Source organism: Nicotiana tomentosiformis, chromosome 2 (genome assembly GCF_000390325.3).
Source record: "Nicotiana tomentosiformis chromosome 2, ASM39032v3, whole genome shotgun sequence".
Taxonomy (NCBI): domain Eukaryota; kingdom Viridiplantae; phylum Streptophyta; class Magnoliopsida; order Solanales; family Solanaceae; genus Nicotiana; species Nicotiana tomentosiformis.
Window position 1 is genome coordinate 11,385,960 of NC_090813.1, and position 144,179 is coordinate 11,530,138.

Below are 144,179 nucleotides of genomic sequence, written 5' to 3' on the forward strand. Positions count from 1 at the left end.
TCTATGGAGGTGCACCCCTCCTAAATCTGGGCAATCTCTCATAATATGATGAGTGTCACCACACTCAAAACAAGCCCTCGGAGGACGTGACTGTTGGGACTGGCTCGGACCTGATCGGCTAGACTGCCCGATGAAAACACCCCGTACAGGAGGTATAGTAGACACTGGCAGTACATAATATGGAATCCGAGGTCTCAGAGTTACGGGAATACCACTAGAAGCTAGAAGTGTTGAATGAATAGGACGGCTCACATAACCTCTACCATGACGGGCTGCAACTGGGCACGAGAATTATTATATATGCTAGAATCTCGGGGTCTCTTAGCTTCCCTCTCTTCCCTTTCCCGGATCTGCATACCTTCCAATCTCCTAGCAATTGACACCACATGTTGGTATGTGATGTCCATCTCTAGCTCTCGGGCAATACTGTATCTGATATTAGGGTGGATACCCTCAATAAATCTGCAAACCCGATCTCGAACAGTAGCAACTAAATCTGGTGCATGCCTCGCCAAATCACTGAATCAGACCGCATACTCTGACACGGTCATAGAACCATGGCGCAGCTACTCAAACTCTGTGTGCCATGCATCTCTATGACTCTGAGGAACATACTCCCTTAAGAACATATTTGAAAATTAATTCCAAGTGAGTAAAGATGCCTCAACGGGACTATCCAACTTGTATGCCCGCCACCATGGGTAGGCTGCTCCTCTAAACTGGAATGCCATGAAAGAAACCACACTGGAATCCACAATACCATTGTACGAAGGATACGATGACATTCCTCCAGAAAACCCTGAGCATCCTCTGAAGCTAAACCGCTGAAAGTGGGAGGGTGGTACTTCTTGTACCTCTCGAGCCTGAGCTGCTCCCCCTCTGAAACTGTTGTCCTAATCTCAGGCCGAACTTGGACAACTGGCTGCACTAGTATAACCTCTAGGGCATGGTCAACTTGGGCCCGTGGTTCTGGAGTACAGGCGGCGGGAGTCTATGCTCCTCCCACGGCCTGAGATGTGGTAGGAGCAAGGGGAATTAACCCTGCTTGAGCTAGAGTGCCAAACATGCTCAAAAACTGGGCAAGAGTCTCCTGAAGTGCAGGAGTAGTAACAGGCGTCTCAGGTGCCTGCTCTCCAACTGGTGCTACTGGTGGCTCTGGTGCAGCAGCTCGTGCAGGTGTTCTGGCTGCACCACGTGGTCTTCCTCGGCCTCTGCCCCGACCCCGGCCTCTTGCGGCTCCAACAGGGGGCACAAGTGTCTGATCATCGGATCCAGTTATGCGTGTCCTCTCCATCAATGAGAGAATAGAAAGACAATGGTTTAAAATTTTGAAGTCAACAAATACACACGATAAGGAATCAAATAAGTGAATATTTCCTAACAGTTCCATAGCCTCTCGAAGATAAGTACAGACGTCTCCGTACCGATCCGCAAGACTCTACTAAACCTGCTTATGACTCATAATACCTATGAACCTAGAGCTCTTATACCAACTTGTCACGACCCCAAATTTCCTCTGTAGGATGTCGTGATGGCACCTAATCTCTAAGACTAGGTAAGCCTATCAATGCGAAATAAAATAGAAATCTGAAATAAATAAATCTAAAAATTTGCAAAATTTCAACTCCCAAAACCTGGTAGAAATAAGTCACAAGCTTCTAAGAATTTATTCTATATGTCTTTATACATCAGAGTCTAAAGCAAATAAGGAAAACAACATAGTAAGATAGAAGGGGACTCCGGAGTCTGCGGACGCTGGCAAATATACCTCGAAGTCTCCCCGTACAACTAGTTTACTCATACCTAGTCTGATAAGATATACCTGGATCTGCACAAAAAGATGTGCAGAAGTATAGTATGAATACACCACAGCGGTACCCAGTAAGTGTCAAGCCTAACCTCGGTAGAGTACTGACGAGGTCAGGTTAGGCCCTACTGGAAAATAAATAATAACATGGTAAAATATTTAACAATATAATAAGATAAAATGAAAATAAAAATTAATCAAGTAGCATGTCACCATTTAATTACACCAAATAATGGCAAATAATATCTCGTGGAAATAAAATAAAATTTTCTTTCAACTTTAAGAAAATCACAACAATAATCAAAGGCAATTGCGGCCATAAATCAATATCAACAAGGGCACTCCCGAGGTACCGCCTCGTAGTCCCAAATCATAAATAAATTCACAATATCTCATTTCCTTATCTCACCGCGGGAGCCTTCACTATTTATTTTAAAGAAAATATTTTTAACTGAAATAGCATCTCGCGTTTTAGCCATCTTTATCACCCCGCATGACTTCTAGTAGTCCCCCCTACTAGCCACGCGTATCGAGCCACCATTATCTCACCGCATGCGTTTTTACACCCAGACCTTATACCACCCCATGCGTATCAATATAACAATATATCAAAATTTGTACCTCAAGTGCCCAAATATTTCAACTTGCCAAAATAAATCAATAACAATATTTTTTCACAATAAAGAGCTCACGACTCATGCCAAAATAAAACAGCAACAATATTTTTCCATAATAAAGAGCTCACGGCTCCATCACAATGAGTACGAAAATCTCATAAAATATTCAGCAAAAATAATATTTCACAAATTTAACACCTTGTCTAAATATCAAAAATTTAAATGTAAAATACTTCATTTTTTTAATAATATTTAAATTAAGAAATTAATCCTCCAAGTAACGCGCATAACAAAAGAAGACAGAGTTTCAACTAAACAGGTAAACACTTAGCAGGAACAAGTCAGGCAAATTTAAAATACGAAAATATATTAATGATGATGAATATAACAGAATAAAACAATTTAATTTATATGCAACAGTGCTCTACACAATTGAAAGACATAATCTTCCATATTTAGCCCGTGTACACACTCGTCATCTCGTGTACACGACTTTCAATACATTGCAATTATCACAATAATATCAATCCTAGGGAAAATTTCTCCCACACAAGGTTAGACAAGTCACTTACCTCGACTTGCTCCAATTTAATCAAGTAGTATGCCTTTTCCTCGATTTTACGACTCTGATCGACTCGTATCAAGTCATAATTAATTTGATACAGTCAACAAAAATTATAGAATCAATTTCATAAGAAAATACTACATTTTTTAATAAAATCCGAAATTAACTCAAAAATTGCTCGTGGGACCCACGTCTCGGAATCCGACGAAAGTTATGAAATATGAACGCCCGTTCAACCACGAGTTTAACCATACCAAAATGACTAAATTTCAATAAAAATTCGACCCTTAAATCCTCAAATCTATCCAAGAGGGTTTTCAAAATTTTCCAACTTAAATCACCAATTAACTGATAAAAACAGTGATGGATTTGGGTAATCTAACCAAAATTGAGTTAAGAACACTTACCCCGATGCTTTCTCTAAAAATCTCCCAAAACTCGCCTCAATCCGAGCTCCAAATCGTTAAAAATGGCCCATTTCTAAAACTCAAACTCTCTGCCCAGACTTTTACTCTTCGCGATCGCGAACATCCACACGCGATCACGAAGCACAAATTTTCACCCCCAAAAATTAACTCTACGCGATCGCGTATATCCCCACGCGATCGCAAAGTACAGAGTTCTCAGCTCTACGCGATCGCAGTTCTCTTCATGCGATCGCATAGATCAAACGCGTGACCTCCACTCCTGCTTCGTTACTCTACGCGAACACGACCGTCTTCACGCATTCGCGAGTCACAAGGTCTCAAAGCTACGCGATCGCATCCCGCTTTACGCGATCGTGAAGCACAAAACTTAGCAGCCCTCGATTAACCTTAGACGATCACAAACAATGCCACGCGGTCGCAAAGAACAAAAATTAACACTGCCTCAACTAAGCCAATGTGATCGCGTCCCAATCTTCGCGATCGCGAAGAAGGTTTAAAATACCAGAAATCAGCAGCTACCAGCAGTGCCAAAATGAAGGAAAATACTTTAAATACTATCCGAACACGCCCGAGCCTCTCGGGACCTCAACCAAATATACCAACAAGTCCTAAAACATATACGGACTTAGTCAAGTATTCAAATCACATCCAACGACACAAAAAACACGAATCACACATAGATTCAAGCCTAATGAATTTTGAAACTTTCAATTTTTACAAACGACACCGGAACCTATCAAATCAAGTCCGATTGACCTCAAATTTTGCACGCAAGTCATAAATGACATAACAGAGCTATGAAAATTTTCGGAACTGGATTTCGACCCCGATATCAAAAAGTCAACTCCCCGGTCAAACTTCCAAACTTAAATTCCTATTTTAGATATTTCAAGTCTAATTTAACTACGGACTTCCAAATAAAATTTCGAACACGCTCCTAAGTCCAAAATTACCATACGGAGCTGTTGGAATCATCAAAATTCTACTCCGGGGTTGTTTTCTCAAAATATTGTCCAAAGTCAAACTTAGCATTTTAAGGCCAACTTAAAGAACCAAGTGTTCCGATTTCAACCCGAACACTTTCAAAATCCCGAACCAACCATCCCCCGCAAGTCATAAATTTATAAAAATACATACGGGGAGTTTTATTTAGGGGAACGGAGTTTTAAAAGTTAAAATGACCGGTTGAGTCATTACAGCGAAGCACAAATTTCCACTGCTCAGATTTAACCCTACGCGATCGCGAAGCTCACTCTCACAGGCCTACGCGATCGCGGACTCGTTAACGCGATCGCGAAGCACAAAACGCATGACCTCTACTTTTGCTCCACTTATTCTACGCGAACGCGACCTTCTTCACGCGTTCGCGAATAACAAACTTGCATAGCTACGCGATAGCAGCCCTCTTCACGCGATCGCGAAGAACAAAGTCATCACTGCCTCAAACAATCCTATGCGATCGCGGACATTCTCATGCGATCGCGTAGAAGAAAACCAATGACAGAAAACCAACATTCTTCAGCTGGAATGCCAAGTCCAAAATTGATCTGTTAACCATCCGAAACTCACCCGAGGCCCCTGGGACCTCAACCAAACATACCGTCAAGTCCCATAACATCATACGAACTTAGTCGAACCCTCAAATTACCTCAAACAACGCTAAAACCACGAATCATACCCCAATTCAAGCCTAATGAACTTTGAAATTTTAAATTTCTACAAACAACGCCGAAACCTATCAAATCACGTCCGATTGACCTCAAATTTTGCACACAAGTCATAAATGACATATTTGAGCTATTCCCATTTTCAGAATCAGATTCCGACCCCGATATCAAAAAGTCAACTCCCCGGTCAAACTTCCAAACTTAAATTTCTATTTTAGCCATTTCAAGTCTAATTTAGCTATGGGCTTTCAAATAATTTTCTGAACATGCTCCTAAGTCCAAAATTACCATACGGAGCTATTGGAATCATCAAAACTCTATTCCGGGGTCGTTTACATATAAGTCGACATCTAATCACTATTTTAACCTAAGCTTTAAATCTTTGGATTTCATTCTTCCAAACTAACTCATAAATACCTGAAAATCAAAATCGACAATTCACATAAGTCATAATACATCGTATGAAGGTATTCGAGACTTCAAATAGTAGAAAGGAGCATAAATGACCAAAACGACCGGTCGGGTCGTTACACTTAACTTATTTTATGTGACGGATAAAATATCCACATGCAGGGTTTACACATAAAAACTTATAAGCTTTCATAAAGGTATATCATAAATCTCTAAACAGATATATGGATTCCATCAACTAACTATTACTTTGCCAATGTATATCACCATTATCCAATTTACCAGGCATATCGACCCACGAAAGGATCTCGCCTTTTAATAAATCAAAACAATAATAATATACACAGCTAATAATAATTATGTCAAGATTAAGAGTATAAGTACATTTAATAGCTAAAGAATTTATTTTATTAAGTCAGTATAAAATACTTATTTCTACTTGGTCCGTTCAATACATACAAAATGTACTAGCACAAGAAGTTGGAATTAAACCATTCCCATAATCAAGATAAATTATACTTAATCTTGTGTTACAATCATTCGTGATGGTTTGTCCAATTCCATCATTAGATTGTGAACATGATCTTTACTTATAAGAACCGATGATTTAATATTTCGTGTATAAGCTAAACTCTATACACTAAATCATCTACTATATAAGTAAATGACACAAACTAATATATGATCTATTTAAAACTTTATTAAAATTGAATAAATAATTATTCTATAATAAATACTATATCCAAATTAAAATCTATGGTTAATATTAAATATACCAACAATAAATAGATATAGATATAGATAGATAGATATTGATAATAATTGAACTTTAATAACAACACTTAAAATTAACTCTCCACATTTCCACTCGTGAATGACGGCTGATAATTTTGACATAACTCTCCACTAGTTCTTTTTAACCATATATAAAATTAATTCTAAAATGACCAAAATTTAAGGGCGCGCTATTTCCCGCGAGAAAAGTTTCGCATATTATTTCAACTGCTAGGGTTTCGAGGCAAAGATTTATCATTTTCCCCTGATTCAAACATTTCTAGACTCTTCATATCACCATTCACAAGGGGAAACTCATCAGCTTCGAAATCTAACAGGTAATTCGCTCTCGTTTCTAATTTGTATATCTATTCCCTTTGTGATTTCATCATACGAATTTTGCTATACGAACTGTAATAAGTAGCTAATATCGTCGTCTGAGCTTCAGTTTTCAGCCCTACGATTGAATGTTAACTGTATATGTGAGTTGAATTTCGGAGTAGTGTTGTTCAGTGAATGTACGTAGGTGCGATCTATTTTTTTTTCCTTTCTCTTTTGCTGCTTTTGGGGAATTAGGATTTGGGATGATTAACTATGAAATGTGTTTTATAGCTTGGTTGGCTTTTTAGTTAGTGGTAAAAGAGAAAGTGATGAAAATTGTTAAAAGAAGCAAAGAAAAATTTGTTTACTTTAGCTCTTTACTGCTTACCGAAAGATAAGAAGAATTGAGGACGTTTTGTTAAAGGTTGTTAAAATTTGTAATCTAACAGGGACATCTTGTCTTGTTTGTGACTTCTAATGATATTTACCATAAAGCCTAAGAAGGACCCGTCGTGAGGGGTTGGGGGAGTGGGGTGTTGGGTGTTGCTTGCTTGATAGGTGGGTGGTCAGGTCTATTACCGCCTATGAGTTATCTTGTGGAGTTGGGAGCTTTGACAGGAGCTCTAGAAGATGGTAGTGATAGCACAGAGGCTGTGCTCCTGGAGAAAAAAGTGATTAACATTATCAATGAAGGAAATATAAAGGTCACGAACTTGTCTCAGGAAAGGAGGAAAGAACTAAATCACAAAATTAAACTTTGTAAAATTTTCTTTTGCATTAGCATCATGGGAATTAAGTAGATAAATTTAATTTTCCTGGCTTTGAGTGCAGTAGTAAACACAGGACGAAGTGCTGAAAGGACAGCTCATGTGCTATGTATTGTTAAAGTGCTTACCTTAACATAAAAGAAAAAACAAGCTGCACAGTAAAATAAGATAAAACTTATTTTGTCTTGCATAATTAATAGTCTAAGTACTTGAATCGGAGTAATGTTGAAGGATGAGAATCAAATTCAGATGTGTTGATAAATTTTTGTCAAGATTAGGTTTGTTTCTTTAAATGGTTTTCAAAATCTTGTGTTTTTATCTTTTTATAAGCATAATGAATACATGAAGTTCATGACCTAAAGCTGTCTTGAAAAGAGATCTTCAGTAAGGGAGAAGGTGAATAAGGTTAAAGGTCTGGTTCTCCTCCTCCTTCTATTGGTTTAGTTAGTTTATTTGATTTTCCCTTCCTTCTTTTTGTTTCGATCTCCCTCATGTTTTACCCATCTTGAATATGGCTTTCCTTTTCTTTTGCCTCTTCATCTTATATCCCCATCTTCCCTCTTAATTCTGGGCTTTTTTCACTTCTGTCTATATCTTTGTCTTGATTCATCTTTCCTTAACTGTTTCTTCTTTATTGAATTTTGTATTACTTTTTGGGTTGAATCTTCTTGTAGGACACTTTGGGTTTGCAAAACTTCAACTATTTTTCTCTTATCTGAATTGGTGCTTTTATATTTGCTATGCTTTCATGACCCCCGCCTCACTCCAACAAAAAAAGAACTTGGGTCATTGCATTGTTGCGTAGCAATAGTTCTACTAATAGAAGTATTGATAGCTTAGACTGAATAGTGCAGTCAAATGCAATTGTTGTTTCTAAGCTGAATGAACGAATGAACATGCTACTGTGTGTAATTATGGATAGAAATGGTTGAAAACATAGTTTTAATCTGCCAAAACTCAACCTTGTTTGTTCAACTCATTTCCCAATTTTCCTTTTGCCTTTTAGAGGTATGGATACATCAAATCCTGCCGTCTTTGTCAATGCTGAGCTCCTCCGCTCGTATGTGGGAAGGAAGGTTCGAGCTGTGATTCAGGTTATGCGCTCTGATGGTGGTACAGTGATTGGGAGATCTACAGATGAGCAGCAGATAGCTGTGAAAGGCAATCCCCCTGGTCCTCTTACGACATTTGTTGAGGTCATAGGTATCGCTGACAGTAACCAATCTATCCGTGCTGAAATATGGTCCAATTTTGGGGACACTCTAGGTATCACTTCAAATCATTCACATTAATAATTTTGATAATGTTTTATCTCGCAATGTCTTTAGGTGGTGGAATCTTTATGATTGCTTTCTTTGTTTGCTTTGTGTTGGTTCTGCACTTGCTTTAAAGTCATTAACTACAAATGTTCTCTAGCTTTTTACCTGCAAAAATATGCTGAAAGAAAAGCCGCTTAAAGTTACTTTCTTCTAGATTTTCTTTCCTCGCTAAGATTACATCCAAAAAGCTCCTTTGAATTATTAGGAGTATTTTAAATCATATCTTGGTTGGAATTATTGTCAGCTCTCTATTGGATTGTGCAACAGGGATCTATAAACAGATTACTAATATATCTGGTTGTTGAATATACACTTGTCCGTGAACTTGGTCATCTTTAAATCCTTACGAGTTTGCAAAGGGATCTTTGCGTAGGTATCTAAGCTCCCCATCCCCTCCTTGGAGAACAACTAGATAAAGCTTTTAGGAATAACTTTGTTCTTTTCGTCGAAAATGGAAATCAAGTCACCGATGATTTAATTTGATTAAATTGGAAGTGCAAATGAGTATTGATACTAGTCTTACCCATCTTCATGGATTCATATTACTACATCTTATTTGCTTGCTATTACTCAGAAATTTCAAAGGAATAAATTCTGACATGCCTCTTTTCCGTATTTGTAGATACACATAGCTATAACCATGTTTGCTTGCTGGCAAATGGTGATTATAAACACTTGTTCATATGAGGAGTCGAAATTGACATGATCTAGTGGATCCTAAGAAGTGATCCAACTCTACTTTTATACATGATGTCTGTGAATACTTGTTTCGAAGTATGTTGTTTAGTTTGGGATGCTTTGTTATGTTCTGGTATATGTTTTTCAGAGTGAACCTGCTGGAATCCAGAACTTCTGTTACTTGCATTACATTTTGGCTGTTGCTAGGCAATGTTAGCTTTTTGCTGCTTTGCAACTTCATGTATTGATAGTTGAGTGTGGACAACCTTGTATTCCTCTAAGAATGCTTTTTAGGTTTTTTTTTTTTGGGTGGGTGGGGGCTCAGTAAATGGCAAGTATTTTCCAAAATTATATTCTTATCTAGGAGTTGACTCTTACGCACTCTGTTTGCAACTTGAAGATTATAATGGAAAAGAAATAGTTCAAAGGAAGTTGGATTCTTTATGATGTCGGATATTGGATTCTGGTAAAAATCACTTCCTATTTCTTGGACTGTAATTTGGACAGAAAAAATGGAAAAGAAATCCTGGGGAGATATCAACGGGGGATTTGTAGCCGTATTCTATATTTGTGCCACCTTTTAATATGTATCTTATTTTTAAAAATTATTGATTTGGTAGCCAGCTGACAAAAAATCCGTAATAATATGATAATTGCACCCCTGACAAAAGATATAAAACTTGCATCACGCATTAATTGCGTGATCTGCAATCTCATTCGTGAAAAAAGATTTTCTCCTCTCCTCTTGGCAGCTTTATCAAAAAACCAAAAATTTGTCTAAATTCATCTTTAGAATCACACTTGCATAAAGTTGTTTCACGTTGAAACTAAAACTTCATGCTAATATAGCATGAAGTTGTTTCACGTTGAAGCTAAAACTTCATGCTAATGCATGCTGAAATTATTTATCCTGTAGTCTACAGTTTTGTCATGAGTTTTATCCGAAACTTCAGCCTAAACATGCTTACATTATTTAGTTCGTTTGCTAAAACTTCAGTCTAAACATGCTTAAGTTATTTAGTTCATTTGCTAAAATTTCAGACTAAATATGCTTAAGTTTTTTAGTTCATTTGCTAAAACTTCAAACTAAACATCCTTAAGTTTTTTTAGTACATTTGCTAAAACTTCAGACTAAACACGCGTAAGTTTTTTTAGTTCATTTGCTAAAACTTCAGACTAAATACGCGTAAGTTATTTAGTTCATTTGTTAAAACTTCAGACTAAACATGTTTATGTTATTTAGTTTATTTGCTAAAATTTCAGACTAAACATGCTTAAGTTTTTTAATTTATTTGCTAAAATTTCAGACTAAACGTGCTTAAGTTTTTGTCTTGCAGTATGTAATTTTCTAATGAGTTTTTTCTAATGCATGCTTAAGTTATTTAGTTTATTTTCTAAAATTTCAGACTAAACATGCTTAAGTTTTTTAGTTCATTTGCTAAAATTTAAGACTAAACATGCTTAAGTTTTTTAGTTCATTTGCTAAAATTTTAGACTAAACATGCATAAGTTTTTGTCTTGCAGTATATAATTTTTAAATGATTTTTTGCCAATGTATGCTGAAGTTATTTAGTTCATTTGCTAAAATTTCAGACTAAACATGCTTAAGTTTTTTAGTTCATTTGCTAAAACTTCAGACTAGGAGTGGCAAACGGGCGGGTCGGGTTGGATATGGTTCGGGTCGAAAACGGGTAATGAAAAAATGGATAAATTATCCGACGCGATCCATATTTAATACGGATAAAAAATGGGTTAACCGACGGATAATATGGGTAACCATATTATCCATGACTTCATGAATATGATCACTTTTGGGAGAATTCCTAGTCTCCCAAACTTGAGGAACCCTCAATTTGAGGTTTTACAAATGTAAAAGTTAAACTCATTAGTTATTCATTTGTTACCCATTGATTATCCATTTTCTAAATGGATAATATGGTTCTTATCCACATTTGACCAATTTTTAAAAAGTTCATTATCCAACCCATTTTTTAGTGGATAAAATAGGTAGTTGACTGTTTTCTTTTAACTATTTTGCCACTCCTACTTCAGACTAAACATGCTTAAGTTATTTAGTTCATTTGCTAAAACTTTAGACTAAACATGCTTAAGTTATTTAGTTCATTTGCTAAAACTCCATACTAAACATGCTTAAGTTATTTAGTTCATTTGCTAAAACTTTAGACTAAACATGCTTAAGTTATTTAGTTCATTTGCTAAAGTTTCAGACTAAACATGCTTAAGTTTTTTAGTTCATTTGCTAAAAATTCTGACTAAACATGCTTAAGTTATTTAGTTCGTTTGCTAAAACTCCATACTAAACATGTTTAAGTTATTTAGTTCATTTGCTAAAATTTCAGACTAAACATACTTAAGTTTTTTAGTTCATTTGCTAAAACTTCACACTAAATATGCTTAACTTTTTGTCTTGCAGTATGTAATTTTCTAATGAATTTTTGCTAATGCATGCTGAAGTTATTTAGTTCATTTGCTAAAACTTCATACCGAAGCATGCTAAAGTTTTGTCATGCAGTCTATAGTTTTGTCATGAGTTTTATCCGAAACTTCAGTCTAAACAAGCTGAAGTTTTTTAGTTCATTTGCTAAAATTTCAGACTAAACATGCTTAAGTTTTTGTCTTGCATTATGTAATTTTCTAATTAGTTTTTTCTAATGCATGCTGAAATTATTTAGTTCATTTGCTAAAATTTCATACCAAAATATGTTGAAGTTTTGTCCTGCAGTCTACAGTTTTGTCAATAGTTTTTTATTAAAGAAGGGCAAAATCGTTTTTTTAAAATGCTTTTAACAAAAAAATGGGTACGGATGCAAACGAAAAAACAAAACGGGTATAAATTAAAAAGAGACGACCAAATAGGACGCCTCATGCAATTTTTACGATATCAACGAATAAGGTCCCTTTGGAGATAGGAATTTTATGTCAAATAATCAAAAACCACAGTTTTATGTTACAAGCCCAAATCCCTCGTACTTGTTTGATTATACCATAGTTTAATGAATTCCTAATCTGAATTCATAGGCTGGCTCGAAGAGGTGAAATTATTTCCTCAACTTAAGGTCTGGCCTAGTTTAGAGGAAAATATCCGTCACTAACATTTGGTTTTTTCATCTGAAAGACGGCGGAAGTGTTATGTTTTTTGTAGGAGTTATAAAAAATGTCAAACTGCTAAATTCAGTTTTAAATTGAACCAATTCAATTCAAATTGCTGAGCGGATGTTCTAATTTGCGTGGTTTAACGTCAATGAAATAGTTGAGATGGTGTTTAAATAAATAAAAGAGTTCACAATTGGAATTGCAGTCACAATTAAAAAAACAAACAAAACTATATTCATTTTCTTAAAAGTTACAAAATTGTACAGTAATATTGTATCCTTTTTTATTGTTTCTACGTATTAGTTAGTATTAATTATTTATATTCTTACCGTAATACTTTTATCTTTGAAATTTACAATCTTCGAATGGAAAAAAAGAAAAATCTTCGAATCGAGTGATTTTAATATTTACAGCGATTGACGAAGAGCACTCACGGCCATGGAAGCTCCACGAGGTCACGTACTTCTCTCTTTTTTTGCCATAGTTACACGTACATAACCTCTGAAACCTCCATTTCCACTTCCTCCAAATTGACAGAAAAATTAGCTGAAAACAACAAACAATGGATCACTACAAAATATTAGGGTTAACACGAAGCGCAAGCAAGGAAGATATTAAACAAGCGTTTCGAAAATTGGCAATGGAATTTCATCCCGACAAGCACGTACATTCACCGCAACAGTTAAAGGAAAACGCTACTCTCAAATTCAAGCAAGTTTCCGAAGCGTACGAGACTCTGATCGACGATCGCAAACGCGCTGATTACAATATTCGTCAAAATAGTTACCGGAATTCTGCGAATAATTATTATAGCGGTGGTAATAGTGACAATTATTACCGTAATAGTTATCAGAACAGTTATAGGAATAACTACGGTTATGGATATGGGTATAGTCGGCCTGCAGATGGGGGTTCTGCTAACGTTTTTACCAAATTGGAAACGGTTATGCGGTTCATGACCACGCGGGCGTTTCTCCTCAATGCTGCCTTAGCTGGGTAATTCTCCGTTCCCCTTTGCCCCTTTCCTTTTAATTTTTTTGTGGGGCTTTTGTATTTTGTTCCCCTACTTCCATTTTATATGATACTATTTGATTGATAAAAAAAAAGTTGTATTAGTGGTACAAGAACATGAATAAATGTCCTTCAAATCTCAGATAGTTTGAGTTGGCTATATGAATTTTCAATATCCATCATGCTCCATTTGGACCAGAGGCTGATCAAGGATTTTAGCTCTATGTGGTTCAACATTTACGGTTTTTAGCATTGAACTCGATACATTTTTAAAGTTATGGGTTCATATTTTACTATTTATTGCAATTTTAGTGAATTTTTACATGATTTATATTGCGGATAAAAAGACTTGTTTCATGCCAATGCTGAATGATTTGTCTTTAAGCTCTAGAGGAAGTTGTTGTAATGATTTGTCCTATTGACTGTCCAGGCGTTAGATCCTAAACTTTGTTATTCATGTGAACAACTCGACTCTCTAAGACATCACCTTGCTCTTTTGTTTTACCTCAATGTTTTTGATGTGGATAAGTTATTTACCTCAATGTTGACCCAGTTAAGATCTTCTCAGGATATCACTGATATATATTTCTCTACAGTGTATTGTTAGGTGCAACATATGTAGTTGATGCAGGTGGGGAGGCACTATGGAAGATGCAAAATTCTGGAGTATGACTTCTCTTCCTTTTATCCATCACCATTCATACACTTTTCATTAATTGAAACAGCATAGAGATTCAAACTGTGTCATAACGAACCAAAAAAGTGTAGTCCAAACAAGGTTTACTGTTGCGTACACTTTAATATATTTGGTCCTCCTTTTTCTTGCATCAATGGTAGGATTAGATATGGATCTTTAGTTTAACAATGTGACTTGGTTTAGGATACTGTTTGCTCTAGATCTCTTATCTTCTTTTGGATATATGTGACCTTCATTTTTGGTCCATAAGCAATCCGTGAAGCTGGGATTTAAGTTAACGTGAATGATTAATGTATGCCAGTCAGTGGGATATGAAATACCTATTTCCTATTCCTTACATATAAGAAAATGATATAATCCGTTTTCTGTTAAATATGATTTCTGAAAAGTTTGCCAAGCTGGTAAAAGCTCTGGTTGGTCATAGTTTTGGATTATGTGAATAGTTGGACATTTCAGTTGGCAGTGGACTCCTAACTTTTACAGCTTATCTTCTTGCTTTTGTAGTTTTATTGTTTCTGTGTAGATTTATATGACTTGAGTTTCGTCATTCAGTCCTAGAAGTATTTGTTATAGTAAGCAGTAACATGTCGAATAATTTTCCATAACAATCTTCTTTGTGATCTTTGAGTGTAGAAATCGTTTGAAGAAGCAATGGAATCTGTAGAAAAAGCAAAAGCATTTGATGACAAAAGATGAAGAGTTGTGTTGTATAGTTGTTTGATTTTTGAAATGCTCATGGAAACCCCGCAATCATACCTTCTGAAGTGGAAATAAACTATTGCAATTTGCAAATGGCTGAGCTGTGATCTTCAATTGCTGTCAAAATTGCTATAACTTTTGGCAGAAATAGAGGGAGAGAGAGTTTGGTAAGGGAGTTGAGCAGCGATGTACCCTTGTATAGAAAAAACAAATCATAGTGGGTTGCATTGCTCTTCTTGTGTTCGTGTAATATTATACTACTAACCAAATAGAAGTGTGTACAGAATTCTTTTGATCGGTAAAATGTGTGGATAGATGTCAAATAGTTACAAGTCGACTTGCCTAAAGCATAATGTTTAAGATGTTAAGTTTAGAGTACAATAAAGAGACTTCAACGCCACCAAAACCATATAGTATACAATATTAATCATAGAAAGTTGGGTACTCAGTTCAAAATCCATTTAGTGGTATTAAAAACTCGATCAGTCTGATTACTTCCTTTTGATAAGAGAGTGGACAGAACTATTTGCGATTCTGCTGCCGTTAGCTTGGCAATCAAAACGTGCAGATAACAATTTCCTTTACTTATAAAAGTGATGTTCGAACAAACTTGGACTCTTTAATTATTCAACCAGATATTTATTATCTCTCATCGTTAGAGCAGACAACCATTTCTGGAGCTCTGTCTACAATGGCATATAATAGTTTGTAAAATAGCACCAAAGCCTATGTTTTCCCCCGGAGCAATTGTTTACGGATTCAGTTTCCTTTGAATTTCATAAGGACTCCAAGCAGAAGCGGAGCTAACCTTCGACCGAACCCAATCACTTTTGCTTAAACACTGCATTTGTACTAGAAAATTCATTAAATATGCAAAAATATTTAATCACGAACCCAGTAACTAAGACGAGCTATAGGTTCCGTGGCAAATTAAGAACCCATAAACATCAAATTCTGGCTCCGCCTCACTCCAAGGTTGATGCCACCCAATAGAGTACTACAATTGGATTTCAAATAAAGTTTATCTACATCCAAGGGCACTTCAAATTTGACCTACGAAAGCAAAGTAGCAGCTAATTTGGATGAAATGGAAAAAATACTTTCCGTGTCGTTTATAAAACAATACTCCACTACAACTAATCCTTTAGAAGAAAATAATCTTAGTCATTGTCATTCCAATAACTGGCAACAGTAGCCCCAGCAAGCTAAATCAAACTAACAATTTCACAAATATGTTATTAGCATTTGGGTGATCAAAAGTCTGAGACAATAAACTCAATAACCTAAACTCTAAGTCTAGCTGAACTCGCCAGCCATGTTATAGAAATCATGCTAAGAGTGAAACTTGGACAGTGCAGTTTTGCTGGAGACACAAGTGGTGAAACCGACTAAGGAAATGGAGCAAGCCAATGCTCACTATTATATCAGATAAAGGCCAATAGCATTATATCAAAATGGCGCCAGTGCAACAATTAAGGATAGAAATTAGAAATCTGAACTAATGCAAATCAGTACTTGAGCAATATGAGGTAGACCTGATAGCGCGAGCATTTAGTAGGCAGGGGAAGCCTGTGGGTTACACATGAACACTAGCAGTAAGGTAGGCTGGCATCTGGGTAGAATATTAGCCTGAATAGAGAAGCCAAACATTGCAAGTTATAAGAAGCATACCGAGTGATCAAACCATTTGGGAAGACCAAATTACTAGTTGCCAATAAAAGCCACGCCATTTGTATCTCTTTTCTTTTATTAAGGTGGAATAAAGTCAGTGAAGGCACAGAACTGGGGCATCTAACATAAAACACAAGGTTGGACGTAACTGTTCTAAAATTTCCTAAGCCACTTGACTTCAATCTAAAAAAACCAATACTAAGAAAAATCTCCGCTGGCTAAATAACGAAAGAAGAAGGAAGAGAAATGGAAAGCATGCATTAGTGCAGAGGATTGTTCACAGAACTGGGTTTTCAGTGGAAGGTACCTAAGCTTCAATGACTATTTTCAATGTGCACAGGGGTTTAACTCCATCCACTGAGTCTAGGTTCCTAGGAAACAGATAAAGTTGAAAGAAATGCAAGTGAAGGGAATAATCTTTAGCACCTTAACCAGAATACCTCAAAGAGGCAGCACATTTGTAACCTTGCTCTACTATTTGTTTCATTTGCCCTTGATCTCTCTTCCTTGGCTACCAAAAAAGCATCTGTAAAGAATGCCTCTAGTAACTGCTTAGCGCAAGGATATGATCCCATCCAAATGAGATATTGTCAAGGTCCAAAAACAACAAATTCTTTAACTCGCTGCTTGCCATAAACAGATGCACCAACTTCAGTTTGAGAGAATAAAGATCAGTTTCAAGTCAGCTGGTGCTGCTTAGGAGACATGGAGCACGAGATGCTGGACTCAGACGGTCCTCCTGCATCTTTATTTACACTGACATAGTCTGACGGTCAGAGTGTGAGAGAAAGAAAGCAGTGTTACCTCTTACCAGCACCAAACTAAACTTGGAGAAGAATTCTCTAATCCACTGCAAAAACTAATCAGAATTCTAAGAGACTGCATATATACTTACAACTACAAATCCATTAAAAATTATGTTGAATCATTATTATTCTGAATCGTCGAATCCAGATATAGTACAACTGGTCTTTAGTTTTATGTGGCAGTCGATTCCCTTTCTATTCGGATGTATGCTTAAAATCCAAGAGGAATAACATTAAGTAGAATCTTACGCATTCAAGAGGTTTGGGTCAAACCCAAAATATCAGTAAGTAGCTTGTTACCAGTAGAACTGCAAATAAGCAATAGAACTACTTACAGCAATAGTCGATACATAGCTAGTTACATAAGTTTGTCGAATCATAAAGTATGCTACACGTCAAGTGTATGGAATACGGAATACCCCTTTTGGCTCATGGCCAAATGAGATGAATATAATATTCTTAACATCATAGGTGAAACGTGAAACAGAATCGGTTAGAATCAATAGAGGGACAACCTCAATATCCTTGCAATTTACAGATAGATCAGAACAAAATATAGCTGGAGTTGTCCCTTCCTATTCAGAATCTTGAAACAAGGGCATGGGTACCCTAAGCAATTAGCTTTCTTGTAAATCAAAATGTATGTCTCATAACATATCCTGTATTTTTCTAATCTCCTCCGTAAATCAGGGGTCAAAACATCAAAAGATTCGTCGAAGTCCCAACAACAAATGGTTCCATCAACAACCTCGTCAAGAAGTAAAAGATAACCCCCAAGGCAATGGATATAGGGAGCGCTGGCAACGCGTGCCTACACACAGCTAACAGTATAAGTGTGCAACCTAACCCACTTATAATAGCAAGATAACAAGCATAAACAGTCATCAAATCATACATTGCAGCTCTACCCACCAACACACTATAGAAAACAAAGTCTCCTAAACCAAGCTTTATCCCCCTCCCTCTCTCCTCCTCTTCCTCCATTTCCCTCTCTCTCTCCCTCCCCATAACCCGACCCCGATTACTCTCATTACTACTTTCCCTTATCTCTTGATTCGCCACGTGCCCATCGCTTATCAATGGTGACGTCTCCCCCTCAATTTCAACCTCTCTAACACCACCAATCTCCCCATTTTCGCTCCCATTCTGAGCCACATTTTCGCCACTAGACATAACCCCAAGCTCAATTGAATCCCCATCTGAAAACCCAGCTAACAAAAGCCCTAAGTTAGGCCCTCTATTCCCTGATCTTGAACCCACATTGGGCCGGGCTTCATACACCAAAGCCGGCAACTCTTCATCCCTACTAGAAGCTAACTCCACCAATATCTTCAACGGCCCCCCGGGGGCTAAAACCGCAGCCAAATCATATAAAGCAAGTGCAACAAGCACAACCCAAGTAGTCCATTCAGGTAATTTAGTAAACCAAGCTGCAACAATAATCCCTAAAGCCACCATATACATTTGATTAAGCAAAATCGGAACCCCTTGTGAAAAGACCGAAATAACCCCAACAATGGTGAAATTAAAAAGCAGTAGTACAAAAGTAAACGAATCAATCGGGATATTGAAATGTTGAATTAGTGAAAGACAAATTGACCCACCCATTGAACCCAAAACGAAGAACGCCGAAAAACGGATGTAATATTTGAGGAAATTAGTGAAACGGTAGTAATAGAGGATTACGAGGAGAAATGTAACGAGAGTTATAAGGAGTACGAAGACGAGTGCATTAAGGAGAGCGCCTTCGAGTTTAGTAGAAGTGGTGTCGGTGGGTGATTCGAGGTATACTAGGTTAGCAGCTGTACGGAGGACTTGTTGATCGGAAGAGGAAATTGAGGAAAGAGAGTAGACGATGAGAACTACGAGGAACATGCAAATGGAGACCGGTGACATTACTCCGATGATTTCAGTTCCGATCGTTTCTAATATGCTGCCGCCGTCCATTTTTTGGGGTCGCCGGCCGGTGAAGGGTGAAAGGTAGAAAAATGTGTGGTGAAGTAGTTGCGGAGGAAAATGGTAAAGGGTAGAAAGGGAATGACGTTTTTGAGAAATTTTTTGTGCACTTCTTTTTCTAAATTTGAAAATTTGGTCTCTTTGGATTGGAAAAGCTTTTAAGGAAAAAAGGGAGAATTTTCTTTTCATTTTCTTTATTTAAGCATGTACCTAGTTAAATTTAATTTAATTAAACATGAAATTTGAAAATATCTTAAATTTTGGCCCTTTTTTGCTATTGCACAATCTTTCAACGTGTTTGGTTCTCTCATGAAAAATAGAATTGAGAGCAATTTGTATTGCAACCTTAGTGTCACAATAAAGGTCTCTAATTATTTTCATTTAATATTGATATAGGTTTTAGACACACTTAGGGAAACGTTTTGAAAAGCCACCCGGTAATTAAAATTGGTGTAATTACTATGGTAGTAATTACACAATATAGTAATTGCGACGATCTGTTTGTTTGTCATAACGTAATTACAAATATATTGTTTGGTTGTACAAGTGTAATTACACAATTAGATTAAATTTTAAATAAACTAATTATCATAATTTAAAGATTAATATAATAAATATATGCATATAAATTATTTTTTATAAGTATAAATGATATTAGATTTGGTATTTAAGATGCATATATTTTTCTTGAATGTGCATTAATTATTAATAATATATTTATAACTAATATTGTAAAAATAATTGATATATATTTTCTAAATTAATAATTATTATTTTAATTAATTATAAAAGCTAAAAACATAGGTTTTGTAAGAACATTATGGAATGCATGTGTTGATCAAATAAATTAATTTATAAATATAATATCATAATATTATTCAAATATTTGACAAAACTATTCTATTAATTCTAACTAAAAAATGAACAACGTGCAATGTGAAATAATAAGCAAATACTATTAAAATAAATAAATTAAAACCATAAGTATTACACAATTGCAAAATCCAAAAAAAAAATAGTTTAACATATATCAAATTCCAACATAAAAAAAATTTCCCAATACAACTTAAGATTAGGAAACATACTGAGTTTCAATACAACTTAAGATTAGAAAACATAAAATATATGAGAAATTACATGGATTCACAAGAAGTAAAAGGTAGATAAATAATATACAAAGAAAAATATATTTTAAAATTAAAAAAAATAATAAAAATAAAAAAAAATAATGGAAATAAAAAGTTATAACGAAAAATGAATTAAAATAAACATAAAAAGGAAAGAAATTAAAATTTAACCTTGTAATTACATAGCTAATTACCATCAATTCTGACCCTCCCTCCCCCCTGAGAATTGGAGAGTGTAATTACACCTCTCCAATTACACTCAATTCCATGTTAACCAAGTAATTACTTGGCCAAACAAATATGTCAAACTGTATAATTACACCCAATTACACCCAAATCTAATTCCGAAGTGACTTTCCAAACAGGCTCTTAGTGAAATGTTTGGTGTATAAAAGATTTTTAATAAATAAAGTGTGTAATAGAATTATCACAAGTTAAGAATGGATTATATTAAGCTGGTATGATATAATATATTATTAGTGTATTAAAATAGATAAAACAACACTCCACCATATTTTATACCATAAATCCTCCAACCAAACGAGTTCTTATATTTTTGCTATACATTGACAAAATATCATCAATGCAAGTCCCAAAAATGATTGTTTCTAAAGTGAACTTTAAACATATTGTTTACCCTCAAAATCGGATAACAATTAAATTTGTAAGTGATTTTAAGGATACACAGATTAATTTGATACAAAACGATAAATTGGATTAAAACAAACAAATAGAAATACAGTAAATTCAAACCACGCGGGAAAGATGTCTTCAGCCTTAGTGAACTATTTGCCCTCGATCCGGGCTCACAATAGTCAATATTGATGAATGAAAGAAAAGTCTAGAATAACAGTGAAATTAATAGTATATTATTTTGGAATGTGTGTTATAACGTGCTTAATGAATTATCAGACCTCCATTTATATAGTAGGGAAATCCTACTCTAAGTATAACTCTATAAAAGGTAAAAAAAATCTTTAGTTTAATTGATTGCCGGTTCTACATCGATATGTGCCGAGATCCACGCCGTGATATTCAGCTGGTCACGGATATCACGGCCTCTTGTTGGCCGTGCTTGATTGCCCAGCGACGCTCTCCAAAGTCCTCCAGGTTATAGGTCGATCTCGAATCATGACCCCGATATTATCGAGGGTCGATGGTTGGGCCCCCGTACTTTGACTCGATGATATCCTTTCTTCGATTCCGATCTTTGGCAATCATATCTCGAGCTCGTTTAACCTTGTTAGAGGCCAAGAGTGTATCATGAGTCCGATTTTTATTCGTACACAGATACTCCCATCGTTTCTCGGAAAGTAAGCTGATGAGAAACGACATGAGCGTCCTGATTCCTTCGTAGATACACCGCGACTTAAACGATAAAAAATTCGAAATGTCTCGTCAGTCATGTCATATATCATAATGGCATTAAATTCATGTCAACCGTCGGTCGGTTGTCCCTGCAGGCGAAGCATCACAACACCACTATAAATAACCTATCTTTTGTTCATTTTTTACTTTACATTAAACCGTTTACCCTCGTACCCTCAGGATTTCACTACTCTCTTTCAAATTCTAGCATTTTTACCTCCGGTATTCGATATTCCTTTGAAATCCTTACTCAACATCCACTCAATCCAGCACTTCTCAGTCTCCAGTTTTCAACCCTTTTCCATCTTCTTTAAGCTTTCTCTTAGAACAATGGCAAAAACCTCAAAATCTGTCCCCCAAAAGGTTACTTCTATCTCCCAAACGATTGTCGGAACCAATGAGACTACTTCTGAAGTGGTCGGCCTCGGGAGATCAGCTGTTAATTGGCCATCGACGAACCGGCTCCCGAACCTCCCTTGAAGATGTTCATTCCCGGAGTCTTTTCGATTACTGATGACTTAAAGGTAGAGAAACCCTCCTCGGTGCAGGGTCGGTGCGTGGAGGCATTGAGGTATATTTGCTCGATCACCGAAGACGATCTCAACTTAGTCCGAAAGGATTGTAACTAGGCTAAAAAGTACGTAGTGGTCCCCGACCCTGAGGAGGCCATTACTACTCAAGTTGAGGGATACCTAATTGTCTACACTTATCCCTTTACGATGGGCCCGGTGGATCCGGTCATCATAAACTTCTGCAAGAGGTATGAGGTATGTCTCGGCCAAATTCACCCTTCACTATGGAGGATCGTGATCCTCCTCTGATTTTTTATAAATAAAATTGATTCGTGCACTTTCACCATCGATCATATGCTCTATTTATACGGTCCCCGAATTTTCCGAGGGGGACTGATAAAGCTTGTTCGTCGGGCCAGCAAAGTCCCATTTTCAAGCATCGACGAAGATCGGGATCACTCGTGCGTCCTAGAGACCAGCCCGAGGAGGACGACATCTTCATAGCCCATGTGCCATATGTCCCCGAGAAACGGGTGGCAGTCGAGGGGGAAATGATTGAAGTTGATCCCCCTCAAGTTTGCGAGGCTTATGCCGAGGTAAGGGCCGGGGATTTGCGAGATGCCGGTCCTTCCCCGCCCGACGTTATAGATACTTCGGGATCGCCTTCGTTCATGGAATCAATGTTTGATGAAGCCCAAACGACGAAGGAGCGATCCTATGAGAAGGCCCATGGAGCGGATGATCCCCTCCAAGGCTTTTTGACGGTATAGACTAATCCGTCCCGGGGGATTTTACCAGGTTGGGTGATTTAGAGGTACCAAGGAAAAGTCAACCTTTGGAGGCTAGTAGGTCGAGCTCGAGCCCGAAATTAACCAACCGGCTCCCTGCTCCAAGCATAGATCCTGGTCGAAAGCGGACCATCGTTATCACCATTCTGGAGGATGCTCGGATCCTTTCCATCCCCGTAGGGATAGCCAGTTACCTCCGGTGTTTGGTGACCGAAGACGACCAAGCCAAAATAAACAAGGTAGAGGCGATATGCCTTTTCAATAAAGCACAACATGCATTGAATCAGGTAATTCTTGATAATTTTTGATAATTCTTGATGATTCTAATATCTTTTATGATATTTGAACTAATTTTTGATAATTCTAATATCTTTTTTTCGTATACGCAGGCCTCAGTGCTTCACCACGAAACCTTCCTCCGGTATCGGGATGAGTTGAGCCAGCTCGAGGCCGAAGTGAAAGAGCTTGTTGAGAAAAGAGGTATGTATATTGTATAGGCTTCTCATCGAGCAACGTGAAGGAGAAGTCAAGAGCTTCTAAGCCGAGTTGGACGTGGATCAGAAGGAAGCCGACCTGTTGGAACAGGTAAAAATTTTTGAAGTTAGTGATGATGAGCTAGACACAGTGTCTAACGGTTAGAATCCTCCGGCAGAAGATTGATTTGGTTGACTAGCTCCGGGCTGAGATGGATGAAGTCAAGGCCATGGCCGAGGAGTGAAAAGGAAAAATGGACCGATTGGATTCGGAAAAGAAGATTGCACGAGAGCAGTTGGCCTCGGCGGAGCCCAACTTCGATCGGCGAAGGAGAAGATTAAGATCCGGTCCCGAGAAATCGAAAACCTTCAGTCTTAACTTGGCTCAGTCATTGCCACCCGGTATACCCTTGTCAAGGAGCTCGAAGCAACCACGTCATAGGCGAAAATGACTAGGGCTGGCGCTAAAGAGATGGTGGCCCAGTACAAAGTAGATGCTGAGGCAGCTCAGGAACACCTAAATGTCATAGTCGAATATATGAAGTGGCAGTCCCGGAGGGAGGCTCTCGAGAAGGTTCATGCCCGGGGGGTTCGATTTATCGGCTGAGCTTGAAAAGCTTAAGAGGCTCGAGGCTGAGGCCAAGAAGCTGGTGTACCCCGAGGATGAGGAAGATTTCAAGGGTTCGGGCAGATCCGAGGATGGGGAAGGCCCCGATGGCCCCGGTGATGAGGCGGGCTCCGGCGAAGATCAGGCTTCTTAGGTGCCTTGTAGATTTAATTTTTGGACTTTTGTATTTCATTGAGGTTGTTTGGCCTTTGTAAATATTTATGTATATATATATAAGGCTTTTTTCCTTCGGTAAATTTCAGGCTTGTTTCTTTTTGCTTTTTCTTTTATGATTGCAAAGATTTCGGATGCCTTAGCACGTAATAATTAGGTCATATTCGGAGGTTCGAACAATGTTCATTCTCAATTTTATTTTGCTTAAAAACTCGTGGGGGCTTGGTATGACCGAAAGCTTTCCCCGAAGTGTTTACTTATAATTTTTTATAATTTTGCCGAGGGTAGCCTTCTAATCGGTTTAGAAATTTTGAAGGCCTTATATTTTGGATACGGATCTCGGTCGTCTTCGAGTCGTTCTAGGATGACCGTAGCCTTTTAAGTTCGGGTGTTGCCCAATGGGCTTATTACCCCAGTCTTCGTAGCCCGAGCTGTCCAGGCTTACCCATGACGATAGTCCCCGAGCGGGGGTGGCCTTTGTAAATATTCAGTAGTTCTTAAGAGAAAAAAATATGTATCTACAAGGTAGAAACTTTCTTTATTTCTGTGCAACATGTAAGATTACGAATGTGTACAAGTTTCATGTGTGTGGCTTAAGTGGTCTGTGTGGGCACAGTTCATTTGACCGTTTGGCCCTTACAACAAATCCCATCCACCAAGCCTAGACTTGTTTGAGTATAAAGTTTCCTTCCTTGCTAAAATCATTACCCGATGGTGATGGCCCATAATATTTGAGGCCGATCTTCGAGAGGGCTCGGATATTGTTGATGTAAACCTTGACTCTGATTCATAGTCGGTCTTAAATAATAAGTTAGCATGATCCATTATTACCTCGTTAAAACCCTTGCCACAAAAACCATTTAGGACAAAATCAGTTTAAGGGAAAAAGAATGCAACGCTTGCTTTCTAGCCTAATAGTTGCATCATTCCTTGGTCGTCACCTGCAAGTGTTAATCCAATCCATAATATATTTAAAGAAAGGTAATGAATGGGTTCGTACCTTAGCAGTAGTATCGTTTTAAGTGGGCTATGTTCCAGTTGTTCGGTAGCCGCTCACTGTTTGCCATTTCGAGTTTGTACGATCCTTTGTCGGTGATCTCAATAATTCGATATGGGCCTTCCGAAGTTTGTCCCAATTTCCCTTCGTCCGGGTTTCGAGTATTTAGTGTCACCTTTCTTAACACTACGTCCCCAACGTTGAAGTATCGAAGGTTGGCTCTATGATTGTAATATCTTTCGATCCGTTGCTTTTGGGCGGCCAACCGGATGAGGGCGGCCTCGCGCCTTTCGTCTAACAGTTCCAGGTTCGTACTCATGGCCTCGTCGTTTGACTATTCGATCGCATATCAGACCCAGAGACTCGGTTCTCCTACTTCGACTGGTATAAGAGCTACGACATTGTAGACCAACGAGAATAGAGTGGCTTTGGTACTGGATTTTGAGGTCTTACGATATGCCCATAAGACTTCGGGCCAGATTTTTTTCCATTTTCCTTTGGCATTAGTCAACCTCTTTTTGAGGTTTTGGAGTATGATTTTGTTCGTGGAATCTGCTTGCCCGTTTCCACTAGGGTAATAGGGTGTTGATAGCATCCTTTTGATTTTGTGGTCCTCGAAAAACTTGCTCACTTTACTGTCAATGAACTGCTTCCCATTGTCGCACACGATCTCGAACGACATTTCGAATTGGCATATTATGTGGTCCTATATGAAATTAATAACCTCCTTCTCCCTGACTTTCTCAAATGCTTGGGCTTCCACCCACTTAGAAAAATAATCAGTCATAAATAAGATAAACTGAGCATTATCGGCCGCCCAATGCAGGGGACCAACGATGTCTATCCACCGTTTCATGAATGGTCAGGGCGACAAAACCGAATGCAGCGGCTCCCCGGGCTGGTGGATCATCGGAACATGCCTCTGACACTCGTCGAATTAACGTACGAACTCCTTTGCTTCTTTTTCCATATCGATCCAGCAGTAGCCGACTCTGATTATCTTCTGAACCAATGACTTGGTTCCCGAATGGTTCCTACATATGCCCTCGTGGACTTCCCTCAAAGCGTACTCGGCGTTTCCCAGCCCCTAATATATGGCAAGTGGGCCATCAAATGCTCTTCTGAATAAGGTACCGTATTCGAACAAGATGAACTGGGCCGCTTTCGTAAGCAAAGCTCTCGATTAATTAGGATCTGAGGGTAGTTTTACCCTATTCAGGTAATCTATATGTACTTGCTTCTCTAGTACCAGGTTAAGCTTGTAGAGTTTATCTCGGCGTGGCATTCCTCCACTACCGATTTCATAAGCTGTGCAACCATTCTCGAGTTGAATTCATCATCATTGACCGACAATCCCAAGTTAGCAAGAGCATCGGCCTCGCTGTTTTGATCCCGAGGTACATGTTGTAAAGTCCATTTCCTGAACCGATGTAGCGTTACATGTAGCTTATCCAGGTATCTTCGCACTTCGTTCCTCTTTGGCTTCGAACGTTCCATTGACTTGATTCACCACAAGGAGAGAATCGTATTTAGCTTCGACCACCTCGGTCCCCAGGCTTTTAGCCAATTCAAGACCTGCAATCATGGCCTCATATTCGGCCTCATTTTTAGTCAATTTTACTATTTTAATAGATTGTCTAACTACATTACCCGTCGGTGGTTTCAACACGATGCCAAGTCTGGACCCCTTTGCGTTCGAGGAATCATCCGTAAAAAGGGTACAAATTTCGGAAGAGTTCCCCGAGTTCAATATCAACTCCTTTTTGACCTTAGGAACTAGGGCCGACATGAAGTCGACCACAAAGTCCACTAAAATTTGCGATTTGATGGCGGTTCGGTGTCGATATTCGATATCGTACTCGCTGATCTCCACAGCCTATTTGGCCAATCGTCCCGAGAGCTCAGGCTTATGCATTATGTTTCTTAGGTGGTAAGTAGTCACAACACATATGGTATGGCATTGGAAATACAGCTTTAGCTTCCTAGAGGCACTTAGCAAATTGAGCGCCAATTTTTCTAGGTGAGAATACCTAGTTTCGGCCTCGCCAGGAGTTCTGCTAACATAATAGATAGGAAATTGCGTACCTTCCTCTTCTCGGACTAGGACTCCACTTACATCTACCTCGAATACCTCTAGGTACAGATACAAATGTTCGTCTGCCTTCGGAGTATGAAGCAAAGACGGGATCAAGAGGTACTGCTTAAGGTCCTTCAAGGCCTGTTGGCACTCATGGGTCCACAAGAAGTTATTCTTCTTCTTTAAAAGTAAAAAGAACCAATGGCTCTTATCAAAGGACCTCGAGATAAATCGACCGAAAGCGACTATGCGACCGGTTAACCTTTGTACGACCTTGACACTATCCACAATAGTGATGTCCTCGATGGCCTTGATCTTATCGGGATTAATCCCAATTCCCCGGTTGGACACCATGAACCCAAGGAATTTTTCGGACCCGACACCGAATGCGCATTTCTCCGAGTTCAACTTCATGTTGTACTTTTTCAATATGTTGAAGGTTTCATACTAATGTTTCAAATGATCCTCTGCTCGCAGGGACTTAACTAACATATCGTCAATGTAAATCTCCGTCGATTTTCCTATTTGTTCTTCGAACATCCGATTTACTAAGCGTTGGTAAGTGGCACTAGTATTTTTTTAGTCCGAATGGCATTACATTATAGCAGTAGGTACCGTATTTAGTGACGAAGGACGTTTTTTCCTGGTCGTCTGGGTCCATTCGAATTTGGTTGTACCTAGAGTAGACATCGAGAAAACTGAGGATCTCGTGGCCAGACATTGCATCGATCATGCGATCAATGTTTGGCAGGGGGAAGAGTCCTTGGGCATGCCTTGTTCAAGTCTTTATAGTCTACACACATTCTTAATTTATCTCCCTTTTTAGGGACTACAACTACGTTTGCTAACCAATCCGGGTACTTAATGTCACACTCCAAAACAGAGAAGCGCGACCAGCGCTCAACCGAGTGAACCCGACCGAGCAAGCCTATTAGATTTTCTTCTACCCAAACTCATCCATGAATGAAGATAATACATAATTTCATTAATTAGATAAAAATGTGATCATGTCTACAATACCAATTCATTACCAATAGTTTTCATCATTTTTTCTTAAAGTCTCAAGTGGGATAAGTAATACAACCACAACATAACATAGTTTGTCTTTCTCAGCACCAATACACAACTCACACTATGTCTACGGAGCCACTATAGATAAATAAGAGTACAATGATAATGCCGGCAATAAGGCCCCGGCTATACCTCAAACATAATGCACAAAGTACAAAAGATTCATGACCCCGGGATGAAGTGGGGCTCACCAAGTAAGTTGGGAAGAAGGTGTACTACTATCACTGATCAGTATCTCCTGCTGTGGAACCACCTGCATCCATTTAAAGATGCAGCGCCCCCTGCAAAAGGGACATTAGTACTATCGAATAGCACTAGTATGTATAACTAAACACCCTCTCAATAGAATGACAAATAATACAAACAAGATTATCATAATGTTAATGGAAGCCTTAATCAACATCAAACCTCAATTTAGTATCAAGACAGTGTTTCAATTAATTTCCATATCTCACATTGGGAGATTTTTAGTATCGATATACCATTGTCCATAATACCATTATTCACAATATCAGTACCACCGTACTCTTAGCACCGAGTCTGATCACGACCCGATCGGCTAGGCTATCTCATTAGAGACATCAACCATAATTACTCTCAATATCAATACCACCGTCTTTAACACGAGTCCAATCACGACTTGATCGACTAGGCTATCCATTAGGGACATCGACTACAGTCACAATTTCAATTACAATTTCCAGCATAATCATCACCATGTGTGCAACATGGTGTCCGATCACGACCTGACCGGTTAGGTTATCTTATTCAAGACATCAACCTTTTTATATCAATCATCGCATTTCATATTACTTTCATATCTTTTCATTTCATTGGTACTAATGGCCATAATTATAAGATCATTCTTGGTACGTTGATCATATTTAGTATTTCATCCTCACCTTTTCACTTTCTAACATCAACATCATTAACAACAACAACAACAACAATTTAAATCAATGCATGTAGTACACATGTGAGCAATTAAGAGTTTAAGGCATATAGAGATTCTTCACAAAATTTGGCATAATAGCCTTCGTTTGAAATTAACTTGAAGTCGAACATTTCTAATGCACAACCCATATTTTTAACACATCCTCAATTGATAACATAACATAAATAAAGCATTTGGAATACTTTTTGAACATATATCTTTCAACCCAATCTTACTCAGAATAGCCAATTTTATAATGAACCACTCGGGACTTACATAATTCACATGAATATCGTGGGATCCAATTCCAAGAGAAGAGTTTAGCCAACAAACCTTAATTGAGCTTCCTTAAACTCTAAAATGTTCCGGAATTCTTAGCAACTTCAATTTACTGTAGAAATATAACAAATTGAATCAAAATTAGGAAGATGATTATGGTTCTAGCTCATTTGAGCATTTTATCAAATACTAGGTGTGCATTAAGGTTTCAAGGTCCTTTTATGGGGGATTCCATCATCCCACAACCCAATCTTTACCATTTTTAGCTCAACAATCTTCCTACACCCTTTGATAACACATGCATGTAAAATAAACAACTCTCATGCCCAAAAATTATCTTGCTAATTACCCATTTCTAAATAAAATTCAAAATTATGGGTTAAGGTGTAGAATCTTACCTCTAAGATGAAGACCTAGTGAGTTTCCCTTCTTGGTCTTCCAAAACTTGAGCAAGAATTGAAGAACAATTATGGAAGAACACCTTCTCACTCTAGGGCATTCTCTTACACTCTAAAATGTCAGATTATAGCTAAAAAATGACCCAAAGAGTGTATTTAATGAAGTAGGATCGAGTTTTAAAAACCCAAAAATGGAGCTCCGGAACAAGATATGCGATCGCATAATCGATATGCGAACCGCATATCGGTCGCATAATCGGTGTCCAAAATTGACAAACATTTGTCTGTGTCTGCAGTCACTGTGTGGCCCACAAACCTGTTACGCGGTCGTATAATGAACCGCAGAACAATTATGCGGTTGCATAGTCGACCGTAGAATTGCATCCAAACTGGCCCTCTCCTGCCTCACTTATACGACTATTATGCGGCCCGCAGAGTGATTCTGCGGTCACATAATGGACCGCAGAAACACATTTTTCTTCCAAACATTTTTCTTTACTCTCCGGTGCATTGTTCAACCCAAAAAGTTCGAGCTGCGGCGAGCTTGCAAAAATCCTCAAACACGTAAGCTTAGTTCGACACTATGAAACATTATTTTCTTTTGCAAAAAATTTATGGGGCCTTACATTCTCCTTTACTTAGGATCATTCGTCCTCGAATGAGGATCAAAATCTGTTATTAGCACCTTATGCAACTCATTTTTTTTTCCATACCACACCCCAGCAGCCCCAAATTTGACTAACTCCCTAAATTTTCAAAAATTTCGCTAGAGTTTCCCTTGCAACTAGGCCTATCCACCTATCAGAGAGCCCCAAAAATACATCCTAACAACATCTACATAATCCAATGACGTAACATAATTACAAAACAACACCAACTGTGGTCTCACAAGCAATTATATTACCAGAACGGAACACCCTTAACCTCAAATGTACAAATCATACATAATTCATAGAAAGTAAGTCTTATATTTTTTCTAGATCACAACTCTATAAATACATAGTCATTCAAACAAATAATGATACTTTTTCTTCATTTCTCCCTCGGCCTCCAAAGTAGCCTCTTCAACCTGTTGGTTTCGCCATAGCACTTTCACGGATGCAATTTCTTTATTTCTCGACTTTCGGACCCGCCGATCAATAATAGAAACTGGAATCTCTTCATAAGTCAATTCTTCATTAACCTCAATAGTCTCAACCAGAACAATGAGTGTCGGGTCTCCAACTACTTTCTTCAACATAGACACATAAAACACCGGGTGTACTAATGACATCTCAAACACGTAAGCCTAGTCCGGCACCATGAAATATTATTTTCTTTTGCAAAACTTTTATGGGGCCTTACACTTAACTTCCCGGATAGACCCTATTTTAAGGAGTTTAGATACCTCGTCCTTTATGAATGCATGCTTGACTTCGGACTGAGGTCTCCTTTGACCGGATGGAACTTCAGATCCAGGCTTGGCTTGTGAGTGGTTATCTCCGGCAGATTCCCCGTCATATCGAGATGAGACTAAGCGAAATAATTTATGTTAGTTATAAGAAATTGAATGAGTTTTTTCCTGAGCTCGGGACTTAACCACGTGCCTAGCTGTACCTTACGATCAGCCATGTGTTCGATAAATATGACTTGCTCTAGTTCTTCGATTATTGATTTGGTGGCATCTGAATCATCGGGGACAATGAAAGACTTGTGAACTCCGTAATCATCGTCTTCATCCACCCCCTACTTCTCTTGTTCCATCGAGGCCAATATCGGTAATTGCTATTTCGTCTTGACCCTTCTATGTCAAAAGTGCGGATACCAGGATCACCTCGTCGACCACGAACATCTCCGTTTGCGGTCGGTTGCTCTCCATAAAATGTTTTAATTCCTCCAGGCGTTGGGAATTTCAGCACCTGGTGTAGTGTCGAGGGTATTTCCCTCATGTTGTGAATCCATGGTCTCCCGAACAAAGCATTGTACCTCATGTCTCATTCGATCACGCAGAACTTCATTTCCTGATTGGTCCCGACGGTGTTCACCAGTAATGTTATCTCCCCTTTAGTGGTCTCACATGCCATGTTGAATCCGTTTAGAACCCTGACTGCATGCACAGTTTGGTCTTGTAAACCCAGTTGTTCCACGACACTCGATCTAATGATATTGGTCGAGCTACCTGTATCAATCAACACACACTTAACTCGATATTTATTTATGAGTACAGATATTACCAGTCATCATTGTGAGGATGCACGATGCCTCCAGTGTCCTCGTCGTTGAAAGACAGGGTCCTTGTTGGTACGTAATCTCGAGTTCGTTTTTCTCTCGTGATGGATACTTTGGTGCGCTTTAACATCGACCCCTAGGGAACGTCGACCCCACCGATGATCATGTTAATGACATGCTGAGTTTTCTCTTGCTCGATCTGATTATTAGAATCTCTATTCCTGAAATGATTTTTTGCTCGATCGCTCATGAACTCCCGGAGATGTCTGTTGTTGAATAACCGGCTACTTCCTCCCTTAATTGTCAACAATCCTCTGTTTTGTGGTCGTGTGTGCCATGATACTTGCATATTGAGCTGGGATCCCTTTGGGCTGGATCAGAATGTAGAGGTCGAGGCCACTTGGTATCTCTGATACGTATGATGGCGGATACGATAGCAACAACATCGACGTTGAAGTTGTACTCCGATAACCTAGGCGCTTCCTTAGGCCCGACGGTCCTGTCAAAACCGTTTTTGCTCATGAGTCCCCGGTTATTTTGACTCCGATCGCTTCTCCTTTCATTTCTCACATGGTTTCATCCAGATCTGTTACCCCTACGATCGCCGTTGTACGGCTGATATCGATCCCCATTTGACCTTGGTTCACGATCAATGCCTCTTTTAGGCATGTCACCAGCTCGGATAGGATAAACATACTCAGAAGGGGCCCAAAGCTGATCATATTCAACTCTAATTGTTTACTAATATCGGTTATGCATATCGACCCAAGTTACGGCCGGATATTCTACCATATTTTGCTTTAACTATTGTGAAGCCAACGAGCTTCGAGTATTAAGTCCTTGGGTGAAGGCCGGAACGACCTAATCATTTGCCACCGGCAGCAGGTCCATCCGTTCCATTTGAAATCTTGACACGAACTCCCTAAGCATCTCGTTATCTCTTTTCTTTACCTTGAAAATGTTCGATTTCCTGGTCTCGACCTTGATGGCTCGAGCGTGTGCTTTTACAAAAGCATCTGAAAATCATGGCAAATGAGTCAATAGAATTGGGGGGGGGGGAGGGATAAGTTATGATACCATATCATAGCTCATTTTGACAAGGTCTCCCCGGACTTTTTCAGCAAGACAGATTTGATCTCATCATCTTCTAGGCTGTTCCCCTTGATGGCACATGTATATGAGGTCACATGTTCATTTGGGTCAGTTGTCCCGTTGTACTTAGGAATTTCAGGCATGCAGAACATTTTTAGGGATCGACTTCGGGGCTGCGCTCGGAGGGAAGGGTTTCTGAACAAACTTTTTGAAGTCTAGGCCTTTCAATATCGGTGGCATTCAAGGGATTTGGTCGACCCTGGAGTTGTAAGTCTTCACCTTTTCGTCGTTGACTTCAGTTTTCTTTTCTCTTGTTTCTACCCATTTTTTCAATTCCTCAAATCATCTTTATTATCTTGGGGTTGGTCCCAGGTTCAGCTTCATTCGGCCTATCTGCGACTGGTTCATTTCTGCGAGTGTTTTTCCGGGATGATTCGGGCTCAACTCTACTGGGAGCGCGACTTCGGTTCTGCAGTTGGGCTATCGCTGCATGCTGAGCCTGCAACATTTCGAAGATCACCCGTAAGCTGATCCCATCTCCTTCACCATCGCGAGCATTTTGGGCTACCGACCGGACTCCCATGCGTACACTGTTATCGAGATCGGTGGGCAAATTCATGTTGACGGCCACATGTGAGCTGGCATCGATCGGGTCCACGACCGAAATTTCGTTGGGATCGGCGGGGGTCACCTCGTTATCGGGCTATATTGTTGTTCTCGCCATGGTGACTAGACTTAACATCCGTGTTTAGAGGGGCAGATTGAGAGTTCGACATTTTAAATGCATACCTAAAATCAAAGATACTTCAAAGAACAAGTGTGAAGTAGGGTGTGTTATGGAAATTTATATGAAATTGCCACCATTATCCTTAACCCCACGGTGAACGCCAAACTGTTTACCCTCAAAATTGGATAATAATTAAATTTATAAGTGATTTTAAAGATACGCGGATTAACTTGATACAAAATGATAGATTGGATTAAAATGAACAAATAGAAATACAGTAAATTCAAACCACGCAGGGAAGATGTCTTTAGTGTTAGTGAACTATTTTTCCTCGATCCGAGCTCACAATGGTCAATATCGATGAAGGAAAGAAAAGCCTAGATTAACAGTGAAAATAATAGTATATTGCTTTGGAATGCGTATTACAACGTGCTTAATGAATTATTAGACCCCATTTATATAGTAAGGGAATCCTACTCTAAGTATAGCTCTATAAAAGGTAAAAAAGTCTTCTGTTTAATTGATTGCTGATTCTACACCGATACGTGTCGAGATCCACGCAGTGATATCCGGCTGGTCGCGGATATTACGGCCTCATGTTGGCCGTGCATGATTGCCCGGCGACGCTCTCCGAAGTCCTTCAGGTTTTAGGTCGATCTCGAATCGTGACCCTGATATTATCGAGGGTCGATGGTCACCCCCCGTATTCTGACTCGAGAATATCCTTGCTTCGATTCCGATCTTTCGCAATCATATCTCGAGCTCGTTTTACTTGTAGGGGGTCGAGAGTGTATCACGAGCCCGATTCTTACTCGTACACACATACCTATTATAAAATATGAAACAAAACGAATTAAGTTTGAGCACTATCAAGAGTTGTAACGAAATAACAAGTATAACTTCTAATAAGAAGATAATTTCTTAGTCATGAAAATGAAATTACCTTTGATACACGTACTAATTATTTTCTTTGTTACATATTCTCGAATAACATGAATGACAAGAAAAAATAAATACTCCAATAATGATTAAATTATTATAATATAACGATTATATTTTATAAGGTTGCTATACATTATAATATTTGTGGGGATCTTCGCAAAGAAAGAAAAGAATCCTAAAACCCTGCGGCCTATCGGTTTATCTTCTCCCTCCATTTCCACTGTACCATACAATACAATGGCCACCACTTCCCTTAGAACGCCCACCACTACCGTAAGGCCGCCGTCCACCCCCGTCAGCGCCTCCGCGGTGAAACCCAATTGTATCACTTTCTTATCCTACTTACACCGCAGACGGGGGCAGACTGCACTACTTCCCCGACGGTGTCGTATTCACCACTCCGCTAACACAATTGTTCAGCTGCCGCACCGGTCGGTTGAGAAATTTATAGTCTTTGCTTCAAATGGGGATGCTGCTGAGGCCGCTCAAACCGAGACTCAGGAACCTGAGCAGGAGGTACAAGAATCCGAGCAGGAGGTACAACCCTTTATCCTGCATTTTTTATTCAGATGCACAAGCTCAATTAACTATGCTTACCGCTGAATTAATTGGGTCGGCTATTTGAATCATTTGTAGTGCCCATATCTAGGTTTTAATCCCACATTCGACGAGGGAATAGTCTCTTGTCTCCTTGTATAGTATTGGGGATACTCACCTCATGAGCTAGATTTTGGCTTGAGTTATGCTAAGTCCATTTTCTTTAACACTAGGCGGAGAATTCCCAGTGAATTTAGTATTTCCAAGCTTCATCATAATTAGATTACTTTTACTTTATCCTCTTCCTTTTTTCAAAGGTCAGTTTGTGACTGACCCAGCGGCAGACTCGCGATTTTAAGGTTATGGGTGCTCACTTCCTTTAACATAGTATAAGTGCACAACTATTTGAACACCGAAGTGAAATTAAAAAGTTAATGAGAAAACAACAATCATTTTTTTTGTGGGGGGGGGGGGGGGGAGCGCGTGATGCGTTTTGGGGGGAAGTGTACAATAAGGGTTTGGAATCCTTTAGAAGCATTCATATTTTCCCTTTCTTTGCCACAATGGCTTAGATAAATGTGAAGAAATCATCTAATGTATTTTGTCTCTACTAGGACTGTCCTTGTGTAATTTGTAAGTTGTGTGAAGATAGTCTCACAACATCTGCCCTTAGCTTTGGTTCAATAGCAAAGGTAAAAAAACGCTGGTGAGTGCGCGTGAGTTCGTATCCTGGCTGGTGAACCAAGTCTAGTATTTAAGTGAATAAGGATGGAAGGGTGTGCCCACTATCCATTAAAAACAACGAATTTCTAGATAATCTGGAAAAGTATAACATTTGACATAGAGTAAAATCTTCATGTTGTTGGCTAGAAAACAATCAGTGAAGTTGGGTTTGATCTCTGGCCTAGGTGCGTTAAGAGCACTAATTATTAGGTGATTATGCAAAGCAATTGAGATGTCTTTTTATGACGTTACCTCTATTTGCAACATTCCATGTGAGATGCCATCTTTACTTCTCCACATCCTTCAAATGGTGAACTTGCATATTTATCTTACAGTAGCTGCATAACTCAATAACGGGTCCTTTGATTCACGTCTAAATCTAGTGAATAAAAATAAAGATTTTTATGCATGGAATGCCTACTCTAAGAACATTTTGTCTTTAGATACTTTTTTCTTGGAATTGCTAGTATACCTTTTCCTATGTTACATTTTATTACGCATAAAATAATACATGGATTCTCACATAAGTTATACCAGTATCATTAGTCAAGAGTTTAATGCCAGAAATCAATCGTTGTAGTAGTTATGTTGAGCCTTAAACTGGAAATCAGACATTGTATTAGTTATGCAAAGATTACATTTGTAATGCAAGAGTTTATGTTGCAAACAAACATTATACTAAACAACAACAACAACAACATAAATCGTGTAATCCACAAGTGGGATCTAGGGAGGGTAGTGTAGAGAGGCTATTTTCGATAGACCCTCGGCTCAAGAAAAGCATAATCACAGTAGTTATGAAAAAGAAATAAGGAAGTGGAGAAGCCATAAAAAATAGAGCAGTAACAACATCAAGATAATAAGATAACCGAAGCAAAAGAAACATGTAGTAATAGATATCTAAGAATAAGAAAATACGAGAATAATATTAATACATACTGGTATGGAAAAGAAATACGCTCAACTACTTACTAACCTTCTACCCTAATTCTCGACCTTCACCCCTCCTATCAAGGGTTATGTGCTCGGTAAGCTCAAGATATGCTATGTCCTGTCTGATCACCTCTCCCCAATACTTTTTCTGTCTACCTCTACCTCTCCTTATACCCACCATTGCAGACCTCTCACACCTTCTCACTGGGGCATCTGTGCATCTCTTTTTCGCATACCCAAACCATCTCAGGCCTTCTTTCTCGCTTGTTGTCTGCCACGGAGGCCACTCCTACCTTGTCCCGAATATCTTCATTCCTAATCATATCTCTCCTAGTATGCCCACACATCCATCTTAGCATCCTCATTTCCGCTACTTTCATCTATCTTCTGGACATGAGAGTTCTTGACCGGCCAACACTCCGCCCCAATACAACATAGTTGGTCTAACAACTATTTTGTAGAACTTGCTTTTTAAGTCTTGGTTGCACACTCTTATCACATAAAACACCGGCTGCGAGTCTCAATTTCATCCATCCTGCTCCAATACGATGTGTGAAAGCATCGTCGATCTCCCCATTACCTTGGGTTATCGACCCAAGATACTTGAAATTTTCCTTCTTGGGATGACAAGTATATCATGCCCCACTTTCACGTCAGCCTCATATGTTACATCAAGGAACTTGCACTCTAAGTATTCAGTTTTAATCCTGCTCAACCTGAAACCATTAGACTCCAGGGTTTGTCTCTAAACATCCAGCCTATCGTTAACTCCGCACCGCTACTCGTCAATCAGTACTATATCATCCGCAAATAACATGCACCATGGCACCCCCCTGGATGTGTCGCGTTAATTCATCCATCACCAAGGCAAATAAAAACGGGCTAAGAGTTGATCCCGAGTGGAATCCCATCATGACTGGGAAGTGTCCGAGTCTCCTCCCACCGTCCATACATGGGCCTTGGCTGCATCATACATGTCCTTAATCACCCTAGTGTATGCTACATGTATATCTCCATGAAACCTCTTTTGGGACTTTGTTGTATACTTTTTCTAGGCCACCAAACACCATATGTACGTCCCTTTTTCTCTCCCTATACTGCTCCACCAATCTACTAACTAGATGAATGGCTTCAATAGTCGAACACCCCGGCATGAATCCTAACTAGTTCTCGAAAATAGACACAATCCTCCTCACCCTCTTCTCCACCACCCTCTCCCAAACTTTTATAGTGTAGCTTAGCAGTTTGATACCCCTATAGTTGTTGCGATGTTGAATATCACCCTTGTTCTTGTATAGCGGAATCATTGTACTCTACCTCTATCCATCAGGCATTTTTGTTGTCCTAAAAATAAAAATTAAACAACCAGTTAGCCACACCAAACCTGCCTTGCCCGTACTCTTCCAAATTTCCATCGGGATCTCGTCTGGCCCTATCGCTCTTCTCCTACTCATCTTACGCATAGCCCCCTCAACCTCCTCACTTTTATACACCTATCGTACCCAAAATCAGGACGACTCTCGGATGCTCCAAATCACCCAGCATAATATTCCTGTCCCCTCTTCATTCAAGAGTTTATGGAAGTATGTCTGCCATCTACGTCTAATGTGTGCCTTTTCCACCAATACGTTGCCATCCTCGTCGTTGATGCACTTCACCAGGTCTAGGTCTCTCGCCGTCGTCTCTCTCGCCTTGGCTAGACTGTATAACTTTTTATCCCCGCCTTTGTCTTCAAGTTCTTCCTACTATTGTTCAAACGCTACCGTTTTCGTCGATGTGACCGCTAACTTCACCTCCTTCTTCGCCGTCTTATACCTCTCCCTATTCGTCCTCTTGTCCTCCTCATTTTTGCTTTCCACTAACTTTGCATAAGCAACCTTCTTGGCTTCCACTTTCCGCTTTACCTCCCCATTCCACCACCAATCACCTCGATGTCCACCAAAGTTACCCCTCGAGACCCTCAACACCTCTCCTCTCTAGCTACTTCCCTAATGCAACCAGCCGTCCTATCCCACATATTAGTTACATGTAATTTCATGCCAGGAATGTTATAATTGTTGATGCTGGTTGGTAACCTTCTGCAATCCCCCCTCCTCTATCAGGGTTTACCGGCTATTCGCAGCTCGTATAGGCAGAGTTCATTAAGAGTGTGTATTCGGTATTTAATATTAGTCTATAGTTGTCCCCTTTTCCTTACCGGGTGTTCTTTTCCTTGGACGGAGTGATAAAAGACAGTAGTTTTATTCCAGCATGTACTAGGTTTTGTTAGATGTATATCTTTTTCCGCATGGCAGGCATATCTATGCGGGTTTATACAAATGAAAGAACATAATGTGTTTAATATTTTTATTAGTTTTTTTCTTCATCCTTTTATATCCTTTTGTGGGCATGCAATGTTTTGACTTTTGAGTATGCTGATGAGGGCTATTGTGGTTTACCTTTTAACTTAAAACTTGACGTACTGTAGTTCAAAGTCTTTGAATTTTGAAACTGTACTGAAATTAATGTGTGTTTCCCTACCATTGAACAGGAGAATGTAGATGGTGCTGCTGCTGAAGATGCTTCGGATGAGGGTGACAATGCAGCTGCAGATGAAACTGCATCATTCATTGCAACTTCATTGCAGTTGTACAGAGATGCTTTAGCAAATAATGACGATTCAAAAGTTGCAGAGATAGAAATTTCCCTCAAGTCCATAGAAGAAGAGAAAATTGAACTTCAGAGAAAAGTAGCCTCATTGACCGAAGAACTGTCAAGTGAGAGGGACCGGGTTCTTAGAATCAGCGCTGACTTCGACAATTTCCGTAAGAGAACAGAGAGAGAAAGACTTTCTCTTGTGAAGAATGCACAAGGGGAAGTTGTCGAGAAACTTCTATCTGTTCTGGACAATTTTGAGAGGGCGAAAATGCAAATCAAGGTGGCAACAGAGGGAGAAGAGAAAATTAATAATAGTTATCAGAGCATTTCTAAACAATTTGGGGAAATCCTTGGATCTCTTGGTGTTGAGACTGTGGAGACAGTTGGGAAGCCATTCGACCCATTGGTAAGTTTCTGAAACCCGTGCCTCTAATTACAAGTACAGATGTATTCCCACATACATACACATGCTTGAATATTGTAAAGCTGCTTTCTTTCCTTGCAGTGTGAGCTTGTTTGAATAGATAGGTAGATATAAAATTGTATTGTTCAGAGAAAACAAAGTTACACTTTGAGCTGCCATCTTCTGTTGTTCATGTAGTGATGCTTCTATTTGATCCTTGGCTTTAATGCAGGCCAGTTCCCGAGTTGGCTCAAAATTCAGTCGAATTATTGATGAGCTTTTTCAAAAGCTGTCTAACATCTATTCGGTTTTTAGGAAGACCTCGACCTGATTTTAAGCTCAATCTAAATCAGCATTATTTTGAGCCAACTCGGTGAGTTGACAATGTAGAGACTTGTGGTATTCTATCATGAAGGAATGAAACAAGAATTTGTTCCTTTTGACTTGTAAATCGATATAACATTGAAATCTGTTTGCATCACACGTTATTGTAATATGGGGAAAACCTCTTATATAGTTTTATGCCAAAAGATCATATTTTGTTACCAGTGTCTATTTAAGTATTGATTGGTCTTCCCATGATCAGCTGCACGAAGCTATAATGCGTGAGGATTCAGAGGAATTTGAAGAAGGTGTTGTATTAGAAGAATATCGCAAAGGTTTCAAACTTGGAGACAGACTCTTACGTCCTTCAATGGTGAAGGTGTCGGCTGGCCCAGGGCCGGCAAAGCCAGAGACAGCGGAGCCTAAAGAAGAGCAAAACGAAGTCGAGGAGAAGAGTGAGGAAGGTACTGCTGAAACAGCAGGTGATGAAGGGACAGGTGAAGGAGGTAACTAACTACCAGGTGATGATGTGACAAGTGAGGGATGTAACCTGTGATTTCTCTTTTGTACAAGCAAAGAAAAGGACATATTTCCTGGTTTGATTGAGGTTGAGATAGGTTTTTGCTGGTATACCTTTCAATTTTCATTAACTACTGTTTATCTGAAAGGACATCATTTTAGGTCAGTCGGCTTATGACTGCTGTCTTAAACACTATTTTTTGAGGCTTTGGATAGTTGAGGATTCATATAGTCGATCCCAACTAGCTTGGGATCGAGGCGCAATTGTTGTAATACTCCGGAAACAAGAGCGTAATGTCATATGCCAGATGTGACTTGAATTTTTTCTTGCTCTAGCTAAAGAGCTCCCTCCATGCTCTGCTTCTTATAACGAAGAAATTGTTTTATTGGGAAAATTGCACATTTAACTCCTCTAGTTATAGATTAGTTTTCCTTCACGATCATATAAGCTTTTACTTCATACGCTGCTCCAACTAGCACCTAGATATTATTATCGATCTTTAACACTAAGGAATTGTTTAGTAGAGTGTATAAGAATAATGCTGAATATGGTGTATTAATAATGCTCGTATTAGTTATGCTGACATATTTCTTATACATTGTTTGGTTTGATGTATTAAAGCATTGCACAATTTCTAAAAGAATTGTTTGTTTACACAAATACCCTCATAACCAATCCATCACTTTATCTTTTTAAAAGAAACATATGTTGTTTATATGAAAAAAATTTAAAAAAATTATTTGATTTGTCTACCTATATTGTAGTATAGAATCGAATATTTATTTATAAAAAAAAATATGCTAAGTATTTATTTATTTACTAGGGATAAACCAAGAGATGGGTTGAACATTTAATTCAAGTTAATTTCTTCATGATACATAAAATTAAAAAAACGACTTCTTTTACCATCCGATTTGTAGACATATTTTATGTTTTGATAAAAACTGATGCAACCAGAAAATTGTACTTATTTTTGGCAGTAAGATTACAACACTTGTTTAGTAGAAAGAACAATATCAACTATTTTTTTTCTCACGATATCTCTTATATTAGAAGCAACAGTTGGGCTTCTTGAGCTGTCTTTGTCATCAACATGTTTGTCTGGCTATCAAGTGCTTCTCTGGCCTTTCACCACAACCAATGGAAAAGTGAAGACTCTAAAGGTTTAAAGTTGACAATATTAAGGGAAGGAGCTAAGTTTCATTTAATCACTAACATTTTGAACATATCAATTTGATTATCAACCTGGTCTTTTAACTCATTGGGCATATAATTTCCAGCCTCGAGTGCATACGTGCTAAAGAAAGAGTATGAGTGAAAATAAATTCTAAATTGCAAGCTATAAGTATGAAATTTTAGCGAAAAATAAAAAAGAAGAAGAAACGAGTGATAAAGTAAATAATTTTCTAAATAAACTACGTAAACAAATTAAATTAATACATGAGGAGTAAAGAAATAAGGTTAAATGAAGTCTAGAAAAAAATTCAGATGATTATAGTATTTTCAGGGACCACATTGACATTCAGATGAAACTATAGCTACCAAAAGTGCAATTCCACTTCTTTCCTCTTCTTTACAGCATATACCCAGTGAAACTGGCGGGAATTAGCAACACAACAACTTCCAAAACCCTCTCCACGTACCCCCCTCTTCCCCAAACTACGGCGAACCACCATGAACAGCGGCAACTCAAGGAAGCGATCGGCGGCACAAGCGGTTGCAACGCCGTCGCCTCAGCAGCAGCAGAAACACCACGCCGCCATGGAAGAAGAAGACCTAGACGAGGACGTTTTCCTCGAAGAAACATTGCTTCAGTACGAAGAAGATTCCCAAATCCTCCGTGAACTCGAAGAGCGCCACGCCCTAAATGAGCGGCTTCAGAAATGGAAACGCCCTCCTCTTTCTCAAGCTTGCCTCTCTCAGTCCCAAAGCATATGTACGGAAATTGTATTTGAAATTTTCGACCTCATGCTTTTTCCTGTTTTTTGGTTAATTTCTAGGAAATTTTTGTTTCGGAAGCTTCTTTTTTGTTTTCCCAGAATTTTAACCTATCTGGTGAATTTGGATGAACGTTTAGGGTTTCTGAAATTATTTTATTTGAAAATAGTAAACTAAGCTAGTTTAAGTGTTTATATGAGGAAGCTATTTTAGTTTAGTATAGGAATTTGAAGATCATTTATATTAACTTTGAGTTCAGATTCTTAGGATTTTTTCTTTTTATTTATTTATTTATTTATGACTTGGAACTTTCTTATATTTTATATTTTCCTTGAATTGTACTACTATAACTAAACCATTCTATAGTAAATTAAGGAATAGAGTTCAAAAAGGTTTTATTTCATTTTCTAATTAGCAATTTTGTATTCATTTAATATCTAAAACAAAAAGATGGATTTTGAAGAGAAAATAGAAAGAAAAGAACCTATTTTGGATCGTTCAGAATTGATATTAGTCTGACATCGCTAATAGATATAAAAGTAGAAACGTTTTGTTACTCCCAAAAGTTTGAAGCCTTTTTGTGCTCTTGGTATGAGGGGCAGTTATTTTAGTTCTTAAGTTCATATGGAATCTTATTAAGCAAGTTTATATACTATTAACAAAAATAAAAAATTAAGCAAGTTTATATATTGGCTTGAGGGCAAGATAGGCACGTGGATCTGTATAAAAATTAAGAAAAGATAGAAAGTTAGATAGTTAGATAAAACAAAAAGGTTTTGAAATAGATCAATTAGTTTCAATGAGTTCTCACTTTCACGATTTCACATTTTATTTGGTGGTCTTTCACAGCGTTTCAGCAGCTGGAGATTGACTACATTATTGGAGAGAGCCATAAAGAATTGCTGCCTAATTCTTCTGGTCCAGCTGCCATTTTAAGAATCTTTGGGGTCACCAAGGAAGGTTTGTCAGTGCTTAATTCATTGCTGCAACATGCATTTGCAACTTTTGTTGCTGTATTATAGTAGAAACAGTGCTATATATCTGAGCAAGAAGATTTGATTCTGGCATGTCAAATAAATTGATAATCCCCTCTAGGTATAAATGCATGTCATGAAATGGAAGTAGCTTGGTTGTTTTACAAATTAAAGCGTCCTAAGGGCTGCAACCAAGTACAATTTAGAACATAGATTTTCTCTCAGCAGTATAACAACAACAACAACAACAACCCAGTATAATCCCACTAGTGGGGTCTGGGGAGCGTAGTGTGTACGCAGACCTTACCCCTACCCTGAGTAGAGAGGCTGTTTCCGATAGACCCTCCGCTCCCTCCCTCCAAGAACTCCCCACCTTGCTCTTGGGGTGACTCGAACTCACAACCTCTTGGTTGGAAGTGGAGGGTGCTCACCACTAGAGCAACCCTCTCTCAGCAGTATAAATGTATTGGAAATAAATATGAGTTGAAATTGCATTTTAGTGAATTTTCTCGAGTTGTAGTATTTTATCTTTTTGCTTCTGGATTCCATTAATTTAAAAAATTGTTTGTGCCATTTCATTTTTAGAAGAAAGTTATAGCTTCTATTTTAGTTTTTTTTCTATGCTATCATAGATGTTAGAAATCAACACAAATAGCTTAAGTGGGCTGTTCTTGCGATTTTGTGCCAATCTTTCTTTATTCTTCACCAGTTGACATTAGTGACAAAAAAATGTGGCCTTAGGTTCAAACGTAATTTAAAATAGTATTTTTATACAGTTTCATAAATCCATGTAGATAGGGCAAGGAGTTGAGTTCAGAAGGAACACAACAACTTGGAATCCATCAAATAATGTGTTTATTGAAGTTGATGTAGCTTGTCTTCCACTTACTAAGAAATGTCTGTTTATGTGCTGGTCAGGAAATAGTGTTTGTTGTCATGTACATGGATTTGAACCATACTTCTACATCAGCTGCCCTCCTGGAATGGGCCCTGACGATATCTCCCGTTTTCACCAAATTCTCGAGGTATGTTGATCTACTCATTTTTATAAGCACGCATTGATTGAATTTTTCACCAATTTGGTATATTATTGGCCTACGCTGCATTTGCTATATTATTCTTGTTGGTTGCTGCAGGGTAGAATGAGAGAGGTGAATAGGAACAGCAATGTCCCTAAATTTGTCCGTCGCATCGAAGTAGTTCAGAGAAGAAGCATCATGCATTACCAAAAGCAGGCTTCTCAGCCTTTTCTCAAGATTGTAGTGGCATTGCCAACGATGGTTACCAGTTGCCGTGGTATGTTTTCTGGTTCCTTCTACCCTCTGATTCACTTATTCACTTTTACTTTATCTTTCTGATACAGTTGCTTTGCTGATTTATGCTTTGTTTTGTGCTTGTGACACGCACACACAGAGTAGTAAAAGTTTTATTGATTGCAAAATCACGTGCTAGGAAGTACAATAGGATGTTATCCGTAGTTAAAATAATCTGATCAATTATGTTATCAAACTAGTGAACTGTACCACTGCGTCCTCCTCATATGTGTTATCTTTTAGATTTCAAAAGAAATTAACAGACTAAGATATTCATGTTTCAAACTGCAAACAACTGCAGATCTGCTCTTGAAACATTGCTGGTTCCTTTCCTTCCATACCATATAATACAGCTGAATGGTTCTCCAAATCGTCCGCTGTTTGTTTCTCATTTTACATCCAGTCTAGCACCAAAAGTTCTTAGAAGGTCCTTGGCATTACCCATTTCATCTCAAAGTTGTTTAAAAAGAGCTTCCTCAATTGAGCAGTTATCGGCAATAATATGATGTGGTACATTAACCGTTTCATTCATCCAAATTGCTTTTTTGAGATTGTAGTATAATTAGTATGGTGTTTTCTTTGCCAGTTTTGTCTTCTCTTGCCATGATAACTTTGTTTATTGCTTCACATTGAGCCGTAGTTGAGAATAATGTAGTTGCATCTTACGCTGCCTGTGAGATTGCTGCTTAATCTTCTCCGTTAGCTGAAATTGCAGAGATAAATTTGTTCCGGTAGTATTTGGATTTACTTTCTTCAACATAATTGGATGCACCAAAGTTGAAATAAAATAGGACTTTTTTATGATTGTTTATGTTCTAATTGATTTTATAGAATTGATTCTATTATGCCAATCCTTTTTTTCTTCTTTTTCCATTTGATTTAGATGTAAAATGTGGCAGGTATCCTTGATAGAGGTATTCAAATTGATGGGCTTGGTATGAAGAGCTTTATGACCTATGAAAGTAATGTTCTTTTTGCTCTTCGCTTCATGATTGACTGCAACATTGTCGGTGGCAACTGGATTGAAGTTCCAGTTGGAAAATATAAGAAAGCTGCAAGGAATCTCTCCTATAGTCAATTAGAGTTTGATTGTCTGTATCCTAATGTATGGCAGAATATACGATCTAAAGGGCGTATTCTATTCTCTTAATAAGGATCATTACCCTGAACTTCCTTAACATTTACTTTTAGCTATTCTGACTTGATTAGCCATCCTCCAGAAGGAAAATTTTCAAAGATGGCTCCGTTTCGCATATTGAGTTTCGATATTGAATGTGCTGGTCGTAAGGGCCACTTTCCTGAGCCTACTCAAGATCCTGTTATTCAGGTCGAGTCCCCATTTATTCTGTATATCTGGAAAATATATCCATACTGTATACTTTCATGTTGCTGACAAGATTTTAACTTAATTCTAGGTGGCCAATCTAGTTACCTTGCAGGGACAGGATCAGCCATTAATTCGTAACGTGATGACCCTTAAGTCATGCTCACCTATAGTTGGGGTTGATGTTATGTCGTTTGACACAGAAAAAGAAGTATTGCTGGCATGGAGGGTAATCTTTCTGCATAACATTTTATATTAATTGGATACATTTTTCCACCTTTCTTCTCTTCCTTTCGGTGTTTGTGTGTGTGTGTGGGTTTTGTGGGGGGGGTAGGCGAGACTGTATACAGCAGTTGATTCTTTCTATTTGACTCCATATGATGGCAGTATTGTTCCTTATAACCTGTTTCTTTTAGTGTGAAACACTCCGTTTCATCCAATTTTTGTTTCACATTGTCCATATTGTTTTCTGCTCCAGATGGTAATGCATATGCAGAAGAGTGAAGAAGGTTTAACACATGAAATTTGGTCAAATTAGAAGTTAAAAATAAAAATATGTACATGATTTTCATGGCTATTTACGCTTACCTTGGCATATGAATCTTGGTTGATTGGTGCTGAGGAGGTGGTGGGACTTTCTAAAGTTAACATGAGCATAAGGTGTTTGGATATGCCATTTTAGTCTCTCATACATTAGTTTGCATGACTGCATAACACTGTTCTAGAATACTTAAGTTACCATAAAAAAGAGATTCCTAACTATTAGTTTTACAAGTAACCAATATACTTTTTGTTTTAACATTCCCTTGACTTGCAGGACTTTATACGGGAAGTTGACCCGGACATCATAATTGGATATAACATCTGCAACTTTGATTTGCCATATCTCATCCGGGTAATGAGCTTCTTATGTTTTTCCATATTATGGCTCCAAAACAATGATATAAGAGCTAAGGTGAATTAAGATGTGCTGGGCAATCTTAACGGTTGCCTACTTAATGTACTTGTAAAAAGGATGGATTTCTTAATTATTGATTGGAGTAAGCAATGAGGAGAACAGAAAGTCCATAGACAGAGGTAACAGAACCCCTATATGATAACTTGCGGTTACTGTGAAGCTGATGGTAGAACTGAAGTGGAAAAGCTTGTTTCTTTCCAGCCAAAAGATAATGGGGAAGGCTAGGTCAAGTTTGTTTTGCCATGTGTATTATTGAACTAGTTAAGACATTTTATCTTCATTTCAGAGAGCTGAAGTCTTAGGGATGGCAGAATTTCCTCTGCTTGGACGCATCAGAAACAGCAGGGTTCGTGTAAAAGATTCAACCTTTTCTTCAAGGTCATCTTATATCTTTTCTTTTGTTATCTTCTGTGTGTTCTAAAATGTTTATAGGTTTCTACTTTATCTGTGGGTAAAAATATTATCACTACAATCCTGTATTCTTTTTTCACTTGGTGTCCGTTGACTATATTTGTATCTAAACTTTGGTCAGTTCAGTTTGCATTTATATGTTCTTCCATTACTGTCTGTGGTTTCTGAAATATGGCATTGTAAACTAATCTGATACGTGTTTTAATCAGCTGCAGCTTCTTAGAACCTTTTTAATCTCTCTCCTTGTAATATGTTAGAAATATGAAGCGATTAGGATCTCTTGTTGGCCTCCTTGAGCATTGTATTATCTGCAAAGGTGGACTTCTAGCACTTCTTAATTCAAATATTTCCCAAAATTCACCCTATTGAAACTCAAAAATCAGTGCTAGTTGTTTTGTGATCATAAAAGCAAATTTCCCCAAGGCTTCACTGAAACTCAAAGATTAGTCAAGGCTAACAAATATATGCAATTGACTTTTGCTTTATAATTTGTGTAGCTGATTTTATAAAAAAGCTTATGGAGCTGTGAACTGATATATGGGTTTATGTTGCAGACAGCACGGGACAAGGGAAAGTAAAGAAATAACAATAGAAGGGAGAGTTCAATTTGATTTATTTCAGGTTTTGTTCATTACAGCTGTATCCATAACCTGTTCTAATTGATATAGGGAAGATCTTCGCCAAGGAAATAAAGTGAATGTCAGTGAACCTGTTATTCTTTTGTTTTGCAGGCTGTGCAAAGGGATCATAAACTAAGTTCTTACTCACTAAATTCTGTCTCAGCGCATTTTCTTAATGAGCAGGTTAGACTTTGCTCATCTCTCTATATTTTCTTGTCACATACTCCTATATCTACCCACAACCATGCACCTTCTGTGAATAAATTTGTACAGGAAACTTTTTCTTTCTTGTCATAATCAGATATGATACCCCTTTGGAAGGGCTATCAAATATACACTCTTGTTTATGTTCAAACACTTTAACTTTTTAACGTCTTTTTTTTTTGAAATAAGTAACAGTATATTCATCAGCATTTAGGGAATGCTGGACACCATATTTACAAAATATCTAACCACAAACACTTGTTCATCTTACAAGGATTACTTGCTAAGACTAATTACAGAGATTCAACAAAATAGTAAAGATTCAGCATCCTCTATTAGGTTTTCTTTACACCAGAAATATAAGGATACTACACAGTTCATCTTAATTCTCTCTGTATAGCTTCTGCTATCTTCAAAGCACCTTGCATTTCTCTATATCCACACATTCCACCAAATACAAGCTGGGATAGATTTCCACCACTTCTTTTGCCTTGCACTGCCTCCTGCTTTGTTCCAGCACTTCAGCATCGCAGTAGTTGACTGTGGCATGACCCATTTCAGTCCAAACATGCTCGAGATATCTGCGACAGTTGTCAAGTCACTTTGCAGTGTAAGAACAAATGACTGTTATTTTCAGGAGTTTCTCCGTTTCCAGGACTCTAAACTTGAGAACTCCGGTTAAGAGTGGAGGGTTTCTGTCCATCTCACCTCTCTCCTCTGCTTATGCTGACCAAGTTTGAGTGTTTCCATATGGGCCATAGCTCATGTATATATAAGTACAACATAAGTAGGCCTTGTGGTATTGGTATGTAATTTCATTGTGAATAGAGTTGGTGCGGTTGAATGCATGTGTACTCGTTAGCTTTTTGTTTGTTCCCCTTATTATTTTGGCATGTTAATTGTGAAATTAATGGCTGCACCTATGTTTGATCCACTAGAGTTAGAAAAGAAAATTTTTGTGATATGCATGAGTGACCCTGAACTTAGTAAAAGAAGAGCGGAGGAAATGCTCAATTTTGTGCCTGAAATATGGGTAAAAAGTATTTGAATTTATTTTATGCAAGTTGCATTTGTTAAATTCTCATCCTTTTCCAAGTCACAACAGCACATGCTTATCGGGGAAAAAGGGTAATCAGTATGGGTTTGCTACCAGCCATCACATGACAATCTCAAGCACCATTCGACAAACATCTTTATATCGATTTAAGTATTTCATATTTGCATTTGTGTCTATCTGGTGCTACTTAAATTTGTGATGTAAGCATTTGCCAGTTGGAGAGTAAGAAGATTGGATGTGTGCAAGGAGGAGTTGGGAAACTTTCCCCTTTTTGTGTTTTGCGATAATATGGAGAGAAACAAATAAAAGAGTTCTTTTATTATAAATAGAAAGAACTCCTCTTTACTCCATTTGTATGTTTGGTGTAAGAGGGATGTTGCATATTTTGTAGATGATCAAATTGGAGTTTTTTGGAAGTTTAGTATTTTACACTTGCATATTTCTTTTACTCAATTTATCATAAAATTTTAACAAGTAACTGACGAATTTGATATACTTCTAGACTGTATAACATCTCTATGACTGAACACTTTCTAGAAGTGGAGTCAATGGCTTGTAAATTCTGGTCCCTTGAAGCTCCATAGCAAGCAAGTACCACCAAGACGACCTATTAAATCAAATTATTCGAATGATCATTCCAAATTGTCATGAAGTGGCCCCTAGGGCTTGGGCTTTGGTCTCTACTGGTAAGACCATAACTTGTGATGTGTGAGTTAGGAGACAAGTTTGGTATTTAAGTGGAGAAGGGAAGATGAGCGGTCCCATTACCACCGAGTTTCAAACCATGCACCACTGGTCCTCTGGGATTTCTCGGTTATAAAAAAAAAACTGCACGTAGCACCTAAGAAATCTGCATGCCCATTCATTGCCCATCATTTGGCCTCTCATTCTAGCTCCGGTGCATTTTGTTTTCAATATTCTCTTTAGCAATAATGCACTTTTTATTATGTTGCAATTTTTTCTTGCAAAGTTTACTTTCAGATTTTTTTCTGGTGGGGCAGGCATCTTATTCTTATTGTTTGAACACGTAATAGTAACATCATGTCATTGGATTGTGTGAAAACTGAAATTTCTGACAGAGGGTCCTGTATTCCTTTTAAAAAAAAATCTGGTTATGCTCTTTTATGTTCAGAATCTGTTCTTTTATCTCGTTAAAAATAAAGAAATAATCTGTTCTTGTTCTCCCTATCCTTTTTGTTCCTATTGAATATACATGTCTTGTTAAGAGCAAGTAATTTTTTCTAATACTACTGCTAGTTCTGCAGAAGGAGGATGTCCATCATTCAATTATATCAGATCTTCAAAATGGGAACTCAGAAACTAGGAGGCGGCTTGCTGTATATTGTCTAAAGGTGTGCAAATTCCATTCTAATAGAAATACATTCTTGAATTGGAACTATAGTGTGCTAAGTTTAGCTTATTTCATAGAACATCTGGTTCCTTAAGATTCTATATGGATTTAGACATGCAGACAGTTTTTTTTAGATAGGTGATAAAATTTTGGTCCACTATTATTTAATTTAAAATTTTCTTAATGCTTATAGAAACACCCCTTTGCTGTAGAATGCTTCACTCTAAAGATATTTGCAAATAAAGAAACCAAATATAGCTTCATCAAGAAGAAACTTTATGATCATTCACAATTTGTGCTGTATCTGTCAGTCTATAATTTCTCTAAGTGAGTTATAAAAGAGAATTTAATTGAAATAAGTGAGTTATAAAAGATAATATAATTATTATAAGTGGTTATGTGCAAGGGATTGTTGGAAATATATCCCTAGTTGATAAGTTACAGGCTTACAAGATTGCTCATAAAGGCCTTTGTCTACTCCACTTATTGTTGTCTCCATGAGGGGACTCATATATCATCAGCCAACTGAGGATGTCAAAGTCGGGAGCATAAACTTATAGTATACCTTTTAACTTGTAATACTGGAGAAATGTCCCTTCTTAATTCTTATGAAGTGATAGAAAAAGAGTGAAATTGGGGCAGCATGACTGTGTATGGAAGAATGGTTTGTCCACTTCCTCATAAGAGAAGGCAAATACCGTAGAGAATAACCGGACCTAGGATAAATTACTACTAGACCCAATCTTCTCCACTAACCATATATTAGCGTGAACATCTTACGTTCCTACTTGCTCTACTTCTAAGCTCCTTCTACAAGTCCAACTCTTTGTATCTCCAAATTCAGACCCCAATGAGTATCTTCATGCCACAAAATTAGGTAATCTATTTTTAACTTGGTTCCATGTTTGATACAATCAACATTAACCTAGGGCATTTTTGGAGTCTGATGGATTCTTTTTCACAGTGACAAGTGGCATCTACATGAGTCATAAGTTTTAATTGTGTAGATTTTTGAGAAGAAGAAAAGACTTCTTGTATTTATGTGTATTTCTTACACCCCTAAGCAAAGATATTTATACACTAGATCCTATGACTAATTTAGGAAGGGAAATAAATTACAATCAATTTACAATCAATAAGAACAAAATCAAATCTCAATCAGAATCAAATTTTTTCTAATAAATAAGCCGATCAACACTCCCCCTCAAGTTGGTGCAAAGATGTCACACATGCCCAACTTGCAAACCAGTGTATGAAAAGTCCGTTTGTTGAGACCCTTGATAAACACATCAACTAGCTGCTTTTCTGATGACACATGAAACAAGCTCAAGACACCACTCGTAACTTTTTCTTTGATGCAGTGTTGATCAATTTCAACATGCTTTGTTCGGTCATGCTGGACTGAATTATGAGCTATGCTGATAGCAGCCTTGTTGTCACAATATAAGAAAACTTTCCGTTTTCCGGACAGTCTTAATTCGTCTAGTAATTTTAGTAACCAAAGAAGTTCACAGACACCCTGGGCATAACTCTATATTCTGCTTCCACACTTGATCTAGCAAACTACACTTTGCTTCTTGCTTTTCCAAGTAATCAAATTCTCTCCTACGAGTGTCCAATAACCGGATGTAGATCTTCTTTCATCTAAAGATCCAACCCAATCCGCATCTGTATAGGCTTCTATCTGAAGGTGACCATCTTTGGAGAAAAGCAAACCTTTGCCTAGAGTAGGCTTCAGATACTGCAAAATGTGAAAAATAACTTGCATATGAGGATCTCGGGGTTCATGCATGAACTGACTCACCAAGCTGACTGAATAGGCTATGTCAGGTCTAGTATGAGAGATATAAATGAGTCTTCCAATTAACCTCTGATATCTCTCCTTATCAACTGGCTCTCCAACTCCTGCTTGTAACTTGTGATTACTTTCAGTAGGCGATTCTGCTGGTTTGCAACCTGTCATACCGGTTTCTTTCAAGAGATCTAGAATATACTCCCTTTGAGAAATAAAGATTCCTCTTTTTGATCTAGCAACCTCAATTCCCAAGAAGTATTGCAATTTTCCTAGATCCTTGATCTCAAATTCATGTGCCAACAACTACTTCAATCGGGCCATCTTCTCTTTGTCATTCCCTATCATTACTGTGCTATTAACATAAACTATGAGAAGAGTGAGTTTACCCGTTTGATGTCTTATGAAAAGGGTGTGATCAACATTGCTTTGTTGGCAATCGAAGGAGATCATTGCTTTGCAGAACTGTCAAACCAAGCTCTGGGGGGATTGCTTAAGTCCGTACAAGACTTTCTTCAATCTGCACACCTTTTCTTGACTTTGTGCAGTAAGGGTGGCAAGTGGGCTGGTCCAGGCCCGGGACCGCGGGCCAAACGGGCCAGGACCGTTTGGCTTGGTTTTAGTGGGCCTGGGCCGGTCTCGTGGGGCGGTCCTATGATTTGGGCCCGTCAGGCCCGTGACTGTTTAGCCCGCCAGAGCTCGGGACTGGCCCGGCCCCTTAACAGGCCAAACGGTCCCAACGGCTATTTTAAAAATAATTTTAAAAAAAAAAAAAAAAATATAGCCGTTCGGCTGTCAAAAATAGCTGTTGGCTATTTATAAAATAGCCATTTAACCTCCCCAACTTTGTTTTAATCCCAAATTTTTTATAATTACACTTTTTCCCTATTTTCAACTATAAATACCCCATCATTCTTTCATTTTTTCTTATAAAATCATCAATCTATTACAATCTCTCTAATTTTCTTCTATAATTGCTACTATTGCTTACTTTATTGTTACTAAGTGTATAATATATAAGCTATATTCGATATATATATATATATATATATATATATATATATATATATATATATAGCTTATATATTATACATTTAGTATATATACTATACTATACTATACGTACAACTTATATCGATATATATATATATTATACATTTAATATATATACTATACTATACTATACTATACGTACATCTTATATCGATATATATATATATATATATATAAAAGTAATAAGCTATATTCGATACTTATATATATATATATATATATACATTTAATATATATACTATACTATACTATACTATATATACATCTTATATATAGTATATAAGATGTATATATAGCTTATCGAATATAGCTTTTATATATATATATATATATATATACTTTTTAGTAGTAACATGAAAGGATCAAAGTATGATATACTATATATACATCTTAAGATGTATAATATATATATATATATATATAAGCTATATTCGATATTAAATATTGAATATTAAAATTTAGGATGTTAAATAAAATTTAGGTCACAATTCTATAATAAAATTTACAAAGCATTGCCTTAGATGTTTTTTTTAACATCCTTTTGTCTCTAATATCTATTTAATTTTTTTTTTATAAAAATATGGTGGGCCCACTTAGCCCGTTTAGCCCGCGGGCCGGGACCGTTTAGCCCGGGACCGGCCGGTCCCTACAAAAAGCCCGTTTGGCCCGTTTAATTTGGGACCGGCCCGGGCCCGCGACAGTTTGGACCGGCCCATCAAACTGGAGGAGTTTCCAAGGTGTTTCCAAGGTGTATCAAATCTAGGAGGAGTTTCCATATACACCTCTTCTTCTAAGTCTTTGTGAAGAAATGCTTTCTTCACATCAAACTGTTGCAAGTCCCAATCAAGATTAGCTGCACAAGACAATAATTCTAATAGTGTTTAGCAACATGAGCGAATGTCTCTTGATAATCCACTCCATAAGTTTGAGTGAATCCCTTAGTCACCAATCTTGCTTTGAATCTTTGAATCAAGCCATCATCTTTATGCTTCACGGTGAAGACCCATTTGCGCCAACCAACTTCCTGTCGGGTAGTGAATGACAAGTTCCCAAGCCTTTTTTTTTGACAAGGCCTTCATTTCTTCAATCGTAGCTTGCTTCCATTTAGGATCTGCAAAAGCTTCCCTCCGATTCTGGGGAATAGACGCATAAGAAATAGATAAGGCAAATGCTCTATAGGAGGGAGAAAAAGAATTATAGGAGACTAAATTAGATAAAGGATGTTTAGTAGTACAAGATCTGACTTCTTTTCTGTGAGCAATAGGCATATCTAACTCACCAATAGAAGAAGGTTCAACTTTGGTAGATTGCACGATGACTTCTTATGCTTTATTTCTCCTTGAGTAAGTTTTGAAATCAGGCCTATCCAAACGTCCAATAGTCTCCCCATGAATTCTTTCTCCAAATTCATTTTACTCTGTGACAATGTTATCAAGATGTCCAGTAATGGAACTAGGTAGGGCTGTTCAAAACCGAACCGAAACTGTTAACCGAACCGAAGGCTTATTGGCTTATTGGTATCGGATTATCAGAGTAATGGATGGTGAACAAATTGAGATTTTATAATTAGTGGCTTAACGGTTTGGGGGAGGATTACTCAATTTTCTTATCGGGTAAACCGTTAACCCGTTAAGAATTTTTATATTTATACTTTTACCCTTATGTATATAAAGTACTGTTAAAACCTAAATGGCTAAATCCCTAATTTCTAATTCTCAATAAAACTGTTGTATGTCTGTAGCTAATGACATTGGATAATTTGTTTTAGGGCTGAGCGCTTTGTACAAATGTCTTCTAATGCGACGAAAATAGCTTGCCTGATGTAGCCGACTTGTGGGATTGTTATCGATTGAAACTTTTGTTCAATGATGGTCATGGTTCGGCTTGCTAACTTTGGAAGGGAAGAGACAAAGGCTTGCTTTAAGTTGATGTCTCCACCGATTTCAAAGTATATTTTTGCCATTTTTTGAAAATGCATGTCAATGTCATTTCTGTCGAATGGCACACACTTCATCTCGAAGAGTTGTCTTCGCATTTTCTCTTGTCTTTGGCCAGTATCTCCGCAAAAAACTTCATGTAAGATTCTGATGTTGAAGGCAAAATCCTATGAAGTAAGAAAAGTATTTTTGTCTTGAATCCCAATTGAGTTCCACCAGTCTCTAAGGATTCCTGAGAACCGCGAAGTTAGTTCTGACAGGATGATATACTTTTCTCGTTCAACCAAATTTTTGGTCACCATCCAAGTATAGAAGTCTTGGATCCTTTGAGGCCATTTTGAAATCTTGACGTCATCTAAGGTGAAAGTGTGGAAGCCAGTTCCAACTGGTTTTGACGCCATGGGTTCATGTCTTCTTTCTGGGATTGGTTCATCCGTCATGCCTTCTTGATCCTCCTCTACTTCAGATATTTCTGGGTCTCGTGGTTGGCTCACAAATATTGGGGGATCGACTTCTTCGGAAGAGTTTGTTGTGGATTCATTGGTTGATTGAGAGCTATCTTCCATTGTATCATCGTCTCATGAATTTAGAGATTCCGAGCATGTGGTGTCTCCTTCTGACATGTTTCTTGGCTGGGAGACATAGAGGTCTGGAGTCTTCTTATCAGAAATCATCAGATTTTCGGGGTTGGACCCTTTTGAAATTTCGCCTTGATCTCGCCTTTTCTTGGTTTGTTTGTGGGCTGCAAGAGCATCTTTCCTTTCCCAAACCTTTTTTGCAATATCGAATTCAGGTTCTTCTTTTAAGGGTTGGGTGAATGAGATAAGATTCTGTGAGGTAGTAGGAAAAGTAGAAAAGGTGTAGTCCAATTTTGGTGGGGAATATGCATGTGCTGACATGGGGTAGAAGGTAGATTTTGAAGGGAAAAATGGGGTGTTTTGTGACTCAAAGCGGTCATTTCTCAAAAGTTTAATTTGTTTCTTGATTGAAATCGTCTCCTTTTGTTGTTGTTGGAAGAACTGGAAAAGTGAAGTTCCTGGCGGACAATTCACATATTGTAAATTTGACAATCTTAGCTCCAAGGCTTTGATTAGTCCTACATGGTGTGACGATGTCTGCTCCACCTTTTTCTCAATTGTTTCCACTTTGCTCATCATCTTGTTTTGTGTGTGGGCCACATTTTTGATGGTATTGTCAATATTGTTGAGCACTTAGTTTTGGCAGATGGAATTTTTTGATTGCCAGTTCATTGTTGCTTCGATGTCACTTGTTGGGGTTTTTTTTCCAGAAGGTAGTACTATGTTTTTCTTGGGGATTTTTGGAGCATGGCTGATACCCTCCTTTTCAAAAGGTTGAAGTGAAGGAAAATCTTGGGTATGACTGGAACTTGAAGGGCTCAACATGAATATTTGTGGTTGTGTGGACTTTTGGGTTGATGGAGTTTTAGGTTCAGGTGGCTTTTCGGGTTCTGGGTTACTAGCTGATGGTGGTTTGGGTTTTGGTGTGGTTTCACTATCTTCCCAGCTTGGAGTGAATTTTTCTGGTAATTTTGGCCATTCTTGGGGTTTGTAACTTACAAGGAATTCATATTTACCTGGACGACTTAATGAGCCAATTGAACTATTGAAGGGTCTTTATTTTCATATTTGGCTCGAAATTGCTTTTCAAGTAGTTTTCCCCTTTTTCTTGGATTTTGGTTTGGTCTCGTTGAGACCAAATCTTTCCCGATGATGCAGGTGGTCATCATATTCTCCAATTGGATCTTCCAAACAGTCTTGGCAGTCGCAACCGAGATCCCAATGGCAGTGTCCCGTCAAGGGGCATTTGAACCACCAAACTCTTCTGCCGTCTTTGTCGAAATGTTTACACTAGTCATGTTCTTCCATGATAGTTTGTATATTCCAGAAGGGTTCCCTTTCAGGGTCAGGGTCTTTGGGTTGGATTATTTGGCAAGAAAAGCTGGTTTTATTGGGTTTTTTGAGATGGGAATGGTCAAAGATTATGGAAACGGTTTTGTCATTTCTTTTGGTAAAAGTTGGCTCACCAGATTGCAGAGATTCTTCTGGTTCTCTTAGCTTTTCATAATTTGTGATCCAGGAATCCGGAAGAATTTTAACTAGTTCATCTCTGGAAATTTGTCTGGGTATTTGGGTGCACATGGTGTTTCCTTTGGTAGCATCAATATTCAAGAGTAAAACATTTTCTCCTCCGGGAAGGCAGAGATCCATGGCATGATTTTGGACCCGCCACGCCATTTGGTGATGAAGAGTGGCTTGGATAGAATCTTTGGCTTGTGGGGCACCTTGGATTTGGACTTGGATTTTGAGTGCTTCGGTTAAGTATGGGTTATAAAGGGACATGTTGAAATTTGGAAAGATAGTTATGAAGACAATTCCTGCATTCAAGGTAACTTCTGCAGTACCCAAATTTGCATGTTGGTACTCTAAGTATCTTGTATCTAGAAGAGAAAGTCGAGCAACAACAGGTTGACCTTTTCTTTCATGATAAGTCAGAGCAATTCGGATAGCACCAAAATGGATATGGGTAAAATCATGATCTCTCCATTGTGTGGGAAAATCATCTGGAATTTGGAGGGTAATAAATTGTTCCTCTCGAGTGGCAAGAATATGATGTTGGTCAAGTTTTGAGACAGCAACATATTCTTTAACTCATTTTGGTTTCTGTTGGACTAAGAAACGGATTTGGGTCCATGGTGCAAATGATTTTTTGGCAAAGGCTGAGTAAGGGTTTATAAGGGGTAGTTCAGTGGAAGATACTTTTTGTTCGTCGGGTAGGATATCTACTTCATAGAGGTAATCATATTTTTTGGACAAAGTTTTATATATAGTAGGAGACATTCATTTTTGTAAGGGAAGAGGATGATGGAAATGACTCAGACATATTTAGTAAACTGTTCCTCCCTCCGAAACGATGGGCTTGCTCTGATACCACATTATAAAGAACAGAGCAAGAGACTCCAAGAAAGCAAACCCAACAGTTCTTGGGTGTAGTAAATTAAGTTAAGAGATTTCATCCCAAATATCTCTACGTACATTTCTCTGCTCACAGAGATGCTCAAGAAAAATGCTCCATCATGGGGAAAGAAACAAGATGAAGTTGTCAGAGAAATAAAGGAGATATCTAAAAATGTCAAGTCCCTTTACATCCCTTCAGAAGGTAAGAAAATACTGCAAACTGATGCCAGCAACGAATATTGGAGTGCTATTCTATTTGAAGAAAAAGATTGCCAGAGGAAAATATGCGGATATGCCAGCGGAAAGTTTAAAGATGCCGAGCAACATTCTCAATACTTATTATGAGCTCCAAGTTTTCCGGCAGCATGGAGGATCCATTCTCAAGCCTTATGGAGTCAATCCAGAATACCCATTCTGCCATATATTCATAGCACAAGCCAAGAATTTTCCACAAGAACTATTATGGTTTTTCTGGTACCTATGCCATTAATACTACATTTTCATGGAATTCAAGTGCAACGTCTTCAAAGATTTTGACAACATTGAACCAGCTCTTAAAGTATTTTTACTATGGTTCAAGCCTAGAAGATATTGGATAAAATGTTTCAACGATTCCTATGAAGCAAAGGTATTCATGTTTCATAGGCCAGTGAAGATTATTAATGGAAAAGTCCAGGCACAAGCAGAAAGTCCAGGCATAAGCAGAGGCGTCATTCTGGTGGAAATTTCCCGTATCTATTTTATCAATGAAAGAAGAATATAGTGAAACACAAAGAATTATCTTCCAGCAAAACAGGTGCATCCCGAAAGAGATATGGCCAAAAGATTGGGCAAGCTGGAATTATACCAGCACTTATCCTCACTGGGAAAAAGTTCGAGAAGCAGCAAAGGCATATCAAACTCCGTATGAAGTTATCCGGGAAAAGATCACTGAAGACATCTCCAGAATAAGGTTGCGGATCACATCCCTCAATCCAAAGGAGAAGGAACATAGCGAAGAAGAACCGTCAAGTTCCAGGCGTTACTACACAAGATCTTTGAAAAGATGCCTAGAAGACAAACCGAGAAAATCAGTGGAAGCTAATTATCCAAATCCCTGCTAATCCCACCATAATCCCACATTATCTACCAAAATACCCTAAAAAACCATTTACCCATGCCATGACAAAATTCCATATCCTTCCAAACCATCCGGGTCCCACTTTCACTTGCTTCCACATGCCTCCACATGCTTCGTCACATGTAGCACCCTATTTTCACACACTTTCACATGCTCCCACAAATTTTCACATGCTAAACCATGTATATTTCTCCTCTTTCACATGTTTTCAGAAGCTTTTTAGTTGCTTTGCCTAAGGTCCTTCACATGTACAAAGGGACCCACTCGTAGATAGGTTTGCCATGTAAGATAGGTTTATTTTATAATATAAGTTTGTCTTGTAATAACCTCCTATTCCTATATAAAGGAGGCCATGTAGTAGTTGTAAGATCATCTTGTAACCTTTGTAAACCTTTGTGATATATTACATATGAGTTCCTTCTAAATCTCCCTCTTGTTCTTTCTTTCGAATGGATGGAAAGGCCGGTCCATGTATGAAAATAGAGTAAGAATACCCTAAGAAAGTTAGCTTATTGTAGTACGAAAGTTTTCTGAGTTATAACAGCTAAAGTTGGTTATAGTACAAAAAGTTTTCTGAGTTATGTAGTTTGGCAAGCCGTCCCTTATGGGTTGTGAAGCCAGCCCCTTTGTAGGAAAACTTTTGCGACTATAAGCAAATTAACTGTTAGTGTAGCTTGGCAATAGCCAACCCTTATTGTAGGGAAACTTTCGTATTTATGATACAATTTGCTTTCTTGGCTACTACAGCTAACAGAGACAGTTTGAACTATGCATTTGGCCGTTTGGTATTGATTGTTCAAAAATTTTCTATTTGGTTTAGCCGATAAACCGCCCGATAACCACCAAATAATTGTCAATCCGATTCCAATCCGCCCGTTGTTTTATTGGATGGCTAGCGGATTATTACATTTATAATCCGATAACCGATAAGCCGAACCGTTAAGCGTGATTATCCGCCCGATCCGCCCGATAAACACCCCTAGAACTAGGTATAATAAACTTTCCTCCTTATTTTTCTCCCCCTGTAGAGGTGATGTGGTAATACTTAAATAGGGCTCAGATTCTTGAAAGGTAGCATCCATGCTAACAAGGATCTCCTAGAGGAGGATGATAACATTTGTAATCTTTCTGTGTCGGAGAATATTCATTGAAAACACACTTTATAGTTGTAGGATCAAGTTTCCCAAAATTTCTAGTGTAGACAAAGCAAACACACCCAAACACCTTTGGAGGAACAATATATTCATTCTTACCCTTTAAAGCATCCAGAGCATTTTGAAAATTGAGGGTTTTAAGTGGCATTATGTTGATAAGATAAGTAGCCACTAGAATAACATCACCCTAGTAAGGTTTTGGTAGATGCATGGTGAACATAACAGATCTTGCTACCTCTAATAAATGCCTATTTTTTCTTTCAGCGACCGCATTTTGTGCACTAGTGTAAGGACAACTAGTCTGATGGACTATCCCATTGGACTCCAAATAAGCACCAAATCTTTTATCCATGTATTCACTCCCATTGTTAGTTCTCAAGATTTTTATTTGGCATCATACTGAGTACAAATCATCTTATGAAATGACTGAAAACAAGAGAATACTTCACTTTTGGCAATATACCCAAGTCATTCTAGTGCAACAATCAATGAAAGTAACAAACTATCGACTTCCAGACAAAGAAACAGTTTGGGTAGGAACCCATATATCAGAATGAATAGTCATAAATGAAAATTTGCTTCTATTATCACTCACAGGATAAGAGTTTCTAGTATGCGTGGCATATTCCCACACATGATAGAACACAAATTCAAATTGAGTCCTTGAAAACAAATCGGGATATAACTTCTTCAAAACAAAGAATGATGGTTGTCCTAACCGTCTATGCCGCTGTATTATTTCTTGGTTGACATTCTTTCTTTTCCTAAAAAATGGCTTGACCAGAGTTTTGAATTCCATCTAATATATACAAGTCATCACGCAATCTACCACTACCTATCCTTTTCCTTGTTTGAAGATCCTGAAAAATACAATGATCTGGAAAGAACTCGATTTTACAATTTAGAGCTTTGGTGATGGCACTAACTGATAAAAGATTGACAAGGAACTCAGGGACATGGTGTATAGATGATAGTTTAATATTAAGAGTACAAACGACAGAACCTATTCCAAAGATAAGTGTTAAAGAACGATTGACTATTTTAACATTATCTCCTTTGAGACACAAAGAATAGTATTGAATGCCTTTAGAAGAGCCTGTCATGTGTCTCTTTGCACCAGAATCAACAATCCAAGAATTAAGATGAGCAACAAAGGCAGTACCTAATTGCACATAATTGGATGTGGCAACAATATCAGAGTCAAATTTGGCTAGGAGGCGACAGAGAAGCTGAATTTCATCCGAAGACAAGATTTTTTCAAAAACCGTCTCCTTGAATGTTGTTAGTTTACAGATATGTACATAATGTAGTCTTGTCCCACATTGGAATATGATTGATATGTCCTTGTAGAGTATAACTATAAATAAGTACCTCTTGTATTGTATTAAGTATCTAATATCAATAATATATTTTCTCCCGTGCTTTCTCACATGGTATCAGAGCAATCGTGAGAGATTTATCGCTGTGCATAAATTCCAGCGATTTCGGGAAGAGAAATCAGTCAATCGGAAGTCTTTTTTCCAGCAAACACAGGTCTGCCGTTTTTAAAAAAGAAAAAGCCATTTTTCGTCATTGTTGTGCAAAAACCAACATCACCACGAAGTAGATCGGCCTCCGGCGACCAACCCATAAAAATATCTCCGTCAGAAGACCCTCCACGCGCTCCCACGCGCCGCATGAAGAAATTTTTCCGGTGAAGCTCCGACGTCACGCGCCGGCTCGTGGGGCCCTTTCCAGTCACTTTTTGGAAAAAATTCTTTGGGACAGATTGTTCGCAAGGGAATTCCGAGCCTACCCATCCAGGTTACAACAAATTATGACCGCTTTTATATTTTTCTGGCGTGAACAGTATTTTTTCCGGAAGCTACAGTAAGATTCCGACGACTACAGTATTTCCTTACTCTGTTTCAGTTGATTACAGTTGATTCTTTCTCTTATTTTGTAATAATTTGCAACGATGTCTTTGGGATTTGATGTTTTTGGGTCTAGAAACATTAGTTTTGTAAGCTCTAATGTTATGATTACCTCATAACCTTTAACGGGAAGTTCAAACTACTTAGCTTGGGCTTCATCTGTCGAGTTGTGGTGTAAAAGGTCAAGGCGTTCAAGATCATCTAATCAAATAGTCTAGCGAAGGAGATGAAAAGGAGATAGCACTTTGGGCAAAGATCGATGCTCAGTTATGTAGCATCTTGTGGCGATCTATTGATTCCAAGTTGGTGCTCTTGTTTCGTTCATTTCATACATGTTATTTGGTTTGGGCATAAGCTCGTACCTTATTCACTAATGACATGTCTCGCTTCTATGATGTGATATCATTGATGACAAAGTTAAAGAAGCAAGTATTATATATGTCTACTTACTTTGGTCAAGTACATGCAGTCATGGAGGAATTTGAGAAGTTGATGCCAGTTTCTGCTAGTGTTGAAAAACAACAAGAGCAGCTACAGAAGATGTTTCTAGTTCTTACCCTCACTGGACTTCCTAATGATCTTGATTCAGTACGCGATCAGATTTTGGCTAGTCCGACTGTTCCTACAGTTGATGAATTATTCTCTCGATTACTCCGCCTTGCTGCAGCACCAAGTCACCCAGTGATCTCATCACAGATACTTGATTCCTCTGTTCTCGCATCTCAGACAGTGGATGTTCGGGCGTCTCAAACTATGGAGAATAGACAAGGAGGAGGTCGTTTTGGAAGATCTAGAACCAAGTATTCTTATTGTCACAAACTTGGACACACTCGTGAAATGTGCTATTCCTTACATGGTCGTCCACCCAAAAATGCTTATATTGCTCAGACCGAGACTACAAGTAACCAGGGATTTTCTTTATCTAAAGAAGAATATAATGAGCTCCTTTAGTATCGAGCAAGTAAGCAGACATCTCCACAAGTAGCCTCGGTTGCTCAGACTGATACTTCTGTTGCTGGTAATTCTTTTGCTTGTGTTTCCCGGTCTAGTACTCTTGGACCATGAGTCATGGACTCAGGCGCTTCTGATCACTTCTCTGGTAATATATCTCTTTTGTCGAATATTGTATATTCACATTCCCACTGTTACTTTAGCCAATGGATGTCAAACTAAGGCAAATGAAGTTGGACAAGCTAATCCCTTGTCTTCTATCCCCCCTAGATTCCGTTCTTTATGTCCCTGGATGTCCTTTTAGTCTTGCATCTGTTAGTCGTTTGACTCTTGCCCTCCATTGTGGTATATATTAGTTTTTTTGATGATTATTCAAGATATACTTGACTTTTCTTAATGAAAGATCGTTTTGAGTTATTTTCTATATTCCAGAGTTTCTGTGCGGAAATCAAAAACAAATTTGGTGTTTCTATTCGCATTTTTCGCAGTGATAATGCCTTATAATATTTATCTTCTCAGTTTCAGCAGTTTATGTCTTCTCAAGTAATTATTGATTAGACATCTTGTCCTTGTACTACCCCTCAGCAAAATGGGGTTGCAGGGAGAGAATAGGCACCTTATTGAGATTGCTTGCACACATCTAATTGAATCTCGTGTTCCGTTGCGTTTTTGGGGCGATGCAGTTCTCACAGCTTGTTATTTGATTAATCAGATGCCTTCATCTCCCATCAAGGATCAGATTCCGCATTCAATATTGTTTCCCCAATCACCTTTATACTCTCTTTCACCTCGTGTTTTTGGGAGCACGTGTTTTGTTCATAACTTAGCCCCCGAGAAAGATAAGTTAGCTCCTCGTGCTCTCAAGTGTGTCTTCCTTGGTTATTCTCGTGTTCAGAAGGGATATCGTTGTTATTCCCCTGATCTTCGTAGGTACCTTATGTCAGTTGACGTCACATTTTTTGAGTCTAAACCTTTCTTTACCTCTGCTGATCACCATGATATATTTGAGGTCTTACCTATACCGACCTTTAAGGAGTTTAGTATAGTTCCTCCTCCACCTTCGACCACAACAGTTTCACCCATACCAACCGTTGAGGAGTCTAGTGTTGTTCCTCCTAGATCCCCAACCACAGAACACCACTCTTGACTTATTATCGTCGTCCACGCCCTACATCAGGCCCAATTGGTTCTCGTTCTGCACCTGACCCTGCTCCTACTGCGGACTTGTCTCTTCCTAGTACACCGATTGCACTTCGGAAAGGTACACAGAACACACTTAATCCTAATCCCCATTATGTCGATTTAAGTTATCATCGTCTGTCATCTCCCTATTATGCTTTTATATCTTCTTTGTCCTCGGTTTCCATCCCTAAGTCTACAGGTGAAGCGTTGTCTCATCCAGGATGGTGACAGTGACAGGCTATGCGTGACGAGATGTCTGCTTTACATACAAGTGGTACTTGGGAGCATGTTCCTCTTCCTTCAGGTAAATCTACTATTGGTTGTCGTTGGGTTTATGCAGTCAAAGTTGGTTCCGATGGCCTGGTTAATCGACTTAAGGCTCGTCTTGTTGCCAAAGGATATACTCAGATTTAGGCTCGATTACAGTGATATCTTCTCTCCCGTGGCTAAAGTAGCATCAGTTCGCCTGTTTTTATCCATGACTGCGGTTCGTCATTGGCCTCTCTATCAGCTTGACATTAAGAATGCCTTTCTTCACGGTGACCATAAGGATGAAGTTTATATGGAGCAACCACCTGGTTTTATTGCTCAGGGGGAGTCTCGTGACCTTGTATGTCGCTTGCGTCAGTCACTTTATGGTCTAAAGCAGTCTCCTTGAGCCTGGTTTGGTAAGTTCAGCACGGTTATCCAGGAGTTTGGCATGACTCGTAGTGAAGCTGATCACTCTGTGTTTTATCGGCACTCTGCTTCAAGTCTCTGTATTTATTTGGTAGTCTATGTTGATGATATTGTTATTATTGGCAATGATCAGGATGGTATTACCAATCTGAAGCAACATCTCTTCCAGCACTTCCAAACTAAAGATCTAGGTAGATTGAAGTACTTTCTAGATATTGAGGTTGCTCAGTCAAGCTCAGGTGTTGTTATTTCTCAAAGAAAATATGCTTTAGACATTCTTGAGGAGACATGGATGATAGGTTGCAGACCTGTTGACACTCCCATGGATTCGAATTCTAAACTTTTGCCAGGACAGGGGGAGTCGCTTAGCGATCCTGCAAGCTATAGGCGGTTGGTTGGTAAATTAAATTATCTCACAGTGAGTAGATCCGACATTTCTTATCTTGAGAGTGTTGTAAGTCAGTTTATGAATTCTCCCTGTGATAGTCATTGGGATGCAGTTGTCCGCATTATTCGGTATATCAAATTGGCTCCAGGCAAAGATTACTGTTTGAGGATCGAGGTCATGAGCAGATCGTTGGATACTCAGATGCTGATTGGGCAGGATCACGTTCTGATAGACGTTCTACGTCTGGATATTGTGTTATAGTAGGAGGAAATTTGGTCTCTTGGAAGAGCAAGAAACAGAATGTAGTTGCTCGGTCTAGTGCAGAAGCATAATATTGAGCAATGGCTATGGCAACATGTGAACTAGTCTGGACCAAACAATTGCTCAAGGAGTTGAAATTTGATGAAATCAGTCGGATGGAACTTGTGTGCGATAATCAAGTTGCCCTTCATATTGCATCAAATCCGGTGTTCCATGAGAGAACTAAACACATTGAGATTGATTGTCACTTCGTCAGAGAAAAGATACTTTCAAAAGAGATTGCTACAAAGTTTGTGAGGTCGAATGATCAGCTTGCAGATATTTTCACCAAGTCTCTCACTGGTCCTCGTATTGGTTATATATGTAACAAGCTCGATACATATGATTTGTATGCACCGGCTTGAGGGGGAGTGTTAGTTTACTGTCCCACATTGGAATAGGAGTAATATGTCCTTGTAGAGTATAGCTATAAATACAGACCTCTTGTATTGTATTGAGTATCTAATATCGATAATATATTCTCCCGTGCTTTCTCACAAATGTCTCCATATTTTCTGCCCAATAAGAAGAAAATATGAAGAAAATTGCTCAAAAATAATATGCCTCCCCGGAAACCAAATTTGTCTCGATGGAACCTTAACTTCGGTGAACGGAAAAATCAAAACCGGTAGGGATAGGCTCGGAATCTTTTAGCGACCCCAACAGAAAAGAAAATTCCAAAAAAATTGACCATAAGGAGTTTGTGTTGTTGACAATCACCAAGAGAGACACCTCAACCTCTTTCATAAAAACGGAACCCTAACTGTGAAGGAGATAACTCACCTCAAAAAGGCATCAATGACTCTTTTACCATGTAGATTTTTGAGAAGAAGAAAAGACTTTTTGTATTTCTTACATCCCTAAGCAAAAGTATTTATACACTAGGTCCTATGACTATTTTAGGAAGGGAAATAAATTACAATCAATCAATGTAAACTCAAATCTTAATCATAATCAAACCTTTCCTAATAATTAAGTCAATCAACAAATTGGCACTCTGAGTTACAATGTCCATGTTTAGAACGCCCAATGAAGTGATTTGAAATGCCAAATCACACGAATTGGGGTCTTTAGCCCTCTGGGATTGCAGTTCCATGACAATGTTGTTGGCCCTGCATTATCTGGGAAGAGCTCTTTGACTAGCTCAGGAGCCTTGGTGCAAAAACAATTGTTGCACTCTCCTTATAGCTACCGCACAAATTAATGCGATGTCAGTCCACAAGCATTAGTACAGTCAGACGCTGGGCCTACCAGTAACTAGGGAAGAGCTTGCAAATATCTCGCATAGCATAAGAAGGTTGGGATATGGGGACTTGGTCCAAACCCGTTTTCTCCATCTAGTGATCCATTAAGCTTTTGATCAGCCCACAATGATTTCTCTTTTTTCTTTTCTGGTACATGATGATTTAATCTATAGGTATGTCTATTGTTTTACAACTGAATCTTGTGTGGAAATCTTTGGCCAATATTTCATGGAAGATACAATATTATCAATATGGTCCATTAACTATGTCATGCCTATATCGTCCTGGGTTATCTTCAAATTGTGACAAAAGGTGGTCTTCAAAGCTAAGTTGCTCGGACTCTTCACTTTCAGTGCCGCACCCGTGTCGACACGACGTGGGTGTGGGTATGGGTGTGGGATCCGTGTCAGATCTGGTCAACCGATTTTGGGTACTTTGACCAAAATCAACGGAAAAATTTGGGACAGATACAATGATTTTTGAAAACAAATCAAAAGCTAGGGTGATATGGAAGAAAATGGAATACCTTGTATATATAAATTTCTATGTCAGTCCTTTTCCTTTTATCTCCTTCTAAAATTCTACTCTTGTTCAATATTTTCTCCTTCTCGGAATACCTTGTAAGTTTTTCACATAATGTCTCATAATTTAAACATATTTTTATAACTCTATTTTTAAATAATTGAATTATTTTTAGCCGAATCCCCGCACCCGTATCCGTACCTGGATCCGCACCCCCGAATCTTTAAATTTAGATCATGAAGGATCTGACCTCTAGATCTGCACCCGTATCGGACACCCGCACCCGAGTCCGAGCAACTTAGCTTCAAAGTAGCAAGGTCCTCAACCATTATAATTTTGCAGTCATGGCCACTATTTACTTTCCATGATTTAAATGCCATTTGAGCTTATAGGAAACAAACATATACTTGATGGGGAACTAGTCATTCTGCTTCTTGTCTCTCTTATAACTAGTATCACTGTAATATGTTCCCATACTATTATTATACATATTTTTAAGAATGGCGTCTAATTACCTTATGTGGCAACTTAGTACAGATTCCATTTGGTTAGCAATGCTCCATTGATAAGAAAATTTAAGGTTGTCAATGCAGACTGTTCAGCGAAGTGTTTGTCAACTTCCTTTGCACAGATTAGAAGGATCCAGTTTGTGGTCTAGCATGTAAGAAACAAATCTAATGGGAGTCCAAAGAATTTGCTCTGACATGAAATTGTTATGAGCTCAAGTTAGTTATTAAAAAGAAAGCTTCCTCTCTGATTCTTTAAGGAACTTTGAGCAGCGTAGCTCCTTATCTTTAAATTTTGATATAGGTTAATGAGTAGTAATGGCTATAGAATCTAGTGATTGGAAGTTTGGATGAGTTTGATGGAAATGTAATTTGCTGATATGAAATTGTGAATATTCAGTTTCACTATACAAAAAAACTGAATGCATTAGTTCCATTACAGGATGCTTATCTCCCGCAACGGCTTTTGGATAAATTAATGTTCATTTATAACTATGTGGAGATGGCTCGAGTTACTGGTGTACCTATATCTTTTCTTCTCGCAAGAGGGCAAAGCATTAAGGTTAGTCCTAAACTTGCTTCATTTTTCTCCAGTGGAAATTTAACTAACAGCCTCTATCTTCAGGTACTCTCTCAACTTTTAAGGAAGGCGAGGCAAAGGAATCTTGTTATACCAAATGTAAAACAGGCTGGATCTGAGCAAGGAACATATGAGGGTGCGACGGTAAGAAAAAAAGTTTTTATCCATCAAATAGCTGAATATTGTTGCTGGAAAAGAAAAGTTAACACGTGCAAAGATCCTGTTGTGTTAAGCTTGATGTATGATCTATTACCCTTGTTAATCATGGATGTTTGGAGGACTATCAAATATTACCATCACACCTTTTATTTCCTTGATGTTGATTTCTCAGGTTGAAGATACTAATTATATATCTTGTGTAATTTTCATGTCAAAATATATGGACACAGGTTTTGGAGGCTCGAGCTGGTTTTTATGAGAAGCCAATTGCAACTTTGGATTTTGCATCTCTATATCCGTCGATCATGATGGCATATAATTTATGTTACTGCACGCTAGTAAGTGTTCTTCGTTTGACAATGATATTTCTTTTCTACCTGAATTTTCAATTTATGTTGGTGACACCTGAGAACTAAGTGCTGAGTGTTAATATCTCCACATTGATGCTACCAGTTCTAAGTTTCGGTTTTCTTCTCTCATCCTAGGTAACTCCTGAAGAGTTCCACAAACTAAACCTCTGTGAAGTGGATGTCAACAAGACCCCTTCTGGTGAAATGTTTGTCAAGTCAGATTTACAGAAGGTAAATATAACTGTTGGTGTAATTCCTTTATTTAGGTTCTTGTTTTAATTATGATAATTTGAATTGTTTTCCATCAGGGGATACTTCCAGAAATTCTTGAAGAACTATTGGCCGCTCGCAAAAGAGCAAAAGCAGATTTAAAGGTGTAAACTAAAGTTTTATGATTTATGTTGTTTTCTTGGATCCTGGTTAGCTTATTTGCATTACATTCTGGTGTTCAATCTTTGTAATTTTCTTCTATCTAATGTTCGATAGAATCCTTCAATTTGGATTTTTATTGGGAGCAACTATTTGGTGGATTATATGGAGAGAAACTGAAGACTTTTTGAAGAAAAAAAGAAGAATATTACTAGTCATAAATTTAATTGCATTTCTTTGCTTTCTTTTTGGAGTAATATGGAAAATGTAAATGATACTAATGATGTAGAAGCCATGGTTGACTTCATTAGTTCTCTACACAATCTGTGAGGACTTAGTTTGGTGTAAAGATTTTCATACTAGCATATTCTTGGTGCTAACATATATAAAATATTTACGTATACTTATAAAAAAATATTTATTGGGAGTATTTCTGATCCAGTTTTAGAAATCTAGCTTTGGGGATATTCAACGACATCAATATATTATGCGAAGACTAGATTGAGGGAATGTGCGGACAACTATATTACACGTAAATACTCTTATAGGAACACTTTGTAGTGTACATAGTTACATTAATCTGGTATGGAACACTTATACCTATTCTACTATTTTACAATTAAATCTTCCTATTTCCATATCTAACAGATGGTGAGTAGTTTAATACAAGTTAGCCTCTGAAATTGAGTTGTGACAATATATTTTGGTTTCAGGAAGCAAAAGATCCTTTAGTCAAAGCTGTCTTAGATGGACGTCAGCTAGCTTTGAAGGTAATTCGTGTAGAGTTAGTGAATGTCTAATTTTGTAAGTGTGATCTGCTTTCACTTTTTCTTGCCAGATATATGACTTTGGTTCTTTGTGTTCAAGGTACTACAACTGCCTTAGAACTAAAAAGAATTTAGTCTGGTCAATTGAGCTACTGATGTCTTGTGGTTTTGCAGATTAGTGCAAATTCAGTATATGGGTTTACTGGAGCTACTGTTGGTCAATTACCATGTTTAGAAATATCTTCAAGTGTTACTAGCTATGGTAATGCAATTATTAGTAGCAATTTTATTACATGACACTGAACAGTTGAAACATTGTTTTATAGAAAGCTAAGTCAACTACTTGTTTTCTGACATGTGCTTCATCTTCCTAGGTCGACAGATGATTGAGAAGACAAAAAAGCTTGTGGAGGACAAGTTCACAGTACTTAAGGGGTATGAACACAATGCTGAGGTACATTGTCTATAGTTATTCCTTAGATTCCAAATCATACATGCTAGAGATTTCCTATCAACATCCTGTAAGTATTTTTAGAGTGTCCCACATTGGTTGAGATATCAATGTTGTCTCCCTATATATAGTCTTGGTCAATCCTCACATCATGGGCTTGCTTTTGGGGTTGAGTTCGCTCCATCACCCGTAGAGCATACTACTATGGCTTCAAGCATTATCGAGTTTAAAGAAAACCTAAAGTACAAAATCACTGCAGTGAGTAAGGTGGATTACATCAGACAGTTGATAGAGGGTTCTCTGTTGTAAGGTCGGGATCTTATAACTTGTTTGGCCAAGCTGCAAAAATCAGCTTATTTTGAGAAGTGCTTTTTCTCAAAAGCACTTTTGGTGAGAATCAGTTTATGTTTGGCTAATTTATTTGAAAAGCACTTTTGGTGAGAATCAGTGTTTGGCCAAGCTTTTAAAAGCTGCTTCTTAGTGTATTTTTCTCAAAAGTGCTTTTGGAGAGAAGCTACTTTTTTCTGCTTCTCCAAAACTGCTTCTGCTTCTACTCAAAAGCAATTTCTTTGCCTATAAACGCTTGGCCAAACACTTCAACTTTGGAAAAAAGCACTTAAAAAGTGATTTTGGCTTGGAGAAGCTTGGCCAAACAGGCTATTAGCAACTTAACTGGGACCATCTTTGCTGCGACTCACAAGGACTATGCAGTATGAAACCCAGTATTGTGGGTTAAGAAGAGCCAAAAGTCTGACACAAGAGATACGTATCATTAAGGGGAAAAGAGACACTGTTCAGGAATATTTTGTTTAGCATTTGGCTTATTATTGGTCCTTAATGCTTGTATTGGTGTCTGGCAGAAAGGTTGGATAAATCGCAAAGAAACTTTCTGTGCAAGCAAGTTGGGAGGTGAAATGTTTACCATCTGATTAAGGTATGAGAAATCTGAGTGTGTTTAATAAGGCTTTACTAGGGAATGGATTTGGAGAACTAAAATTGCAGATCATGTGTTTTAGAGAAATGTTGATGTTACCAATAAAAAAAAGATCGTTTTGTTTGTTGACAAGGATGAACCTTGGAGGGGGTTGGGGGTTGGTAGGACCAATGAGATACCATTTGCTGTATGGAATGGTTCTTTTCGAAATGGAATAATGAAAGAACAGAAGTATTTTCGAGAGGAATATCATGTTTAAAAAATGCAATGGAACTAGAATCAACTTTTTGAGAACAGAATTGGTGCGGTGATGCCCCATCATGTGAAATTTCCAGTCAGTTAATATCTCTCGCTAGCAGATAGCTATATTAGTAAGGAACATGGAGGAGGAACCATGAGACCTAAAATTTTGGAGAAGCTTGCAAACCGGGAGATATTAGAGCTTAATAGCTAGCTTGGATTACTATATAAGCAAAAAGTGTTGCTTATGGCCAGAAATAACAAGAAATGGGAATAATAGAGGAGTGGCATGTTGTCGCGAGTAAAAAGAGATTTCCTCGAGAGCACCTACTAATGTTGCTTTTCACATGGACAGTAGCATGGAAGCCATGGAGAATCTAACAAGGAAACTACACATCATCTGTTGCTTGTGCAAGTGGGGAAAATGTCAAAGCATTTGATACTTCATTGCCTGATTGCATATAGATTATGGTGTATGATGTGGGACATGTTTGGAGTTGAATGGTGATGTCAAGAAATGTTACATATATGCTGCTAGGGTGGAAATTCAGAAGGAAGAGATAGAGAAGAAGAGCGAGGGAATTAGCTCCATTGGCGCTTGTGTGGACAGCACGGAGAAATGATAGAAGAGTGTTCGAATGGATAGAAAATACCCATTAAGGACTTGTAGAACATTTTCATTTTCTTGCATATTCTTGGAACCCATGATATTCTAGTTATTGCTGACTACTTATGTTCATTATAAAAAGCATGTGTGATAAGACTCTATACATGGCATACATCTTGTATGCCAGGATTTCCCTTTACAGCAACAGATTATTAACTTTATCTAAAAATTGTTTCTCTTACTGTGATTGTTTCATGATATCAGGTTATATATGGAGATACAGATTCGGTGATGGTGCAGTTTGGTGTGCCTACAGTGGAAGAGGCTATGAAATTGGGTAGAGAAGCTGCTGACCACATTAGTGAGACATTTATCAAAGTGTGTCCCAACCTTCTCTTTTATTTTCGTATATTTGGTGTTCTTTTTCTTCTATATGAATTCAGTGGACAATCCTCTTTTAGAAATTTGATGAGAACATGATTGCTTTTTTCTGCTGAATATCTGACATCGATCAATTAAATGATATTTCATTGCAGGTAGGGGTGGCAAAATGGTTAAAAGAAAACAGTTAACCACTCATATTATCCACTAAAAAATGGGTTGGATAATGAACTTTTTAAAAACGGGTCAAATATGGATAAGAATCATATTATCCATTTAGAAAATGGATAACTAATGAGTTTAACTTTTATATTTGTAAAACCTCAAATTGGGGGTTCCTCAAGTTTGGGAGACTAGTGATCATATTCATGAAGCCATGGATAATATGGTTACCCATATTATCCGCCGGATAACCCGTTTTTTTATCCGTATTAAATATGGGTCGGATCGGATAATTTATCCATTTTATCATTACCCGTTTTCGCCCCGTCCCATATCTGACCCAACCCGCCCGTTTGCCACCCCTAATTGCAGGTATGGTTTTGGAAACATGGGGACAGTCCATATTTTACCTGTGGTGCTTCTCTTAATCAGTAGATTTAGTTGTTTTAAACACTTTTTATCAGTAGTATCTAAACACTTTTCGAGATAGGTAACCTCAGTGCAATTTCTTGGTCTTCTTTGTCTATCATTATGTCTTGCATTAAGTCTGAGTCTGCTTTAACAGTAATACATGCCACTAATCTGTTATCTGTGAAGTTTTTATACTCTTTATTCAGTTGGTCAGTTATTGCTATCTGATAATGCCCAGTAGGTGTTTTGTAGTTTGTCATGGTTATATCATATTCTTAATTCGGGTATATCATGAAGAGGAATAACTGAAAAGCATCAGAAACTAGAAAACTTTACGTTCTCCATCAGTATAACTTCTTTCTGATAAGTAGTATAACTATAACTTCTTTTTCAACTTGATGCAATTAAAATTATCGTGGTTTATGGTATTCTAGTGTGGAAGCTTGTTAACTTGTGAGATTCCCTGCCACGTTTGTTGCTAAAATGGAATTCGAAAATGTTAAAATATTGAGATGTGTTCTCATTAGTGGCCTGATATAATTTTAATCTCATCTTCTGTCAAATTTCTTCTTCATTTCACCTTTCTGTCCTGTGGTGGCATATTGATTTTCAGCCATTAAGACTAGAATTTGAGAAGATATATTATCCATATCTGCTGATTAGCAAGAAGAGATATGCCGGCCTTCTATGGACAAATCCAGACAAACATGACAAAATGGACGCTAAAGGTGAGCTGCTTGCTACCTAACCTTTTCATCGTGAGCATATTCTTGGAACTTCTCTCACCCTTCAACACTAACCTTCATTCATAACGTTGTCCTTGAAAAATAGCAAATGCTATATGTGTTACCTTTAATTTAATTATTCTTACTCTATTTCTTCATTCATTAGGTGTGTTAATTTACAGCATGTATATAGTATAGTATTGTCCCACATTGGTAGAGGAGTAGTATGTCCTTGTATAGTATAGCTATAAATAAGGACCTCTTGTGTAGTATTATTCATTCATTCAATATATCAATAATATATTTTCTCCCGTGCCTTCTCACATGGTATCAGAGCAATTGTGAGAGACTTATCGCTGTGCATAAATTCCAGCGATTTCGGGAAAGAGAAATCAGTATTTTTTAAGGTTGTTTTCTATCTGCTTCATTTCTGTCAGTGTTGTGCAAAATCCAACACTACCACAAGAGTCGTCACTGTCCGGCGACCAAACCCCAGTGAACAACTCCGGCAGAAGCAGCCTCACGCGCCTCCACGCGCCACCAGAAGCTCACGCGCGTGAGCTCACGCGCCGGCGCGTACGACCACTTCCGGCCATTTTTTGAAAATCTTCCTTCAGAACAGTTGGGTCGCCTGGTAATTCCGATCCTACCCCTACTGTTTTCATTTCATTCCGACAACTTTGAGTTTTTTCCGGTAGCTACAGTACTATTCCGACAGCTACAGTAGATTCCGGCAGCTACAGTATTTCAGTATTCTGTTTCTGTGTTTCCGTACACTGTTTTATTGGATTACAGTTGATTCTTTCTCCTATTTGGTAATAATTTGCAACAATGTCTTTGGGATTTGAGGCTTTTGGGTCTAGAAACATGAGTTCTGGAAGCTCTAGTGCTATTATTACCTCGGAACCTTTAATGGGAGGTTCAAACTACTTAGCTTGGGCTTCATCTGTCGAGTTATGGTGTAGAGGTCAAGGTGTTCAAGATCATCTAATCAAACAGTCTAGCGATGGAGATGAAAAGGCAATAGCACTTTGGGCAAAAATCGATGCTCAGTTATGTAGCATCTTGTGGCGATCTATTGATTCCAAGTTGATGCCCTTGTTTCGTCCATTCCAGACATGTTATTTGGTTTGGGCAAAGGCACGCACCTTATACACTAATGACATATCTCGCTTCTATGATGTGATATCACGGATGACAAACTTAAAGAAGCAGGAATTGGATATGTCTACTTACTTGGGTCAAGTACAGGCAGTCATGGAGGAATTTGAGAAGTTGATGCCAGTTTCGGCTAGTGTGGAAAAACAACAAGAGCAGCGACAGAAGATGTTTCTCGTTCTTACCCTCGCTGGACTTCCTAATGATCTTGATTCAGTACGCGACCAGATTTTGGCTAGTCCGTCTGTCCCGACAGTTGATGAATTATTCTCTCGATTACTCCGCCTTGCTGCAGCACCAAGTCCACCAGTGAGCTCATCACAGATACTTGATTCCTCTGTTTTTGCATCCCAGACAATGGATGTTCGGGCATCTCAAACTATGGAGCATAGATGAGGAGGAGGTCGTTTTGGAAGATCTAGACCCAAGTGTTCTTATTGTCACAAACTTGGACACACTCGTGAAATGTGTTATTCCTTACATGGTCGTCCACCCAAAAATGCTTACATTGCTCAGACCGAGACTCCAGGTAACCAAGGATTTTCTTTATCTAAAGAAGAATATAATGAGCTCCTTCAGTATCGAGCAAGTAAGCAGACATCTCCACAAGTAGCCTCAGTTGCTCAGACTGATACTTCTGTTTCTGGTAATTCTTTTGCTTGTGTTTCCCAGTCTAGCACTCTTGGCCCATGGGTCATGGACTCCGGCGCTTCTGATCACATCTCTGGTAATATATCACTTTTGTCAAATATTGTATATTCACAGTCTCTTCCCACTGTTACTTTAGCCAATGGATGTCAAACTAAGGCAAAAGGAGTTGGACAAGCTAATCCCTTGTCTTTTATCACCCTAGATTCCGTTCTTTATGTCCCTGGCTGTCCTTTTAGTCTTGCATCTGTTAGTCGTTTGACTCGTGCCCTCCATTGTGGTATATACTTTATTGACGATTCTTTTATTATGCAGGACCGCAGTACGGGACAGACAATTGGTACAGGACGTGAATCAGAAGGCCTTTACTACCTTAACTCACTCAGTCCTTCCACAACATGTCTAGTTACAGATCCTCCAGATCTAATCCACAGACGTTTAGGACATCCGAGTTTATCCAAACTTCAGAAGATGGTGCCTAGTTTATCTAGTTTGTCTACATTAGATTGTGAGTCGTGTCAACTTGGGAAACATACCCGAGCCTCCTTTTCGCGTAGTGTTGAGAGTCATGCAGAGTCTGTCTTCTCCTTAGTTCATTCTGATATATGGGGTCCTAGTAGAGTCAGTTCATCCTTGGGATTTCGTTACTTTGTCAGTTTCATTGATGATTATTCAAGATGTACTTGGCTTTTCTTAATGAAAGATCGTACTGAGTTATTTTCTATATTCCAGAGTTTCTGTGCTGAAATCAAAAACCAATTTGGTGTTTCTATTCGCATTTTTCGCAGTGATAATGCCTTAGAATATTTATCTTCTCAATTTCAGCAATTTATGACTTCTCAGGGAATTATTCATCAGACATCTTGTCCTTATACCCCTCAGCAAAATGGGGTTGCTGAGAGAGAATAGGCACCTTATTGAGACTGCTCGCACACTTCTAATTGAATCTCGTGTTCCGTTGCGTTTTTGGGGCGATGTAGTTCTCACAGCTTGTTATTTGATTAATCGGATGCCTTCATCTCCCATCAAGAATCAGATTCTGCATTCAGTATTGTTTCCCCAGTCACCCTTATACTCTCTTCCACCTCGTGTTTTTGGGAGCACGTGTTTTGTTCATAACTTAGCCCCTGGGAAAGATAAGTTAGCTCCCCGTGCTCTCAAGTGTGTCTTCCTTGGTTATTCTCGTGTTCAGAAGGGATATCGTTGTTATTCTCCAGATCTTCGTAGGTACCTTATGTCAGCTGACGTCACATTTTTTGAGTCTAAACTTTTCTTTACCTCTGCTGACCACCATGATATATCTGAGGTCCTACCTATACCGACCTTTGAGGAGTTTACTATAGCTCCTCCTCCACCTTCGACCACAGAGTTTTCATCCATACCAACAGTTGAGGAGTCTAGTGTTGTTCCCCCTAATTCCCCGGCCACAGGAACACCACTCTTGACTTATCATCGTCGTTTGCGTCCTCCATCAGGCCCAACTGGTTCTCGTCCTGCACCTGACCTTGCTCCTGCTGCGGACCCTGCTCCTAGTACACCGATTGCACTTCGGAAAGGTATAAGGACCACACTTAACCCTAATCCTCATTATGTCGGTTTGAGCTATCATCGTCTGTCATCTCCCCATTATGCTTTTATATCTTCTTTGTCCTCAGTTTCCATCCCTAAGTCTACAGGTGAAGCGTTGTCTCATCCAGGATGGCGCCAGGCTATGAGTGACGAGATGTCTGCTTTACATACAAGTGGTACTTGGGAGCTTGTTCCTCTTCCCTCAGGTAAATCTACTGTTGGTTGTCGTTGGGTTTATGCAGTCAAAGTTGGTTCCGATGGACAGATTGATCGACTTAAGGCCCGTCTTGTTGCCAAAGGATATACTCAGATATTTGGGCTCGATTACAGTGATACCTTCTCTCCCGTGGCTAAAGTGGCTTCAGTCCGCCTTTTTCTATCCATGGCTGCGGTTCGTCATTGGCCCCTCTATCAGCTGGACATTAAAAATGCCTTTCTTCACGGTGATCTTGAGGATGAGGTTTATATGGAGCAACCACCTGGTTTTGTTGCTCAGGGGGAGTCTCGTGGCCTTGTATGTCGCTTGCGTCGGTCACTTTATGGTCTAAAGCAGTCTCCTCGAGCCTGGTTTGGTAAGTTCAGCACGGTTATCCAGGAGTTTGGCATGATTCGTAGTGAAGCTGATCACTCTGTGTTTTATCGGCACTCTGCTTCAAGTCTCTGTATTTATCTGGTAGTCTATGTTGATGATATTGTTATTACTGGCAATGATCAGGATGGTATTACCAACCTGAAACAGCATCTCTTCCAGCACTTCCAAACTAAGGATCTAGGCAGATTGAAGTACTTTCTGGGTATTGAGGTTGCCCAGTCTAGCTCAGGTATTGTTATTTCTCAAAGAAAATATGCTTTAGACATTCTTGAGGAGACGGGGATGATAGGTTGCAGACCTGTTGACACTCTGATGGATCCGAATTCTAAACTTATGCCAGGACAGGGGGAGCCGCTTAGCGATCCTGCAAGCTATAGGCGGCTGGTTGGAAAATTAAATTATCTCAGAGTGACTAGACCCGGCATTTCCTATCCTGTGAGTGTGGTAAGTCAGTTTATGAATTCTCCCTGTGATAGTCATTGGGATGCAGTTGTCCGCATTATTCGATATATAAAATCGGCTCCAGGCAAAGGGTTACTCTTTGAGGATCGAGGTCATGAGCAGATCATTGGATACTCAGATGCTGATTGGGCAGGATCACCTTCTGATAGACGTTCTACGTCTGGATATTGTGTTTTAGTAGGAGGAAATTTGGTGTCCTGGAAGAGCAAGAAACAGAATGTAGTTGCTCGGTCTAGTGCAGAAGCAGAATATCGAGCAATGGCTATGGCAACATGTGAGCTAGTCTGGACCAAACAATTGCTCAAGGAGTTGAAATTTGGTGAAATCAGTCGGATGGAACTTGTGTGCGATAATCAAGCTGCCCTTCATATTGCATCAAATCCGGTGTTCCATGAGAGAACTAAACACATTGAGATTGATTGTCACTTCGTCAGAGAAAAGATACTTTCAGGAGAGATTGCTACAAAGTTTGTGAGGTCAAATGATCAACTTGCAGATATCTTCACCAAGTCTCTCACTGGTCCTCGTATTAGTTATATATGTAACAAGCTCGGTACATATGATTTGTATGCACCGGCTTGAGGGGGAGTGTTAATTTACAGCATGTATATAGTATAGTATTGTCCCACATTGGTAGAGGAGTAGTATGTCCTTGTATAGTATAGCTATAAATAAGGACCTCTTGTGTAGTATTATTCATTCATTCAATATATCAATAATATATTTTCTCCCGTGCCTTCTCACAAGGTGCATATTGTGATGATGAATTGTTACAGTTTTACCAATTTTCAACAGGGATTGAAACTGTTCGGAGGGATAATTGTCTCTTGGTCAAGAACCTTGTAACCGAGTGCCTTCATAAAATACTAATGGACAGAGATGTTCCTGGTGCTGTTCAATATGTCAAGAATACTATCTCAGATCTTCTCATGAACCGCATGGATTTGTCTCTTTTGGTTATTACTAAGGTGAGAATACTCTTAAATCAGGTGCATGTGGGGCTTTTGCTTCTTGCAACTTGTTTGAATATTTCAAAATTGTTAGTTTAGCATTTTCTAACTACTTAAGTTCAACAGGGTCTGACGAAAACTGGAGATGATTATGAAGTAAAGGCAGCACATGTTGAACTTGCAGAGCGAATGCGCAAGGTTGGTAAAACATTATGTATTTGTGTATTTCTTAAAAGCTTAGTGGAAATTATTATCATTCTAATCTTGGTTCAATATCTTCAAGAGCAGTTACTTGTGTCCTTTGTCTGTGAAGATTGATCTCTAGCATCATGCTCAAAAGTATTTGCTGGTTGAAATTTATTCAACTTAAGCTGTTAAGTTCCCCTTCTAATATGTTCTCATTATGTTTGGCATTTGTTCCTTATTTCTCGTGGCAAGGCTGTTCTCATCCAAAACTTCTGCGCTTTTAATACTCATAATTATAGATAAGACTTAGACCAGAAATCACTATATTTAAGCCCCCAGGGCCTAGCTCAAGTGGCAAAGGGTGGTGGATTTGTGTCTTAGGTCACAGGTTCAAGCCCCCACACCATGCAAAGCAAAGCCTGGTATTTAAGTGGAGAAGGGTAGAGGTGCGGGCCCATTATCCACTGAGTTTCGAAGGCTGCGGTTGGTCCAAAGGATCGGCCCCAGACGGATTTCTCGGTCATCAAAAAAAAAAAAAAAAGAAATCACTATATTTAAGTTTTGTTGTCAGTAGCTTACTTTTGTGAAATTCTGCGCTGGTTTTTGTGCCAAGGATTCCAGTACTACTCGAATTTGCTGTTAATAATACAAACTAGCTGCCAACTGGTTTATATTTCTCAGGTTTTAAAAGATAATGCAAAAGTTTCAAACTGTTCACTAGTTATTTAACCAAATTCTCCAGTCCTGTTTATATGACTATTTCAGTCCTTTTTATATGATTAATTATGGTCACTTCAGCATGAAAAGAATCAGTTGTAATGTTCATCTGTAAGAGCTTCAAAAGTTCTCTCAGTTCTTCTGCTTAGTCTACCTTATGATTCAGTTGATTTACTTGCCCCCCTTCTCAGCATCCAACCTCTAATACGATCAAGTAAATTCAGCCTCAGCAATTCATCCTTTTGACTTGTATGTTTAATAAAAAGCTAACTTTTCAACTTTTTGTGCCTTTCTGCAATATTTTGCAACCTAACCTGTTTGAACTGAATGTGATTGTGAAAAGAAGTGAGCACATTTTACCTTTCTGATGAACTCTGCCAATAAAGTTATCCTAATTTAGGAGATAAATCTAAAATGATATTATAATATTATTTTGTAGCATCTGATACAGTTGGTGCAACTAATGTGCTGAACAACCACTATATTGGGTATAACAACTTCGGGATTTTTCTCGTTCCTCTTCTACGCTGCTTAAAAATTTGTTGGAACATTAATAGCTCCAATATTTTCTTTACTTTATGTTCAGTGGCCGACGAAGGATCTTTAGCATGGAGATTCAAGATTTGAAAAAAGATTTTTTTATTCGGCGACATTTATAGAAGGAACAGTAAAAAATTTCGTTCATGGGGTTTACATAAAAAAATTGAAGTAAAATACAAAATGAACTAATGTTTAAAATTAAATTAATAATATGTTAGATCAAAACTAAAACATTACTACGTTGTTTTGAAGTAACTTTTTCTTTTTAATTTAAAAAGCTAATGCGAAATGCAAATATCATAAAATAATTTTAAAAAAAGCCAACTACGGATGTTTAGAATTTTTTAATAATAAAACATATTTAGGAAGATGTTCAGATACAATCCTTAGCTAAACCACAACAAATATACATATCACTAATATACTAATAATAGTACTTAAAAAGAAAAAGAAGAAGAAATAGAAGAAAGAAGTCGAAGAACTGTAAAAGAAACGCGAGGCTTCAGTAAAAATGAATGAAGAGAGGGGGAGAGGGGTTGTAGTTTTTGTTGAAAAATGAAGCAAATATTAAAAAGCAACAAAGGACTCTGTTTCCCTGGGTAAAATTATGACAAAAATGGTAAAACAACTGTCCATAAATGGAAAAAAAAAAAAAAGCGCATAGAGGAAAGCAAGAATCGAACACTTGGCTTGAACCCCCTGCACCGTTATACCAGCTTTGTTTCTTTGTTCAAGAGTGTTCAAAGTAGCATATATGTTGAATATTAGTGATATTTTGTGAAATATCACATAAAATTAATAAAATTTTCTGCGAAGGGGGTTTGGTTGAACACCCTTGCTACCATGTAGATCCGCCTATGGCTATGTTTGAGCATACCCTTGTCCTTGATTCTATAAGAGTGTCTAACGAATTTATAATGTCATGGGCCACTAAACTCATTGTCTAAGGTTTTGGTTTGGATAGCCAGCTATTTCACATGGTATTGGAATCAAACTTTGGTAAGCCTGGTTTCATAACCCTTTCTTGCTAATATTGTATCGCTTCGGACTTCTCTTTCTCTCAATTCAGCCCATGAATCACTAACTTTGTTTCATGCCATTCCGTAGCCTATCGAACCTACTCACTCTCTCTACTCCAGACCCATTTCTTTAGCCTATTGTCTCTTCCTCCGCTTCAGGCCCACTTTTCTACCTGCTCTCCTTCTACTTCAGGTCCATTCCTCAGTCTTCTTAAAGAAAAAGAAGAAAGTTTTCGAAAATCCGTGTGTAAACTATAGAACCGAGTTACACTTGCAGGAGGGAGTTAAGCATACACTTGTCCTTTATTGGTTGTATAAGAGTTTCTAAAGGGATTTATAATGTCATGGGTCAGTCCACTCATTGCCTTAAGGTTTTGGGTTAGATGCTCAGATTCTTTCACAACCTAAGATAGAAATATAGCCCAAGGAGCCAAGTATCTCTTCGACAATTTACTCTATTTGAATTTGAAATTCATGAATTTTACATTATAGCTCTTCTGTATATATAGTTAAAACAGACTCTTTGGCTGAGAAATATATCTTACTAGTATTTTCCGGAAAGGGGCTTAACTCTTGAACCTATTAAATATAAGGGTGGGATTTCTCTTTCCAGAGATTTCAAACTTTTTTCCGAAATCAAACCTTCATTGCTGCACTCAAACCTGTATGCACTTGTAATCTTGTACTGAAGCAAAACTAGGAGTAATCAAGTTATCATTTTTTTGTTTGTTTATTTCTTTTATCTCTCTGTAGGTTAGACCATTACATCCCTGCACTCTAGTTATTTAAAGCTGGAGTGGTGATTTAATTGTCTTAACCTATTCTATGCTCCCCAAAGAACACAATAGCTTTCATGCTATCCTCCTTCTGAATACAATAAAATGGCAGAGGATCTGCCCATTGAACTATTCTGGAACTTGCACATTTCTAGGATTCTTATACCTTTTGTGCAACGTATAAATGAAATTGATGAAAAACTTTGATTTGATGATAGCGAGATGCTGCTACTGCACCTAATATTGGTGATAGAGTACCTTACGTCATCATTAAAGCTGCAAAAGGTTCCAAGGTAATCATCCAACTGATTTAATATGTGATAACAAACTCCACATTTTGTGTGCTTGTGTCAAATCATGGTTATGTTATGACAAGCAGGCATATGAAAAGTCAGAGGACCCTATTTACGTATTAGAGAACAACATACCTATAGATCCTCATTACTATCTTGAAAATCAAATTAGTAAGGTCAGTATGGCTAGATTTTTCTTTTAAGTTAACAAATTCATTCTACCTGCTTTTAACAAATATGTTTTATATCAGCCACTTCTGAGGATTTTTGAGCCAATACTGAAGAATGCAAGTAAAGAGCTTCTTCAAGGAAGTCATACAAGATCGATCTCAATATCGACCCCTTCAAACAGTGGTATTATGAAATTTGCTAAGAAGCAACTCACTTGCATTGGATGCAAAGCACTAATCAGGTGCAGTTTTTCTTTCTTGTCCCTTTAAATTTTACAAGAGAAGTTTCTGTTTTATATCTAAGGGAAATGAGGCCTTCCTCTCAACATTCTCCTTGACTTGTGAGTTACAGACATAGTATTTGTATTTCGAACCTTTGCTAAAAGCATCTGCCTGATAGTGGTCCTTCTCCAATCTGTAGATCTAAAATTTGCTCAATTGCTAATTTAAGTTCCCTATGTAATTATAAGATATCTTGGAAGAGTCAGTATAGCAGCCATTCCTAGCTGAATTTCATGCTTTCTTGGTGACATGATAGGTGGGAGTGTTGAGACTACCTTAGAGTTATGAAATGATCATTTATATTTATAAAATGGAGAGTATTTCTCTGGCGAAAAAGTTTAAGGTGAAATGGGACCAAGTGGATCAAAGCATTATGAACTTCTCTGGAGAGTTGAGCGGATGTATTGCTTGCTTATTTCCTGGAAAAAGCTATAGTAAATATTGCAGAATAGTTTATTAACTTCTCTGCTCCTTCATCCAGTGGTTCTGATCGAACTCTCTGCAATCACTGCAAAGGAAGAGAAGCTGAACTTTATTGCAGATCCGTGGCTAATGGTACATCCCCATTACTAACACTTTTTTTTTGCTCATTTCCCAAGTGGATGTGGTATTTTTTTTCCAGATGTCTATAGGGAAGGACAGAGAGCTATGAACTTCTTTATCATTGCTTGATAACTGTGTACAACTCTATGCAGTGGCTGAACTAGAGAAGCTTTTTGGGAGGCTATGGACACAATGCCAAGAATGCCAAGGCTCTCTCCATCAGGATGTCCTATGCACTAGGTTCGAATATCTTTCTGCTTTTATTGAGATGTGGTTTTTTTTACATTGTTTCAGATTTAATTTCAATCCAGGCCCTAAAGATTTGTTATTTGATTTTGGACAATAATAGACTTGCTATTGCTAGTTATTCCTCTTATTGCTTCCCCCCCCCCCCCCCCCCCAATTCTTCTAACGATCCTGATTTTGACCAGTCGAGACTGCCCAATATTTTATCGGAGGAAGAAGGCCCAGAAAGACATGGCTGAAGCCAAACTTCAATTGGATCGGTGGAACTTTTAAACTTCAATGTGGGAACGCTTCATTGCTGCAAGTTCAACCTGTCATTTAACAAAGTATCGTAATTCTCTCATTTTCTGGTGGAGAGTAGCAGAAAGTTTGGAAATGATTTGAATAGCTGAGACTACTACGTACTTTGGAGATATAGCAAATGCCTTCAAAAGGATGTGTCATGGTCGTTCAGGAGCTGTTTTGCTGAAGCCTGAACGTATTTAGACTTTAGAGTTAATCTGAGGCTTCCTCAAATCTAAGAACTGCTAATATAGACGAAAATTGTCTGCCTGGAGGAATTTAAACTTCAAATCGTTGCAAGGATGGGATTCAGACAAACTTTTGTAGCTTCCAGCAACTGGCTAGTGTAAAGATTTGGTATTGATTTAGAGATGTTCATGAGATTAGATGACTGGAGAAATTTGAGATGTTAGATTATGTTATCTGTACAGGTGTTTTTGTAGGTATGTACAACAGTACAAGTGTTTTGGAGTTGCCATTTACTAGTAACAGTTCACTGCAAGTGCAACACTAAAATTCTTGGCATAGTAAGCATGATGTAATGTAAGCCAAGGTTTTAAAAATAGATGTTGCAATCAACTTTGTTTGACCTCTCGCTGCATACTTTCTTCTTGTGCCAGGTGTTCCTTTTTTTCTTTTTTAACGTCACATTTTGCTTTGAATATCGGATTCCTTCACACTTTATGGATCAGAATGTCGACTTACGAGTCATGTCTAATGATAACGGCTACCTTACCCTTTTAGATCTCAACTAACTATAACACTTGAAGAAACTAAAAATGAGCATATCTTTACACAAATAGCCGGCAATATTTGTTGTTTTATTTTTTCTAGCCATATACATAGATTATACATTAAATATACATAATTATACACATGTAATACATAAATTATGCATATATTATATATCTACCGACTATTTTTAGTTTAAGCAATTGGATGGACGGCTATTTGGGTTAGTTCTTCTTTTATTTATAAGTGGTAAGCACCCTCCACTTCCAACTAAGAGGTTGTGAGTTTGAGTCACCACAAGAGCAAGGTGGGAAGTTCTTTGGGGGAGGGAGCAGAGGGTCTATCGGAAACAACCTCTCTATCTCATGGTAGGGGTAAGGTTTGCGTACACACTGCCTTCTCCAGACCCCACTAGTGAGATTATACTGGGTTGTTGTTGTTGTTGACAGTGAAAAAATTCTTACACGATTATTTAAATTTAATATGTTATACAAATCTTATTGGTCAATTTAATTCGATGATGTAAAATTCTTCTTATGTTGTAACTGCATAGAACAAAAGCTCTGAATTTAGTGTGTATATATATTCAGTTACTATCATTTCATAAAGTTATTTGTTATGGTTCGGATATGTTCAGAGGAGAAGTCCAAATGCTCTGGTACGGAGGTGTGAGCGGCTGGTTGTGGAGGGTACGAGAAGAAGTAGATGGCGGCCTAAGAAATATTGGGGAGAGGTGATCAGGCAGGATATGGCGAGGCTCCAAATTTCCGAGGACCTGACACTTGATAGGAAGATGTGTAGGTCGAGTATTAGGGTTGTATGTTAGGAGGTAGTTGAGTCTTGCCTTACTTCGTACCATTGTGGGACTAGCCAGAGGTAGTTGAGTCTTGCCTTACTTCGTACCATTGTGGGACTAGCCAGGTAGGGGTTTTGTCTAAGATAGCTAGTGGCAATGTTGTGTCTTACTATTTCGCTTTTCAGTGAATGACCTATTTACTAGCTATCGCTTTTGCTTTGCATCTTTCTTCTGGATTTCATGGTGTTCTTTTTTTTCCTATGATTGTTGTGGTGATACTAATATTGTCTCCTTTTGTCCTTTTGTCTTTTTATTTTCTTGAGCCGAGAGTCTATCGGAAACAGTCTCTACTCCTTCGGGGTAGGGGTAAGGTCTGCGTATACACTACCCTCTCCATACCCTATTAGTTAGATTTTATTAGGTTGTTGTTGTAACTGCATCAATGCAAGCCCTTTTACCACTTTTTCTCCCAAATCCCTTTTCTTCTAATGTAATAGCAATCTGTAAGTAAGATTTAACAATTCATACCTAACTCCTTTTTTAACCTTTCACATTCTCTTTTAAGAAAAATATAGAGAGAAACTCGGAAAAAATACCTAAAAATTCTACTATGTTTTATAGTCTAGTAATATGTGGGGAAGTATTTCTTAGTGTGAATTTAGCGTTCACAATCTCTATTCCATCTTTTCCTTCTCTATCCTGTTGTGCAATTGAGGATCAAGCATACAAATGCTCCAATTGAAGAGTTTTACGTTTTGAAGAAAAAAATTGCAAAATACCTCAGAGATATTAATACCAACTTAAGTTATTTTGATCTAACGCTTCTAATAATTGTGTCATTGTCATTGTTAAGTAGCAGTATTTTAAAACTCATCGAACGTGAATTCACAAAACATAAATAGTTTTAAGTTCGGGCAAAGATTAACTATGATAAATCGATTGAATATTGAACGAATGCATACAAATGATTCATTAGCTAAGTCAAACCAATTTAGGATTGAAACTTAGGCTCTCAGACTTTCTAAAAGGTGAAAAATTGTCACTTAAGTTTCAAAAGTCACATAAAACTTACTGTAGAATGTAGATTGATAATTTTACACATACTAAGGCATCAGACGCAATGGCGAAGCCAGAAAATTCAATAAGGGTGCTCAAATTTTAAACATGCTTTGCCAGTGGGTTATGCAAGGGTGTTCAAAATCTATTTTTAATCAATAATAAGTAATATTTTACCTTATACGTAGTATAATTTTTCGACGAAGGGTGGTCAGTTGACCACCCTTGGGCCAACATAGCTTCGCCCCTGATCGGCCGAATCAAATTTTATATAAATTTCAAATATATAAATGGAGGAAAAGCCAAACGCATAGCTGCAAATATAAGAGAAAGGAATAAAAACCAACATACTAGTTAATTACTTAACTGATTAATTCTTAATGGGGAAAAAGAGGGACACTTATAGAACCAAGTATAAAACTAACGTACAAGATTATAACTTTATTTAAAAGAGTTACAGTTTGTTTGGATGGTTGTTACATATCATTTCTTAATGTATCGTATCATGTTGTATTTTATTGTATTGTATTATTTTAATATATTATTTGGATAGATTGTATCGTTTTTCGTCATTTTATATGTCACACACTATCAATTTGAAGAATAGGCATACAATATTACAAAGAAAAAGTAAAGTATGAGGCAGAATAATTATTAAAAGGGTAGGATGAAATGTAAAATAGAATTATGGTAAGCGCAAGATGAGAGGAAAAAAAAAAGTAACGACCATACCAAATCGGTCTTTTTATCATTACGTAACAACTGATTTAACGATACAATATAATAAAATTAAAATATCAATTAAAATAAATATTATATTTAAAGCAACAATATGATACGATACAATATATAACAACCATCCAAACAAACTGTTAATCCTACTGTGACATCCATAATATGATGAATTAGCATGTGAGTATATCTGATTAATTTTAACACAATATGTTAAATTATTACAATTTTTTAAAATAATATTTTTAGTATTTCTATACACGCCGTTGACAAGTAAAATATTATTTTTTGGAAAATAAATTGGCATGCGAATTCATACTACTGTTTTGGGAGACAGACGAATAAATATGATCACAGAAACACGGTGTTAGAATTCTCGTTTATTAACGTTAATAAAATAATGTTCAAAACTTGTTTGAATGCGTCCCACGTCTTGTTTTACAGAAAATTATTATTATTATCCTCCGTCCCAATTTATATAATAGTATTTGAATTTCGAGAGTCAAACGAATTATATTTGATCATAATTTTTTATATGCCTTTTAAGTATGAGATAAAAAGTTTAAGAATCGATTATTTCAAAAGGTTGTGGTAAGAGATTAAATGAGTGTGTTACTGTCTAATATTAAAGTGGAAAAGGGTAGAGGGACGGACCTATTTCATCTTGATGAAATAGGCTTCGTGACTTGGAGAGGGATGAAGAGGTGTAATAATATAAATCAAAATTTTAAATTTTAACCAAATTTTCTATGTTAAAAGAAAACTTAATTTTGACAACTTGCATTTGATGTTTTATTTACGGGTTAATTATATATATATATATATATATATATATATATAGTATCTTATTTTATTGAACTAAAGTCACTAATTATTTTTTGCATACAACTATGACTTTTTTTTATCAAAGTCATATAACGATGTTTTCTTATACAAGAGTTTTACCAATTCATACAAAAATCATAATTCCCAAAAAATACAACTTTTCGATGCAATATTTTTTTAATCTAATAAATATTAATCCAATTAAAAGAGTCTGAATTGTTTTTTAATAATTCCTCTGTATATGATAGTAACTTTGCATTCTGCTGAAAATACCTATTAGCGAGCTTGAAATTAGTTTACGAAAATTAGAGAATTCCCTCCATTATGTACAAGAAATTTCTTCCATTTGGATGTCTTACCAAAGCACTGCATAGCTCTATTGCATGTGGTGGCGGAGCTAAGGGGAGGAAGTTATTAAAAATTATACTTTAAATAGAGAAAAATAATTTAGGTTATAAATTAAAACTTTAACTGTTGAATCTCCCTTACATAAGGGAAAAAGTCATGGGAAGTGGCAAAGGGGGTTCGGAAATTACTTTAAGTTACAAGTTCAATTGAAATGCGCTGGTTGAGCTGATTTTAGGCGGGTTAAAATGGGGTGAGTCAATGACCCGCCCAAGAGTTACGGTCTGAGATGGGTTAAAATTTGAGTCATAGCTCAACCCGCCCAACTCTTACCAAGCTTTAATTAATGTATATTATTTTATTATGACTTGTTTAATTATCAGATAAGACTTTTTTTATGGTAATATATAAAATATAAAACAAAAATATATATTTTAAAGATACTTTAGCAAAGTTACACATAGATTAATTTAGGCTAAAAATCAGCACAACTTTAGATAAGTTGAGAAGGGTTGTATCAAGATAGGTTGAGTTCAATAAATTGACGGGTCAATGACTGACCTAACCTTGGACGGAAATTTATGCATTTAGATGGTCATGGAGTGGAGCATTACCAAGTGGATTCCTCCATTCCAATAAAAAATGATTAATGTTATGTTGAATTATAACAGGAATCATGTCAGCTATTGATGATTCAGTTTAAAGAAGTGTAAAGAATTCGGGCATTTCTAGAGTATGCAACTTAGAAACTTACGTACACACTGATAAATGACCTAAGGGAATGTTGATGGTCTTTGGCAGATTAATTTATCATGTGTACCTTTGTTGATCTATTTATTCATCACTATGGGTTTTGATATTTGTTGTAATTTTTGTATAGAATGTAATTGTTCAAGCTAAACCCACACGTTTTTTTTTTTCAAAAGGTCTCACCCATTAAAAAATTTCTATATCTTATATGTAAGTTTTAATCTTTTCAGCTACTAATATAGTACTTTGTTCGCACATCCAATATAATCTTATCTCTCAGGGAATGTGTAGAAGCTCTTCTAATCTCACTTCAACTGAATAGTAGAGATCCTACGTACAAAGTTGGATATAATAGAGTCCAAGCGACACATGGAAAAGAATACTTTTCTCGCCTTTTGGCTAAGATCAAGTGTAATATTTATTCTTATCCGTTTAGTATATGATATGTGAGTCATCGACTGTAACGTTGGTCGATCGTTTTGAATATTGTAGCCTCGTTCCCCCATTTACTATTAATACTATGCTAAATTGTTGTTATCTGACTTGCTAGGGTAGTCGGTTCGGTTCCGAGGATGTTTTGGAATGAGTTGAGACACTTAGGGTGTTTTTCGTCACCACCCACCCTACTAACCCCCCTCCCCAAAAAAGATTTTTTTGTAATTTCAAATTTCTGTTTTTACGTTTTTCTGCACTACCCACGTACCACCCCACCAAACCCCACCCCCACTGCCCCACCCCTACCCCCGCATATTTTATTTTTTTACTTTTTGTTTTGTAATTTTAAATTTCTATTTTTTTGTTTTTCTGCACCCCCACCCCCACCCCCACCCAGAAAAAAATATTTTTTTATATATTTTCAGTTTTAGTTTTTTCATCTTTCGGTTTACATGTTTGAAATTATACAAGTTCCAAAGTTATTAGTTCAAAGGTTTATGTGTTTGGAAGTTTATGCATACCAAACACCAAAAAATGAATAAGATTACTACTTGTTTTTCAAGAAAATATTTTCTTGAAAAATATTTTTCACGGAAAATATTTTCCGTTATACCAAACACACTCTTAGTCTCAAGATTGGAAGCTTAAGTTGAAAAAGGTTGACAAAATATTGACTTATGTGTAAATGACTCCAGAATGAAGTATTAATGGTTCTGATAGCTCCGTTGGGTGATTTTGGACTCATGAGTGTGCCCGAATAGTGATTTGGAGGTCCTTAGTTGATTTAGGCTTGAAATGGCGAAAATTAAAAAATTACAAGTTTTGAAAATTGAGAAGTTTGACCGAGAGTGGACTTTGTGGTTACTGGTCTCGAATTTTGGTTCCGAGAGTTGGAATAGGTCTGTTGTATCATTTATGACTTGTGTGAAAAAAAAGGTCAATCAGACTTGATTTGATAGGTTTCGGCATAGATTGTAGAAGTTGAAATTTCCTAGTTTTCATTAGGCTTGAATTGGGGTGCGATTTATATTTTTGATGTTGTTTGATGTGATTTAAGGCCTCGACTAAGTTCGTATCGTGTTTTAGAACTTGTTGGTGTGTTTGGTTGAGGTCCCGGGGGCTCGGGTTGGTTTCGGATGGTTAACAGATCAAAAATTATCTTAAGTGTTATGTTAGTGTTTCAAATCCGGTGTCATCGCACCTGTGATGAGATTGGCCGCAGAAGCGGCTAAGCTTGCGCAACTGCGAAAAGGAGGAAGGTCTCTGGGGGTCGCAAGCGCGAAAGAGGTTCCGCAGATACGGATGCGCATCCGAGCGAGGTCGACCGCATAATCGAATTTAGTTAGGCAGCATGGGAGTCGCAGAAGCGAATGAAGGTTCGCAGATGCGGTCCCGCGGGTGCGAGGCTCAAACCGCAGGTGCCAGGGTCGTGTAACGACCCGACTTGTCATTTTAAGAATTTACGCCCCGTTTAGTGACTTAAGGTTTCGAGCAGCCTCGCAATATGTATTATGACCCACGTGTGGGGTCAAGTTTGATTTACGGATGATTTGGAGTGATTGGGACACTTAGTCCCTAAGACTGAAGTTTAAGTCTTAGGATTTTGACTGTAGTCGGAACTGTATGAAGACGACTCTGGAATGGAGTTCTGACGGTTCCGTTAGCCCTGTTGGGTGATTTTGGACTTAGGAGCATGTCCGGACTGTGAATCTGAGGTCTGTAGCCAATTTAGGCTTGAAATGGCGAAAGTCAATTTTTTGGAGAATTAGACTGGAAGTGGACTTTTTGATATCGGGGTCGGAATACGATTCCGAGAGTTGAAACAGCTCCGTCATGTTATTTGGGACTTGCGTGCAAAATTTGATGTCATTCCTCGTTAGTTTGATAGGTTTCGGCACGAGTTTTAGAAGTTGGAAGTTTTTGAAGATCATAAGTTCGATTTGTAGTGAGATTTGTATTTTCATCATAATTTGATTTGATTTGAAACCTCGAGCGAGTTCGTGATATGTTATGGGACTGGTTGGTATGATTGGACGGGGTCCCGAGGGGCTCGGGTGTGTTTCAGGGTGATTTCAGACCAAATTGGAGTTGTTTGGACTGTTGTTGCTGAAGTCTGGTTTCTTTTTCCGCGAACGCGAAGGGAGTCCCGCGTTCGCGAAGAGGAAATTGAGGGGATGATGATTTGTTCTTCGCGAACACGAAGTGGTAAACGCGAAGAACAAAGGAAGATAGGGGTCTGGGGTCGTTTGGCCTTCACGAACGCGAACGCGAAGGTGCTAGGCAGCTGGCTATCGTGAACGCGACGAGTAAGTCACGAACGCGAAGAGGAAATAATGATGCAGGAACAGTGGCCATCGCGAACGCGAAGCAATGGTCGCGAACGTGAAGAAGGTGTATCTGGGCAGAATTAAAAGTCCCAAAAACGGGGGTTTGAGTTCATAACTCAAAATCTAATTTGGAGCTCGGTAGAAGGCGATTTTTGGAGAGATTCTTACGTGGCTGTTTGGGGTAAGTGATTCTTATCCAGTTTTGATTAATTTCCATGATTATGCCTTTGAATCTATCATTTAATTATGATTTAATGGAGAAAAAATCAAGATTTTTGTAAAATCTTCCAAAAACAAAAATTTAAGATTTGGAAGTCGAGTTTTTATTGAAATTCGATAAAATTGGTATGGTTGAACTCGTATCGGAATGGGTGTTCGGATTTCAGAAAAATCATGTCGGGTTCCGAGCGGCGGGTCCCGCGTTGACTTTTAATGAAGTTATACAATTAATTTGGATAGATTTGAACGGTCCGGAGGTCAATTAAAGCAAGAAAGCGATTTTAAAATATCGGCATAACTTCGAAGAGGTAAGTGTCTTGTTTAACCTCGAGTGGGGTAAATTCCCCTTAGGTATTGAGTCTTATGTACAATTTGGGTAATTGAAAATCATGTACGCGAGGTGACGAGTACGTACTTGGTTTATATGTACAAATTTTATTGAGTTAAAACCATGAGCATATTGAGTAGTAATTGTTGGCATATATTTAATCATCTACTTGTCGTGCCTAATCCCTTGTTGTTAACTCTATTTTTATACGACAATGTGATGTGATTGTTATTTGATTGTTTATAAAATTTCGTGAATTTACTGGCTTGATAATTATTGGAATTTAATTTCATTTTATATTTTTCCATCTGGAAATAATTAATTAAATGAGCTTAAGAAGAGGTATTTATATAATTATTGAAATTTGATTTTTTATGAAGACTTTGCTTTATGTTGAGTAATTTCTATCTCTATTGTTGTGAAATTAATTGACTTGATTGTAGCTTTGAAATTTGGTTGTGTCCATTGAGAAAATTGTGATATGAATTGATTTTTGTTATGTTGTTGTGATAATTTTCCGTATAAATTGTTGTGTTGTGTGAGTTATTATTTTGGGGAGATAAGGGTGGCATTTCACCGTTGATATTATGTGGTTATAAGGGTGGCATTTCACTGTTGTGTTTGTTGGCTATTGATAATGTCTGGGTGGAGCGATAAGGGTGGCTATTGATATTGTCTGGGTGGAACGATAAGGGTGGCTATAGGAACGATAAAGGTGGCAATAGGAGCGATAAGGGTGGCTATTGTCAGGGACGATATGTGATGATGTGGGGTTGTGGTGTTGACAATCTTCATGTGATGTTGTGATTTTCTTGTATTTATTTTTATACCTTGTGCAACTTGTCTTGTTGTTAGTAAATTGATAATAATCTGATTTATGTTGAAATTGGGAGTCTGTGGCTATTGCCAGGTGGTTTATAAAATGAGATGTGGGCACGGGATGTCGTGAATTGTGATATAAAATGGGGATATTGGCATGTGAATTATCCGTGCAGTTGTGATATAAAATGGGGGCACGAGGTGCTGTGATGAAATGATAATGATATTTGGCACGTGAATTGTCCGTGTAGTTATGATATGAAATGAGGGCACGAAGTACCGGTCAAATATGATGATTTAATTATGGGCACGAGGTGCCGTGGAAATATGAAAATAGGCTGAGACCCGTTGTCACGACCCAAACTAACCCCTGTCGTGATGGAGCCTATCGTGGAACTAGGCAAGACGACTCATTTCCAAACAAAATGATATTTTCATTTCAAAAATAATTTCAATACTATTTAACATAAAACCTTCATTTAAGGAGTTCAAATCAAAGAAAAACAGAAGTGTGGAAAAGAAAAGCCCGACATCGGGGTGTCACTAGTCATGAGCATCTACTACAATCCGTCTAACAATATCAAGGCTAACTCAGCCTGAAAATAGCTAAATACAGCTAGAGAAAGATAAGAGGGAGAAGAGTAGGGGCTGCGATCGCCAAGCAGCTACCTTGCTATCTTCGAGGAAAAATCTCCAACTAGAATAATCAACAACCGCTACCGTGTCCAACTATACCTGGATCTGCACATAAGGTGTAGGGAGTAACGTGCGTTCGCCAACTCAGTAAGTAAAAATAATAAATAAAGACTGAGCAGTAATGACGAGCAATCAAGCATATAACGTTCATATCAGGAAAAAAAAATCTCAGTAGAATATCTCATACCTTAAAAATCAGGATTTGAATCAAAACATCTCGTTTAAACCCAGTTCCAGTAAAATCATTTAAAGATATTTTTCAACAGTTTTCCAACATAGGAAAAATGCAAATGTGAGCAGAATTATGAAATCATAAACAACCCCTGGGGCAAATCATCACTCATATACAGCCCCTCGGGCAAACCTTACAGTTACTCGTGCCACTCGGGCATACCTCACAATCACTCTTGCCACTCGGGCATACCTCACAATCACTCTTGCCACTCAGGCATACCTCACAATCACGCATGCCTCCCAGTCACTCAGCACTCGGCACTCGTACTCAGTTGGTACCTGCACTTACTAGGGGTGTGTACATACTCCGGAGGGGCTCCTTCAGCACAAGCGCTATGATTTGCACAAACAACTCATGTGCTATAATAAAGTATGCTACAGGCGGGCAGCCCCGATCCACACTCATCCTCACAAATCAGGCCCTCGGCCTCACTCAGTCATAAACCTCTCAAGCCACTCGGGCATTTCAGTAAAACAGGGCATTCGGCCCAAAACATTTATATGCATCAAAATAGAGTCATAAAACTGAGTTATGCGGTAAACAGGTATAACATGATTGAGTATAGATTTTCAATCGAAAATAATGAGAGGATGGTAAGAAACATCCCCTAAGGCTCCAAACAGCATTGACGTAAGGCCCAAACGTGGCATTCAGCCCAATTTACAGAAATTCTTTCTAAAACATATAAGTATTATATGGTTTCAACAAAATATGCAACTTTACAGTTGTTACGGGACGGACCCAGTCATAAATCCCCAATGGTGCACGCCCACACGCCCGTCACCTAGCATGTGCGTCACCTCAAAATAGTAGAATGATACAAAATCCGGGGTTTCGTACCCTCAAGACTAGATTTACACTCGTTACTTACCTCAAACCGGTCAAATATCTACCCCGCAATGCTCTTCCCTCTGGACTCGGCCTCCAAATGCTCCAAATCTATTCACAATCAGTACAATACCATCAATATACGCTAATGGAATGAATTCCACAAGAAAAGCTTCAAAATTAGACCAAAATCCGAAATTGACTTAAACTCGGCCCCCGAACCCACGTATCAAAATCCGAAAAAAATCACAAAACTAGAAAGCTCATTCACTTACGAGTCTAACCATACCAAATTTATCAAAATCCGACATCGTTTGGTCCTTCAAATCCTTAAATTACTCTCCAAAAACTCCAAGCCCTAACCCCTCATTTTCACTAATTACCATGATTAAACAATGGAAAATTACCATATATACAAGTATTAGGGCTCAAGTAACTTACCCCAACGAAATCCCCTTGATTCCCTCTTCAAATCTCTTCCAAAAGCTCCAAAAACCGAATAGAAATGGTGAAGAATGCACCAAAATCGCGAAGGGTTCTATTTATGGTTTCTGCCCAGGTTTTTCGCATCTGCGGCCATTTTCTCTCACTCGTGCCACCTCACCTGCGGTCCAAGGAGCCTCACCTATGCAACTCACATAATCCCCCAGTTTTTGCACATGCGGACCCGCATCTGCGGTCCCTGGTGCGCATCTACGAAACCAGCCCAAAATTCTCATCTCCGCATCTGCGCTCAAGGCCTCGCACCCGCGGGCTCGCAGATGCGGCCAATTCTTCGCACCTGTGTTCCCAGCCTTGACCCAGTCTCGCTTGCACCTGTGCACTCCCCACGCGCACCAGCGGCCTCATAGCAGAAGTAGCAGCTCCAACTGCAAATTCCAACTTCGACAAATCCGTCAACCACCCGGAATCACCTCGAGGCCCTCGGGACCTCAACCAAAAATACCAACAAGTCATATATCAACATACAAACTTAGTCAAACCTTAGAATCACTCAAAACAACACCCAACACACCAAATTACCCTCGGATTCAAGCCTAAGAACTTCTAAATTTTCAAATTCGGCAACCGATGCCGAAACCAACCAAACCACGTCCAAATGACCTCAAATTTTGCACAAACGTCACAAATGACACTACTAACCTACTCCAACTTCCGGAATTATATTCCAACCCTGATATCAAATTTCCCACTGCTGACCAAAATTGTCAAATTTCTAATTTCGCCAATTCAAGCCTAATTCTACCACGGACCTCTAAATCATATTACGGACGCACTCTTAAGTCCAAAATTACCTAACGAAGCTATCGGAACCATCATAATTCAAATCCGAGATCAAATGCTAAAGAGTCAAATTTTGGTCAACTCTCCCAATTTAAAGTTTCAACAATGAAATTCTTTCTTCCAATTCGATTCTGAAATACCTGCGACCCAAAACCAACGATTCACACAAGTCAAAGTACACCATACATAGCTACTCATGCCCTCAAACACGCGAGCGAAGTGCAAATGTTCAAAACGACCGGTCGGGTTGTTACACCCGTATTTACGAAAAATATAAAAATGGGCTGACTCGTATTTTGGTGATTTTGAAATGAGATGGTGACTTTTTAATTAAAAAAATTATATTTAAAAATAATTATTTGGAAGAATTTTTTACTTAAAAAGTATTATATAAAAAATTATATTTTGAAAGATATTTATTTGAGGAAATTATATTTGAAAAGATTTATTGAAAGAATTATATTTGAAAAATAATTATTTGAGAAAATTATATTTGAAAGAGAGTTATCTGGAAGAACTATGTGAAAGACATTTATTTGAAAGGCTTGATTTAACTAGGTGTAATTGTATTTATTAATTGTTGAGTGATATTAATGGTATTGTTGTTGTGTGTTGTGCATATCACTGGTTGTTTTATCATGCCTTTAATATTATTATTTTTCCTATTATATTGCACAGGTTATTAGACTAGTGAGTGTTTTGACTTTACCTCGTCTCTACTCCATTGATGTTAGTCTTGATACTTATTGGGCACCGCTGTGGTGTGCTCACTCTACACTTCTGCACATTTTTGTGCAAAGCCAGCTATTAGAAATATCGGACTTGAGCAGAGTGAAAGCACGATCATAAGGATTCAAGGTAGAGCTGTTTGGCCGTCGCAGTCCCTTGGAGTCTTTTCATTTCATTGTACTATTAATTTGTAATCAAACAGTATTGTATATTCGGTCTTCGTGATCATTACATGTATTCAGTTAGAATTCGTAACTCAGTACTACCAGTCTTGGGAGGTTGTGTATTGTAATTATTTCCGCTGTTAGATTTTAATTCAAAATAAAAATGGCTTCAAAATGTAATAGAAATCGGCTTACCTAGTCTTAGAGACTAGGTGCCATTACGACGTCTGTGGTGGGATTTTGGGTCGTGACAAGTTGGTATCATAGCTCTAGGTTCATAGGTTCTACGAGTCACGAACGAGTCTAGTAGAGTCTTGCGGATCGGTACAGAGACGTCTGTACTTATCTTCGAGAGGCTACAGAACTCTTAGGAAATTTCCATTTCTTCCATTCCCGTCGTGCGGAATTTGTTGAACTTAGAAGTTGAACCTTGTATATCTATTCTCTCACAGATGGTGAGGACACGTGCTACTGGGTTAGCTGAGCAGGCATCCGCACATACTGCTAAGGCTGCAAGAGGTTGGGGCCGAGGTAGAGGCCGAGGAAGGGCGCGTGCTGCGACTAGAGCAACTGTTAGAATAATAGTTGAGGAGCCACTAGTAGCTCCAGTTGGGGGGCAGGTACCAGAAGCACCTGTTGTTACTCCAGGACTTCAGGAGACTTTAGCACAGTTCCTCAGTATGTCTGGTACATTAAATCAGGCGGGATTGATCTCTGTTGCACCAAACATTAGCTCAGACTCCTACCACCACTCCAGAGCAGTAGGTACACGTTGGTCAAGTTCCGGGTGTAGTACTGGTACACCATGTTATTTCCGGTTCGGCCTGAGGTCAGGCCTGAGGCATCAAAAGAATAACAAAAGAGACTTGAAAGGTTTAAGAAATATGATCCACCAACTTTCAGTGGTACAACTATAAAGGATGCACAAGGATTTCTGAAAAATTATCACCGTACTCTCCGCACCATGGGTATTATAGAAGTGAGCGGAGTTTCCTTTACTACATTTCAACTGTCAGGCGTAGCATATCGGTGGTGGAAAATATATAAAAAGGTAGACCAGCTGATGCCACACCACTAACTTGGGCTCAATATTCGGAAATATTCTTGAAAGAGTTTGTTCCCCAGACTCTCAAGAGATGTGTGGCGCACAGAGTTTGAACGGTTGCGTCAGGGTACTATGACAGTGTCAGAATATGCTATCAGGTTGAGTGAGTTAACCCGTCATGCACCTATCTTAGTTCCTACAATCAGAGAACGGGTCCGCAGATTCATTGAGGGATTCGATTATGATATTAAAATATGCATGGCTCGAGAATTGCAAACCGATGCTTCGTTTCAGCAAGTAGTGGAGATTGCAAGGAAGTTTGAGGGTGTTTTAGGCGAGGAAAGAGGGTCTAAGGAGGCCAAAAGGTCTAGAAAATCTGGAGGGTTTAGTGGATTTTACTCTTCAGCTAGAACCCATTATAGCCGAGGCTCGAGCAGTCGGTCAGCTCAGTCCGCACAACAGAATACTCGGAGTGCTCCAGTTTACAGTGCACCACCAACACGAGATTCTTACAGTGGTTATTCCAGTTATCCGGCACAGACTCAGTACGAGCAGCCGCGACCTCAGAGGATTTGTTATGAGTGTGGTGATACTAGGCATATCATGAGAGATTGTCCCAGACTTGGGAAGGGTGGATTTCATCACAACACTCCAGCTACAAGCTTTATTCCAGTTGATACTCCACGTGCACTGTCAGTTAGAGGTAGAGTACATGCGGGTAGTGGGCACCTAAGAGGTGGAGGCCCGACCCGTTGATTTAATCACTATGATTTGGCTAAGGACAATACACCAGATGATGTCCATACAGGTACGATCCTAATTTTTATTATAAAAGGATATTTTCCTTAATTTGTTTCGGTTCTGAATATTGCGGTGAATCCTCCTATTATGCTCCACTCATGGGTGAGCTTCGTAAATTTGCGACCCACTTATATGTGTATCCCTGCTGGGAGATTTAAAAATGTGAGCATGTGTCTGTTATTTTATTTTTATACACCATTGAGGGCTATAAGTCTAAAAGTAATTTTTATTATTCATTAGAGTGGGTTTAATGTGTTTCGAAATAATTGATTCCAATTTTATCTGATTATACGCCTTACCGGTATGAGGGTTCATTATATGTTGTGAAAATTATTTATGAAATGTATTGAAAAGAAGAAATAGAGGAAATTAAAAATTTTAGTTGAAACAATGTGCAACATAATTGTGATTCAGATTTGAGGACGAGATCCTCGCATTTTTAGATGATGTGAAATATTTAAACCGGGTTGCAAGCCGCAATGGAAGTTATATGAGGACGAGGTCCTTGTGGTGAAATGTTTATGAGTTTAAAATTCTCCCTTGTGAAATTTAATTTGTGCAATAATATTAATAGGGAGTCATGCCTGTTAGGCTTATTTGATAATGCTTGTATATTTTTTGTTCATACCCAGCTATTTTCGTGCTGTAAATATTGAGTTTTAGCCTATGAGGTGAGTGACCAGGTGATGTTAAATGTGACTCATTAATCTGAGTAAGTAATCATGAGGTCTTCATGCCTCACGTTCTGTTGTCAATATTGTGAAAATTCGAAACGAGGTGATGGTTAATATGAGATTAATTGATGATGCTGCAATTAATTATGAACAGCTTTTAAGACAAGAGATGTGATGATGAGCATACATATGATGTGCTTCATGTACTAATATCATTATGATAAGGCAATGCTGAGATTAATGTTATTGATATATACCCTGTGGTATTTTGTTGGTTTGTGGATATATTATTAGGAGTTATTTAGGTGTTACTCTGGTAGGTGGATAGGCTTAATTACAGGAGAGACTCTGCCGAAATTTCTAAAAAATTCGGGAGTTAGTAAAATTTGGAGGAGTGAGAATTTGCAAAAGAAGAGATAAATATGTTATGTGTTTGAGGGAGAATAATCCTAAGCGTGGAATAATATAGCACCCCAGAGAAAGTTTTGAGTTACTTCAACACTATTGAGAAAATTTATATGTCCATAAGCACGAGTTGCTATAGCCAGTTGAGACTAATGTTGTGCATTATTGTAAGAATTCAGGCATTTTTGGAAATGATTGGAGAGTTAGGGATTTTGCTTTAAAGCTTATAAGAATGGAGAAAATAAATAATCTCAATTGAGATGGTGTTGTCGGACCTGTGTAAAATTGCTGGAATATATAAATCACTCACAAGTATGTGTGCAAGAATATACTCAGTAATTTAAAGTCCTCAAAAAGATTCTTAGCACATTCGAGGACGAACGTTTGTTTAAGAGGTGGAGAATGTAACGACCCGACTTATCGTTTTAAGAACTTATGTCCCGTTCAGTGACTTAAGGTTTCAAGCAGCCTCGCAATATGTATTATGACCCGCGTATAGGGTTGAGTTTGATTTACGGATGACTCGGAGTGATTGGGACACTTAGTCCCTAAGACGAAAGCTTAAGTCTTAGGATTTTGACTGTAGTCGGAACTATGTGAAGATGACTCCGGAATGGAGTTCTGACGGTTCCGTTAGCTCCGTTAGGTGATTTTGGACTTAGGAGCGTGTCCGGACTGTGAATCTGAGATCTGTAGCCAATTTAGACTTGAAATGGCGAAAGTCGATTTTTTGAAGAATTGGACTGGAAGTGACCTTTTGATATCGGGGTCAGAATACGATTACGAGATTTGAAACAACTCTGTTATGTTATTTGGGACTTGCCTGCAAAATTTGACGTAATTCCGGGTTGGTTTGATAGGTTTCGGCACGAGTTTTAGAAGTTGGAAGTTTTTGAAGTTCATAAGTTCGATTTGTGGTGCGATTTGTATTTTCGGCATAATTTGATGTGATTTGAAACCTCGAACGAGTACGTGATATGTTATGGGACTTGTTAGCATGATTGGACGGGGTCCCGAGGGGCTCGGATATATTTCGGGGTGGTTTCAGACCAAATTGGAGCTGTTTAGGCTGTTATTGCTGAAGTCTGGTTTCCTTCTTCGCGAACACGAAGGGAGGCTCGCGTTCGCGAAGAGGAAATTGAGGGGCTGATGATTTGTTCTTCGTGAACGCGAAGAAGAAAGGAAGATATGGGACTGGGGTCGTTTGGCCTTCGCGAACGCGAAGGAGCTGGGCAGCTGGCTATCGCGAATGCGACGAGGAAGTAGCGAACGCGAAGAGGAAACGATGATGCAGGAACAGTGGCTATCGCGAACGCGAATCTTGTCATGCGAACACGAAGAAGTATTTCAGGCAGCTGGATTCTGGCCTTCGCGAACGCGAAGCAATGGTCGCGAATGCGAAGAAGGTGTATCTGGGCAGAATTAAAAGTCCCAAAAATGGGGGTTTGAGTTCATAACTCAAAATCTAATTTGGAGCTCAGTAGAAGACGATTTTTAGAGAGATTCTTGCGTGGGTATTTGGGATAAGTGATTCTGATCCAGTTTTGATTAATTTCCAAGATTATGTCTTTGAATCTATCATTTAATTCAGATTTAATGGAGAAAAAATCAAGATTTTTGTAAAATCTTCCAAAAAAAGAAATTTAAGATTTGGAAGTCGAGTTGTTATTGGAATTCGATAAAATTGGTATGGTTGAACTCGTATCGGAATGGGTGTTCGGATTTCAAAAAAATTATGTCGGGTTCCGAGAGACGAGTCCGGCGTTGACTTTTTGGAATAAATTTTTAAGTCGACGTATTATTATCCGGAATTGTTTCCGATGAATTTTAATGAAGTTATACAATTAATTTGGATAGATTTGAATGGCCCGGAGGTCAATTCAAGCAAGAAGGAGATTTTGGAATATCGACATAATTTCGAAGAGGTAAGTGTCTTGCTTAACCTCAAGTGGGAAAAATTCCCCTTAGGCATTGAGTCTTATGTGCCATTTGGGTAATTAAAAATCATGTACGCGAGGTGACAAGTATGCACTTGGTTTATATGTATAAATTTTATTGAGTTAAAGCCATGAGCATATTGAGTAGTAATTGTTGGCATATATTTAATTATCTACTTGTCGTGCCTAATCCCTTGTTGTTGACTCTTTTTTTATATGACAATGTGATGTGATTGTTATTTGATTATTTATAAAATTTCGTGAATTTTCTGGCTTGATAATTATTGGAATTTAATTTTATTTTGAATTTTTCCATCTGCAAATAATTAATTAAATGAGCTTAAGAAGAGGTATTTATATAATTATTAAAATTTTGATTTTTTATGAAGACTTTACTTTATGTTGAGTAATTTCTATCTCTATTGATTATTTTTGGATGTTGCACACATTGTGCGGAGCATTTGGCTATTTGCTGTGTAATTAATTGACTTGGTTGTAGCTTTAAAATTTGATTTTTGTTATGTTGTTATGATAATTTTTCGTATAAATTATTGTGTTGTGTGAGTTGTTATTTTGGGAAGATAAGGGTGGCATTTCACCGTTGATATTATGTGGTTATAAGGATAACATTTCACTGTTGTGTTTGTTGGCTATTGATAATGTCTGGGTGGAGCGATAAAGGTGGTTATAGGAGCGATAAGGGTGGCTATTGATATTGTCTGGGCGGAGCGATAAGGGTGGCAATAAGAGCGATAAGGGTGGCTATTGTCAGGGATGATATGTGATGATGTGGGGTTGTGGGGTTGACAATCTTCATGTGATGTTGTGATTTTCTTGTGTTTATTTTTATACCTTGTGCAACTTGTCTTGTTGTTAGTAAATTGATAATAATCTGATTTATGTTGAAATTGGGAGTCGGTGGCTATTGCTAGGCGATTTATAAAATGAAATGTGGGCACGAGGTGTCGTGAATTGTGATATAAAATGGGGATATTGGCACGTGAATTATCCGTGTAGTTGTGATATAAAATGAGGGCACGAGGTGCTGTGATGATATGATAATGATATTTGGCACGTGAATTGTCCATGCAGTTGTGATATGAAATGAGGGCACGAGGTGCCGGACAAATATGATAATTTAATTATGGGCACGAGGTGCCGTGAAAATATGGAAATGGGCTGAGACTCGTATTTACGAACAATATGAAAATGGGCTGAGACCCGTATTTTGATGATTTTGAAATGAGGTGTCAAATGGTGACTTTTTAATTGAAAGAATTATATTCAAAAATATTTATTTAGAAGAATATTTTACTTAGAAAGTATTATATAAAAGAATTGTATTTTGAAAGATATTTATTTGAGGAAATTATATTTGAAAATATTTATTGAAAGAATTATATTTGAAAAATAATTATTTGAGAAAATTATATTTGAAAGAGAGTTATCTCGAAGAACTATGTGAAAGACATTTATTTGAAGGGCTTAATTTAACTGGGTGTAATTGTGTTTATTAATTGTTGAGTGATATTAATGGTATTCTTGTTGTTTGTTGTGCATATCACTGGTTGTTTTATCCTGCCTTTATTATTATTATTATTATTATTATTATTATTATTATTATTATTATTATTATTATTATTATTATTATTATTATTATTATTTATTTTTCTATTATTTTGTATATTATATTGCACATGTTATTAGACTAATGAGTGTCTTGATTGTACCTCGTCTCTACTCCATTGAGATTAGTCTTGATACTTACCGGGCACCGATGTGGTGTGCTCACTCTACACTTCTGCACATTTTTGTGTAGAGCCAGGTATTGGAGATATCGGACTTGAGCAGAGTGAAAGCGCAATCATAAGGATTCAAGGTAGAGTTGCTTGGCCGTCGCAATCCCCTCGAGTCTTTTCATTTCATTGTACTGTTAAATTGTAATCAAACAGTATTGTATATTCGGTCCTCGCGATCATTTCGTGTATTCAGTTAGAGTTCGTGACTCAGTACTACCAGTCTTGGGAGGGTGTGTATTGTAATTATTTTCGCTGTTAGATTATAATTCAAAAAAATAAAAAATAAAAAAATGGCTTCAAAATGTAATAGAAATCGGCTTACCTAATCTTAGAGACTAAGTGTCATCACGACGCCTGTGATGGAATTTTGGGTCGTGACATGTCGCATGTTAAGTGAGTTTCGCAAAAGCACGGATTTTTCCGCAAAAGCGGATGCGCAGGTTCAAGCCCAGGCTCCACAGGTGCAAAAATGCCTGGGGTAAAGTTTAAAACTCGAGGGTTTCGTGATTTTTATCATTTTGGACATTTCAAGCTCAGGCTAAGGCAATTTTTGAGAGGGATTTCGAGGGGTTTCTTGAGGTAAGTCACTTGTCATCATTTTTATTCAATAATATTGTTTCCACATTGAATTTTCCACCTAGTTTGTGTGTTTTTAGGTGGAATTTTGAGAGTTTGAGGCTTGGGATTTGGAGAGTTTAATTTGGGAATTTGAGTGGTGATTTTGTATCGGAATTTGGTAAATTGGTATGGTTGAACTCGTGGTTAAATAGGCTTCTGGATTTTGTAACTTTTATCGGATTCCGAGATATGGGTCTGGAGTCAACTTTTGAGTTGACTTTTTGACTTTTGATTAAGAACATAGTATTTTCTTATAAATTGATTCTTTTAGCTCGTGTTGATTGTATCGAATTATTTGTGGCTAGATTCGAGACATTCGGAGGCCGATTCACGAGGCAGAGGCTTATTGGAGTAGGGATTTGCACGGTTTGAGGTAAATAACATTTCTAAACTTGGTTCTGAGGGTATGAACCCCCGAATTACGTGTTATGTGATTGGTGTTGAGGTGACACACATACTAGGTGACGGGCGTGTAGGCGTGCACCGTAAGAATTGTAACTTGGTTGATTCCGTGGAACTGTATAGTTGAATAATCTTGTCGTTATCCGTATATCCATGTGTTAGAGAAATTGAGCTACAAGTCATATTAGAAATCATGCTTAGGCTACATGTTGGTACTGTTGGAACCCACAGAGGTCGTGTTACATGTTGAATTATTTGCTTAATTTGAAATTATGTACTCAGTCACAGTTATTATCTGCATATCATATCTCAGTCTCTGTTGTCATTTATTTATACAATATATCATCATTGTTTGGGCTGATTATCATGATTATTGTGAGTCCGAAAGACTGGAAAGATTGATGAATGAGTGAAGCCGAGGGTCTGATTGTGAAAATATTTATGGGATTGAGCTGCACACCGCAACATGTTTTAGTGATTCATGCCATGATTGGATTATTATAACGCTTGGGATGGATTTGCTCCTCCGGAGTCTGCATACCCACAATGAGCGCAGATACCTAATGAGTGCGAATGCGAGTGCCGAGCGATTGGGAGGAATGAGTGACTGCAAGGATGGAGTGAATGAGAGGACTGAGTGATTGATACTCTGAGAGTATGCATATGATTTCATCACTGTTTTGTACTTCAGTTGGCATACATAACTGACATGTAGATATCGAGATGTACCATATCTTGTTTCACTTGAACTTGACGTATCTTACCTGTTTAATCTTTAACAGTTAAATTTGGAAGCATGTCTACCTTTATGTACTGTACTTCTGTAATTGAACTATATATATGAAGCCCGTCACTGCTTTCAGCCCAATAGTGAGACTTGTTACTTACTGAGTTGGTTGTACTCACGCTACACCCTGCACTTTATGTGTTGATCCAGGTATTTTCGGATAAGGTGGTTGCTGATTCTCAGAGTTTTCAGTCATTCGAAGATTTTCGATGTAGCTGCCCTGACGTCCGCATACCTTGACTATCCTCCCCTGTCCCTCAGTTTTATTTATTCAGTTTCTGCTTTCTTAGACGGAGTATCAGACTTTGTATTTGTATAGATGCTCAGGTACTCAGTGATACCCTGGTTTTGGGAAACTTCTGTATCGAGTTGTGACGGTTTTTATAAGTTTTTATGAGATATTTACTTATTTAAATCTCTTTTAGTATATTTTAAATTTGAAAGTGTTGAAAAGGTCTGAGTTGTCGGCTTGCCCAGTATCATGATAGGCACCATCACGACAGGTCGAGTTTTGGTTCGTGGCATCGACTCACACGATATTAACTCATTTTTTGTAGGGAAATGTCCATCACGATAGCTTGCTATTGGTGCCTTCAAGCGTCACCTCGGTATTGCACTACTGCCTTGGCACACACCCCACCAATTCCAGTTCTAAACTATATTGAGTTAAAATTTGTTAATTATAAAATAGTTACAATACTATTGAATATTATAATACTAGTAAGATGTAGCACGTGCCCAACATGAATAGTCATAAACTAAACTTCTAACAACTCTGGTACTCTATTACCTTCTCAAACAACTTTAATATTATGAAATCCAACAAATTCATTGTATCATCAAGAACAATGGCAAATAGTACTGAGAAAAAGAAATAGCTCCTTTAATATGTAATGAGATATAATAATCAAAACTTAGATGTGTAAATATCATGAACATGCTCAGCAGAACAATAGCTTAGCCATTAATGTATTGAGAAGTCTACTGCACAATATTGTATTCCTGAAAGTATAATTTATTTAAGGAATACAAAAAATAAGCTTTGAAACATCTAGCACTTTAATGTTACAAATTTTGATTTGTATAAAAGATACTTCTTTTTATAAGGTGACTTATAAATGAACTCTTTCTCAATGTAAAATATCTTAAAAAGAAAGGCACAATAAAAGATTAGATTACCAATAGAGGTACCACTGCATAATCAACAAATAGAAAGAGTTTCTCCAATAAAACGGTGAAGAGCTTTTTAGCCAATTTCCCTTTTAAAAGCTTGGCAAATGTTGGCGAAAGTACCCAGCCATAATGTCTATCATTGCCACGACAACTATCATATGAGTTGGTAATAGTTAAAATCACTTTGAGTTATTTCATAAGAAATTTCGACAAAAAGATAACAATACATATAGGTACCTCATACTATAAGATTCTTATAGGCATTTCCTGTGATAACACGCCCTTTTGAATACTTCCTTCATTTTAATTTATGTGAACATGTTTGACTGAGTACAAAGATTAAGAAAAAATGAAGACTTTTGAAATTTGTAGTCCTAAACAAATAAAAAATGGGTCCAGAGTATTTGTGTAGTTATAAAAGCTTTTCATTAAGGGTGGAATTTGAAGTTTAAGCTAAATTATTTTCGAATTTAAAAAGGGGTCATTCTTTTTTGAACGGACCAAAAAAAAAATAGGTTCACACAAACTGGAACGGAGTGAGCATCATACTTACTCTTACACCATAGTGAAGTATAACAAATCATTACAATGCATTACCTATCTACATGCATATAACATACTTTCTATGCATTTAACAATTTAGCCATCTTATATTTGCAGCACGATTGTTTTGGGTGTATATACTAATCAAACTTTTTCTTTCATTAATATAAAAACAAACCAAAGTGTCGTATAGTCTAAGATCAAACATTATTTTGAAAGACATACAAATATAACCGCAAAATTTTCCCATTAGAATTAAGAATTAAAAGTACACATGATCAAAAAGGTATAATACGTTACTCAACATTTTTGGTGTAAGACACTAAATCAAGCTTCCTTTTATTCGTCTGTTTATCACTGCACATGTTAAAATTAAAATTCATATGTCATAAAATAACTTTTATCTGATACCATTAAAGTCATAGCCAAGAAAGGCGGAAAGTTTAGAGATATAGCGAAACCTCTCTCCTATAAATCTTATGTGAGCAGAAGCATGTACCATCATCAACATAACGAAAAAAAGTTTGATCTAAAAATGCTAAACTATGCCTATAATTTACATTAAAGATAAATGTATAAACAACAAAAAGAAGCAATTGGAAAAGAATTATCAATTGAAGCAAGAGTTTAAGAGTTGAGATGATTGAGAAACATATTTTTCCTCGAACTAACATTTAAATTGAAGCACTGCGCGGAGAGAATTAAGCTTGCAATGAACAAGAAAACTAAGAGCATTAAGTGATTGGTAGCCTATTATAACATATACTATTTATTACTTTAAAGAATATACTTTATAGCTACATATGCTACATGGTTGTTAATTTCATGTGCTAAAGATTCAAATTCTCTTCTCAATAGATATAAAAGAAAATCTGAAATAAATCTCTACTACTTTTATAATCTCGAAGCAGGAATCAACTTCAGATTCGAAAAACAGATATAACATATCATTTGTTACTATATCGTTATGCTTCGGCTTCATTCCCATTTTTCATATTTTATTAAAAAGGAACTATACTCAGATCCTATGATAGGAAACCCCAATTCATATGCGGACATGAATTCTCCATAGAGAAGATATTGTTCACTCGGTGATTAACTCCAAAAAATATAATTAAAGAATAAACAAATACCTCAAGAACCAAGAGCAAAGGAAAAGTTCATCTGCGTACACCTACATTCGATTAAATATTTATATTGTCATAACACATGATTAATTAAATACTCTAAAGATCTTTGGACCAAATGTTGCAATAGAAATCGGCTCAAAGTAAGGTGAGACATTTTATTATATGATACATAGTAAAATTGCATCGCATAAATTATACAGAATCATACATCTAGGCATATATTTCAAACATGCATAAGCAGGTCTATGCAGTTATGCAAAAATTAATACAAAAATATCATGGCTAAATTTTCTCTTGCACCTTTTAAATGCAGCACAAACATGTAGATTAAGACTGAATAAGAGCAAAATATTTTACAGAAAATATAAGTTGCAGAGAAGATATAAACATGCAAGTGAGAGAAAAAAATAAGAGTAATAGAAAGAATAAAGATTGAAGAAGAACGGGAAATAAAAGTGAAAGCCACATCATATCATCTATATTATTATAAAAATAGGAACATATCGGACTAATTTTTCACCAAAATATATGAATGTTTTGTCCAATACCAATGATATGTCTAAATGTTCAAGTTAAAAACAAAACAAAAGGTCACAAAACCAAGAGACAGAGCTAAACGTGGGATACATAGCATTTTTGGCCCCTATGTTATTAGTAAATTATGATTTTAATTTTTTCGATATCTGTCTAAATATATTTAACCTTCAATAGAATGTATTTTTTTGGTCTATTTATGTAGGAAATATGTAATATTTGGATTTTCTTTTATAACTATATCACTATCAAATATGAATTAATAGTATCAGCTTACTAATATATGGATAATTAAATGGTGGAATAATAGATAATCATGGTACATTTGTGAAAAAATTACAAGAAAAGGGGTAAAAAATACACGTTTCAGTTAATTGAAAGTTAAATATACTTAGTTTATTTTTATTAATTAAATAATTTTATTTACCAAAATTGTGAAATATTTACTGCTCAAAGCCAAAAAAGAAGAAGAAAAGAAATAGCACTAGACTAGACAACAAGTCCCAGCTAGAGGCGGCGGATTCATAATTTTAATTTGACTGATTAATCATTAAACTTTTAGCATTGAGCTAATCAAATATAATGAAAACCTCAATGGTATTTTGTGGCAGCTCCAAAAATCAAAATCCCTAACCAACCAGAGAAAGGGGAAGCTTCATATAACCCTTTGTGTTTGCAAATATCTGAGGGAACTACCATAGAAGAAACGAAGAATCAAGTGGTGTAATCGAAGATGGTGAAGGTGCGAATGAACACCGCGGATGTGGCCGCAGAAGTCAAATGCTTGCGCCGCTTAATCGGAATGCGTTGTTCCAACGTTTATGATCTTTCCCCAAAGGTTTCCTATTTCCTTTCTTTTGTTTCTTTCTGACTACCTTTTTTTTCAAAATTTATTTATGCAAAACCGCGATTGGTTGATGTTTGTTATGTGTGTTGAATTGCAGACTTATGTGTTTAAGCTAATGAACAGCAGTGGAGTTACTGAATCAGGGGAGAGTGAGAAGGTTTTATTGCTCATGGAAAGTGGCGTTCGTTTGCATACCACTGATTATCTTCGGTACCTATATTTTTTTCTCTTTTACTTTTATACTGAAAACTGGAAAAAATGAAATTTGATTTTGATAAATTTCAGTGCATTTAGTATAATTTTTTATATGGACCTAATCAGTGGCGGAACCAGTATTATGTACAAGGAGATTTAAAACAATACTAGAATGTCACCCTTAGATATGAACCAGCAGCCTAAAGCAATTTTTGAATCCTTTTGCTGGTACAGGGAAGGTGTGAAAGATTGAAATAGAGTTTTAGAAAATGTTTTCCCCCTTTTGGAAGGGAAGTCTCCAAGAAAATGAGTTCATAAGGAAAATATTTTTCAAGCATTTAAGCCAACCAAACATGGGAAAAGTGAAAAATATTTTCTGAATATGTTTTCCTTTATGCCAAACACACCCTTGATTTTGTTTTTTTGGGTGCATTTGGCATAATACTAGAAAGTCCAAGTTAGGGTATTCAGTTTACTTGGTGTTGTCGTTAATACATAACGAAATACCAAATGCACTAAATAGTACTTACGTAGATACAGAAAATATGATATTAATCTTCAGTGCATATGGTATCTTATTTTCTGATAAGTGAAAAAAATACTATATGCACTAAAAAGTACATAAGTAGAATCACATTTACATTTGGGTAGGATATGGATGTGTGTGAGATTCAGAGGACCTATAATTTTAGAGAATTCCTATTTAGCCAAGTCAAGTTATTTCTTCATATTGGAATAAAAAGAGTCCAAATAAAAAGAACTGATATTAGAGGATTCATAAATTATAGGTCCTCTGAATCTCACACACATCCATATCCTAACCTAATGTCTCCTTTGGTTATTTAGTTGGCAGTATTTAGCCCCTGTAGATTGATATTAACTTTTTGGATTTTGTCAGCTCTTTTGCTTTAGCCCAGTATTTTTTTTTTGTTTTGTATCAAAGCTGACTCTTTCCCTCTCTCTTGTTCTTCTTGCATCTTCTTGATACCTTTTTCTATAAAACTCATTACTTCATAAAAAAAGAAGGATTCATAGATGCCAATTTGTTGGGGTTGCGGTGTGGTTGTTGTTATTGATATATAACTATATAAGTAATCCAAGTTAGGATTTAATAATTTAGAAGAATAAGCTCGAATATTTTAATGGATGTCTTTCTGCTGTCAACCATAGTTTGATTCTCCATGGCAAGTGCATTACTTCTTTGTTGATCAATGACATATGCTATGGATTCTATATGCTGAGTTTTTTTCCCCATTATCTGAAGTTTTATTTTTCAATTTCTCTTTTTAGGGACAAAAGTAACACTCCATCCGGATTTACGCTTAAATTGAGGAAGCATATAAGGACAAGAAGGCTGGAGGATGTGCGGCAACTTGGTTATGACAGGGTATAGTGCATATGCTATAGCTCTATCATTGCATTGGGTTTATTTCATTGTTTGGGAATTTTCATTAATTCTTTCTCCTGCAATTAGTGGTTATTTTCATGATCTGTTATCTTATCCTTTCTTCATTTTTTTTTTGGGTTCAGATTGTTCTCTTTCAGTTTGGACTAGGTGCCAATGCTCATTATGTTATATTAGAACTATATGCCCAAGGAAATATACTCCTTACGGATTCTGACTTCATGGTTATGACTCTCCTACGGTCACACAGGTAGATTACTTAACCTTTATTTTGCTAACTTTTTCTCCTTCAGCTGAACATGTCTATATAATGAATCGTCGTGAACATGTAAGCAGACAATATATATTTTCTGTTGCCACTTTTCATTCAGTCTCCCTTTCCCCGTGAAATTCTCCCAGAAGATTGCTGAAGATGAACCCTTTTGGACGGATCAGCTATCTAGTTCAGTTGGGATTCTGTTTAACAAGCAAAAACTGTTTGATACTGCTGCCTATGGTTAAATGGATGACTCATTCTGTGATCTTCTTCTGGAATTTAAAAAGAGCGGATTTAATTTCTTTAGGCTAAGATGAGAGAGATATCTTGAAAAAAATTTCTTTTTCCAATGAGATGCATCAACTTAAATATTGAGTAAAAAATTAACAAGCCATAAACCTAGAGATCTTTTCTGTCTCTGGCATCCTCAAGATTTTGCAACTAAACCTTTATGGTAACAACTGCGAATTACCATTGATAACAACAAACGGAACATCTAAAGAGCGCCTAATCCCACAACCACCTTCTAGGAAGGGTGAAGTGAAATTAGGCCTCAAGACAATCACTAATTACATCGTAAACTTTGGAAAAAACCTATACATCTATGAACTCTCTTAGACAGTTTAAGTAAATCTATCCTCTCTACAATTTCCTTCTTAATCTGTGTGACTACCACCTCAGTATGTACATTTACTCCTTTGAACAATTTCTAATCCCTAGCTCACATATATGATAGATCATAGCTCCCCAGATTGCAGCTATCACCTCATTGAATTGCTTCCAATGCTTCCTTTTGATTCTGCCTAGGACTTGTTGCACCTATCCAACTTGTATTTGAATACCAGCCCATTACTTAAGGGGTTCCCTGACAGTTCGTCCAAGTGCAATCCACAAACAAGTGCGGCTTAGTTTCCACTGCCTGAGTATCACATAATCAGCATCTCATATCTTCCACAGGAATATGTAACTTGAGTAATCTCTCCTCTGTGAGCAGCCTTCCTTGAACAGCCAGCCATACTCTAAATCTATGTTTTGGTTGAGCTACTCCACTCCAAATGGATTCAACAATCTCTAGCCTTCCGTGGGTCCCAATTAATGGCGATGTAACTTCTGTTATGGAATAGTTTCTCCAGGAGTTAGGATGTACCTCCCATGCTTTTACCAAACCTGCATGTCCTCTTTCAGGGAGTTTGGTTTCTTCCGGTACCAACTGCAGTCTTGTGGAGCTTTATGTGTCCATATGTTTGAGTCACTCTTCATATAAATGCCATGGTGGACCTATTTGACCCAAAGAGAGGCCTTGTTCTCATTTAGCTGCCATAACAATTTTCCAACAGATGCCACATTCCAGTTCATGCACCCTTTATATTCAAACCCCCACACTTCTTAGGAAAACAGACTTTCTCCCAAGCTACTAAGGAAATTTCCTCCTCTTCTGAACAGCCCTAAAGATAATCTCTACATTTTCTATCAACTTCCTTTAAAACACTTTGTGGCAGAATAAATACAGCCCCCCAAAAGCTATGGATTGAAAACAAGACAACATTTATCACTTGAAGCCTCCCTGCATATGATAATTGTTTGGAGTATGAAAAATTAATCCTGCTAGTTATCTTGTCAATCAACTGGTGACATTCCAACTTTCTCCATTTCTTAGGGCACAATGGCAAACCAAGATATCTTATAGGAAAAGAACCTTGGGAGAAGCCTGTCTTAGCCAAACAATAATTCTTTTGTATGATCATCCACCCCAGCCATGAATATACTAAACTTCTCCATATTAGCAACCAACCCTGAAGCTTTGCTAAAGTGTATCAGGGCTTCAATGACCCTTGTCATAGAACCTAAATTACCTTTGCAAAATATCATTAGTCATCAGAAAAAATAAGGTGAGTAAGTTAAGATGAATAAATTTTAACTGCTTATGCATAGGGTGATACTTGAAATCAGGCAATTTACTCATACTCTTTAGTATTCTTGAAAGATACTCCTTGTTCATAGTGGTTGGGGAGTTCTCTCCAAACTACTAGGTCAAGGGTTCAAGGGTAGACAATCTCAAAAAAAGAAAAAAGAAAAAAGACAAGGTCTCCTTGCATGAGCCCTCTTTTTCCTTCAAAATATCCATGACTCTCACCATTAACATTGATAGAGAACTTTGGAGAAGACACGCATGTCATAATAGTGAATCTTTCTAGCAAAACAATACCAATCAAAACCTCTTCTAAGAATTCCCAACTTACCATGTCATAAGCTTTCCTAAGATCAATTTTCATAAGACATCTTGGAGAAGTTTCCTTGTTATAATGCCTTAGTATGTCATGGCAGATGAAGACATTATGCATCATGGATCTTTCACAAAAGCTGCTTGGTTGTCAGCTACAATATGAGTGATAGCAGTCTTTAACTTGCTATAGAACATCTTGGAAATACATTTATACAACAATTACAGCAAGAGATTGGTCTAAATTGACTGGCATACTCAGGGACACTTATCTTTGGAATCAAGGCAATGCTTGTAGAGTTCAGTTGCTTTAGTAGTTTACCATTCTGAAAAATTGCAGAACTGCCTCAATGATGTCCTTCCCTATGATGTTCCAAGCAGCTTTGAAAAATCCACTACCATATCCATCTGGACCCCAGAGCTTTTACTACTTTCAATATGAAACACTGCAGTTTTTTCATCTTTCTCTGCAATGGCTTCAACAAGTCTACATGCTGCTCCATTGCTAAAAGTGGACCGTTACTCAAGAAACCCCTAAAGGTTTTCAGTCTTGAGTCAGCTTTCTTCCCAAGTAACTCTTTATAGTAGTACACAAACAGCTTAGCAATTACATCTGGATCAGATTGCCATCCACCTTCTTCATCCTCCAGTATATTAGTAGCCTTTTTAAGTCTCCCGTGCTTGATTACTGTGTAAAAGTACATAGTATTGTCATCACCAAGTATAATCCAAGTGGCTATGCTTTTCTGCTGCAAAAACATCTCTGCTAAATAAGATGATTGGCTAGACTTTTGATAATTCTCATGCTCATTCTGTTGAAACTCTAGGCTCCTCCTCTTTTAATGCTATCTTCACAGAGCAGTGGTCACTAATACCTTCAGGTAGAAACTTAGCTTTACATGAAGGCATAGAATCAAGCCATTCACCATTGATGAAAGCCCAGTCAATTTTAGAATAAATCCTCTAACTACAATGTCTGTAATTCCATGTGTCTCTATTCCCTTGATGAGGTAGTTCAATTAAAACACATGCTTCAATACAATTGTGGAAATCCACCACCTCAGCCTATGTAACTGGATTAGCTCCAATCCGATCCTTCATTGTAAGTACTGAACTAAAGTCACCTATTACCGTCCAAGGCAAATTACAACCAGTATTCTGGTTTACTAGACATTCCCATTATCCCTTTCTCTCTTCCTTTATATTAAATGTGTAGACACAGAAAATAACAAAAGTCAGTTGAAGAGGGTTGTAATACACCTCACAAGTTACTATCTGGGCAGTGATACTAAGTGGAATTATTCTGTAGTAACAAGGCCTCCAAGTGATCCAAATCCTCCCATTATAGTAAGAGTCCAGGTTTGTAGTGTGGTGCCAACCACTAAACATTTTATCAGCTAATTGATCCATCTTATCCTTTTTTATTTTAGTATCTAACAGGCCTATCAAACCAACCTTTTCTTCATTGCAAAGGAGCTTCACTTCCTTCTGCTTATCAGGGGTTCAGCCCCCTAACATTCCAGGAAAGAAAATGAACCATCCTCTGAATGAGGAATGGGCTGACCGCGCTCATTTCATACTGTTTCCTTCATTACTTGTTTGCTAGTTCCAGGTCTATATAATACCTGAAATGAATTAACATTAACAAGATGCTGATCTTGTTTGTGATGGGTCCTCCCTGTTTTCATAGGTGTGACCCATCTTGTATTAGCACTTGACTCCTTCTGAGCACCTTGTGATTGTACAATAACCTGCCTCTCATCCCCATCTTTATTCTTCTGATGGTCCACTTGCTTTTGCACAGGGTGGACCTCCTGCTCCTTTTGGGTTGGTTTAGGAACATTCTTCTTCTTGCATACGTTCTCAGAGTGCTCATACTTTTTACAAAATTTACAAAATGTTGGCTTCCAGTCATATAAGACCTTTTGTTCAATCACATTCTCTCGGAGTGCCCATACATCAGGTAAGTATGCATCCATATCCACTTCCACTAACATTCTTGCAAAGTTCAGAGCTAGACCAATCTTCTTCTCAGTGATGTGGTCCACCATCAATGGCTTCCCCACTAGACTTCCTATTTTACTCAAACCTCTTGGACTCCACTACTTAAAGTCCAGCCCGGGAAATTTAATCCAAATTGGAACTGTGTACAGCTCCTCTATGGTAAACTCCATATCAGAGCTCTAAGCCTTCACAATGAACGGTTTGTTGTCAAAGTGATAGATTCCTCAACATCATTCTTCCCCACAACACTATCAAACCTAACTGGGACGATCCTATTCTTAAGCATAAGAATTTGTTCAGCCTATGCTTGGCCCAAAGCCTTTGTATGTACCTTAATCACAGCAAAAGGAGGGGGGAGGGGGGGGGGGAGCACCCAACACATAGCATACAACCGCATTCCTCCAATTTTCTATCTCAGAAGTAATATCCTCCAGTTCAATCTCAACGATAGGGGACTCATCATGCATGGATGGAGAAACATACTCTAATTTGAAGCCTGCATTCGTTATCTTAGAGATATCAACATTGTCCCAAATCGAAGCCTTCTTCCCTGACATCTTTCCTCTACCTCATCTGCCCATGATTTCTTCCCACTGCTTGCTGGATCGTTTTTCCCACCACTAGCTGACTCCTGAACCACTTCATTCCACTGCTTCTGAGCTTGCAACCTCTGAGCTTTCTCTTCTTCAACCTTCCTGGTTACGGTTTCATTGGATCTAGATCCAATTTGGGCATCATCTGCTTCATCCTCTGTAACACCTAGAGTCACCTTTTGCCCTCGCTGTGGTTGCGAGGAAGCTGCCTGGGCCATTAATGCCTTCTGTGATGGTACGCGAGCCCTCTGTAATTCCAGTTATTATTTTTTGAAAAAGTTATTGCAGTTCTTTTTTTTTAAACAACTAAACTTGACAGGCATCATATAGGATTATTCTTGTGGACATGAATTTTGCAATGCTTGCTTTTACATGTAACTCACAATTGTGCAGGGATGACGATAAAGGTCTTGCTATCATGTCTCGTCATCGATATCCAGTTGAAATATGCCGTGTCTTTAAGCGCACGACTACTGAAAAGTTGCAGGCAGCCTTGATGTCTTCAGCCGAGACCGATAAAAATGAAGGCGTGGAAGATAATGAACAGGGGAATGATGGATCTGATGCACTTCAACAAAAGCAGGGTAACCGAAAAAACATAAAAGCTACTGATTCTACTAAAAAAATGATTGATGGTGTTCGTGCAAAGTCACCGACATTGAAGGTGGTTCTTGGAGAGGCACTAGGTTATGGTCCGGCACTTTCTGAGCACATTATTTTGGATGCTGGTTTAGTTCCAAATGCAAAGATTGGCAAAGGTTTTGAATTAGAAGGCGAGATGCTTCATTCTCTGATAGAGGCGGTTAAGCAGTTTGAAGACTGGCTGGAAGACATTATACTGGGTGAGAAAGTTCCGGAAGGCTACATCTTAATGCAGCAAAAAGCTTTGTCTAAAAAGGACTCCAGCATGTGTAATAATGGAGCTTCTGAGAAGGTTGCAGTTGTACCCTGCTTTTGAGATTTTTTGCGCCCCTGAGACCATTTATTCTTCTTTTCTGGACGTATATACTTTCAGAAGAGTGATTTATTTGAGGCTTTCTTTTCTGCAGATGTATGATGAATTCTGCCCACTGTTATTGAATCAATTTAAGTCTCGGGATTTTATGAAGTTTGAGGCATTTAATGCTGCATTGGATGAGTTCTATAGTAAGATTGAAAGTCAACGTTCAGAACAACAGCAAAAAGCTAAAGAAAGCACTGCAATGCAGAAACTTAATAAGATCCGCACTGACCAGGTCCGTGTCGCATGTACTATTAATGATAATGAAACATTTCAGTTGGCTGCTCTCAATTACTCTAGGAAGTATGCATTCAAGCCTGTAAATACTTGAATTCTTGTGTGAAAATGCTGGCTAATCTTGGAATTCATGGGCCAGAGTTGATCTCAAAGGGCAAAAAAGGTTTTGGGAGGAAGCATGCAAGTTGTGATTTTTAACTAGTGGATAAGTGGTACATGCTTTAAATGGAAGACATAAGTAGGACATGATATATTCTTTTTTGAAAGAAACCTACTCATTTCTTCCATTTAAATTATGTCCCAGTGAAAGACAAAAAGAATCTAGAATCTCCACTAGGACAGGAGATACTTTTAATAGATAATCCTCATGATAAATGAAATTTTCAGATTCCACGGCACATATATGTTGCAATATGTCAGAAACATCAACATGTAATTTACCTATCAAAAAAACAAAAAAAAAGCAGCATTGTCCTTTCTGGAAAGAGATATACTTGGGAATAAATGTTGTGAAAACAAAGTAGATTAGCTCACTGGCTTTCTTTGGAGGTTTCTAAAGCTTCTATAGTGTGAGCAATGTGCAAATTTTACTCATTTCAGTCTGTGGATACTGGGCAGATTTGATGAGAAAAAGTGGGAGTAAATTTTCTTTTGTGCTTTTTAATAATTTTGTGGGATTTGAGGCCGCGGGAGGATGTTGAATTCGATGAGAAAGAATGTACGTCCCAAACAGACTTTCTTCGATAGCATGAAGAGGAACATTATACTTATTTGCTACTGATGCGTGGAATTGTACCTAGGTTGAACAGTCCTCCATATACTCTTTTCTCTGTCCTCTTTCTCCCATTATGTGCTTGCAATAACTGGAGGGATGCTTATCAGTTGTACTCTTTGTCCTTGTGCTCAAAAGGATAATAAAGAACTAAAAAGACCGAAGACAGATTCCCCTCATTCTGCTGCTTCATATATTGAAGATTCTAAAATCAGCATAATGACTCCTACACTTTCTTTCACCTATAAAAAAATACTGTCATTTATTTTCGTGCAAAGAAATCTGACTTTCATCTAGATCTTTTTTATTTGACTTGGGAAGCAAGAAATACCATAGTTATTTCCTGTTTAAGTTTGTCAAATGACTTCTGTCTGGATGATCTCTTTTTCTATTGAGGCTAGCTCCTTGCATAATGAAAGAGAAAAACTAGGTCAGCCATCAATATGTAAAACTTACTTTAGCAATGTTCGGTTGCTTCAAATCTGCAACTATCTAATAGAAAATATTTCCGAAGTGATACACTGCTGTAGCTTTGTTTGATTGACCCTTCATTTGTTGTCCCATCACCATCTCAGTGGACCTTGTACTACTATGCTTTCTGAGTTCAAAAGCTTTTCCGATATGATGCAGGAAAACCGTGTAGTAACATTAAAACAAGAAGTTGAACATTGTATTAAGACGGCAGAATTGATAGAATACAATTTGGAAGATGTTGATGCTGCTATCTTAGCAGTACGTGTAGCTCTTGCCAATGGAATGAGTTGGGAAGATTTGGCTCGAATGGTGAAAGAGGAGAAGAGATCTGGAAATCCTGTAGCGGGACTTATTGACAAGCTCCATCTTGAAAGAAACTGCATGACTTTGCTCTTGAGCAACAATCTTGATGAAATGGATGATGATGAAAAAACACAACCAGTCGACAAGGTATGGCGACCTGAAAATCTTTTGCTGATAGGATTTTCTTTTTAATTTTTCTGTTAAGAACCCACATGTGTCAAAACTTTTTGTACCCACCTAATATATACTGCCTGTGTAGTATTAATGATGGTTCAAATCCTTTACTTAAGCTTGTGATTGATTTGAAGAATGCAGCTATTTGAGCATGAATGATAGTAATTGTGTGTGAGTTTTCATGCTCTCTTTTCATAGGTTGAAGTGGATCTTGCACTTTCAGCCCATGCAAATGCGCGACGGTGGTATGAAATGAAGAAAAGACAGGAAAGCAAGCAAGAGAAAACTGTAACTGCACATGAAAAAGCTTTCAAGGCTGCTGAGAGAAAGACACGTCTTCAGCTATCTCAGGTAGCTAAAAGTTTGATCAGTGGCCGTTCACATTTTGTGTTGTAAAAGTACTAGATGTTCAGTAAATCTTTGTCTTCTTAGTGGTTGTAACCCTGAGGAGCTTTTGATAATCCATCTACAGGGGCCTTTTTGGGCATTGATGTTGGAGTTCCCATTGCAATCTATAGAAGCTTTTATTGATGTGATTTCCTAAAAATCTTCTCCATAGAACTGTTAGCTTTTATATCTTGTGTGAAAACGACGTTTAGATATGTCATTGTTTCATAGTACGTTCCCTGTGTATCATCAATTTAAGTTGATTATGAGAATCGGCAGAATTGAACTGTTAGCTTAGTGATTGGTCCCACAATTATCTAAAAGCATCTTTTGGGATCATATATAAGCACATTGCTGTAGGTGAATATGTTCATTTTTTTATATATTTAGTTTCTTTATAGACTGTTGATGAATATGTTACAGGCAACTAAGGAGGATATAATGTTAAACTAAGTCAAGAGACGCCTATTGTTACACTTGAAGTTTCTTTGGTGATTAAATACACACTGCTAACTGACACAACACTTCCTTTTGTACTATAAATATGTAGGAAAAGACGGTTGCTGTGATTTCGCATATGCGCAAAGTTCACTGGTTTGAGAAATTTAATTGGTTCGTCAGCAGTGAGAATTATCTAGTCATAAGTGGACGTGATGCACAACAGAATGAGATGATAGTCAAGCGATACATGTCCAAAGGAGATCTGTAAGTACATTAAACCTACTTGATTGTCAAGATTATTTGGTTCCAGATTAACACCGCTTAAGATGCTGGATTTAGTTATTGAGACGGCCCAATGGCCTAGGTTGGTGACCTTCATTGCACGTTGGAGGGGCACGCGCCCTAAGGTCTATAAAAAAGGGGGAAACAGATGCTTGATTTAGTTATTGAAAAAGCAATTAAGAATGTGTTTTTAATCAACATTTATTGGGGTCAATGGGCGATCAAGAAGGCCCATGGCCTAGGTTGGTGACCTCCATTGCACTCTGGAGGGGCGCCCGCCTAAGGTCCACATAAAAGAAAAATGCTTGATTTATTTATTGAGAAGGCAATCAAGAATGTGTTTTTAATGAACATTTATTGGGAAAACGTATTGGGCAACTAGCACTTTTTTCTTTTAGATGTTGAATCCCATGAAAAGTTTTACTCCTTCCGTTTCAGTTTACATGATACTCTTTCCATTTTGAGCCATTGCAAAATGTTTAGCACATTTCATAATAATTTTATTTATATATAACTTTCACAATTTTTAAAAATTCAAATTTATTATACTAATTAATTCTTAACCTATGATGTGATGTATTCTCTATCAAACTATCTTTTAATCATTGCTTTAATATATCTTCTTCCACTTATACTAAACAAGTCAAATCAATATTTTGAACTCTATGCCCCATCAAGCAGTGACATATTATAGATTGAGCATATGGAGTTTAGAGATGTTAACTCCTGGTGTTGCGTTATTCTCAAACTTTTAGTTATAGGAAAAGAGACATTAGTTTATGATGACCACCCAAAAAAGGAAAGGTTTACATTCGCTAGAATGAAGCAACTGAATTAGCACTTTATCAATCATAAGCAAGTCAGAGGAATAGAATGTGACAACTTTGCACTCCTTGTGAGAATATAGGTTGTTTGACAGAAGAAAGAGAGGAAAGGTGGGATTTCTGCTCTTATCTGATCTAAATATTTTGTGCTAGATTACCTTTAGTCCATGCCTATTCATTTATTCTGAGTATTTTTTTAATTTATTGTGAAATTACACTGGGTTTGTTGTTGTTGTAATAATAACTTTACATTGTTTCCTAATTGATGACTTCCTGTTTAATATATGCCTAGTTCTTTTATGAAATCAGATATCTAAGCTCTCTTGTATTTGGTGAAGTTTGTTGGGGTTTTGTTCCTTGTTTCTGTGATGGTTTTATGAGCAAAAATTTCCTTGAAATAGGTACGTACATGCAGAGCTCCATGGAGCTTCCAGCACTGTGATCAAGAGTCACAAACCTGAGATGCCAATACCTCCTCTCACATTGAACCAAGCTGGGTGCTTCACTGTAAGTTGTGCAGATTTCATATTATCATATCTGCTGTAGGTAGGAAGCAGCAACCTCACAATATTTACTAAATTGTGATTTAGGTTTGCCAAAGCCAGGCATGGGACTCAAAGATAGTGACTAGTGCTTGGTGGGTTTATCCAAACCAGGTCAGTAAAACTGCTCCGACAGGTGAATATCTTACTGTTGGCAGTTTCATGATCCGTGGTAAAAAGAATTTTCTTCCGCCACACCCTCTTATTATGGGCTTTGGAATATTATTTCGCCTGGATGAAAGTTCTTTGGGGTTTCACTTGAATGAAAGGAGGGTTAGAGGTGAAGAGGAAGGATTAAATGATGCTGAACAAAGTGACCCATCCTTAGCAATTCCTGATTCCGACTCTGAGGAGGAGTTGTCAATGGAAACCTCTGTAGATAAAGATATCACAGATGTGCCAAATGATAGGTCAAGTGTTGCGGGCACTTCTTATGAAGTTCAATCTAATAGCCTATTGAGCATCTCTGATGATAAAGTTACCAATTCACACAACTCTTCTGTTAAAGTTAATAGCATAAACAATGATGGTCTATCTGATTCTTTGGGGATAATGGCTACTTCTGGGACATCACAGCTGGAGGATCTTATTGATAGAGCTCTCGAAATTGGATCTTCTACTGCATCTACTAAAAACCATGGGGTCCCTCCTCTATTAGGATCTGCAGGGCAGCAAGATAATGAAGAAAAAAAAGTAACACAGAGAGAAAAGCCTTATATTACAAAAGCGGAAAGAAGAAAGCTTAAGAAAGGCAGTGATAGCACTGAGGGTGCACCCGCTAGGCAAGAGAAGCAGTCAGAGAAAAACCAGAAGGCTCAGAAGCAGTGTGATGAAGATGTAAACAATTCTAAGTCTGGTGGAGGAAAAGTCATTCGCGGGCAAAAGGGTAAACTTAAGAAGATAAAGGAGAAATATGCAGATCAGGATGAGGAGGAGCGACGTATTCGGATGGCTCTGCTGGCGGTGAGTATTGTATCAGTTTGTGTTTCCGTAACTGTTTCATTTTCAGTGGTTTGGTTTGCTACTCCACGTTTTTGCAGGTATAATGATCTTAGTATATGGCCTCCTGCTTTGGGTCTTAAAAGGCTTTTACCCAAGAGTATCTTGGTACTTATAAAATGAAGAGTATCTTGTTTTACCTATGTAACCTAAAGCCATGGGGATATCTTGCAATTGATGTAGATAATAGGTTGGATTGTCATAAATGTGTTGCTAAAACCTGTCATTTTTTGGGTGGGATGGGTGCTTCTAGGGTTTGGAGTGCACTAATAGCCAAAGAAAAGGTCAGGATTCTAAAGTAAATATGCTCATTCTGATCTGCTCTCTGGATCCACTCCATATAGTTCTATTAGGTCTTGTGAACTGAACAATATGAATCAGGTAAATAAGAATGTTTCTTTTGTACAATGTGGGGGGTGGCCAGGGGGGAGATGTGGATACCCTGCATCAAAAAGTACTTGCATGGCTTTTGGAGTTTATTTGATAGGGTTTGGTCAATACGCCTTTCTTTCTTTCTTTCTTTCTTTCTTTCTTTCTTTCTTTCTTTCTTACCTTAGATTCTTTTATACAACCATAGGGAGGTGAATGTGGATCGAACCCTGTATCAAGCAAGTGCAATTGTTGTAATGCCCTTAAAAAGGTTACTTTTGATGCCGGTTGAAATTTATTTGATCTAGTCTGGTTATTATGCCTTCTCTCATTGAAGAGTGGTCAATCCGTTCTCTAATTACTTGCATACGTAATTATCGTCTTACCATCATCCAAAGTTTCTATAAATCTTCTTTGAAGAAGTTTGTCACATTTTTTTTCTATGAGAAGGGTTTTTTTCCTTTTTTTTTGGGGGGGGGGGGCAGTGTGGAATCTCTCCATTTTATCTTTCCTGTACACATCACAACTAGAATCTCCTTCCGCTAGAAGTTCTCTAACATGACTATCTATTCAAGTTCACCAATGAGCATTTCCAATCCATGATTGGAAGCTTTCATTCCCATTACACATTTAACCTACTTAGCAGTTGCAATGTCCTGTTATCATACTTGATGCTCAGATCATGCAGTTGATATATTGTTTTTCTTTTATGGGATTTCCTCTTATCATTTACCATCTTTTTTTCTTCTTCATAATTTGATGCTTATTCACACTTGGGTTCCCAGCAAAAGTGTATGAGTTTACAAATGAATGTATGAACTTCTTCTCTAAGATCTTCAAGTGCTGTTGGTTTTACATGTTCATTATCCATCAATGCATGCATTAGTTACGATTCCACTGAATTTGCAGTCTGCTGGAAAAGTAGAAAAGGTTGATCAAACAATCCAGAGTGAAAAGGTTGATGCAGAGCCAGATAAGGGAGCAAAAGCTACTACTGGTGAGTTCGATGTCTGTTTATATGGACTAGCAAAAAATGAAGCAGTTTTAAGTTACATTGGGTTTCTGCAATAGATAATTTTTCTGCCAAGTGGTATTTTACACTATCTTTTTCTACATTGACTGCAGTGTGAAATATTCACTTATGTTTGTGTTCTACTGCAGCCAATTTTTTGATTTGCCTATGTATTATACGTCTGTATGTGGTCAGACACCTTTTGGCAATTGATGGAAACTATGCAGTGACACATTAGAATTAGAAATCTAGTTTCCATAAAAAAGGAAAAAGGTGACAGTGTTGTAGATTAAATGCAAGTAACTTACGTTGCTATTCACATCTGTTGTGACCTTCGGTGCAGTGTTGTCAAAGGCGAAAAGCTCTAAAAAGCGCTCCAGGTCTATTGGGGCTTCAAGCACAAGGCGCCAATTTAAGTGTGGGCTTTTAGTAAAAAGGGCGCAATGAAGGACAAAAATAAAAATATATATGTAATTTAAAAAAAAGGTAACAAATTCGTTGTTAACGTTTTCCTCAACAACTAATACACTTATTTGCCAATTATATTTGTTGTTTAGTATCCGCTCCATTCAAGATAGAACTCATGGGCAATGAGTGCTCACACCTTAGTGCGTAGCTTAAGCTATGCGAAACACCGTCCCTGAAGCTTAGAGCTTAAACGCACCTTAAATGAGCCTTTGACAGCACTGCTTCGTTGTATATTAGGTCAGTTAAATGCCAAAAGAACTTCCAGAAATGGGAAAGGTTCAATTTCTGAATCTTTTACTTCCTTATTTCGAAGCCTCTATAGATTTGTATGCTTTTGGTTATTGGTGGGAGGGAAAACAGGGTGATAATAGGGATGAAGTTTGGATGGCTTGAAATATAAATATAGCAATCCAATATGCATACAAAGTGTTTTATTGACTCTGAATCTGTGACTTCATTTTGTTCCCATGGTTATAGGGCCTAAAGATGCTTCAAAAATATGTTACAAGTGTAAGAAGGTGGGTCATCTCTCTCGGGATTGTCAGGAAAATTCAGATGAGAGTCTGCAAAGTACAGCAAATGGAGGGGATGGTCATTCTTTAACCAGTGCAGGTAATGCTGCTAATGACAGGGACAGGATAGTCATGGAGGAGGAGGATATTCATGAGATTGGTGAAGAAGAGAAAGAAAAATTAAATGATGTGGACTACTTGACTGGAAATCCATTGCCAAATGATATTCTACTATATGCTGTGCCCGTCTGTGGTCCTTATAATGCTCTACAATCCTACAAATATCGTGTGAAATTAGTTCCAGGCACTGTTAAGAAAGGAAAAGGTAATATTTCATGCTGTCACTGATTTTTTAACTTGTGGCGGCTGTCAAAGGTTTTATACAGAGAAGTGTGCATTGGATTCTGGCTTATATTCTCATTTGTATCCTGTCTCTCGCTAGAGCCATTTTTCTATTCTATTGGGTTGATATGTCAGGAAATATTTAGTCAGACTAAATCTTTTTCCTTTGGCAGCGGCGAAGACAGCCATGAATTTGTTCAGTCACATGCCCGAGGCTACGAGCAGAGAAAAGGAATTGATGAAGGCATGCACAGATCCTGAGCTTGTTGCTGCAGTTAAAGGTAATGTCAAAATCACATCTGCAGGCCTTACTCAGCTGAAGCAAAAACAAAAGAAAAGCAAGAAGTCGAACAAAGCAGAAAGCTAGTCAGGGAAAAGCTCTCTATACAATGGCTATAGTGCAACAGTGTTAGTATTTGTCCTTATTCGATGTAAATAAGGATGGAGTTTTTGTTTTGACTGAAAGTATATGTTGAAATCTTCAAATTGCTTCTACCCCCAGTTCCCGAAATACCCCACAAGACAAAGGCAGTTATACTGATAGAACAATAATAACCATCGAAGAGCTCGCATCGCAACCACTCCGTTTTGTCTCATATGAATTACCAAGCGGATTCTAGAATGTTTTTCGGCATTTTTTCTGAATCCATCTCTCAAATTTTGATATGAAAATATGCTAAATGATTAGATCATGCTGGGTCGGAAGATGAGGCGAGCCAAGTCAAAGCCCTTGACTTGTTTTCTCGCTAGTTGAGCTCAAATCTGCTGGTGGTAGGGCAGCAAGCTTCTCTTAAGCAATTTGCATTAAGACGATGATCTTTCTGCATTCACCCAATATCCATATCAGATGTGGGGAAAATTTGCACAAGAGGAATAATTGAGATGCTTATATAATGGGATGTGATGTCCAAGTTTTTAATCTATCAAATTTGGGGTATATTAGAACAAGTGGAATAATTGAGATGCTTATATAATGAGATGTGATGTCCATGTTTTTAATCTAATCAAATCTGGGGTAAATTAGAACAAGTGGAATAATTTTTATGCTTGTGCAGTCAAACTTCTTTATATTTTTTAGGCTGCACAAACTTCTTTATATTTTTTAGGCAAAATAGCATGATAGATACTTGTATTTGTTCGCATTTGACATTCTTGTCCTTGTACTTAACAAAATTTCATTCAGACACTTACAATTATTCAAAGTCAATATTTTAAACTCCTCTTCCCTCACGTATTGTTCAAATCTCTGACATGGATCACACATCAGTGTCCACGTCAAGTTTTCTGTAACACATCATCATTAATTTATTTTTCACATTATTTTAAAATTGTTCATTTTTCTTTTTTTTTTTACTCCTCCATCTCTCCACCACCTTCTTCTTCCCTCACCTTTTTCTCCCCCGAACATTTACCATTCAAATTAGTTGTATTTAACCACAAATCTTAAAAATCTCCTAACCACCAACATGTGCTGTCCCTTTTCGACCACCCTTCATCTACAAAGCTTCTTCACAGCCAACACTCTATCATAGCACCGCCAATCAACCATCAAAAGAAGAACCGGCCATAAAAAATGACCACCTAAAAGACCAACATCATCCAAAACTTTTTGAAATTTCGCTACAGAAAACTGACCGAAAATAGGTTTCATCGGCGATCTTCTTCCACTATTTCTATTTCTTTTCTTTGCAAAGGTTATCTTCCAAAGTAGGGGGATGGGGATGTGAGAAAAAAATTTCTCCAAAAATTACAGCCAATATGGTAGAGGTTTTGGATTTGTGGCAACAAGAGATGTCACTGGTGGATGAAGATATGGTAGGAAGGGATGTATTGCTGTGGGTTTTGAGTTAAAATGGGGGAAGAGGAGTAACATGAAGAGGGGGGGGGGGGAGATAGAGAAGAATGGGGGGAAGAGGGAGGGATTGTTGGGAGCCAGAATGTAAGAGAAAGAGAAAAAGCACCTCTTTGACCTTTTATTTCTTTTTTCTAATTTGATTTTTTTTGTATTTTTCTTTTTTTAATTTCCCCCCTTTAATCATTAAATTTTTATGTTCATGCTCCTTATACGCGTGAAATATACGTATTTTGTCTAGTTCAGCAATTAAGTTGCCACAGACTTGATCAATGGTCAGAAGGGTTTAAAACACTGACTTTGAATAACTATAAGTGTTTGGATAAAATTTCGTTTTGTATAGCGATCAAGATGACAAATGCGAATAACTACAAGTGTCTACCAGGCTATTCTACCTATTTTTATAGCAAAATTACTAAGCAAAGTGCTTAGGGAGTGAGGGACTTCTCCTTCAAGCTTTTTTGATTGATTAAAAAGATGGTTCTCTATCAACATAACATGGTTAATACAATATATTTCAACGCAGGGTAAATCTTTCGATATCATAGAGGATTTTTCCGGGTTAGAAAGTTGCATAACCGGGTGGAGAGGAAGAGAAATTTAATTTACAGAATGACAATGAGCAAGAAGGCTTTGCTTTTGATATGCCATTTATTGCCATAAGAAGCCATAGAGAAAAATATACTCTCTCCGTTCTATAATAAATGACTTTTTGACCTTATTTTGATTCAAAGTGAGTGTCCCTTTTACATAACCAAGAATGTGTTAACTTTAGTTTTTCAAATTTGCCCTTATTTACATATCCCAATGTGTCAAGTTAACAATATATAAATTTTAATTAAGGGTAATTTAGTCAAGTCCCTTTTTTTAGGAGTTAGTATTTTCTTAAGGGGCGTACCAAAGGCCCAAAAATTACTTATTATAGACCGGAGAAAATAACTATTGGAGACTTAAAAGACCATTTACACAACTACTTAGTTTTCAAAAGTACAATAGTTATGGCAGATTCATTAGTATCGTGGCAGTACAAGGGGAAAAGAGATCAGGCGTTGTAGTTCCTAAACTAGCTCCAAACAAGGGTTGGGGAGACATAGCAACAAAGATCTCAAAGTTTACATAAAAAGGAGCCCTGAATGTGGTCGTGTAACCTCATCCCATTATGAGCTCGATGTATGGTGAAGCTGCTTTCAAAAATAAATGGTCACTGAACACTCCGAGAAAAATATCAATTTGTGACCGAAATTTCCAACTGAAAATGAAGCCGTTGCTAATGGGACTGATTTTGCAACCGCAGTAATCGAAAAAAATTTGAATTTTTATTACTTTAAAAATAAAAAAAAAATCGACTATTATTCCGATAAAAGCAGTGGGAAAACAGCGCCAATTTCCCTCCTTCACTTTTGCGACCGATTCGGTCAGACATTAAAAAGTCAAAAATATCAATTGACCCACTAAGTGACCCCGTCGTTCGCAAAATTAAAATTAAAATGATAAAAAAATATTTAAGTGTGTTTGCGACTGCGATAGTCAGTAACCTTAATATAATATTTCAAGCCAAAACCCTATTGGATACTTAAAAGACCATTTACACAACTACTTAGTTTTCAAAAGTACAATAGTTATGGCAAATTCATTAGTATCGTGGCAGTATAAGGGGAAAGGAGATCAGGCGCTGTAGTTCCTGAACTAGCTCCAAACAAGGGTTGGGGAGACATAACAACAAAGATCTCAAAGTTTACATAAAAAGGAGCCCTGAATGTGGTCGTGTAACCGCATCCCATTATGAGCTCGATGTATGGTGAAGCTGCTTCCAAAAATAAATGGCCACTGAACACTACTAGAAAAATATTAATTTGTGACCGAAATTTCCGACTGAAAATGAAGCTGTTGCTAATGGGACTGATTTTGCAACCGCAGTAATCGAAAAAAATTTGAATTTTTATTACTTTAAAAAAAAAAAAAAAATCGACTATTATTCCGACAAAAGCAGTGGAAAAACAGCGCCAATTTCCCTCCTTCACTTTTGCGACCGATTCGGTCAGACATTAAAAAGTCAAAAATATCAATTGACCCACTAAGTGACCCCGTCGTTCGCAAAATTAAAATTAAAATGATAAAAAAGTATTTAAGTGTGTTTGCGACTGCGATAGTCAGTAACCTTAATATAATATTTCAAGCCAAAACCCTATTGGAGACTTAAAAGACCATTTACACAACTACTTAGTTTTCAAAAGTATAATAGTTATGGCAGATTCATTAGTATAGGTGAAAGGAGATCAGGCGCTGTAGTTCCTGAACTAGCTCCAAACAAGGGTTGGGGAGACATAGCAACAAAGATCTCAAAGTTTACATAAAAAGGAGCCCTGAATGTGGTCGTGTAACCGCATCCCATTATGAGCTCGATGTATGGTGAAGCTGCTTCTAAAAATAAATGGTCACTGAACACTACTAGAAAAATATCAATTTGTGACCGAAATTTCCGACTGAAAATGAAGCCGTTGCTAATGGGACTGATTTTGCAACCGCAGTAATCAAAAAAAGATTGAATTTTTATTACTTAAAAAAAAGAAAAAGAAAATCGACTATTATTCCGACAAAAGCAGTGAAAAAACAGCGTGCCAATTTCCCTCCTTCACTTTTACGACCAATTCGGTAAGACATTAAAAAGTCAAAAATATCAATTGACCCACTAAGTGACCGCGTCATTCGCAAAATTAAAATAAAATGATAAAAGAATATTTAAGTGTGTTTGCGACTGCGGTAGTCAGTAACCTTAATCTAATATTTCAAGCCAAAACCCTATTTCCCCAATTTCCCCTCTCTCTCTCTCTGCTCGACCGATATTTCACCTTTGAGGCTGTGGTTCTTCGATCTCTCGTCCAGGCTGTTGTTCTTCGATCTCTCGTCCACCCCTCCTATGCGACTGACGAGGTAAATCACTAATCACTACTCAGCTCTCTCTCTTTCTTCTCATATCCTCGTACGGGTAAGTTTTTTATTCCTTTTTCTGTTTATTTTTTCCATCTTCAATTCTAAGGCACAATCTTTAAATGAATAACTTTAATTTCATTAGAAGGTAGTTTTTATGTATTCATGTTGGAATCCGTGGTTCTTAATTTTCTGTATTTTCTCTTTGATTTTTATATGGAGTTTTTTTGAATTGGTTATATAATGTTATATTTTATACTGTAGTGGGAAAATTAAATTAAAAAAATAATATTAAATTAGGTTTGCAACCACAGTAGTGGAAAATATAAATAAATAGATAATATTAAATTAATTTTACGACCACAGTAGTTGAAAAACTCAAATAAAATAAAAATATTTAATATTATTTGTGACCACTCCGGTGAGAAAGAATAAAGAAAATTATAATTATATATACCGTTTGTGACCGAAATAGTGGGAAAGTTAATATAAAATTAAAATTTAATTTAAATCGATTGCGACCGCATCAGTCGGACAGTTGGCGACATTTATTAGTCATTTTTTTTATTTTGACTTTGCTATTGCTATAATCGCAAATTACGGACCGATTCAGTCGCAATCTATTTCAGACCAGCTATGTTACGACTACGATTTTTCGGTGTGAATGTAGTCGGAAATTAACATTTTCTGACCGTATTCCGACCATTTTTGGTAGTTAGAAAATAGCCATTTTCTAGTAGTGGAAGGAGGGGAGTCTCAAAAACCAATATCAAAGTGAGTGCATTAGCTTCTCTAAAGTGGATGACAACTCGAGCAATGATCTTCTAAGCAGACATATATGCTTTCCCTAACTCATCATTATTGCATAATCCAAAGGTGCCATAGTCTTAAGGCACCATTTTCATGGCCTAAAGACATTATTTCATGGACTAAGGATCCAACTTTACACATCATTATTTAAAGGCGTCATCGTTTGAAGACACCCTCTTCATAGCCTAAAGACACCATTTCATGGCCTGCAAATTCTCCATTATGCGCCTCATGGCCCAGGACGTCATAGCCCAAGGACATCACCTACCTCTCATGGTCCAAAGGGAATTGCATCATGTATAAATATTTGCAATTTTTATCATCATGATACTGACCCGCTTATTTTATTATTATTAGTGTTTAGAGATGCTTATGTTTTTCTGGTAAGATATGAAGGCAGTCGTCCTGTCAAACTGAAGCAATCCTCGCTTTGGTTTTCGCTTTAGCACTACACCACTTTCTATTCAATCCTAGCACTCTTCCTAGCACTCAATCCTAACACTCTTTCTATTCAAGGCCTCTATTTATATACCCCTTTTGAAGTTATAACTGCTCATACATTGCTTCGAGGATATCATTCGCCCTCGGACAGAACTACACACGTCATGATTTTCGTAAAACCAGAGAGATGTAGGCAACCCAGAGATCAGGGTCCGGCCATAATATTTTTAAGCATCATGTTCCCCTTTTGTTGTTCAGATAAAATTGATTACCGTATCAACTTCTTTACCAAATAATTCTTCCATTATTTTGCATGATGCATGGTGTTTATGCTCAAGTCTATTGTACTTTAACTGTCACAATAGACTATATATTCGTTTTGATGCAATCCAAGTTCTTAAAGAAACTGTTTCAGCCATACCATCTCATTTTCAGCTTCAATAACATCAATATACTCTGCTTCAGTTGTAAAGAGTGTGACACACTTCTGTAGCTTCGACTGCCATGATATAACTCCCCTGAAAATGAATAGGTTTCCAGTAGTAAATATATGATTATCAAGATCACATATCATATTAGCATCCGTGTAAACGATCCCTTCAGGACTCATATTTTGGCCGAGTTTACCTTACCTCGTCCCATATGTTAGGCAGTTGTAATATTGTTTTTTACATTCTAGACTGTTATGCCAGAATAAAAGCCCTTCAAGATTGGATCAGATCCTTCAAAACACAAATATTCTTCGGCCAGGTACCTGAGTATCCACTTGACTGCTTTCCAATGTTCTTTTCCAAGAATTTCAAGGAACCTTCTAACAACACCAATTGCATGAGAAATATTTGGTCTGGTGCATACTATTACGTATATCAAGCTTCCAACTGCTAAAGAATAAGAAAATCTGGTCATGCACTCTTTATCCTCCTTTGTTGTAGGACACATCTTCTAGTTCAACTTCAGATGACCAACAAGAGGTATGTTGACTGGTTTAGCACTCTTCATACTGAAGCGTTCCAGTGCACGTTTAATGTACTTCTCATGAGATAGCCATAACTTTCTGCATGTTCACTCTTGAACAATATCATCCCTAAAATTTGTTATGTTGGGCCCAAGTCTTTCATATCAAATGACTTGGACAATTGTCCCTTTAACTTTACAATCATCTCCTTGTCTTTTTCTACGATTAACATGGCACTTATGTAAAACAACAATATAATAATAATGTTATTGTCAGAAAATCTTTTGAAGTATACACAAAGATCTAAAAAGGTCATTGTGTATGCTTGATTTTTTATGAATGCGTCAAACTTCATGTACCACTGCCTTAGTGCCTGCGTCAACCCATAAAGACTTATTCAATTCGCACACCATGTGTTTCTTTTCAGCTACTTCAAATCCTTCTAGCTGCTCCATATATATATCATCTTCCAAATCTCTGTGATGAAACGTAGTTTTTACATTCCACTACTCCACTTCAAGATCTAGTCTAGCTGCTAAGCTCAAAATTGTTCGAATAAAAATTATTTTAACAACTGAGAAAAGTTCATCAAAAGCAATACCTTTTTTCTATTCGAAGCCTTTTATCACCAATCGAGTTTTGTATCTCACTAGCTTGCTATTTCCATCTTTCTTGAGTTTAAAGATCCATTTGCATTTGTATGTGCTAGTTTTCTATAGAGATTTCATCTCTTATTGCATGGCTTTCATACACTTCTCGATGAGATAGCACCTCCTTAAGATCATCAGTGATGAGGACATATTCTGTGGAAGGATATTTGGATAACACTAACCTTGGCCTTTCTGATCTCCTTAGATGTTGAGGTTATCCTTCTTCCTGAGTAGGGTACTCCACTTGCTCGACATCATCATCAAGTTTCTCCCCTTGCTCAACAACCTTGTTAAGTTGTTTCCCCTACTCGGCAACTTCGTCGATCATACTTTCTGCACCTGTGAGATGGTTAGAAGTAGAAGAAATGGTAACAAGGTTAGGAGTTATACCATTCTTTTTCTTGGTCTTTTCTGTCTTATCATCAACAGTTCCTACTTCACTTTCTCGAAAGATTACATCTCTTCTTCTGATGACTTTTTCTTTGCAGGATCTCACAATCTATACCCAAACTCTTCATATCCATATTCAATGAATATGCGAGAAATGTATCATCCATATTTGTTCTCTGCTCCTTCGGTACATGTAAAAAAGCTCTGCAACCGATTACCTTCATATGCGAGTAGGACACCTCTTTGTTGGGCCAAACTCTCTTTGGGATATCAAACTCTAATGAAATTGATGGACTCTGATTGATCAAGTAACAGTCTGTGTCATGACCTATTTCCCACTATAGGCCGTGATGATGCCTGACATCGCCGTTAGATAGGCCAACGTTGAACAAATCCATCTAATTATTTATTTTATTACTTTTCAAGTCATGGATTTTATTTAATAAAGAAAACAAGTATAAAAGGCCATGGTTATTTAAAGCATAAAAATAAACATAAGAGTGAAATGGTGATATTAACAGGCAAAACCCATAAATATCTACTAGAAATTTCTAAAAATCCGGTGTCACAAGTGCACGAGCAATCTAGTAGAATTTACAAACCACTACAACTACTGTTTGAAATAAAATAGACATGAATAATAAATGCAACAGGAAAGAGACACCAGGTGCTGCAAATCAGAGCAAGGGGGAGCAACTCACCACTAGGCCTCTAGGTAATGTGGATGCGTGCCCGAACGAGTACCAGATGTACCTGCCTCAATACTTCCATAATTTGTGTAGACGTGTAGCATGAGTACGTTAACATCGTACACCCACTAAGTATCAAGTCTAACCTCGAAGAAGTAGTAAAGAGGGGTCGACATCGACACTTACTATTGATCAATAAATAAAAAGCAGAAATTATAATTAGACATAAAATACAACATTAACAATGAAATGGGGAAATAATAAATAAACGATTCTTTAACAAAATATCAATTTAAAAATTATCACATGCCAACTTCAACAAATAAGATCCATCAAGTAATTATCAATTCTCAAGTCATGAAGGAAATATCAAGTGTAACCGGACTCCTAGCGATATTATGCACAAGTTATGCCGAGAATAATCGTGTACACTGCCAAGGGTCCGACCGACGTGAAGCATAGATGCATCTCATATATATACTGCCAAAGTGTTTGACATGATCCACATGAATAGAGGAACTCTACAAGCTACAGTTAACGACTGTAACACAATAATACTACTCAAATAAGGCATAATTTCTACCAATAATCAATTATTCCGCCAAAATTCAAGATAATGAAGCTCGGTCTCACAAAATTCTAAATTAAATTTTAATTATAAATTCAAGTAATTAAACTAACAAGTTGGGTTCAAATAGTACAAGTATGGCATGGTAAAGTCCTATGTCTACCAGGACATAAGAATGATTTTAGATACTACGGACACTCGTCACTTCATGCGTACGTAGTACCCATAATTAATAACAATTAACCATTTAATCACGTAGGGGAGAAAATTCCCTCTTACAAGGTTAGGCAAGAGACTTACCTCCTTTCCAAGTCCTCTTCCCGGTCCTCAAACCACACTAATATCCTCAAAATAACGCCGAGCAACCCGAAACTAGTCAAAAGTTATACAAACTAATCAATATATGCTCAAAAGTTCACAATTCATCTATTAGACTAATTACCCAACCGAATTTGGAAATTTCCTAAAGGTCACCCCCGGGCCCACGTGCCCGGATTCCGAAATTTTTCATAGATAAATATTACCCATAACCTTACGAACTCAAATATATAATTTATACTCAATTCCATAATTAATTTCGTGGCCTAATCTCATTTTTACCAAAATCTATGTTTTTCAACATAATCCCATAATTTCTATATTAAATCTACCCATAATCTATGTATTAAATTCATATTGGGTAGAAATCACTTACCTTAAAATGCTAGATGAAAAATTCCCCTCCAAGAGCTCCAAAATCGGCCAAGAGAAGAAGAAAATAAAGAAAATGGCCTAAGTCCCATTTTTAAAACTAGTCACTGCCTAGACATTCCTTCTTCGCGATCGCGAAGGCAAAAGTTTACCATGCCCAGAAAAGCTCTACGCGAACGCGTCCTCTAACTCGCGATCACGAAGGCTAACCTAGCCTTACCTTCGCGAACGCGTTCTAACCTTTACGAATGCGACCGCGTCTTCGCAAACGCGAAGCACAAAATGTCCCAGTCTCCAATTCCTTCTACGCGAACGCGAGACATCTTCCGCGTTCGCGAAGGAGAAAACTAGTAGCAGATTTTTCTGAAATTTTGATTTAACTCCGGGTGGTCTGAAACACACCCGAGCCACCTGGGACCCCGTCCAAATACACCAATAAGTCCATATACACAATACGGACCTGCTCGAAGCCTTGAAACACATAAAACAACATCGAAACTAAGAATCGCACCCTAAAACCAAATTAATCAACTTATGAACTTCAAACTTCTTCAACTAGCTCCGAACACGACGAGTCATATTTAGATAACTTGGAATGACACCAAATTTTACGAACATATCATAATCACCATACGAACCTATTCCCGGGCTCGGAATCTCAAACAGACATCTTAGGCCATTATTAAGGAATTAAGTGTTCCGATTTTAACCCGAACCCTTCCAAAATCAAACCACACATCCCCGCAAGTCATAGAGCAGTAAAAACACATGCGGGGAGTCATAGATGAGGGAACGAGGATCTAGAAAGCAAAATAACCTGCTGGGTTATTACATTATCCACCTCTTAAACAAACATTCGTCCTCGAACGGGTCTAGAATCATACCTAGAATAATGAATAAGTGTGTATATCTTCTCCGCATGTCCTCCTCGGCTTCCCAAGTCGGCTCCTCGACTGGTTGACCTTTCCACTGGACCTTTACCGCTGAAATCTTCTTAGACCTAAACTGGCAGACCTGCTTGGCCACAATGGCAACTAGCTCCTCCTTATAATCCAAGCTCTCATCTAGATGAACTGTGCTATAATCTAACATATGTGACTGTCGGCATGGTACTTACGGAGCATAGACACGTGAAAAACCAGTTGAACTCCCGATAGACAGTGAGGCAAAGTAAGCTTATAGGCAACCTCTCCAAATACTCTCCAAAACCTCAAATGGATCGATGAACCTCAGACTCAACTTACCCTTCTTTACAAACCTCATGATACCCTTCATCGGCGAGACTTTCAAGATAACCATCTCGCCCACCATAAATGATAAATTACGCGCTTTCTGATCTACGTAACTCTTTTGTCTGGACTAAGCTGTGTGAGTCTCTCCTGAATCAACTTTACCTTATCCAAGGCATACTTTACCAAATCAGTACCATATAATCCGGTCTCGCCAAACTCAAACAAACCGATTGGGGAACGACATCGCCAACCATACAAGGCCTCAAATGGAGCCATCTCGATGCTGGACTGATAACTGTTGTTATAAGCAAACTTGGCCAAAGGTAAGAATCGATCCCACTATCCTCATAAGTTAATTACACATTCTCTAAGAATATCCTCTAGAATCTGAACTATCCGCTCTTACTGCCTGTCGGTCTACGGATGAAAAGCCATGCTGGGTACCCAACTTACTCTGTACTGCTCTCCAGAAATGTAAAGTGAAGTGAGATCCTCTAAAAGAAATGATGGAAATAGGCACACCATGCAACTGGACAATCCCCTGAATATAAATCTGGGCCAACCTCTCTGAAGAGTAGGTAGTCACAACAGGAATAAACTGCGCCGACTTGGTCAGCTAGTCGACAATGACCTAAATGGCATAAAACTTCCTCAAAGTCCGTGACAACCCAACTACGAAGTCCATAATGATGCGCTCCCACTTCCACTCCGGTATAACCATCTGCTGAAGTAGGCCACATGGCCTCTAATGCTCATACTTAATCTGCTGGCCATTTAGACATCTCGCCACATACGCTACTATGTCCTTCTTCATCCGCCGCCACCAGTAATTCTGCCTTAGGTCACGATACATCTTCGTAGCACCTAGATGAATAGAATATCGTGAATTGTGTGCCTCATCTAGAATAGTCTCCCTCAGGCCATCAATATTAGGAACACATAAGCGACCCTGAATCCGTAGAACACCATCATCACTGATAGTAACCTCTTTGGCACCACCCCATAGCGCCGTCTCTCTAAGAACTAGCGAGTGCAGATCATCATACTGACAAGCCTTGATTTTCTCAAATAAAGAAGACTAAGCCACAACACATGCCAGAACTCGACTGAGCTCTGAAATATCCAACCTCACAAGTCTGTTAGCTAAGGACTGAATGTCTAAAGCCAATGGCCTCTCCTCTGCTGAAATGAATGGCAAACCACCCATACTCTCAGCCTTTCTGCTCAAGGCATACGAACCACATTCGCCTTGCCCGAATGATAGATGATAGTAATATCATAATCCTTCAGTAACTCAAGCCTTTTGCGCTGCATCAAATTAAGATCCATCTGCTTAAACAAATGCTGCAAACTGCAATGATCAGTGTAGACCTCACACGACACCCCATAAATATAATGCTTCCAGATCTTGAGGGCATGAACTATCATTTCCAAATCCAAGTCATGTATGAGGTAATATTCTCGTGGGGCATCAGATGATGTGAAGCATAAGAAATAATTTGCCCTTTTTGCATTAATACACAACCCAAGCCAACGCGTGAAGTGTTGCAATACACAACATACATCCCTAAACTAGAGGGCAAAACTAACACCGGTGCTGTAGTCAATGCAATCTTGAGCTTATGAAAAATTGCCTTGCAATCCTCGGACCATCTAAACGGAGAACCCTTCTGGGTCAATCTAGTCAAATGAGCTGCAATGGATGAGAAATCCTCCACAAATCGACGATAATAACATGTTAGCCCCAAGAAACTCCTGATCTCAGTCGCCGTGGTAGGACGAGGCCAACTCTGAACTTCCTCGATCTTCCTGGGATCTACCTTAATACCCTCACCTGATACAATATGCCCCAAGAACGCCACATAGTTTAATACGAACTTTCACTTGGAGAATTTATCATATAGATTTTATTCCTGTAAGGTCTGAAGTACAACTCTCAAATGCTGCTCGTGCTCCTCCATACTACGTGGGTATATCAATATGTCATCAATGAAGACAAAGAAAAATGAGTCAATATATGATCTAAACACCCAATTCATGAAATTCGTAAATGCTGCCGGGGTGTTAGTCAAGTCGGAGGACATTACTAGAAAATCATAATGGCCATATCTAGTCCGGAAAGCCATCTTTAGAACATTCAAAGCTCGAATCCTTAGAGGATGATACCCAGAACTAAGTCGATCTAGAGAACACGCTAGCACCATGTAAATGATCAAACAAATCATCAATGCGCGACAACAAGTACTTATTCTTAATGGTAACTTTGTTCAACTGGCGGTAATCAATGCACATCCACATACTCCCATCCTTCTTCTTTACAAACAATACTGGTGCACCCCAAGGCGATACACTCGTCCTGACGAACCCCTTCACGAGAAAGTCCTCAACCCATTCCTTCAACTCCTTCAACTCCTTCGGAGCTATGCGGTACGGTGGGATAGAGATAGGCTGGTTGCTTGGTGCCAAATCAATACAGAAATCGATATCATGATTTGATGGCATGCCAGGTCGATCAAAAGGAAATACATCAGTGAACTCCCGCACCACGGACACTGAATCAATCGTGCGGGTCTCCACAGCAGTATCCCGAACATAATCTAGATAGGCCATACAACCCTTCTCGAACATATGTCAAGCCTTCAAGAAAGAGATAACCCGACTAGACGTACTAATAAATGAACCCCTTTTCTCCAATCGAGGCAACTCTAGCATCGCTAGGGTATCAGTATTAGCATGGCAATATAGAATGACATAGTACAGAGATAACCAATCCATGCCAAGGATGACCTTAAAGTCGATCATATCGAGCAACATAAGATATACTCTGGTCTCATAACCATAGAAAGTCACAACACAAGATCGATAAACCCGATCCACAACAACAGAATCACCCACTAGCATGGAAACATATACAGAAACCCCCAAGGACTCACGAGAGATATCCAAATAAGGAGTAAATAGAGAAGAAACATATGAATATGTAGACCCTGGATCAAATAGTACCGAAGCATCCCTACTGCAGACAGAAATAATACCTGTGATCATGGCGTCTGAGGCTACTGCATCTGGTCTGGATGGAAAGGCATAGAACCTCGCTAAAGCGCTACCTGGTTGGCCTCCACTTCTAGGGCGACCCCTACCCACCTACCATCCTCCTCTGGCCGGCTGGACGGGAGGTGCGACAACTGGTGTGGTGATAATAGGATGATGGCCCTACTGTACTTCCTTGCCCCGTATCCTGGGGCAAAACCTCCTCATATGACCAAGCTCCCCGCACTCATAGCAACCTCTCGGTGCGGAAGACGACTAGCCTTGGGTCTGACCCTGGTGACCTAAATACCCACTGGAAGAACACTAAATAACCGGTGGACGGTAGGTACCCTCTGGAATAGCGCTGAAGTAGGGCCATGCTGGAGCACCTCGAGCAGGTGGTGGTGCTGAATACATATGCCTGCTAGACTAACCCCTGATGAACTGACCTCTACCCCCAGATGGGGCGCCATTGAATCCACCTTAATATCAAGGCCGATTGTCCCTTATTGCATGCTCTCAGCCCTACTGACGGATACCCTCGATCCTCTGAGCTATCTCTACAACCTGCTCGTAAAAAGTCCCCATCTCAACCTCTCGGGATATAGTAACCTGGATACCATAATACAAGCCTACAATAAATCTCCGCACTCTCTCAGCATTTATGGGGAGTATCATAAGTATGTGGCGAGACAACTCAGAAAATCTCGCCTCATAATTGATCTCAGACATTTGTCCCTACTATAGCCGCTCGAACTAACCCCGTAACTCTTCCCTCTGAGAGGGTGGAATATCTCTCTCCAAAATGAGACGTCTGAACTAACCCCAAATCAAGGGAGGTGAACCTGCTGGGCTGCAACAGAGATAAGACTGCCACCATCTATGGGCCTTGACCTCCAACTAAAATGTGGTGAAGTCCACCCTGTTGGAATCCAATACTCCCATATTATCCAGCCTGTCCTTGCAACTATCAATAAAGTCATGTGGGTCCTTGTGCCGCTCACTGCCAAAGATAGGAGGATGTAGCCTGGTCCACTTGTCCAACCACTTCTGCTGCTCAACAGTTGTGACTGATCTGGGCTCTGGTATAATCGTTGTAACTGGCTGATCCCGACCCACAAGTAGTGCACATAAAGTTTAATATACGGCAACAACGTACCTTAGAGCCTAAGCGGTATGGTTCTGTGCTCCCCTCCTGCTTGAGATGTGGCCGGATCTGTCAGAAATAGCTCTGCCTGAGTCATAAAATCCATGAACCGCAGCATATGACCCATGACTTCCTGGAATTCCGGTGCAGTTATAAAATCCGCTGGGGCTGTCTCAGCTGTAGGCGCCTCATCCTGCTCCTCAATAACAGGATTCTCCACTGGATCCACTACTGATGCAACATGAACAACTCCTGCTAGAGGACGAGGGCATCCCCTCTGCCACCAAGTACAATCGTAGCGCGCGTTCTAACCATCTGTGAGATAATAAGAGAAAGATACTTAGCACAACATGAACTGCATGGTGGAAGATGAAGAAAAGGAAGTTTCCTAACTCCCTATAGCCTCTCGAAGATAAGTACAGACGTCTCCGCACCGATCTGCAAGACTATATTAGGCCTGCTCATGACCTGTGAGACCTATGTGAACCTAAAGCTCTTATACCAAGCTGTCACGATTCATTTTCCACTATAGGCCGTGATTTTGTCCAAAGTCGCCATTAGGTTTGCCAACAGTGAACAAATCCATCTAATTATTTATTTTATTACTTTTAAAGTCATAGATTTTATTTAATAAAGAAAACAAGTATAAAAGTCCATGGTGATTTAAAGCATAAAAATAAATATAAGAGTGAAATGGTGATATTAATAGGCAAAACCCATAAATATCTACTAGAAATTCTCAAACACTTGGTGTCACAAGTGTGCAAACAATCTAGTAAAATATACAAACCTCTACAACTACTGTCTGAAATAAAATAGACAGGAATATAAATGCAATAGGAAGGAGACTCCGGGTGCTGTAAATCGGAGCAAGGGGGAGCAGCTCACCACTAGGCCTCCGGGTAATGTGGCTGCGCGCCCGAGCGAGTACAAGATGTACCTGCCTCAGTACCAGAGTGTAGCATGAGTATGTAAACAACGTGTACCGGTAAGTATCTAGTCTAACCTCAACGAAGTGGTGATGAGGGGTCGACATTGACACTTACTAGTGGTCAATAAATAAAGTGCAGGAATTATAAATAGGCATGAAATACGATAATAACAATGGAATGGGGAGACAATAAATAAACGATTCCTTAACGAAATATCAATTTAAAATCAAAATTATCACATGCCAACTTCAACAAATAAGAGCCATCAAGTAATTATCAATTCTCAAGTCATGTAGGAATTATCAAGTGTAACCAGACTCCTAGCAATATTATGCACGAGTTATGATGAGGTCGCACGACCCGTTCCAGAATAATCGTGTACACTGCTGAGGGTTGACTGACGCGAAACATAGAAGCATCTCATATATATACTGCTGAGATGTTCGACTCGATCCACAGGAATAA

The 144,179-nt window shown here is 37.9% G+C and overlaps 6 protein-coding genes and 1 pseudogene across 7 annotated transcripts; 6 read left to right on the forward strand and 1 right to left on the reverse strand.

Moving 5' to 3' along the window:
- The first annotated feature begins 6,457 nt into the window (after nt 1-6,457).
- Nucleotides 6,458-9,785, forward strand: LOC104089408 (replication protein A 14 kDa subunit B-like). Its single transcript, XM_009594295.4, has 3 exons — nt 6,458-6,607; nt 8,364-8,623; nt 9,299-9,785. Exons 2-3 carry the CDS (start codon nt 8,368-8,370, stop codon nt 9,361-9,363), a joined length of 321 nt encoding a protein of 106 aa, XP_009592590.1. The 5' UTR covers nt 6,458-6,607; nt 8,364-8,367; the 3' UTR covers nt 9,364-9,785.
- Nucleotides 9,786-12,845: 3,060 nt separating this feature from the next.
- On the forward strand, nt 12,846-15,207 carry LOC104089409 (chaperone protein dnaJ 72). Its single transcript, XM_009594296.4, has 3 exons — nt 12,846-13,464; nt 14,076-14,145; nt 14,810-15,207. Exons 1-3 carry the CDS (start codon nt 13,031-13,033, stop codon nt 14,870-14,872), a joined length of 567 nt encoding a protein of 188 aa, XP_009592591.1. The 5' UTR covers nt 12,846-13,030; the 3' UTR covers nt 14,873-15,207.
- Nucleotides 15,208-17,667: 2,460 nt separating this feature from the next.
- LOC104089410 (presenilin-like protein At1g08700) lies at nt 17,668-19,485 on the reverse strand. Its single transcript, XM_009594297.4, has one exon. It carries the CDS (start codon nt 19,297-19,299, stop codon nt 18,046-18,048), a length of 1,254 nt encoding a protein of 417 aa, XP_009592592.1. The 5' UTR covers nt 19,300-19,485; the 3' UTR covers nt 17,668-18,045.
- A 15,729-nt stretch (nt 19,486-35,214) lies between these two features.
- LOC104089411 (uncharacterized) lies at nt 35,215-41,478 on the forward strand. 2 transcript variants are annotated; one of them, XM_009594299.4, is made up of 4 exons: nt 35,215-35,619; nt 39,806-40,318; nt 40,548-40,688; nt 40,902-41,092. In XM_009594299.4, the coding sequence occupies exons 1-3, from the start codon at nt 35,320-35,322 to the stop codon at nt 40,644-40,646; spliced, it is 912 nt and encodes a 303-aa protein (XP_009592594.2). In that variant the 5' UTR covers nt 35,215-35,319; the 3' UTR covers nt 40,647-40,688; nt 40,902-41,092. The 2 variants fall into 2 exon arrangements, with proteins under 2 accessions (XP_009592594.2, XP_009592593.2); XM_009594298.4 differs by lacking the exon at nt 40,548-40,688 and having other exon boundaries at nt 35,218-35,619; nt 40,902-41,478.
- Nucleotides 41,479-42,721: 1,243 nt separating this feature from the next.
- LOC104089413 (DNA polymerase delta catalytic subunit) lies at nt 42,722-86,194 on the forward strand. The gene is made up of 30 exons (XM_009594300.4): nt 42,722-43,095; nt 43,947-44,057; nt 44,990-45,096; nt 45,208-45,367; nt 46,284-46,479; nt 46,576-46,711; nt 46,800-46,937; nt 47,526-47,603; nt 47,953-48,044; nt 48,632-48,698; nt 48,809-48,880; nt 51,224-51,310; nt 69,467-69,586; nt 69,650-69,748; nt 69,994-70,101; nt 70,249-70,344; nt 70,422-70,487; nt 71,196-71,252; nt 71,424-71,511; nt 71,624-71,703; nt 73,746-73,859; nt 75,049-75,163; nt 80,385-80,557; nt 80,666-80,737; nt 83,996-84,070; nt 84,157-84,246; nt 84,322-84,482; nt 85,004-85,077; nt 85,218-85,305; nt 85,497-86,194. The coding sequence occupies exons 1-30, from the start codon at nt 42,834-42,836 to the stop codon at nt 85,582-85,584; spliced, it is 3,270 nt and encodes a 1,089-aa protein (XP_009592595.1). The 5' UTR covers nt 42,722-42,833; the 3' UTR covers nt 85,585-86,194.
- A 5,014-nt stretch (nt 86,195-91,208) lies between these two features.
- Nucleotides 91,209-91,309, forward strand: LOC117275000 (U2 spliceosomal RNA; annotated as a pseudogene).
- Nucleotides 91,310-111,282: 19,973 nt separating this feature from the next.
- On the forward strand, nt 111,283-128,045 carry LOC104117691 (uncharacterized). Its single transcript, XM_009628767.4, has 14 exons — nt 111,283-111,579; nt 111,686-111,798; nt 113,074-113,170; nt 113,314-113,438; nt 118,656-119,196; nt 119,312-119,497; nt 120,902-121,195; nt 121,421-121,573; nt 122,160-122,314; nt 123,558-123,663; nt 123,747-124,661; nt 125,976-126,063; nt 127,024-127,383; nt 127,574-128,045. Exons 1-14 carry the CDS (start codon nt 111,475-111,477, stop codon nt 127,765-127,767), a joined length of 3,432 nt encoding a protein of 1,143 aa, XP_009627062.1. The 5' UTR covers nt 111,283-111,474; the 3' UTR covers nt 127,768-128,045.
- The last annotated feature ends 16,134 nt before the right edge of the window (nt 128,046-144,179 follow it).

Excerpts from the sequence above, each read along its gene's own strand:
- LOC104117691 (XM_009628767.4), top strand. The coding sequence starts at position 111,475 with ATGGTGAAGGTGCGAATGAACACCGCGGATGTGGCCGCAGAAGTCAAA. Across the intron at positions 111,580-111,685 it reads TTTATGATCTTTCCCCAAAG|ACTTATGTGTTTAAGCTAAT; the intron begins GTTTCCTATTTC and ends GTTGAATTGCAG. Across the intron at positions 123,664-123,746 it reads ACCAAGCTGGGTGCTTCACT|GTTTGCCAAAGCCAGGCATG; the intron begins GTAAGTTGTGCA and ends ATTGTGATTTAG.
- LOC104089409 (XM_009594296.4), top strand. The coding sequence starts at position 13,031 with ATGGATCACTACAAAATATTAGGGTTAACACGAAGCGCAAGCAAGGAA. Across the intron at positions 13,465-14,075 it reads CTCAATGCTGCCTTAGCTGG|TGTATTGTTAGGTGCAACAT; the intron begins GTAATTCTCCGT and ends ATTTCTCTACAG. Across the intron at positions 14,146-14,809 it reads GGAAGATGCAAAATTCTGGA|AAATCGTTTGAAGAAGCAAT; the intron begins GTATGACTTCTC and ends CTTTGAGTGTAG.
- LOC104089410 (XM_009594297.4), bottom strand. The coding sequence starts at position 19,299 with ATGGACGGCGGCAGCATATTAGAAACGATCGGAACTGAAATCATCGGA.
- LOC104089413 (XM_009594300.4), top strand. The coding sequence starts at position 42,834 with ATGAACAGCGGCAACTCAAGGAAGCGATCGGCGGCACAAGCGGTTGCA. Across the intron at positions 48,699-48,808 it reads TTCAATTTGATTTATTTCAG|GCTGTGCAAAGGGATCATAA; the intron begins GTTTTGTTCATT and ends TTTGTTTTGCAG. Across the intron at positions 80,558-80,665 it reads CTCTTTTGGTTATTACTAAG|GGTCTGACGAAAACTGGAGA; the intron begins GTGAGAATACTC and ends TAAGTTCAACAG.
- LOC104089411 (XM_009594298.4), top strand. The coding sequence starts at position 35,320 with ATGGCCACCACTTCCCTTAGAACGCCCACCACTACCGTAAGGCCGCCG. Across the intron at positions 35,620-39,805 it reads TACAAGAATCCGAGCAGGAG|GAGAATGTAGATGGTGCTGC; the intron begins GTACAACCCTTT and ends ACCATTGAACAG. Across the intron at positions 40,319-40,901 it reads GGAAGCCATTCGACCCATTG|CTGCACGAAGCTATAATGCG; the intron begins GTAAGTTTCTGA and ends TCCCATGATCAG.
- LOC104089408 (XM_009594295.4), top strand. The coding sequence starts at position 8,368 with ATGGATACATCAAATCCTGCCGTCTTTGTCAATGCTGAGCTCCTCCGC. Across the intron at positions 8,624-9,298 it reads CAATTTTGGGGACACTCTAG|ATACACATAGCTATAACCAT; the intron begins GTATCACTTCAA and ends CCGTATTTGTAG.